General features: G+C 46.8%; 8 protein-coding genes and 1 pseudogene across 17 annotated transcripts; 3 read left to right on the top strand and 6 right to left on the bottom strand.

The window, feature by feature from the left end:
• Positions 1–4942: 4942 nt before the first annotated feature.
• Positions 4943–10826, bottom strand: LOC138800486 (E3 ubiquitin-protein ligase TRIM39-like). Of its 2 annotated transcripts, none has more exons than XM_069982193.1 (2): positions 10750–10826; positions 4943–8053 (listed from the first exon to the last, which is right to left on the bottom strand). In XM_069982193.1, the coding sequence occupies exon 2, from the start codon at positions 8050–8052 to the stop codon at positions 6487–6489; it is 1566 nt and encodes a 521-aa protein (XP_069838294.1). In that variant the 5' UTR covers position 8053; positions 10750–10826; the 3' UTR covers positions 4943–6486. The 2 variants fall into 2 exon arrangements, with proteins under 2 accessions (XP_069838294.1, XP_069838292.1); XM_069982191.1 differs by lacking the exon at positions 10750–10826 and adding an exon at positions 10636–10712.
• A 10713-nt stretch (positions 10827–21539) lies between these two features.
• LOC138800487 (E3 ubiquitin/ISG15 ligase TRIM25-like) lies at positions 21540–23223 on the bottom strand. The gene has a single exon (XM_069982194.1). It carries the CDS (start codon positions 23211–23213, stop codon positions 21636–21638), a length of 1578 nt encoding a protein of 525 aa, XP_069838295.1. The 5' UTR covers positions 23214–23223; the 3' UTR covers positions 21540–21635.
• A 3033-nt stretch (positions 23224–26256) lies between these two features.
• MGRN1 (mahogunin ring finger 1) lies at positions 26257–40909 on the bottom strand. 2 transcript variants are annotated; one of them, XM_069984350.1, is made up of 18 exons: positions 40827–40909; positions 37199–37289; positions 36399–36517; positions 36085–36173; positions 35073–35219; positions 34602–34719; positions 34267–34333; positions 33943–33986; positions 33640–33687; positions 32810–32878; positions 31675–31834; positions 31486–31595; positions 31224–31405; positions 31012–31129; positions 30243–30288; positions 29527–29607; positions 27993–28035; positions 26257–27685 (listed from the first exon to the last, which is right to left on the bottom strand). In XM_069984350.1, exons 2-17 carry the CDS (start codon positions 37284–37286, stop codon positions 27995–27997), a joined length of 1527 nt encoding a protein of 508 aa, XP_069840451.1. In that variant the 5' UTR covers positions 37287–37289; positions 40827–40909; the 3' UTR covers positions 26257–27685; positions 27993–27994. The 2 variants fall into 2 exon arrangements, with proteins under 2 accessions (XP_069840451.1, XP_069840450.1); XM_069984349.1 differs by lacking the exon at positions 40827–40909 and adding an exon at positions 39758–39860.
• Positions 40910–41299: 390 nt separating this feature from the next.
• LOC138801475 (UBA-like domain-containing protein 1) lies at positions 41300–46950 on the top strand. 4 transcript variants are annotated; one of them, XM_069984354.1, is made up of 4 exons: positions 41300–41363; positions 43968–44161; positions 45456–45515; positions 46284–46950. In XM_069984354.1, the coding sequence occupies exons 2-4, from the start codon at positions 44042–44044 to the stop codon at positions 46548–46550; spliced, it is 447 nt and encodes a 148-aa protein (XP_069840455.1). In that variant the 5' UTR covers positions 41300–41363; positions 43968–44041; the 3' UTR covers positions 46551–46950. The 4 variants fall into 4 exon arrangements, with proteins under 4 accessions (XP_069840455.1, XP_069840453.1, XP_069840452.1 ...); XM_069984352.1 differs by lacking the exon at positions 41300–41363 and adding an exon at positions 42259–42353 and having other exon boundaries at positions 43971–44161; XM_069984351.1 differs by lacking the exon at positions 41300–41363 and adding an exon at positions 42278–42353.
• Positions 46951–49176: 2226 nt separating this feature from the next.
• On the bottom strand, positions 49177–71635 carry C9H16orf96 (chromosome 9 C16orf96 homolog). 2 transcript variants are annotated; one of them, XM_069984355.1, is made up of 17 exons: positions 71438–71635; positions 67112–67527; positions 66273–66377; positions 63385–63465; positions 61935–62021; positions 60688–60838; positions 59278–59363; positions 59086–59196; positions 58766–58840; positions 58443–58607; positions 57307–57425; positions 56912–56974; positions 52909–52980; positions 51710–51860; positions 49815–49908; positions 49639–49728; positions 49177–49474 (listed from the first exon to the last, which is right to left on the bottom strand). In XM_069984355.1, exons 1-17 carry the CDS (start codon positions 71445–71447, stop codon positions 49323–49325), a joined length of 2028 nt encoding a protein of 675 aa, XP_069840456.1. In that variant the 5' UTR covers positions 71448–71635; the 3' UTR covers positions 49177–49322. The 2 variants fall into 2 exon arrangements, with proteins under 2 accessions (XP_069840456.1, XP_069840457.1); XM_069984356.1 differs by lacking the exon at positions 71438–71635 and adding an exon at positions 68262–68386.
• CDIP1 (cell death inducing p53 target 1) lies at positions 68532–80239 on the top strand. 4 transcript variants are annotated; one of them, XM_069984360.1, is made up of 5 exons: positions 68532–68553; positions 74968–75068; positions 75249–75356; positions 76642–76933; positions 77811–80239. In XM_069984360.1, the coding sequence occupies exons 2-5, from the start codon at positions 74984–74986 to the stop codon at positions 77920–77922; spliced, it is 597 nt and encodes a 198-aa protein (XP_069840461.1). In that variant the 5' UTR covers positions 68532–68553; positions 74968–74983; the 3' UTR covers positions 77923–80239. The 4 variants fall into 4 exon arrangements, with proteins under 4 accessions (XP_069840461.1, XP_069840459.1, XP_069840458.1 ...); XM_069984358.1 differs by lacking the exon at positions 68532–68553 and adding an exon at positions 71889–72059; XM_069984357.1 differs by lacking the exon at positions 68532–68553 and adding an exon at positions 72100–72293.
• A 1275-nt stretch (positions 80240–81514) lies between these two features.
• On the bottom strand, positions 81515–87916 carry LOC138801480 (nmrA-like family domain-containing protein 1; annotated as a pseudogene).
• Positions 87917–89914: 1998 nt separating this feature from the next.
• LOC138801479 (nmrA-like family domain-containing protein 1) lies at positions 89915–97188 on the bottom strand. Its single transcript, XM_069984361.1, has 5 exons — positions 97081–97188; positions 92795–93033; positions 92419–92668; positions 91467–91657; positions 89915–90803 (listed from the first exon to the last, which is right to left on the bottom strand). Exons 1-5 carry the CDS (start codon positions 97118–97120, stop codon positions 90624–90626), a joined length of 900 nt encoding a protein of 299 aa, XP_069840462.1. The 5' UTR covers positions 97121–97188; the 3' UTR covers positions 89915–90623.
• A 13523-nt stretch (positions 97189–110711) lies between these two features.
• On the top strand, positions 110712–116890 carry LOC138801482 (nmrA-like family domain-containing protein 1). The gene is made up of 5 exons (XM_069984364.1): positions 110712–110858; positions 112911–113149; positions 113418–113667; positions 114783–114973; positions 115535–116890. Exons 1-5 carry the CDS (start codon positions 110819–110821, stop codon positions 115712–115714), a joined length of 900 nt encoding a protein of 299 aa, XP_069840465.1. The 5' UTR covers positions 110712–110818; the 3' UTR covers positions 115715–116890.
• Positions 116891–118115: the final 1225 nt, after the last annotated feature.

The following is a 118115-nucleotide window of genomic DNA, read 5'->3' on the forward strand; positions in this document are numbered from 1 at the left end:
GAGGTATGCTAGGAGTTGTAGTGCATAAGAAGGTATGCTGGGATGTTTTGAAAGGCTGCTGCTGCGCAACTGCAACTCCCAGCATACCTCCTGGTGCACTACACCTCCCAGCATACCTCCTGGTGCACTACAACTCCCAGCATACCTCCTGGTGCACTACAACTCCCAGCATAATTCCTTGTGCTTTGCAACTCCCCACAAGAAGGTATGCTGGGAGTTGTAGTGCACAAGGAGGTATGCTGGGAATTGCAGTTGTGCAGCTCCTGACACAACTCCGTGCACCATACATTCTTGTGCACTACAACTCCCAGCATGCCTCCTCGTGCACAAAGAGGTATGCTGGGGGATGTAGTGCACAAGGAGGTATGCTGCTGGAAATTGTAATGCATTAGCAGCCTCCTGGCACAACAACTCCCAGCATGCCTCCTTGTGCACAACAACTCCCCACAAGAAGATATTATGGGAGTTGTTGTGCCACTGTATCGGTGGGCCCCGCGGGAAGGGGGGGGGCGACAGGATTGTGGACACCGGCAGCTCCTAGTGGTGGGAGAACTGGGGGGTGCAGGGGACCGCGCCGCAACAGCGGGTCCCGGAGGTTGGGGAACTGGCGCTGCCGCAGCACTGGCGGTTCCCGTACTCGGAATGGTTGAATGACTGCCGCCCGCGGGATTGCGGGCCGCAGTCATTAGCAGTGAGGGGCTGATCCATATGCAGCAGACTCGTGCTGCATATGGATCGGCTCTGCGGGGGTTAAATGCCGCTGTCTTTTATGACAGCGGTATCTACCCTTTAAAATAGCCGGCACTAGCGATCGCTATGTGCCGGCTATTTAAATTTGGCGCCGCCGGGAGCGGAGAGCGGGCGGAGGAGGGGATGACAGGGGGCAGGGGGCGGCACACAGAGAACACGGCCGGCGTTCAGGTAGCTGCCGGCCGTGTTCTCTGCACCATACTTCATGTTAATCTGCACTATTATGCAGATTAACATGAAGTATCGATACCAGGAAATCCTGGTATCGAACCGTTTTTCTGCCCGAAATATCGATAGTAGTATCGATATTTCGGTGCACCGTGCATCACTACTGCATAATAAGAAATGGTAAATGCTTAGAGCATTTGTGTAGTATCTATGTTGAAAAGGCGGTTGGAATTGCATAAGGGAAGTGGAAACTAAGTGATATAGGTTATATATCATCACTACTAATAAGTATAAATTATGTTATAAGATGTTCCAATATTGACCCATGGATAGAATCATGTGTCAACAGGAGGGATGGTAGTGTTACAGTACATCTACATTGTTCACCCCTAAAAATAAATTTTTACTATTAGAAATTTTGTTTAATTCGTAACTTTTGAAAGAAATTATCCATAGGAAATGTGAGACTCATGATGACGAGTACAATATAACTGGTAGATTTACCCTATGCAATAGATGCTAGGAAGACTGAAGGGGCAAAAGGGATGCTTCACCTATGACAACACCAGGTAAACGTCCTGCTGGGCAGCAGAAGATGAGATTGGTCACTGGTACCGGGTAAAGTAGGAGAGAGGCTGCATTAAGCAGCAGCCGGTACCAAGAAAAATGGTTGTCCTCCAGTAATCGTTGGCTACAAGCCCACTCATTTGTCTATTAGGCAAAAGTCAGAGCTTTGTCCCAGGTATATAGCGTTAATTTGGAAATGTCCAGCCTAGGGGGGCAAAAAATGCAGTTTGAGAAGTCTTCCCCTACTTATTATGGGCAGACATGTTAAGAACCACTGGTATAAACTCAGATGGGAAGGTTCATATCAGATCCTACTCACTGCTCCCACCGCAATTACGATAGCAGAAAGAATCTCTTGGATCCATCTGTCCCACTGTAAGGTGGTAAGACTAGAACAGGGAGGGAAAGAATTGAATCTGTTCTCTTTGCAGAAGTCCACTACAAAGGGAGGTTCAGAAGGGATAACCTGTCTCAACCGAGAAGGGTGATTGTTCAGGACAATCTGTGGCCGAAGAATCCAATCCAACTTCCCTCTCCCTTCCCTCTCCCGGCAAAGAGACAGATTAGGAATGTATCTATTAGGGATAGTGATATGTATACTCCAAGAGATAGTACAGAGTAAACAGGTGGATCCAACTAGTTATGGTAGATGGGAGGAGAACAGAGATCTGAAAGGCTTTAAAGTTGTTAATATCATTTTTATTGAAGGCCAAGAAGCCACAATACAGATTGATTTCTGTACTCTGTTACTGCAAATCCCAAGGTCAAACTATGCCCTTATCAAAGGTAGATAAGTATATGTGTGTTATTGACGAACCAACTGATTATGATAGCGTATGGTGTAAAAGGTAGATGTCAGCCTGGTGGACTACCAGAGAGAAACCTTATAGTAACTCTTTTAGTTTTCGTAACAAAGATTTGTCCCCTTGTACAACGTCTGATAATTGCAATAAAAAAAAATATTAAAAAAAAAACCAAAGAGGTCAGATCAGGGATTATATGCAATAGCGGCAGACGCTTCAGGGAAAGACCCTTTAGGACATTTCTTTATCATCATACAAGATGTAAAAACCAATACCAAGATAGAATCCAGAGTAGAGATACCAGGAGGTGCCACCATAGAGAAAAAATAGGTCAGTTTGTTAGATTCACCAACTTTACATATGAAGATAGATTAACCCTAGAAGTAGGATATGAGGAAAAGAATGAATGGTTGGAATGGATCAGGTATACAGCAAGAAGCCTTAAAAAAGAAAATTGAATAGCTTGTGCAACAGCAAGACCACACCTTGGTACAGTCCCATTTCCATTGAACAATCAGAGTGATCCTGAGGGACTACGATGCATGATAAAATTATATGATAACAGGTATAAACCCACTGACAAAGAGGAGAAATGTAAAACTCTTGTCACTTTTGTTCCCACAAACCAAGACATTGGACCTACCACCTCAGGTAATTGCCTGGTAACTATACTTGTTTTAGTCTTCCAGGGAATGGACACAACTATGGGAAGCTCCATGATAAATATTGTAGAGAAAGAATTGATGTCTCGAACAATCGGAACTACTTGCCCATCTGGCCAAGCCAACTAACCCCGAGGTCTGACATGTGGTGGTTATGTAGGGATAATCGAATACGGGCTGGAATCGAGCAGAATTCTCAAGGGGATTGTGCATTGGTACAGCTTGTCATGCCCTTCCACTTACTGTCAGAAGGTTGGCCAGAACAGGTGAGTAGAACCATGAGGCAGAAGAGGGAGTCTCCCAAGGGGTCTTTCGATTCTAGTATCTACATAGACAGCATTGGAGTCCCCCGAGGTGTTCCGAACGAGTATAAAGCCAGAAATCAGATTGCCGCAGGGTGGGAGTCCATCTTCTGGTGGGTAACCATAAATAAGAATGTAGATTGGATAAATTACATATATTATAATCAACAGAGATTTGTAAACTATACCAGAGACGCAATCAAAGGAATAGCAGAACAACTAGGGCCTACCTCGCTGATGGCTTGGCAAAACAGAATGGCTCTAGATATGCTATTGGCAGAAAAAGGAGGTGTGTGTAAAATGATAGGAGGGTATTGTTGTACTTTTATTCCTAACAATACAGCCCCAGATGGAAGTATCACAAGAGCCCTCAAAGGATTGACTGCTCTGTCAAACGAATTGTCTGAAAATTCTGGATATGATGATCCATTTACCTCTTGGATGGAAAGCTGGTTCGGGCAGTGGTCAGGACTGGTCACTTCAACCCTAATATCCATAGGCATCGTTGCAGGTATCCTAACTACCTGTGGATGTTGCGCTATCCCATGCATAAGAGGACTCATACAGAGACTAATTGACACTTCGCTGACCAAAACGATGTATCAACAGATCAACCCTTCCATGTGTGATAACGACGAATGCGAACTCGAGGATGTCTAAATGAAGTATAAATTGGAAACCACATCTCATTTTATATTGAAAACATGACAATTCTACTTATATTTTGTATGTACAGAAGGGAATGTTAGAAAAATTCTATATCTATAATCTTTATTATAACCAATGTATTAATCATACTAAAATATACATAGAATTTTCTTGCGCTTATGGTACTTATGTTTTCACGCCCAATCTTGAGGATTAAGAAGCTTATTTTCAGTTATACTACTGACACATGTTTGTTTCCTGTTAAAAACCTTTTTAGAGATAGAACCGTTAGATAAGGATGTGAAGAGGTGTAGCTGAGTGGAAATAAAGCCTAGTGCCCTTTATCTGCCTCCTACACCTCTAGAGACAGAGGTAACACCTACTCTTAGGCTAACCACAGATATCCTGTATAAAATACGAAGATAAGTTATACCTCTTGCACTTGGCTGAAGCATCTGCCCTTGTTAGGGTGCGTTCACACCTACAGGATCTGCAGCAGATCTGCAGCAGATTTGATGCTGTGTTCAGTTATTTAAATGAAAATCTGCTGCAGAAAATCAGCTGCAGATCCTGTAGGTGTGAACGCACCATTAACAAGTAAAATAAACCTTGGTTCAGATCATCCGTGTCCCGTGATTGATAGATAAAGAAAATTCTCCTGACACCCAATAATAGTTCAACTGTTCTGACCCCCTATCTATAACAAAACTAACCCATAAAACAGATTGGAAGGCACCTGACTGGATATGGAGGGTGCATACTGACTGCACATGCACTCTCCTCTATTTCCTCCTAAAACCTGATTGTCAGCAGCTGCCAGGAAGGGTTAACATTTCCTGTGAGGCTGTAACTCCTCCCCACACCCCTCTCAGACACAGCTCCTGGGTGTTTCCTATGAGCTCTGTGGCCAATAGGCTGGATTCCCTCCTCGCTCTAACTCCTCCCTCTGCCTTTAGGAACCTGAACTTCCTCTTCCTGCCCTCAGTCTCCACAGGACTGACCTGCAGCCGGTTTGCCCACCCGCCCTCCCTTTTGATCTTGGTTTGTCATGGTGTTTTGTTTCTTTTTGTACTTTCTTTTTGTAATTATACATAAGTCACAGCTGGCGGAAATTACCTGCTAAGCAGGCGTGTTGGGTTAGTAAGGCGGACTTGCACGGCAGGAGTCTGTCGTCCGGCATACCCCTTTACACCCCTCGGTCTAAGAGTTCGGCACTACGTGCCCGGTTATTGGTTTGGTTTGAGAAATAATTAAAAGCTGTGGCCGATCACCACCCAGCAAAAGTTACATCGGTGTCTGTGTCTTTATTCCTGGCAGCTATGCTTATTCATTATGGTTAGTCTTTGCTTTGGGTCTATGTGCAGTCTGCCATAGTCAGAGCCAGCCAGAGATTGCCCCTAAGCACTATATCTGACAGAAAAGTGTTAAAGGAAGGGATGTGCGAATTTCAAGTAAAAAATAAGCGAATCGCTTCGGTAGGATAGGCCGACAGCTTGTCAGGTTGTGGGCTTTGAAGTCTGTGCCGCTCCTGGGAAACCTCTGGATCCAGCTTTTCCCACCACCTGGAAATTCGCTCATCCCAAGTTAAAAGGGTTAACCAGGATTTATTTTCACTCTTATGTTGTGTAACAACTTTAATAAAAATAACAAAAGTAGTAAAGGTATACAGCAAAATATAGCTCACAGTTATAGAATAGCATAACATGTAACAAACAATATTATCACGGCCAGGTAGGCGGTTACAAAAATAACGAAACTCGTATGAACTTGATAAACGTCCAGAACTTAAGGCCAGCTTCTTGCCATTGTCGAAGGGAGTGCTGCCATAGTTTCTGCTGTATTAAATGGGCATGAGATCACAATAGTGAGACTGACCAAACAACTGTCTAATATGTCAATATACTTACATAAAGGATGGGGGTACAGAAAATATAAGACAACACACACAGATAGCAAAGGGAGTAACAGAAAACCGACAGCAAATGATAAGGATATGGGAGATACACAAGCTGTTGAAGGCATACCCAATATCATAAAGCCGACATAGATTCTCCCAAAAGCACAAACAAATGGCATGGGAACTACCAAAAAAATAGCTTTGTTAACCACGGCCATTTCTTTCCATAAACAGCGCCACTCTTGTTCTCAGTTTGCGTGTGGTATTGCAGGTCAGTTCTGCTCACTACTGACATGAATAGGAATGTCATGAACAATTTCAACAAAAAGATCTCATTGGTCATCTCCAAAACTGAATTAAAAATACAAGAATTCTACTTCCATCCATCTTTTCTGAACTGACTGATGTAAAAGCTGCCACCAGTGTAAGGATTTTTGCAGCTTACTGTATATTGTTTATATATTTTAATTAAATTATTAGACTGTATGCAGTGGGCACCTGAGCTCCCCCTATTGGTGACTACAAGAAAAAAAAATGGTACCTTTGAAATCTATGTCTATGCAGGGAAATTGGAGCTCTGTATCAATAACTCAGAAAGCCATTGCATTGATATAACTATGCCTAAATAAACCATTCAATACAGAGATTTGGGCTAAAAAAAATATTTCGTTTATGGCTTTAGAATCTCATCATTTTATAATTCTGACACTGGAATCTTTATACAAAAAGAAAGCGGCATAGAGCGGCTCAGTGAAGGTGGTGGTGAAAGTGTATAGGTGTCTGATGGGGTCACACAGCTTATAGAAAGACAGATGCCCGGCCTCATAGTCCAAATAGATCCTGACAACCCGCACAGGGGAATCTGATACCAGCTGTTTATAGATATTATTATGACTTGCTCTAAATTTATCAGTCATCCACAAAGCCCAGGATTTCTCATTGAAGCCAATATAACATTTATTATCCACCACCTTCCTCTCCAGACTTTCCCCGGCCGCCCCTATCAGCCATTTCTCTGCCTGACTCACATCCACCTCCCAGTAATGTCTCCCAGAGGAGAAGCTGCGGGAACTGAACACCTGACGGGATTTGAACCTCTTGGGCCCATCAGGTCTGTTCTGTGATGTAGCGGTATAAGAAGCAGATCTGCGATCCTGTGATATAATAATGTTATTTTGAGCCGTGTCTATATCCAGCAATATGTCTGGTTTCTCCAGTAATGAGAACTGTCTTTTTATCTCTAGCTCCTCAGCAAAGTGCCCCAGTCCAGTGTGTAACATTTCTGACAGTATGCTGTGATCCAGACACCGAGTGTCTCTTACATCACTGATGACATCACAGCTCCCATCACTGATGTCACCGCTGGTAATATCTTCTTGTAGGAAGGTCAGCGGATCAGTGATGTTACATAATCCCTCAAGCTGATTCATCTTCTCGGTCAGCTCCTCCTTGTGTAGCTCCACCTGTCTGACCAGATCACAGACTGACACTGACACCTCACCCTTCTGTCTGGAAATCTCACCCAGGATTCTCTTTTCTACATCATCCAGCTTCTTCCTGAGATCAGTAAACAGCCCAGTGACTCTCTCAGTGAGTCCAGAGGATTTGTCTTCCTGTTCTCTCCCATGATCCATCAGTTTCTGGATTCTTCTTTTAGCTTCCTCTCTTTTGGAGTTTAATTTCTCTATAACAGATCTCAGCTTCTCTTTCTCCTTCTCGGAGGCCACGTCCAGTAGTTCCACGTAATGTCTCTTGTGATCTCCGGCCACACAGCAGGACACACAGATACAGGCGTTGTCTACAGGACAGTAATATTTTAGCACTTCTCTGTGTGTGGAGCATTTCCTTTCCTCCAGGGTTACAGTGGGCTCCACTAACAAGTGTTCTGACGATTTACTGTGTCTACTTAGATGTTTTTCACAAAAAGAAGCCTCACACTGCAGACATGTTCTTTTAGCCGGTGCAGGAGAATCGCAGTAAGTGCAGAAGATTCTGGTCTCCTCCATATCAGGCTGAGTAGATAAGAAACGCTCCACTATATTACCCAGCTTCCTGTTCTTCTCCAGGGCCGGACGCTCGGGATATTCTGCTCTGCAGTCAGGACAGGAGTAACCTCCAGCCCCGTCCTGTGTATCCAGCACCTGAACAATACACGAGCGGCAGAAGTTGTGTCCACATCTCAGGGATACGGGATCTGTATAGAGGCTCAGGCAGATGGAGCAGTCCAGCTCGTCCCTCAGCTCAGCAGACGCCATCCTAGTAGAAAAGAGCAGGAATTGAAAGCTAAAAAGTTTCTTTACACAGGAAGAGCGGAGAGATTCTGTAGCATAATTAACCTGTGCAGTCCCGGAAGTTATAAGCCACCTCACATTTTAGTGTCCATGCTAAGTTTTTGCGTTTGCATAAGACAACGCTATTCAACGCGGCTGCACCGAGTGGGTGAGTGCGGGAGGGGCGGCGGGGAGCTGCCCGGGTGATCGCTGATCATCCGGGCAGCCCATAGGATACAGCAGCATCTGCTGCCGATGCTCCTATTCAACGGAGCGACGGCAGCAGATCGTTGCTGTATCAGTCGCTTGTTTTTCAAAATGTTGAAAAACAAGCGACTGCAACGATCAGCCGACATGAACGATGTCGGCTGATCGTTGCACTTTATTCCACGGGACAATTATCATCCGTAGCGGCCGATATCAGCCGAATACGGACGATAATCGTTCTGTGGAATAGGGCCTTAAGCTGACTGTCCCTCCTATGGGACTCCCTGCAGTGAACTCCAAAAAGAGCTCAAACACAACTGTGTCAGTACAGTAATGTGGACCTTCAACTGTTTCAGAGCTAAACGCATCATAATAAATTAGTTCCATAAGGGCTTATTCCCACGTCAGGCAATTTGAAAAAATTGATAGCCGACAGGGGCAGGGGAACATAATAGACAACCACTATTTAACTCTCACAACAGTCACAGGCTCCGGAACCACCACCGGAAGGCATTTTCCTCCCAAGTTCCAATGATGTCATGGGAAAATACCAGAACCGGCTGATGGATTGCCCACTCAGCCAGTCACTGCAGCGGTGTCCTTCCCCAGTCACTAACTGGCTCAGCAGGCAGTCCATCGGCCGGGTCATGACGCTCGTGCAGCAAGAGATCCCGAAGCCCAGCAGCAACCCAGAGCGTGAGAGGCAAAGGGAGGTAAGTAATGATTGTTTATTATGTTCCCCCCCTGCTGGCTGAAAATATTTTTTAAATCGCTGGACTTCTCCTTTAACTATACATACTGACTCCATGAAACAATGGACCCCAATTTATAATTTCATCCTCTGCAGGTATATTCTCAAGCACCCAACCATGTCCAATTTCTCTAGGTCTGAATCCTCAGGATGGAATAAGAAAGGGTGTAGGAGATTACTATATGTGTGTATTTTATGCAGGTATCCTTTGTAATGTCATCCCCATACACAGGAATGTTCAGCATGGCCAATTGTTTGTGTTCTCTATAGGAACGGTTAAGCCGCAGCTATCTCTCTGACAAAAAAGGCCCCATACTGATGAACAGGATAGGAAGCAGTGATAATATTAATATTTATTTGTATAGCAGCAACTGATTCCGGAGAGCAGATTGCCGAGATCACTGTGCACCATTTATTACAGTGACTGATAGAAGGAACCTGCTGACTATACAGAGATGAGCTGCACCACACAGACACTATGGGGGACATTTATCAAAGGGTGTAAAATTTAGACTGGTGCTAACTGGCCACAGCAACCAATCACAGCTCAGCTTTCCTTTTACCAGAGCTGGAAGCTGAGCTTTGATTGGTTGCTGTGGGCAGTTTCTCCCCCTATGTATTCCTTACTACAGGACCTGCCTTCTCCTCTCCCAAACAGTGACTGGTTGTTTATACAGTATTATGTCTCAGCTGCTGCGGAACCTCACACTACAAGCCGCAGCTTCTATAGAACCCCATAATATACACCTCACAGCTCCTGTACCCCATAATATACACCTCACAGCTGCTGCAGAACCCCATAATATACACCTCACAGCTGCTGTACCCCATAATATACACCTCACAGCTGCTGCAGAACCTCATAATATACACCTCACAGCTGCTGCAGAACCTCATAATATACACCTCACAGCTGCTGTACCCCATAATATACACCTCACAGCTGCTGCAGAACCTCATAATATACACCTCACAGCTGCAGTACCCCATAATATACCTCACAGCTGCTGTACCCCATAATATACACCTCACAGCTGCTGAACCCCATAATATACACCTCACAGCTGCAGAACCTCATAATACACCTCACAGCTGCTGAACCCCATAATATACACCTCACAGCTGCTGCAGAACCCCATAATATACACCTCACAGCTGCTGCAGAACCCCATAATATACACCTCACAGCTGCTGCAGAACCTCATAATATACACCTCACAGCTCCTGTACCCCATAATATACACCTCACAGCTGCAGAACCCCATAATATACACCTCACAGCTGCAGATCCCCATAATATACACCTCACAGCTCCTGTACCCCATAATATACACCTCACAGCTGCTGCAGAACCCCATAATATACACCTCACAGCTGCAGAACCCCATAATATACACCTCACAGCTCCTGTACCCCATAATATACACCTCACAGCTCCTGTACCCCATAATATACACCTCACAGCAGCTGTACCCCATAATATACACCTCACAGCTGCTGTACCCCATAATATACACCTCACAGCTGCTGCAGAACCCCATAATATACACCTCACAGCTGCAGAACCCCATAATATACACCTCACAGCTGCAGATCCCCACAGTACATACCTCATCTACTGTAAAACTAGAAATGAAGCACTCCCTGGTTGTGGAGTCACATGGTCTATCACATGATCCCTCTTCAACCACTCAGCTGCTACTAAATAAACCATGGCAACTTACAGTTCTGTTTCTGAGGAGTCCTGCAGAGTATATGATCACATGACCCTTTCCTGATCTGCTGACTGGCTGAGAGGGGTCATGTGATGCCACTAGGCCATGCTCTGGGCCATGTAGGAGACATAGTACCCCCTGGTATACCTCTGCTGAGGGATCCTCTCCTCTCCTCTGTTTTATAACAATCATTGTGGAATCTTATAGAATATCTGCTCATGAATATTCATTACAGATTCCACCAATGGCCAGAGCATATACGGTGAGCCCCTCTACATTCCGGCCTCTGATTGGCCCATCTATATCCTCTATAAATGAAGCCCAGAGAGGCCCAAACCACATTGCTATGACAGCCAGTTAGCCTAAACAATAATTAAAGCATTACTCTCACTTTACTCACATAGACATTTAAAAAGTGGCCGGGGTCTTGGTGTTCTGATCCTCACTGAGCGTTAGAAGGGAGAAGGGCACAGCTGAGCGCTTCACTCCCCAACTCACTGCTCTCCTTGTCTTATTGCAGATGATGTATTCCCTGGTGATTCTATGGAGCCTGTCTCCAGCCCTAAACATGCCCTTAGCCATCATTTGTGTATAAAATACAAGTACATACCTCCCAACCGTCTTCGATCCGGCAGGTCATTACTGATTTTGGGGTGATGTCCCACTGTTCCAGAAAGGCCCCCATGTGTCCTGCTCTCCCATGCTGAGGGGCCCTTTAACTGTGAGCGTTCACAGTTAAATGCAGTACCAAAGTCACCGACAGAGCAGGAGCCATAGGCCACCCGCTCTGCCAGTTACTCATGTGGCCATATGCAGTATTCTGCCTCCAGCCACAAGAGGCCGCTCTCTACCCCTTCTCTCCGGCACATGAGTGATGTCACTCGTGCGCTCAAAAGCTGGAGACGAGACAGCAGAGGGCTGCAGAGCTTTGCTGCACTGCAGCCAGGTGAGAATAGATTTTTACACAGAGGGGATTCCTACATGGGGAGGGGGCTAGCTCTATTATAGGAGGGCACAGATGGGGCCTTTTTTAACTATGTGAGGCCATAGAGGGGGTGAAAAGCCGCACAAAGTGTACAATACAAATGGGGACACTTTAAACAGTTGAGAATGATCTTGGAGAGAGGAGACAAAATGTTTTTCTGGCAGATTCTGTGGAGAAGAGGCATAACCAGGAGAGGTCTTCATGATGTCTGGACCAGATGGAGAACAAAAAGAAAAGTGAGTCACTCTGATCAGAGAAGATGCCCCCTTCTCTGAGTCACTGGATGTAACTGCACTGTAATCACTTCTATGGCATGCAGAACCTGTGTACCATTGATATGTACCTCTATATGGGTCAGTGTATCAGGGGGATACTGGTCTTTGTGTAGTGAATGTTATTTAGTAATGGTATGGTGGGGTTAGTCACTACGTGGTGATAATATGTGTTTCTTATATACTGGTATTTTTGGTCTTGGTCTATTGGTTTTGGTCAGTAACAGTGTGGCAGTATGGTATGAATCCACTTCTGTCTTTTGCCACTTTTTCCGCTACAGAAAATCTGCATCATGTGGCGCTACCATATGATTGTGTGAACAGCAGTGGGAAAAGTGTTTAGGCATCTCTATAAGGCGTGGTATAGCTATGGGGTGTGGCACAATGAGGAGAGAAAATGTCCCATTTGCTCTGCAAATTTTGGGAGGTACGCACTATATTAGTGAAAAGAGCTATAAGTGTGGGACTTATTCACAACTTATTTACCACTTTATTTCCTCAAAATACAGAGATATAATGGAGTTGACAAGTATTTTTTTTTCTTTCAAGCTTAAAAATCTCCAGTCTTTCAGTACGTATCAGCTGCTAAATGCCCTGCAGGAAGTGGTATATTCTTTCCAGTCTGACACGAACTCTGCTGCCACCACTCTCTGTGACAGGAATTGCTCAAAGCAAGAAGAATAAGGGGGTTAGGGCTCGATTACAGGCCAATTCAGACAGATATCAATTTGTGTTAAAAAGACAACAATCAGCCAAGTAGCCGATCATCGGCTGATCGTTGTCTTTCAGCATTTTTAAAGATTATCGGCTGCCTATCGCACATCGCTAAGTGTAATAATGATGCACGACCGACAACTGATGACAGTATAAAGAAAATAAATATTTTACCTACCTGTACACACTTCCATATATCCTGCTGCCTTTCCCCATTCACCACAGCCGCCAATTGAGCTTCTGAAGCCATCTATAAAGTGGCAGGCCTCTCAGCCTATCACAGGCTGCGGTACTGTCCTGTTTCGGCTAGTGATTGGCTGAGCAGTCATACACTTCAGAGACGGCTTAAGAAGCTTCAGCGGCGACTGCTGTGACCTGGGGAAAGGCAGCAGGACACCGTGGGAGCCTAGACAGGTAAGTATATACTTTATTATTTTCTATACAACGCTAACAATGCCTCTGCAGCCATTGCTACACAATAAATAATTGACCCTAAGGCCCGGTTCACACTACGGAATCGGCGTCGAGATTCCATGCGGACTCCACTGTCAATTCTTAGATAGGAGAGCGGAGGTGCGCGTGCCCTCCCATTGTAACTGATAGAAGGCAGGATTTGGTGCCAAGTCAGCGTAGAGGAGTTCCACCCTGAATTTCAGCGCCAATTACTTAGGGTTAACGGGGCCTAAGAAGCCGCATCTGATCAGTACACTGAATTATATACAGGGGACTTGGTACTTACCTTTAGTTACATGGAGCCTTGGATCAATCCTTACAGACAGACTTTCAGAGCACCACTGTCAAAGTGCAGGAGAGGGGATCAGCGTGATACTGTTCATTAGTTTAGATGTCTGATCTGAGGACACTGCGCCTGGGAGACCTGCCTGCTATTACAGGCAGGAGTAACCCAATAATAGTTCAACTGTTCTGACCCCCATCTATAACAACATTGACCCCTAAAACCAGGGCCGGACTGGGACTGAAAATCGGCCCTGGCATTTCAAAGCACACAGGCCCACTTACCGTACGGGGTTGTCTATGCATCATCTATGCAGAGTCTACCAAACAAACATTATAGGCTCTTAGCTCCAGCACCATCATCACCTCTATACAAACTCCCCATCTATAGTGTTCCACGCTGTTACAGCGCCCACGTTATGCCCCTTGTAGTATTTAGAGCCAGGTTCCCTCTATGTCCTCATACAATAGAAAGGCCCCCTGTGACCCTCATATACAAAACACCAAATAAAAAGGGATCAGAAAACCTTCTCTACCCCATAATGGTATTGATAGGAACTATACTAGAGCACATAAATACATAGTATATGAAATATACAAATACAGACATATACACCGCACACAGCTCTGTACTCAGCAATATACAACATATACACCCCACACAGCTCTGTACACAGCAATATACACTGACATATACAACATATACACCACACACAGCTCTGTACTCAGCAATATACAACATATACACCCCACACAGCTCTGTACACAGCAATATACACTGACATATACAACATATACACCCCACACAGCTCTGTACACAGCAATATACACTGACATATACAACATATACACCCCACACAGCTCTGTACACAGACATATACACTGCACACAACTCTGTACACAGCAATATACACCCCACACAGCTCTGTACACAGACATATACACTGCACACAACTCTGTACACAGACATATACACCGCACACAGCTCTGTACACATACATATACAACATATACACCGCACACAGCTCTGTACACAGCAATATACAACATATACACCGCACACAGCTCTGTACACAGCAATATACAACATATACACCCCACACAGCTCTGTACACAGACATATACGCTGCACACCGCTCTGTACACTGACATATATAACATATACAACCCACACAGCTCTGTACACAGACATATACACTGCACACAGCTCTGTACTCAGCAATATACACCCCACACAGCTCTGTACACAGACATATACACTACACACAGCTCTGTACACAGCAATATACACTGCACACAGCTCTGTACACAGACATATACAACATATACACCGCACACAGCTCTGTACACAGCAATATACAACATATACAGCTCTGTACACAGACATATACAACATATACACCGCACACAGCTCTGTACACAGACATATACAACATATACACCGCACACAGCTCTGTACACAGCAATATACAACATATACACCCCACACAGCTCTGTACACAGACATATACACCCCACACCGCTCTATACACTGACATATACAACCCACACAGCTCTGTACACAGACATATACACTGCACACAGCTCTGTACTCAGCAATATACACCCCACACAGCTCTGTACACACCAATATACACTACACACAGCTCTGTACACTGACATATACAACATATACAACCCACACAGCTCTGTACACAGCAATACACAACATATATCATGGCTACACAGCTGCCACGCGGTTTCTTCTGTCTGCACAATTGCACTTCCAGGTGTTTTATTGGGCATAATGGTGGGTATAGTAGTAATGTGGGGGCATAATGATGGGTGTAGTAGTGGTCTGGGGACATAATGGTGGGTGTAGTAGTGGTCTGGGGACATAATGGTGGGTGTAGTAGTGGTCTGGGGGCATAATGGTGGGTGTAGTAGTGGTCTGGGGGCATAATAATGGGTGTAGTAGTGGTCTGGGGACATAATGGTGGGTGTAGTAGTGGTCTGGGGACATAATGGTGGGTGTAGTAGTGGTCTGGGGGCATAATGGTGGGTGTAGTAGTAATGTGGGGGCATAATGATGGGTGTAGTAGTGGTCTGGGGACATAATGGTGGGTGTAGTAGTGGTCTGGGGACATAATGGTGGGTGTAGTAGTGGTCTGGGGGCATAATGGTGGGTGTAGTAGTGGTCTGTGGGTGCAGTAGTGACTTAGTCAGAACCCATACATAACACCCCCCCAGTGCCTCCATTACTCACACACTCAGCAGCTGCTGCTGATGGTTCCTCCCCTGTCCCGACTGCTGCTGCTGATGGTTCCTCCCCTGTCCCGACTGCTGCTGCTGATGGTTCCTCCCCTGTCCCGACTGCTGCTGCTGATGATGGTTCCTCCCCTGTCCCGACTGCTGCTGCTGCTGATGGTTTCTCCCCTGTCCCGACTGCTGCTGCTGATGGTTCCTCCCCCTGTCCCGACTGCTGCTGCTGATGGTTCCTCCCCCTGTCCCGACTGCTGCTGCTGCTGATGGTTCCTCCCCCTGTCCCGACTGCTGCTGCTGCTGATGGTTCCTCCCCCTGTCCCGACTGCTGCTGCTGCTGCTGATGGTTCCTCCCCCTGTCCGACTGCTGCTGCTGCTGACAGGGAGGAGGAGAGTCACACACAGGCGATGCCCCCCGGCTCCGGGCCTTCAGTGAGGGAGGTCATGTGATCTCTGCAGGGGAGGTCATGTGATCTCTGCAGGACCCAGAACTTACATGTAAATGAGCAGGCCCAGCCGATGCCTGCTCATTCTGCATGTCAGTGACAGGGCCGGCAGGGGGCGGGGCTTGTTGGGACAGGAAGAAGAGGAGGCTGCACTGCACTGTGAGTAAGAAGACAGCCTGTAACCTCCTGATGCTGCAGGGCCCTGTGATTGGCTGGGCAGCATCAGGAGTTTACAGGAGTTGGGGGAGGAAATAGCCATGTATGGAGGGGCCCGGACCGGCCCACAGAGGGGGCGGCCCCTCTGGCATTTGCCAGAACTGCCCTATGGCCAGTCCGGGCCTGCCTAAAACAGACTGCCATAGACAGTGCCAGCCAGAGATTGCCCCTAAGCACTGTACCTGACAGAAAAGGGTTAAAGGGGTTAACTAGCATTTAAAAACAAAACAAAAAACAGCGCCACTCTTGTTCTCAGTTTGGGTGTGGTATTGCAGCTCAGTTCTGCTCACTAATAAAAAACAATAGGAATGTCATCAACAATTTCAACAAACAGATCTCATTGGTCGTCTCAAAAAATGAATGAACAATACTAGAATTATTGTCATTATTTTTTTATTTGAAAATATATGTAAAAATGTAGAAATCAAATAATCCAGAATAGATATTGATCAGAATAGTAATATTCCTTTAATGTGGCATTTGATGTCAGACCATGAGATTATTCTAGATTATCAGGCATCATAGAAAATCCTATAATATGTTGTTTAGAATCATCGTTCTGTGTAATTGCAGGCAACAATCGAAAAATTGTTCGTATGTCGTAGATTTCCGCATTTTTTCACTAATCATTCAGTGTAATTGCACATTGTTCATTGTTTTTCTGGGATCAGAAGGAGTAAACGATCATAGTAACGATCGCAATAACAATCATAGTAATGATTGTAACTAACGACTATCGTTCTGTGTAATATGGTGAACAATTTCAGGTTAACAATAAACAATCTTGTTTGCCATTGTTTATCGTTAATCGTTAAAAATTGTTTCGGGTAATAGGACCTTTTCTCACTGGATTGTGTGATCCACATTTTGCTTCAGATCTTATGTGTCACCACGGTAACAGACAACAAACCCTGTGTAGTCGGATCCTGCACTTATACTTCCGTCAGTCTGTACCCTACTTCTTATTAATTTACATGTGGTTAGGGTACTATTACACTGAACGATAAATCGGCCGAATCGGCCCGATTCAGCCGATTATCGCTCCGTGTAATAAATACAACGATCAGCCGATGACAACAAGCATTGGCTGAACGTACATATACACTACCGTTCAAAAGTTTGGGGTCACGTTGAAATGTCCTTATTTTTGAAGGAAAAGCACTGTACTTTTCAATGAAGATAACTTTAAACTAGTCCTAACTTTAAACAAATCCCCTCTATACATTGCTAATGTGGTAAATGACTATTCTAGCTGCAAATGTCTGGTTTTTGGTGCAATATCTACATAGGTGTATAGAGGCCCATTTCCAGCAACTAATCACTCCAGTGTTCTAATGGTACAATGTGTTTGCTCATTGGCTCAGAAGGCTAATTGATGATTAGAAAACCCTTGTGCAATCATGTTCACACATCTGAAAACAGTCTAGCTTGTTACAGAAGCTACAAAACTGACCTTCCTTTGAGCAGATTGTGTTTCTGGAGCATCACATTTGTGGGGTCAATGAAACGCTCAAAATGGCCAGAAAAAGAGAACTTTCATCTGAAACTCTGAACAGTCTATTCTTGTTCTTAGAAATGAAGGCTATTCCATGCGAGAAATTGCTAAGAAATTGAAGATTTCCTACAACGGTGTATACTACTCCCTTCAGAGGACAGCACAAACAGGCTCTAACCAGAGTAGAAAAAGAAGTGGGAGGCCGCATTGCACAACTAAGCAAGAAGATAAGCACATTAGAGTCTCTAGTTTGAGAAACAGACGCCTCACAGGTCCCCAACTGGCATCTTCATTAAATAGTACCCGCAAAACACCAGTGTCAATGTCTACAGTGAAGAGGCGGCTGCGGGATTTTGGGCTTCAGGGCAGAGTGGCAAAGAAAAAGCCATATCTGAGACTGGCCAATAAAAGAAAGAGATTAAGATGGGCAAAAGAACACAGACATTGGACAGAGGAAGACTGGAAAAAAGTGTTGTGGACGGATGAATCCAAGTTTGAGGTGTTTGGATGACAAAGAAGAACGTTTGTGAGACGCAGAACAAATGAGAAGATGCTGGAAGAATACCTGACGCCATCTGTTATACATGGTGGAGGTCATGTGATGGTCTGGGGTTGGTGCTGGTAAGGTGGGAGATTTGTACAGGGTAAAAGGGATTGTGAATAAGGAAGGCCATCACTCTGCACCGCCATGCCATACCCAGTGGACAGCGCTTGGTTGGAGCCAATTTCATCCTACAACAGGACAATTACCCTAAACACACCTCCAAATTGTGCAAGAACTATTTCCAGCAGAAGCAGCAGCTGGTATTCTATCATAGGTAATGGAGTGGCCAGCGCAGTCACCAGATCTGAACCCCATTGAGCTGTTGTGGGAGCAGCTGGACCGTATGGTACGCCAGAAGTGCCCATCCAACCAATCCAACTTGTGGGAGCTGCTTCTAGAAGCGTGGGGGGCAATTTCTCCAGCTTACCCCAACAGATTAATAGCTAGAATGCCAAAGGTGTGCAATGCTGGAATTGCTGCAAAAGGAGGATTCTTTGACGAAAGCAAAGTGTGATGTAAGAACAATGTTATTTCAAATACAAATCATTATTTCTAACCTTGTCAATGTCTTGACTCTATTTTCTATTCATTTCACAACGTATGGTGGTGAATAAGTGTGACTTTTCATGGAAAACACAAAATTGTTTGGGTGACCCCAAATTTTTGAACAGTAGTGTAGGTTTGGACCTATATTTGTCGGGCGCCTACCGCACATCGCTACGTGTAATAGTGGTGTGCGACCGGCAACTGACGATATACATTACCTATCCATGCTCGGTGCTCGTTTACAGGTATTATCAGGCCCCCATCGGCCCGTGTAATACCACCCTTAGTAAGAACAGGCTGATAGACGGAAGGTTAATGGCAGGATCAGACAACACAAGTATGTTGTCTGTTACCATAGAGACACAATCTGCATAGAAGCTGTGTGCATGAATGATACCCTTGAGAAAGCTATGGAAAAATAGTGGAATGTTTGGGGTTGGCACCAGGATGAGCAGCAGTAGTCAACATGAGCAACAGTAGTCAACATGGAGGCCAGGCAGGAGCAGCAGTACGAGGTATATTTGTGTCTTAGGAGAACATGTATGTCATATACACTCTCACAAGGGAGACAGTATAGTACTTATATATCTGTAGAGACCTTTTTTAGAGTTTTATTCTACACAAATGCACTAGGTATATTAGTGCCTCAGGATAACACCTATGTCATATACACTCTTACAAGGGAGACAGTATAGTACTTGTATATCTGTAGAGCACGTTTTTCTTCTGTGCACCCTTTGCTCTCCTATGCCTAATCTATCTTTCACCCTCTCTATTTTTCTCTCTCAATCAGTATATGTTTCTCCTCTCCGCTTTCCTAATAATCTTGTGGTCTTTGCTTTTGCAAATATCTTCTCAGTAGTGAGTACAGCAGAGTACAGCAGCAGCAGCAGCGTTTTATCACTGACGAGCTGTTTGCAGTTACAGACTCCTTCCTCTCTCTCTCTCTCTCTCTCTGTGCAGACTGCGTCGTGCGGTCATGTGACCGCTCCTCTTAAAGCAATACCACGTCACACAGGGGGTGGGCTAGTGCAAGATCCCTGCTGATTGGATGTGTTCCGGGCATCATGGGAAAGCGCTTTTCCCGGCCGGAACATTTCCTGCTTTCTAAAATGGCGGCTACCATTTTAGAAAGCAAGGGAAAAAAAAAAAAAAATCAGAGTGGACTTCCAAAAATCCGAATTCGACCGGATTCAGACTTTTGGATGATACCAATCCTAAATAGACAGACAGAAGCTTACTGCATATTATTTATACATTTCAATTCAATTATTAAATTGACGTAAGAACCTGAGCTCCCCCTAGTGGTGACTGCAAGAAGACAGAATGGTATCTTTGAATCTATGTCTATGCAGGGAAATCGGAGTTCTGTATCAATACATTAGAAAGAGGTTGTACTGATATAATTATGCATTAAGAAATAATTCGGCACAGAGTTTTTGACCTAAAGATGAAAGTTGAGATTTAGGGGCACATTTACTTTCTGTGTTTTTCCTGTGCTGCGCAAAAAAACTTGAGGACCTTTATCATTAGGTGTGCTGTCCTTGATATATTTTGCTTTTTGTTTTGCACAATTTTTTTGGCTAAAAATCTACGCCAGTGTAGGAATGGAATACTGCTGCTCAAATTTTGGACGAAAATTAAAAAAATGCACATGCTAAACCCTAGTGAAAAAATGAAAAAAAAAAGGAGCAGGTAGTGTAAACTGTTAAAGGGAACCTGTCACCCCCCGTGCCGGGGTGACAGGCTCCCGACCCCCCGCTACAGCCCCCTATACTCACCTGATCCCGCCGGGTCCCACTTCTGGATCCGGTCGGGTCACAGAGATATCAGCCGCTGCAGCCCGGCGCGTGCGCTGAGAGATGAGTCCAATGCTCATAGAGAATGACGGAGCGCTGGACTCTCAATCATTCTCTAAGAGCGTTGGACTCATCTCTCAGGCTATGTTCACACTACGTATATGTCCGGCCGCATATTTTTCGCGGCCAGACATATACGTGTAAAACTCCGGCTGGGATTTACGCAAGTTGCGGCTGGCTACATACGGTCCGCGAACTTACGCCCGTAAGCTACTTACGCTTCCCGAGCGGCGTACGTAGCGATCTGACAGCGGTCTTTTACTGGGATATCTTCGGCTAGCCCCGGACACCCCACAGAACCTTTTGGATCGGCAAATCAAAGTGCAAAAATAAAGAAATCACCACTACGTACGGGACCGCATGTTACGCTACGGGCGTAAGTTACAGCATTTCCGTCCCAAAACAATGGTCTGGTTCATTTTTTACGGCACCGCATACGATCAGGGCGTAAGTTCGTTCGTAGTGTGAACTGTGCCGCCGTACATCGTATACTTTCCATTGTACGCAAACTACGTAAGTTTCCGGCCGCTTATTCACGGAGCGCGCTATGGCCGGAAACTTACGTAGTGTGAACATAGCCTCAGCACGCGCGCCAGGCTGCAGCGACTGAGATCTCCGTGTCCCGACCGGATCCAGAAGCGGGACCCGGCGGGATCAAGTGAGTAAAGGGGGCTGTAGCGGGGGTCGGGAGCCTGTCACCCCGGCACGGGGGATGACAGGTTCCCTTTAATGAATAATGCATACACCTTGATAAATGTTGCTTAAAACACCAAATGATTGGCACAAAGAGAATGATAAATGTGCCCCTTAGTTTATGGCTTTAGAATCTTATGATCTTATTATCATTTTATAATTCTAATGGTGGTGTCTGTGCATATAAAGAAAGCGGCATAGAGCGGCTCGGTGAAGGTGGTGGAGAAGGTGTGTAGGTGTATGACGGGGTCACAGAGCTGATAGAAGGACAGACGGCCGGCCTCATAGTCCAGATAGATTCCGACAACCCGCACGGGGGAGTCTGATACCAGCTTCTTATGGATATTATTGTGCCATGCATGAAAACCATTATTCTCATATACAGCCCAGGATTTTTCATTATAACCAATATAAGATTCATTACCCACCACCTTCCTCTCCAGACTTTCCCCGGCCGCCCCTATCAGCCATTCCTTCGCCTGACTCACATCCACCTCCCAGTAATGTCTCCCAGAGGAGAAGCTGCGGGAACTGAACACCTGACACGTCTTGAACCTCTTGGGCCCATCAGGTCTGTTCTGTGATGTAGCGGTATAAGAAGCAGATCTGAGATCCTGTGATATAATAACGTTATTATGAGCGGTCTCTATATCCAGTAATATGTCTGATTTCTCCATCACTGAGAACTGTCTCTTTATCTTCATATCAGTCAGATCATCAGCAAAGTGCCCCAGTCCCCTGTGTACCATCTGTGACACTATAGCCTCATCCAGACACTGGGCGTCTCTTACATCACTGATGACATCACAGCTCCCATCACTAATGTCACCGCTGGTAATATCTTCTTGTAGGAAGGTCAGCGGATCAGTGATGTTACATAATCCCTCAAGCTGATTCATCTTCTCGGTCAGATCCTCCTTGTGTAGCTCCACCTGTCTGACCAGGTCACAGACTGACACTGACACCTCACCCTTCTGTCTGGAAATCTCTCCCAGGATTCTCTTTTCTACATTATCCAGCTTCTTCCTGAGATCAGTAAACAGCCCAGTGACTCTCTCAGTGAGTGCAGATGATTTCTCTTCCTGTTCTCTCCCATGGTGCTTTAGTTTCTGGACTCTTCTTCCAGCTTCCTCTCGCTCTGACTTCAGCTTCTCAATGACAGATCTCAGTTTCTCTTTCTCCTTCTCGGAGGCCACGTCCAGTAGCTCCACGTCGTGTCCCTTGTGATCTCCGGCCACCCAGCAGGACACACAGATACAGGCGTTGTCTACAGGACAGTAGTATTTCAGCACTTCATTGTGTGTGGAGCATTTTCTACTTTCAAATGAGGCAGTAGGTTCCATCAGACTGTGATTCACTGACCTGTTATGGGCCGCGAGATGTTCCTGGCACATGGAGGTCTCACACTGCAGACAGGACTTCACAGCCGGGACAGGAGACTTTGTACAGTAAGTGCAGAAGATTCTGGTCTCCTCCATATCAGGCTGAGTAGATAAGAAACGCTCCACTATATTACCCAGCTTCCTGTTCTTCTCCAGGGCCGGACGCTCCGGATATTCTGCTCTGCAGTCAGGACAGGAGTAACCTCCAGCCCCGTCCTGTGTATCCAGCACCTGAACAATACACGAGCGGCAGAAGTTGTGTCCACATCTCAGGGATACGGGATCTGTATAGAGGCTCAGGCAGATGGAGCAGTTCAGCTCTTCCCTCAGCTCAGCAGACGCCATTGTAGTAAGGAAGAGCAGGAATCAAAAGTGAAAGTTTCTTTACATGGGAAGGGCGGAGAGATTCTGGGAATAGACCATTAACCCCTGCAATACTGGAGGTCACTGTTACTCCATATAGTTGTATTACTGACCGCCATTTATTACAGCAACTGATAGAAAGAACTTTATGACTATACAGAGATGAGCGGCACCACACAGGCACTATGTATTCCTTACTATAGGACCTTCCTTCTCCTCTCCTTACCAGTGACTGGTTGGTTATACAACACTGCATCTTAAATGCTACAGAACCTCATAATATGTATCCCAGATGGCTGCTATATAACCGCTATACTTACTGTATCCAGGTCCAGTCTCCTGAAGGCAGCTATATAACCGCTATACTTACTGTATCCAGGTCCAGTCTCCTGCAGGCAGCTATATAACCGCTATACTTACTGTATCCAGGTCCAGTCTCCTGAAGGCTGCTATATAACAGCTATACTTACTGTATCCAGGTCCAGTCTCCTGAATGCTGCTATATACCAGCCTACTTACTGTATCCAGGCCCAGTCTCCTGCAGGCAGCTATATAACAGCTATACTTACTGTATCCAGGTCCAGTCTCCTGAAGGCAGCTATATACCAGCTATACTTACTGTATCCAGGTCCAGTCTCCTGAAGGCAGCTATATACCAGCTATACTTACTGTATCCAGGTCCAGTCTCCTGAAGGCAGCTATATACCAGCTATACTTACTGTATCCAGGTCCAGGCTCCTGAAGGCAGCTATACTTACTGTATCCGGGTCCAGTTTCCTGAAGGCAGCTATATACCAGCTATACTTACTGTACCCAGGTCCAGTTTCCTGAATGCAGCTATACTTACTGTATCCAGGTCCAGACTCCTGGAGGCAGCTATACTTACTATATCCAGGTCCAGTCTCCTGAAGGCAGCTATACTTACTGTATCCAGGCCCAGTCTCCTGAAGGCTGCTATATAACCATTGAGTCCCGAGAATGCTGTACAATACAGCTACAAATGCACTTTATAGGGTTGGAATTAAAACAAGAACCTCTTCGTCATATACCATATACTGGAAAAAGACTCAGAGGAGTCAGCCAGGTAAGGGCCTAACCAGACCGCAGAGAAACCATAAAGGCTGCGTGTATGAATGAAAGAAAGAAGAGAAAGCAGAATGCTGATAGGGATGATGACACTGTCGCAACAGGCAAAAGGGTTTCCCTCCACAGAGAAGCCGACACTAAGGAGAGCCGTCGTCCTTAAAGGGGTTCTCAGAGCATTGTGGGTGAACAGTATAACACATGGAACAGTAGAGCATTGTGGGAGAACAGTATAACACATAGCACAGTAGAGCATTGTGGGAAAATGGTATAAAATACAGCACAGCAGAGCATTGTAGGAGAACAGTATAAAACATAGCTCAGCAGTTTTGTTGTTGTACAGTCTTATTCTGTACACTTGGGGGGAGATTTATCAAACATGGAGTAAAGTGAAACTGGCTCTGTTGCCCCTGGCAACCAATCAGATTCCACCTTTCATTTTCCAAAGAGTCTGTGAGGAATGAAAGGTGGAATCTGATTGGTTGCTAGGGGCAACTGGGCCAGTTTCACTTTACACCATGTTTGATAAATCTCCCCCTATGTTTCTATCCCTTCCTCCTGTACTATCCTCTTCTGCAGTCTTGTTGCTGTAGCTCATGCGCCCAGTCGGGATTATTGGTGAACCTTGTTATCACTCCCATTGTATGGAACATTACTGCTATGAGACAAGGTTGCATCTTTCTGTAAAAATTCATATGTACAGTGGACGCGCTATCTATAAATAAAAAAAAACATAGCTCAGCAGAGCAGCGGAAATGAGTGGCATCAGCTTCTCAGTCTTTTTATCAATCATCAGTGAATCATTACTTACATATCTGCCCACAAATATTCATTGGAATATATATCACTCACCGGCCACTTTATTAGGTACACCATGCTAGTAACGGGTTGGACCCCCTTTTGCCTTCAGAACTGCCTCAATTCTTCGTGGCATAGATACAACAAGGTGCTGGAAGCTTCCTCAGAGATTTTGGTCCATATTGACATGATGGCATCACACAGTTGCCGCAGATTTGTCGGCTGCACATCCATGATGCGAATATCCCGTTCCACCACATCCCAAAGATGCTCTATTGGATTGAGATCTGGTGACTGTGGAGGCCATTGGAGTACAGTGAACTCATTGTCATGTTCAAGCAGAAATCGAGACTCATCAGACCAGGCGACGTTTTTCCAATCTTCTACTGTCCAATTTTGATGAGCTTGTGCAAATTGTAGCCTCAGTTTCGTGTTCTTAGCTGAAAGGAGTGGCACCCGGTGTGGTCTTCTGCTGCTGTAGCCCATCTGCCTCAAATTTCGACATACTGTGCGTTCAGAGATGCTCTTCTGCCTACCTTGGTTGTAACGGTTGGCTATTTGAGTCACTGTTGCCTTTCTATCAGCTTGAACCAGTCTGCCCATTCTCCTCTGACCTCTGGCATCAACAAGGCATTTCCGCCCACAGAACTGCCGCTCACTGGATGTTTTTTCTTTTTCGGACCATTCTCTGTAAACCCTAGAGATGATTGTGCATGAAAATCCCAGAAGATCAGCAGTTTCTGAAATACTCAGACCAGCCCTTCTGGCACCAACAACCACGCCTTCAAAGGCCCTCAAATCACCTTTCTTCCCCATACTGATGCTCGGTTTGAACTGCAGGAGATTGTCCTGACCATGTCTACATGCCTAAATGCACTGAGTTGCCGCCATGTGATTGGCTGATTAGAAATTAAGTGGTAACGTGCAGTTGGACAGGTGTACCTAATAAAGTGGCCGGTGAGTGTATGTATGTATGTATATATTATATATATATATATATATATATATATATATATATATATATATATATATATATATAGGGCCGCCCTATTTGCTGACGGCTGATTGGTCCATCACGTGGCCATGTGATCGCTGCTCAAAGCTTGAACTGGCGTTTACATAAGAAAGAGACGTCACAAATCTGAAGCTTTGTCAAGAATTTTATTCTTTTATTACATCGTATTCTTTTTAAATGAACAAAAATCATTTTTATAAACCATCATTTTCCGGAGTTGTAGTAGTAACCGTCCTGTGGTCAGTACACAGGGTTAATGCCATCATGGGCAAACATTCAACCAAGCAGTCTAAAGGGTTAATAGCCACTTGAGTTAGTGTCCTCTATAAGGGCAGGGGTCACTGCTGGGTCATGAGTGGCAAACAGAGACCAACTAAATCATGGTGCAAATCGTGGTACTGCGACAACTGTACTGTGACACCGTTCTCCCCATACAGAGGAAAGTTCAGCAAGGCCGAGCACTCCTTTGTTCATTATGGGGAGGGTCAAGCCGCAGTGAGAGCGGGTAACAACCAACATGTCCACCAATAATTACCCCACAATGGTTGTCACCCAGCTGTACAGACCCTAAAATGCCCTTTGCCCAATAATGCAGCAATACTTCACTGTACACACCAGACATTTAGTAGTCCCGGACCCACGGGAAGCCTTAATAGCGGCTATTTTGGATTTTCCTAAATGTTTTGAGGAAATAACAAAATAAGAAAGAGCTGAAATGAACTTAGAGGTGGCAATTTTAAGTTTTCGAGTCATTGATTCATGTCTTGAAACCAATATCATCCTGTTCGTAACGCCAACAATACACCAAGAATGTGACATTGTCAACCTTATGACTCAATCTTTGAAAATATTGTGTGAAAAGTCACATCTGATAGCTCTTTAAAGGGGTTATGAGACAAGCAAAACATGGCCACTTTCTTCCAGAGACAGCATCACTCTTGTCTCCAGTTTGGGTGCAGGTTTAGCAACTCTGTTTCACTGAAGTGAATGGAGCTTAATCGCAAACCGCACTGGAACTGGAGACGAGGGGTGCTGTCTCTGGAAAAAGTGGCCTTTTAAGCTACACGAAAGACCTAGGACCGTTATATGAATTCTGGGGCCGATCCAGGGAGACTTTTGGAGCTGCACTGCGTCAGCCATGGTGTCAAGTCACCGTCAAAGTGCAGGGATGGGGACTAGCTGTCAGCTGGACCTCCTGTGAAGGGAATCTGAGCTCCCAATATGTACACAGTGCAATGCACACATGCAGGCTGGCACACTGGGTGCCACGCTCACAGCTGCACACACAAGGCTGGCACAGTTACAATATACGCTGTCACATGGCACATCAAGCGGGCACTAAACTGACATTTATATACAGCCTGGCACGTTGTAGTGTAGATTGCCTACAGATGGGCCACAGATTGAGATACAGTGATGGGGGCATCGCTTCCGGCCCCGCTGGAATGTAGATGATTGGAGAAGAGATTGAGCCACAACCCGGACCACCACAGTGGGAGAACCGTATGAGGGGCGCCAGGAGAGGGAATCAGTTCAATTATTTGGTCGGCAAGCAAACCTGGAGGGAAAGAAACAAAACTGGATTTATCTAAATATTCTGTTACTCTGTAAACTTATTACATTGCTTAAAGGGGTATTCCAGCTTATAATATCTATCACCCCCTATAAAGTGTAGGAGGAGTCCAACCGCTGGGACCCCACATGATCTTAACAATGGCCACAAAGTCTGGCCTAGGAATGGAGTGGGGAGTCAGGAATTTGTACCACCGATCCATACATCATGTAGCTGTACACAGGGGTATTATAAGGTGGAATACCCCTTTAACCTGTGTTCTACAGATGTGTATGAAGCAGGAACCACTCACCGTCACTCATCAATCCCAATAGAACAGGAATCTGGACCCAGCGCTGCAAAGAACACAGAAACACCACAGCAGGTTAGTCTCCAGCACGGACAGCGCAGTGTTATATATCATATATTGGGGTCAGCAGGATGGAAGTTACTGAACACCGGACACCAGGATGATTTCACAACTTCCTCTCACAATCACATGCGCACCCCGGTTTGGGATGTGATGCTTATTTCCTCCATTTCAAGCTATTACTGTGTTCGTAGAACAGGAGCTTAAAGCGACCTTGTCCATCTGCAAAAACGTGAGACGTCACAAGGTTTGATTGCTCTTGGGTGTTCAGAGAAGGAGCTGGGAGAAGCGCTCACCTGTGCACTTCACTCCCTGGCTCGCTGTGATCTCCAATTCACTACAGGACGTGAGCTCCATAGACTTGATGAAGTGTGTCTTCTCATGTTGTCTTACAGATTTTAGCGAGCCATGGAGTGAAGCACTGAGCTGGGCGCTTCTCTCTCATTCTAAATGATCGGTGGAGGTCTGGACACACAAGACCCTGACATGTCAGAAGCTTTTGCAAATGGAAACATTTGAAATCTATTCTAGGTATGAGAGGAAACCCATCTCTGGCTTGTGACATATGCCTTAGATTGATACAATTAAAAGGGGTAGTCCGACAACTAAACTTATTGTAGCTGTCTTATATATGAACATATATCAGTAAATAAAGTTATGTTACTACTAGAGATGAGCGAACCTGGAGCATGCTCGAGGAGATCCGAACCCGAACTTTCAGCATTTGATTAGCGGTGGCTGCTGAAGTTGGATAAAGCCCTAAGGCTATGTGGAAATCATGGATATAGTCACTGGCTGTGTCCATGGTTTCCAGACAACCTTAGAGCTTTATCCAAGTTCAGCAGCCCCAGCTAATCATATGCCGAACGTTCGGGTTCGGATCGACTCGAACCTGAACCCGGTTCGCTCATCTCTAGTTACTACCTTTCATGCTAACCTTCTGATGCAAACTGCTCTGTTGCCTTCAGCCCAACAATCTGTCTGGACTTCCTGTTCCTGCTGTGCACACTAGCTGGTAATTCAGTCCACTATATCTCCTTCCCATTACATGGGGGGGGGGGGGGATGTCTGTTGGTGTGGTGGGCGGGGTTACAGACAAAAAGGTGTAGTAGTGGGAGGGAGACAGAGCTGGCTGAATTCCCAGCTAGACTATACAGCATGAACAGGTCTGTCACAGAATGTACACTAGACAGAAAGGGAGGCAATGAAGACAACAGATATCAGAAACAGGAAGAAAGCAGTCAAGTCCCCAGAAAGGTAGTAATATAACCTTATATATTAGTATATGTTCATTTATTAGGTGGTTGAAATTAGGTTTCACCATCAGAAAGCCCCTTTAAGCAGCCAGATGATGCTGAGACCCACAGCTGGGGACTGGGAAGAGGGAGCGGCTTCTCTCATAGAACGGACAGTTTCTTATTATGAACCAGGCTGGATATGTCCGTTTACTTATACAGCTCATGGAGGGAGGCCTCACCTGACGCGTCTTGGGCTTCATCCTCCTTCGGCTCCTGGGGTTCTGGGCTTTCCACTGGCTCATCAATCTGAGACCCAGATCCTACGAAGGACGAGAACATAATGTATGGATGGGTGATTGTTTCCTTTAAGGGGTTATCCCAAGAGTAAAAGTTACCACCTGTCCTGTGGATGAAGAAGAATACTTGTGCCTGTGTTTCGACCTTTGTTTCTATACCACCTTTTGCCCTGCAGGGTTGGGGTAGCCGTCCTATCAGGGTAACACAAGCCTCAGTCCTAGTTACCTGAGTTGAGCAACTCTCATTGGTGTACAGATCAATAAACAGAACAGTAACCCTTAGTTCACTGCAGCTACAGTTACAAATATACAGACTGTATATAGATACTGTATGTAAATATACAGACAGGGAGTAAGTATTTAGTAGTCGTGACCCATTGGTCACAAGAAGAGGAGTACCTCGTCCTTTATTCACCTTTTATTGGGCTTATAAATACAGTCGAGTATTGTACTATGTTGGAAAGTCTTATAGACAGTGAATGGAGCGGTGACTGAGCATGTGCACTGCTGCTCCATCACTCAGGGGACAGGAGACCTCAGATGTCGTAATTGGTGGGGTCTCAGCAGCCAGACCCCCACTGATCGGATACTGTGGATAGGGGATACCTAGTAATCTTGAGATAACCCCCCTCAGTCAGTGGGGTCTCGGGGCTTCTTACCTCGATGTGCTGAGACGATCTCTGGAGTGTCAGCAGAGGAGATATTCTACAAGACAGAAAAGAGTTACACAAGAGCGCAGCAGCTTATAACCTACTAACACTCTAAACCCAAATCTTTCCTCTATAATAAGCAGAACCCCCCCCCCATTCTTCCATCCTCCCGACCCCCACCATGAGCCAAGATTACAACCCTCACCCCTTTTATGATTTGGTTGCCATTAATATCAGCTATTGCCATGCCGAATATGCCTCCCCCAGAGAAAACCATCACTCTCTCTATCGCCACCTATAGGAGAACTCCCTGCAAGTCAAAGTCCGAACCCAAAAAGACCTTTATAACATAACGGTAAGGCCTTATTCACATGTTGCATGTGACCTCAGATCCACCATCATGGGCAATTTTAGGGCCCATTGATTTCTACTGGACTATTTGCACAGATCTGCACAGATCCGCAATCCATTCTGAAAAAACAATTGGACATGTCCTAGTGCAGAGCGTGATGACGGCACGGAACCACAACAGAAATCTGTATGATCTGAGTTTTTCACAGATTCCACGGATTTGACGTCTGTAAATCAGTGAAAAACACGGATGTGATGTCAGGCAGTGTGTCACAGGTCCCTCCTGGCAGATTCTTGAAAAAAACGGACACGGACTGCAAACGCAGACACAATCATGGACGGTTTTTCACGGATCACAGAGCGAGATAGCGAACTTTAAAAATCACTGAGCGTGCAAGACTATAGGCACTTCAGAGCGGACACTTACCTCCATCTGTGAGGAGTCTCTACTAAGGGAGCCGACCAGGGCCGGCCTCTCAGTGTTGCACCCTCCCGTCACCTCCTCATCCTCTTCATGGATGGGGGATGAAGGAGACCGCAGACCGCTAAAGGAAGATGGACGGGAAGAGGTTAATATAGAGGAACACAGTTTATAAGGATTAATGGGGAAGGGGGGGTACAGGAAGGGGGCGCTCTCACCTGTCCGGGGTCTTCACGTGCTTGCTTTTCTGATGGGAGTTTTCTGGGGTCCCCCGAGCTGGGAGCCCCTCGCTGTAAGGGATCTCCTCATATAGGGGGGCGCTGGCGGGGGGAGAGCGGAGTCCATTCAGAGCCTCCAGCAGAGAAATGGGCTCAAATCCCGGCGGGATGTTATCTGCCCCCTACAAGAGGAAGACCCTCTATGACAAACCCGTCACATGTCCCTCCCTGAGATTACTCACAGACAAGAGTGGCCACTTACAGAGGTGTCATCATGGTCCAGGGTCTGAGCCAGTACTGGGCTGAAGGAGATGGGGGGGAGGGGTCCCGGCTTCCTCCGCACCGCGCGGATCTGCAACAAGGCACGGAAAGCTGCAAGAACACAAGATACATGATACCAGAGCCCCCGGCTGTAGCCGCCCCCATAACCCACCGGATCTCAGGGACTCACGCAGTCGGCAGATGGGGCAGTTGTTAGCCTGGTAGCGCAGGGTGTCGGCACAGGAGTTGCACAGACAGAGGTGTCGGCAGGGCAGGATGAGTGTGTCCCGCAGGTCGGAGAGGCACACCACACACTCATTGCTGTTGTCGCTGTTCTCGTCCTCAGACGGCTGCACGGACACAAAGGTTCAATCTGAGTCCAAGAATGGATGAAAGCTGCACAGGTGACTGGTGAGAAGCCTGGGGCAGGACCTGGCACCATGACGTCTATGGGTGCAACACTGTATCTGGTACTACTGCTCAGTCTATTCAGCCAAGCTGCATTACCAGATGCTGTGACATGGACTAGAGGACCACCGTCCGGCCCAGCAGCACAGTCCGGCCACCGTCCGGCACAGCAGCACAGTCCGGCCACCGTCCGGCACAGCAGCACAGTCCGGCCACCGTCCGGCACAGCAGCACAGTCCGGCCACCGTCCGGCACAGCAGCACCGTCCGGCCACCGTCCGGCACAGCAGCACCGTCCGGCCACCGTCCGGCACAGCAGCACAGTCCGGCCACCGTCCGGCACAGCAGCACAGTCCGGCCACCGTCCGGCACAGCAGCACAGTCCGGCCACCGTCCGGCACAGCAGCACAGTCCGGCCACCGTCCGGCACAGCAGCACAGTCCGGCCACCGTCCGGCACAGCAGCACAGTCCGGCCACCGTCCGGCACAGCAGCACAGTCCGGCCACCGTCCGGCACAGCAGCACAGTCCGGCCACCGTCCGGCACAGCAGCACAGTCCGGCCACCGTCCGGCACAGCAGCACAGTCCGGCCACCGTCCGGCACAGCAGCACAGTCCGGCCACCGTCCGGCACAGCAGCACAGTCCGGCCACCGTCCGGCACAGCAGCACAGTCCGGCCACCGTCCGGCACAGCAGCACAGTCCGGCCACCGTCCGGCACAGCAGCACAGTCCGGCCACCGTCCGGCACAGCAGCACAGTCCGGCCACCGTCCGGCACAGCAGCACAGTCCGGCCACCGTCCGGCACAGCAGCACAGTCCGGCCACCGTCCGGCACAGCAGCACAGTCCAGGTTTTACCCTGTGCAGATCGCTCTGTATTTAGGCCCACAGCTGTGACAGATGATGGCCCGGACTTACCTTAGTCTCCTGGTTGTTCTTGTTCTCAATGCCGTAGATTTCCTGCAGCAAATAACTCACACGATCCACCTGTAACACAAAATCCAATGCAGGTCAGTAATGGCCGCCAGGAAGCTAATGGCCGCTACCGAATCCTATAATCTACTAGTCACACTACAACCCCAGAGGTCATATCTCCTATATGTGACCCCATCACAGCCGAATCCTATAACATACTAGTGACACTACAACCCCAAAGGTCACCACTCCTCTATATGTGGCCCCATCACAGCTATAGGGTCACCTCACATATTTACAGGGGAACTCTGGTGAAATTTTTCTTTTTAATAAACTGGTTTCAGAAAGTTATATAGATTTATAATTTATTTCTATTTAAAAATTTCCAGCCTTCCAGTACTTATCAGCTGCTGTATATCCTGCAGGAAGTGGTTTATTCTTTCCAGTCTGACACAGTGCTCTCTGCTGCCACCTCTGTCCATGTCAAGAATTGTCCAGAGCAGTAGGAAATCACCATAGAAAACCTCTCCTGCTCTGGACAGTTCCTGACATGTACAGAGGTGGCAGCAGAGAACACTGTGTTAGACTGGAGAGAATAACTTCTGGAGAGTTGCACGGATTGGCTTATATTCCCAGTCATGTCCTAAGGCTTCTCATCAGAATCAGGAACATTTCTCTCCGACCTCACTGTGGAATAAGCAGCTGCTAGATACCACATGTAATACTGATTCCTATATAAAATATCCAGTCAGACCCACAAGCAGCCATATCCTCCCCCCATACACATTACATTAGAGCTAAACCCTGTAATATGTCAGATATTTGGTACTTACTATCTGCTTCTGCTTCAGAGGTTTCACAGAGAAGCTGCCATCAACGTGCTGCAAAGAAGAGAAGAGCGTGAGAGGAGCGAGAGGATAAATAGAGAAGATACCATAAAGAGGATACACAGAGGAAATGCCATAGAGAAGATACACAGAGGGGACACAATAGAGGGGACACCATAGAGGGGACACCATAGCGGGGACACCATAGCGGGGACACCATAGCGGGGACACCATAGCGCCATAGAGACGTTACATGAGCTGTTATGGTTGAAGTTCAGGAGGTTACAGATACGTCACCCGCCATCTTACCTTCTCAAAGGCAGCCAGGAGGACATGAGCGTGCCCAGATCCCTCTGTATAAGGAAGAGGAGAGAGGCGGCATGTCATTCATCTATCATATATACAAACACGCAGGGGGAGATTTATCAAACATGGTGTAAAGTGAAACTGGCTCAGTTGCCCCTAACAACCAATCAGATCCCACCTTTCATTAATCAAGCAATCCATGAGGAAAGAAAAGTAAAATCTGATTGGTTGCTAGTGGCGATTGAGCCTGTTCTACTTTACACCAGTTCGATAAATCTCCCCTATAATGTCTATTACAGGATCGGGCTGTAGTAATCCTCCCCTTACCTCCACCCTCGGCCACCACCGCCTGGATGACCAGAGGAATGACCCCTTTATCAAGGTCAAAGTTCAGCTGTGAATAAGAAAAACATTGGTGTTAAACTACAAGAATGCTTGAGGGTGTTATAATCCTAATACTGACATATTGTAGGATATAGCCCCCCCCCTTTCCCCTCCCTGATCGGTGGGGTCCTACCCCTGGGGGCTGTGTGCAGGACCTGAACTGTGCTGAGAAATACAACACTGCTCCAGCCAAGACATAGAGAACAACTGTGTGGGGAGCCGGGACCTGACTAGGAATGGTGGGGGATAAGCTGGTCCTCTGGGGGGATAGCACTCACCTCCTCATCCTTCCAGTCATTGAAGTCAATTTTGAAGGCTGGCAGAGAGAAGTGCTGACTTAGTCCTCGCTTATAATAGACGGTTTGGGACTGCGGGGCCGGGCTGCGGGGACTGTACCTGTTGGGGACACAAGTGAGGACATGAGACATCACACATGAGGAGCCTCAGACTCAGTGAGGTTTGTTATCTAGGAGACTGCTGTAACACCACCCAGCCTGCAGGGGTCAGGCGTCAGCCATGACATCACACAGCCTGTAGGGGTCAACATCAGCCATGACATCACACAGCCTGCAGGGGTCAGGCGTCAGCCATGACATCACACAGCCTGTAGGGGTTAGCATCAGCCAAGACATCACACAGCCTGTAGGGGTCAGCATCAGCCATGACATCACACAGCCTGCAGGGGTCAGGCGTCAGCCATGACATCACACAGCCCGCAGGGGTCAGGCGTCAGCCATGATTCTACTTACACGGCCATCCCCCCCACAAACTCCTCGCTGGCCTGGCAGTAAACAGTGATCGCCACACGGGCATCTGCGTCAAATGTGAATTCTAGACCGTATAAGACTCGGGGTTTTCCTCCATCTTCCATCGGACTGTCCGCTCCTTCCTTGTATCTGGAAACACAAAACAATAGAACTGCATGTGATACAGTACCAGGTACAGCAGCCACCATGTGTGATACAGCGCCAGGTACAGCAGCCACAATGTGTGATACAGCGCCAGGTACAGCAGCCACAATGTGTGATACAGCGCCAGGTACAGCAGCCACAATGTGTGATACAGCGCCAGGTACAGCAGCCACAATGTGTGATACAGCGCCAGGTACAGCAGCCACAATGTGTGATACAGCACCAGGCGTGGCAGCCACCATGTGTGATACAGCGCCAGGCGCGGCAGCCACCATGTGTGATACAGCACCAGGTACAGCAGCCACAATGCGTGATACAGCGCCAGGTACAGCAGCCACAATGTGTGATACAGCGCCAGGTACAGCAGCCACAATGTGTGATACAGCGCCAGGTACAGCAGCCACAATGTGTGATACAGCGCCAGGCGCGGCAGCCACCATGTGTGATATAGCGCCAGGCGCGGCAGCCACTATGTGTGGTACAGCGCCAGGCGCGGCAGCCACCATGTGTGATACAGCGCCAGGCGCGGCAGCCACCATGTGTGATACAGTGCCAGGTGCAGCCGCCCCCGTGTGTGATACAGCGACAGGTGCGGCAGCCCCCTTGTTCGACACAGCGCCAGGTGCAGCAGCCCCCGTGTGCGACACAGCGCCAGGTGCAGCAGCCCCCGTGTGCGACACAGCGCCAGGTGCAGCAGCCCCCGTGTGCGACACAGCGCCAGGTGCGGCAGCCCCCTTGTGCGACACAACGCCAGGTGCGGCAGCCCCCGTGTGCGACACAGCGCCAGGTGCGGCAGCCCCCGTGTGCGACACAGCGCCAGTGACATGTACACTAAGATCTGGGCCATTACCTGACAAGGCGCAGGGAATCCTTACGAATGTTCACCAGGCTGCGTAGGGTCTTCACCGGCTCATGGGGGGCCGGGGTCAGATACGGGAACTGAAAGGAGGAGAAAGAACAAGGACTCCTGAAAGGTCGGCATCATACAGCAATATATCCAGGCTTAGGAAAACATGGCGGCTTTCTTCCAGGTACAGCACCACCCCTGTCCTCAGGTTGGGTGCGGTATTGCAGCTCAGTTCCACTGAAATGAATGCAGCTGAACTGTAATACCACACACAACCTGAGCAGAAGGGTTGCGCTGTTATTACACATACACAGTACCTGAACAGGTCGGTTTCCAAGGAAGTTAAGGTCACTATTCTCCCCGAACAGATATCCCTCAGGGTGGGGGGTCTCAAACTTTTCTCCCCCCATAAAGAAATGGCTGGCAAAGTAATTACCTGGAAGACAAAAAAAAAAAAAAAAAAAAAAAAAAAAAAAAACAAGAAAATTTTTTTTTTTATAATAATAATAATAATAAATAGAAGAAGAGACATTTATATAATGTAATATAACAATTCCTGTAATTATCCAAGCTATTATCTGTAACCTGCAGCTCTTCAGCTGTTGGAGGACTAAAACTCCCAGCATGCCACATGCTATAGTTTTCTTCTAGTAAAGACTATAACCCCCACCATCCTGCTATATATCATTACTATAACCCCCACCATCCTGCTATATATCATTACTATAACCCCCACCATCCTGCTATATATCAATCATTACTATAACCCCCACCATCCTGCTATATATCAATCATTACTATAACCCCCACCATCCTGCTATATATCATTACTATAACCTCCACCATCCTGCTATATATCATTACTATAACCCCCACCATCCTGCTATATATCATTACTATAACCCCCACCATCCTGCTATATATCATTACTATAACCCCAACTATCCTGCTATATATCATTACTATAACCCCACCATCCTCCTGTATCATTACTATAACCCCCACCATCCTCCTGTATCATTACTATAACCCCCACCATCCTGCTATATATCATTACTATAACCCCCACCATCCTGCTATATATCATTACTATAACCCCCACCCTCCTTGCACTCACCAGATTTGGGGGGGTAGCGGTACGCTGAGTTGGCTTGGATGTCGATGTCTTCTACCCCCGCGATCCTCCGGCCCCAGACTGCCCCCATGATCTACCAGAAAGAGAAAACATGAGGGTCACGGTGACCGGACAGACACAGCGGTGGGCGCCATGGTAACACAACGTCCGGTTGTACAGATGGAATCTGTGATGCAGCTGTATGATTGCAGCTCTGAGGCAGATATGCTCCTCACTATGGACAAGTCTAGACAAGGGGGTTGACTGATGGTTAATGGAGTACCACACCTGGCGGCCATTCCTCCTTAAAGGGGTTCTCCCACTGTAGGTAATTATGCCATGTAATAGATGTGGGCCTCATCCTGTGATGCTGCGATATTCATACAATGTCTTATACCCCGACCAGTGATCTGGGGACAGGCGGGGGCCCGGAGATGAGACCCCCCCCCCCCCCTATCTATGGTATAGGCTGTGGATGCCCCCGATGGGAATACCCCTGTAATGCTGCCAGACACCTCTGTCACATATCTCCATTCCTGTCAGTACAGCAGAGTAGTCTGGGCCGGATACCACTGTACCAAACCCTCAGCTGTCACAGGTACACTCACCCACACTGCACCTGATAGACATGGAGATAGATGCAGACTCAGCGCACAGGTATGTGTCAGCCAGGATTACAGGTGTCACCACAAGAGAGCCACACTGTACTATAGAGGGGATCTCAGAGGCCACTTCTGGGTAGTGTAGAGATCAGTGATTGTAGTAGGGAGCCATCACACAGGACAGTGCTCACAGGGACACTAACCGCTCACTACTACTACTACTACTACTACTCCCATCACACAGGACAGTGCTCACAGGGACACTAACCGCTCACTACTACTACTACTCCCATCACACAGGACAGTGCTCACTACTACTACTACTACTACTCCCATCACACAGGACAGTGCTCACTACTACTACTACTACTACTACTCCCATCACACAGGACAGTGCTCATGGGGGCACTAACAGCTCACTACTACTACAACCACTACTCCCATAACACAGGACAGTGCTCACTACTACTACTACTCCCACCACACAGGACAGAGCTCAGGGGGACACTAACCGCTCACTACTACTACTACTCCCATCACACAGGACAGTGCTCACTACTACTACTACTACTACTACTCCCATCACACAGGACAGTGCTCACTACTACTACTACTACTACTACTCCCATCACACAGGACAGTGCTCACTACTACTACTACTACTCCCATCACACAGGACAGTGCTCATGGGGACACTAACAGCTCACTACTACTACAACCACTACTCCCATAACACAGGACAGTGCTCACTACTACTACTACTCCCACCACACAGGACAGAGCTCAGGGGGACACTAACCGCTCACTACTACTACTACTCCCATCACACAGGACAGTGCTCACTACTACTACTACTACTACTCCCATCACACAGGACAGTGGTCACTACTACTACTACTACTACTCCCATCACACAGGACAGTGGTCACTACTACTACTACTACTACTACTCCCATCACACAGGACAGTGGTCACTACTACTACTACTACTACTACTCCCATCACACAGGACAGTGGTCACTACTACTACAACCACTACTCCCATAACACAGGACAGTGCTCACTACTACTACTACTCCCACCACACAGGACAGAGCTCAGGGGGACACTAACCGCTCACTACTACTACTACTCCCATCACACAGGACAGTGCTCACTACTACTACTACTACTACTCCCATCACACAGGACAGTGGTCACTACTACTACTACTACTACTCCCATCACACAGGACAGTGGTCACTACTACTACTACTACTACTACTCCCATCACACAGGACAGTGGTCACTACTACTACTACTCCCATCACACAGGACAGTGGTCACTACTACTACTACTACTACTACTACTCCCATCACACAGGACAGTGGTCACTACTACTACTACTACTCCCATCACACAGGACAGTGGTCACTACTACTACTACTCCCATCACACAGGACAGTGGTCACTACTACTACTACTACTACTACTCCCATCACACAGGACAGTGGTCACTACTACTACTACTACTACTACTCCCATCACACAGGACAGTGGTCACTACTACTACTACTCCCATCACACAGGACAGTGGTCACTACTACTACTACTCCCATCACACAGGACAGTGGTCACTACTACTACTACTCCCATCACACAGGACAGTGGTCACCACTACTACTCCTCCTCCTCCTCCCACCATGCCCCGCAGCCCTCTGGGAGTAGTACAGCTGGGGGCCCCTGGTACATACTGTATGATGTGGTGACTGATCCCTCTCTGTGCCCCGTGATGTATCTGCCTCCAGCTATAATACAGACATATACGCAGCCCTCACTAATCTATGGCCGATCTCCCCATCTATATAACTATGCTGGGACCTGTAGTCCCCCGGCGGCTCCATAGCCCCGGGATCACACGCATATGCCGCCCTTCCCTCATACACCGCTCCCGGTACTCCCCAGCAGGCAGCTACATACCGACGAGTCTCTTGTTTTCGGTTTCTGGGCCTCCTTCCTCCACAGATGCCTGGGAAGCCGCCGCTATGTCGCAATGACTGCCGGGAGCTGTAGTTCTTACGTCTGGATAGCGGCCGCGCCTATTGCGCTAGAAGGAAGGTGGGAAAACTACAACTACCGAGATGCACCGCGACGGATTCACAGCTGACCGGCGTCACTAAAGAAAACAATACCCGGGCCGTACCAAAAGCGATGGAATGGGGGGGGGGGGGGACAAACTGTGGAATGATCCATTTAAAGTTTTTGTGTAAGCTGTGAATGTTAGGTTTGTTGGGTGTAGGCGCCGTAGTGTTATCTCCTCCATTCCTGGCGGTTCGTATAAAACTTGTTTGTTCTTATAATTATAAGTACTGAGCTGTAACTAAAGGGAATCCTGCACTGATCCTGAGTTATATCCTATATTATACTGCAGAGCTGCACTCACTATTCTGCTGGTGGGGTCACTGTGTACATACATTACTTACTGATCCTGAGTTACATCCTGTATTATCCTCCAGAGCTGCACTCACTGTTCTGCTGGTGGGGGTCACTGTGTACATACATTACCTTACTGATCCCGTATTATACTCCAGAGCTGCACTCACTATTCTGCTGGTGGGGTCACTGTGTCCATACATTACTGATCCTGAGTTACATCCTGTATTATACTTCAGAGCTGCACTCACTATTCTGCTGGTGGGGTCACTGTGTACATACATAACATTACTGATCCTGTATTATACCCCAGAGCTGCACTGGCTATTCTGCTGGTGGGGTCACTGTGTACATACATTACTGATCCTGTATTATACTCCAGAGCTGCACTCACTATTCTGCTGGTGGGGTCACTGTGTATATACATTACTGATCCTGTATTATACCCCAGAGCTGCACTCACTATTCTGCTGGTGGGGTCACTGTGTACATACATTACTGATCCTGTATTATACTCCGGAGCTGCACTTACTGTTCTGCTGGTGGGGTCACTCTGTACATACATTACATTACATTACATTACTGATCCTGTATTATACTCCAGAGCTGCACTCACTATTCTGCTGGCTGTGCTGGCTTCTCCCCCACATCAGTTTTGCTTTGCTCTGTACAGACAGCAGTTTTCCCGTGCAGAACTAAAGCTCCCAGCATGCCATGATAGCCAAGAAGCTTGCTTTATAACAGGGAAGGGGAACAGTTAGCCCTCCACCTGCTGAAAAACTACAATTCCCATGATGCCGGGAGGTTTCTCCTTCCTTGCCGTAAACCATCATTCATTATTGTATTTTTTTTAATAACTTTATTCAGGCGTTACACTGTCCTCCCTGCCTGCCAGCCTGGCCTGACCTGTCCATCACCACCAGGCCACGCCCCCACCATACGCTCCTCTGTTGCTATTGGTGAGCGGAGATGTTTACCTTATATGGTCTGACACTGCCACAGCTAACGCTCCTATTGGCTGAGAGCTGAGGTCTCATGATGATCTCACTACACAAACAAAGCGGAGCATGCCGGGATATGTAGTAGTGGCCGGGCGGGACATGTGCTGGAGGTCAGCTGAGCGCAGTGCTATGTAGGCTTCCTCAGAGTACAGGTGACTGCCTCACACCTACACAGTACAACTTCCTCTGGACACGCTGCATATGCATAGTACCAGGGGTGGCTGCTCACCTGCTTTGCATATGTAAATACACAGTACAACTTCCTTTGCTGTCACATGTCTGCTGGCACATTACCACTGATAATTATGTAAATACACAGTACAACTTCCTTAACTGGTCACATGTCTGCTGGCACATTACCACTGCTATCTGCTTACCTGTTTTGCTTATGTAAATACACAGTACAACTTCCTTTGCTTGCACAGTGTAATTACTTACTGAATTGTATGAGCACAGTATAACTTCCTTTGCTTGCACAGTGTAATTACTTACTGAATTGTATGAGCACAGTATAACTTCCTAAGGGCCACCTCCTGAGCATCTACAATTATAGTAAAGTTTCATCTGCCGTCTATTCCTTTAAGATCTCTCATTATGCACAGTACCACTTCTCTTGTGACACTTTGTCCTGAATACCTGTTACACAGTACCACTTCTCTCGCATCTCATCAGATTGGTTTGTGAAGTGCTCAGTACAACTTCTCGTAACACTTTCTAATACACAGTACTACTACTTATATCTTATCATATTATTACTGTATTGTTGGGTCCTCAGATGCCCAGTATAACTTCCCTGTCTGATTGATATTGGCGCTGATTACGGTCACGGTCACCATAGCCGGGGGGGGGGGGGGGGGGGGGGATGATGGTTCGCTGTGATCAGTTACATTGTCTTCTTACCCATTACATTGTATCAGGGCAGGATTTGGGGCGTACCACCTCTCCATTAGGGGTAGAGCCTTGTATGAACTCCGTCTCCCCCCCCTCCCCCCTGTACAGAAATTCCTAGAAGTCTCCTGCTGTGGAGAACGCTGACAGCAGCAGAGGGATTAGACTACATCTCCCATCATGCCCTGCTGGTCCCCGCCTCCCAGAGGCGGTACCTGGCTGATGGGCAGCTGTACGGAGGCAGTGAGTGTGAGGTGTGTGTTGTGTTTATAAATGTATATCCTGTATGTGTAAGCGGTGTGCCCCCCAGCTGTAGTGTATGTGTAAGCGGTGTGCCCCCCATGCTGTAGTGTATGTGTAAGCGGTGTGCCCCCCGGCTGTAGTGTATGTGTACGCGATGTGCCCCCCATCCTGTAGTGTATGTGTAAGCGGTGTGCCCCCCGGCTGTAGTGTATGTGTAAGCAGTGTGCCCCCCGTGCTGTAGTGTATGTGTAAGCGGTGTGCCCCCCGGCTGTAGTGTATGTGTAAGCAGTGTGCCCCCCATCCTGTAGTGTATGTGTAAGCGGTGTGCCCCCCGGCTGTAGTGTATGTGTAAGCGGTGTGCCCCCCATGCTGTAGTGTATGTGTAAGCGGTGTGCCCCCCGGCTGTAGTGTATGTGTAAGCGGTGTGCCCCCTGGCTGTAGTGTATGTGTAAGCAGTGTGCCCCCCATGCTGTAGTGTATGTGTAAGCGGTGTGCCCCCCGGCTGTAGTGTATGTGTAAGCGGTGTGCCCCCCATCCTGTAGTGTATGTGTAAGCAGTGTGCCCCCCATCCTGTAGTGTATGTGTAAGCGATGTGCCCCCCGGCTGTAGTGTATGTGTAAGCGGTGTGCCCCTCGCGCTGTAGTCTGTATGTAAGCGGTGTGCCCCCCGGCTGTAGTGTATGTGTAAGCGGTGTGCCCCTCGCGCTGTAGTCTGTATGTAAGCGGTGTGCCCCCCGGCTGTAGTGTATGTGTAAGCGGTGTGCCCCCCGGCTGTAGTGTATGTGTAAGCGGTGTGCCCCCCGGCTGTAGTGTATGTGTAAGCGGTGTGCCCCCCGGCTGTAGTGTATGTGTAAGCGGTGTGCCCCCCGGCTGTAGTGTATGTGTAAGCGGTGTGCCCCCCATGCTGTAGTGTATGTGTAAGCGGTGTGACCCCCATCCTGTAGTGTATGTGTAAGCAGTGTGCCCCCCATCCTGTAGTGTATGTGTAAGCGATGTGCCCCTCGCGCTGTAGTCTGTATGTAAGCAGTGTGCCCCCCGGCTGTAGTGTATGTGTAAGCAGTGTGCCCCCCGGCTGTAGTGTATGTGTAAGCGGTGTGCCCCTCGCGCTGTAGTCTGTATGTAAGCGGTGTGCCCCCCGGCTGTAGTGTATGTGTAAGCAGTGTGCCCCCCGGCTGTAGTGTATGTGTAAGCAGTGTGCCCCCCGGCTGTAGTGTATGTGTAAGCGATGTGCCCCCTGGCTGTAGTGTATGTGTAAGCGGTGTGCCCCCCATCCTGTAGTGTATGTGTAAGCGATGTGCCCCTCATGCTGTAGTTTATGTGTAAGCGGTGTGCCCCCCGGCTGTAGTGTATGTGTATGCGGTGTGCCCCTCGCGCTGTAGTCTGTATGTAAGCGGTGTGCCCCCCGGCTGTAGTGTATGTGTAAGCAGTGTGCCCCCCGGCTGTAGTGTATGTGTAAGTGATGTGCCCCTCGTGCTGTAGTTTGTGTAAGCAGTGTGCCCCTCGCGCTGTAGTCTGTATGTAAGCGGTGTGCCCCCATGTGTCACCCCCCCTCCCCCCGGTGTTCCACCCTCACCATCCTTCCTCTATCTGTATGATGATCCTCATCATCTCTTCTCTTCCGTGTAGCAGGGCAGCATTGTGAGCCTGGACTCTGCTGTGCGGGTGGCATTGGTGGCGCGGTGGCAGTGACGCCCGTCGGGATGTCCGGGGACATTGAGCAGTTGAAGCAGCAGCTCCTGGTGTCACAGTTTGTGCTGGCGGCCGGATGCGCCACCGACCAGGCCGAGCAGCTGTTACGGGCCGCGCACTGGCAGTATGAGGTGAGGGCGGCGGCAGCACCAGGTGGGCGGTCAGACCCGCTCATACACCTTCCATCTATCCGCAACTCACATAGTCATTTCCCTCTTATCTGACTCTGGGAAAGCTGGGTGACAACCAATATGGCTGCTGCTACACCCCCGACAAGGGCTGTCATCCAGCTTACCAAGCCCCCAGATCTGCTTGGTTCTGTAGTAATACCAGAGAGGTAGCAGTATAAACAGACAGGTCTGGGAAAGCTGGGTGACAACCAATATGGCTGCTGCTACACCCCCGACAAGGGCTGTCATCCAGCTTACCAAGCCCCCAGATCTGCTTGGTATTACTACAGAACCAGAGAGGTAGCAGTATAAACAGACAGGTCTGGGAAAGCTGGGTGACAACCAATATGGCCGTCATTAAAGCGGGAGCTGTCGTCCCATCCAGCTTACCAAGCCCCCAGATCAGATCTGCTCAGTTCTGTAGTAATACCAGAGATGGAGCTGTATAAACAGACAGGTTTGCTATTCAGGAATCTGGGAAAGCTGGATGACAACCAATATGGCCTCTCTTACTGCTTCCACAAGGGCTGTCATCCAGCTTTCCAAGCCCCCAGATCAGATCTGCTCAGTTCTGTAGCTATAATAGAGAGGGAGTGGCAGTACAAACAAGCAGTAATGTTATTTTGGAGTCTGGGAAAGCTGGGTGACAACCAATATGGCAGCCACTGCTACAGCTCCCCCAAGGGCTGTCATCATTGTATCTATGACCTTCCAGCTATTGGGAAACTACAACTCTCAACATTCCCCAAGCTGTGACTTTTTATTTAGATGTTTCCTTGTTTTATCTGACACTTGGAAAGCTGAGTGACAACCAATATGGCTGCCGTAAGGCCTACAAGGGCTGTCACCAACTTCCCAAGCACCGAGAACAGCTCTGCTTAGTCAGAGAGGGGCCTGTATAAACTGATAGACTCGCTGGTCAGAAGTCTGGGAAAGCTGGGTGCCATCATCACAAGGACTGTCATCCAATTTTACATCTATGAGGGTCCAGCTATTGGGCAACTACAACTCTCAATATTTCCCTGGGAAAGCTGGGGGCCAGTTGATATGGCTGCTATAACTCCCACTAGGAGTGTCACCCAACTTTGTATGCCCCCAGATCAGCTCCACAGTAATACCATAGAGTGGGCTGTATAAAAGGGTAGGATTGCCATTCAGGAGTCTGGGAAAGCTAGGTAGATGTTACAGGCCAGGTTGGTGGTCGCCCAGCTTTACAGTGACAGTACACTCACCTGAACCTCTCTCCTCTCTGCAGACTGCTCTCAGCGCCTTCTTCCAGGAGTCCAGTCACCCGTATATACCGCACCACCAGATGGTAAGATGGCGCTACCGGGGCGCAGGGGGAGGGGCTTCTATTCTAGTATAAGGAATTGGGGTTTGGTTTTTAGTGTCGAGTGTGCCCGGCTGTCTTGCATTGTGGGAGATGCAGGTTACAGCCATGACAGTATTATGCAGTAAGTCGGGGTACACGGCTGTTCACACAGCACTGACAGATTCCAGGTCTCAGCCATCAGTATTGTGAGCTCAGCTCCGGAGGCGACTGGATTTTATTTTTGACAGCAAGTGGCTAGGGAAGAAGTAGATGTATGAGATATTGTACAGCTCATTTGTTTGCAAGCTGTTGTGGAACTACAACTCCCAGCATGTCCCGGCAACCTATAGCTGAGGTTTGTCTTGTATCCAGTCTAGACATCATACAGGACAGGAATGAGATGTGTATAAACATTGTGGAGACTGCATACAACTGTAACAAACCCTCAGCTGTGAGAACTCCTGGGTCCGGATGTCAATAGGATTCACTGACAGCAAGCAGAGGGGGATAGGGAAGAGGATGCATGAGAAAGCAGGCTGTCAGGGCATGCTGGGAGTTGTAGTAGAATAGCTCTAGTTTGTAGGCTGCTGGTATTGTCAGAGTATGCTGGGGGTTGTAGTCATGTAGTAGCTGAAAGGCTCTAGTTTGTAGGCTGCTGGGGTATGCTGGGAGTGGTAGTCCCACAGCAGCTGAATGGCCCCCTTTTACATACTGATGTAGATGGTGGCGCCATCCCTGCCCACCACCCACACGGTTTTCCTTTCTCCTCAGATGGGGACCCCCGCTAACACCCCGGCGACCCCTCCTAACTTCCCAGACGCCCTGACCATGTTCTCCCGCCTGAAGGCCTCAGAAAGCGGATACCTCTCCTCCCTGGCCACGTCTCCACCACTCCACCAGGGAGGCGCCAGCGGCCATTTCTCCCATGATCCCCGGGGTCAGCAGACGGGTATGGGCATCACCTTCCCTGGAGGGGCACAGCACGCCAGCCATGCCAGAGGAGCAGACGCCAACCCAGCGGCCGAAGCCGAGAGATGAGGCGCCAAGGACTGCCGGACAGCGAGAAGGAGGCGGCATGGGGGCGCGTAGACTCTGATCTGCCAAGGACCTTGAGAGTATTGCCCCCTAGAGGCAGCAGGGATCTCACCTCAGCAATATGACAGTGGCAGCCATCTTCTTTCTGACACTCTGTTACCTCACTTGCCTGCAGAGCATCGCACCATCTGCCGGCCTCCCCTGAGGCTCCTTCACTAGAGACGCTCTGAGCGGACGTCAGCCATACCTCATACCGCCAGGCCTCGGCCATCTTCCTCCAGGAGCTTACCACGTAGGGATTCGTGTTTTTTTGGATGTCATTTAACCCTTCAGTGTCACCTAATCCAGACGTTCCTGTAGCGGTTTTACGAGTTGACGGTAATAAATATTTTAATCTTTTACACATGGTGGTGACCCGCCATGTGTGTATATTGATGTGGATCTGGGTCTGGGATGGTAACAGGTTTCCGTGGCAACACAGCACCTGTCAGTGAGCAGACAGGGGCAGTAGTGCAGCCTCAGGCTTTGGGCCTGGGAGTTATTATATCTCCGCCTAGAAGGAAGATATTGGAATAGAGTATTCACACTATGATTGTGTAACCTGAGTGGTGTGACATGTGGGCAGGTGCCTCCACCATAGACCGCAAGACATCTGCCATCCGCCAGTCACTGCCCATACATGACACGCTGTACTCCTCCGCCACTCACTGCCCATACATGACACGCTGTACTCCTCCGCCACTCACTGCCCATACATGACACGCTGTGCTCCTCCGCCACTCACTGCCCATACATGACACGCTGTGCTCCTCCGCCACTCACTGCCCATACATGACACGCTGTACTCCTCCGCCACTCACTGCCCATACATGACACGCTGTGCTCCTCCGCCACTCACTGCCCATACATGACACGCTGTGCTCCTCCGCCACTCACTGCCCATACATGACACGCTGTGCTCCTCCGCCACTCAGCGCCCATACTTGACACGCTGTGCTCCTCCGCCACTCACTGCCCATACATGACACGCTGTGCTCCTCCGCCACTCAGCGCCCATACTTGACACGCTGTGCTCCTCCTCCACTCAGCACCCATACATGACACGCTGTGCTCCTCCGCCACTCAGCGCCCATACTTGACACGCTGTACTCCTCCGCCAGTCACTGCCCATACATGACACGCTGTACTCCTCCGCCACTCACTGCCCATACATGACACGCTGTACTCCTCCTCCACTCAGTGCCCATACATGACACGCTGTGCTCCTCCGCCACTCACTGCCCATACATGACACGCTGTACTCCTCCGCCACTCAGCGCCCATACATGACACGCTGTACTCCTCCGCCACTCAGCGCCCATACATGACACGCTGTACTCCTCCTCCACTCAGTGCCCATACAGTACATGGCATGCTGTACTCATCTGCCAGTCAGTGCCCATACATGACATGCTGACCTGCCTAGCATGCATATATGTCTCTTTTGAGCCCATGTCTTTCATACCCACCCACCCACCTGTCTGTGCCCGTACGTGACCAGCTCACCTGCCCGCCAGTGCCCGTACGTGACCAGCTCACCTGCCCGCCAGTGCCCGTACGTGACCAGCTCACCTGCGCCCATACATGACCAGCTCACCTGCCCACCTGCGCCCATACATGACCAGCTCACCTGCCCACCTGTGCCCATACATGACCAGCTCACCTGCCTGCCTGTACATGACCAGCTCCCCTGACCGCCTGCGCCCGTACATGACCAGCTCACCTGCCCGCCTGTGCCCGTACATGACCAACTCACCTGCGCCCGTACATGACCAGCTCACCTGCCTGCCTGTGCCCGTACATGACCAACTCACCTGCGCCCATACATGACATGCTCACCTGCCCACCTGTGCCCATACATGACCCGCTCACCTGCCTGCCTGTACATGACCAGCTCCCCTGACCGCCTGCGCCCGTACATGACCAGCTCACCTGACCACCTGCGCCCGTACGTGACGAGCTCACCTTCCCGCCTGTGCCCGTACATGACCAGCTCACCTGACCACCTGCGCCCGTACGTGACGAGCTCACCTTCCCGCCTGTGCCCGTACATGACCAACTCACCTGCGCCCGTACATGACCAGCGCACCTGCCTGCCTGTGCCCGTACATGACCAACTCACCTGCGCCCATACATGACATGCTCACCTGCCCACCTGTGCCCATACATGACCCGCTCACCTGCCTGCCTGTACATGACCAGCTCCCCTGACCGCCTGCGCCCGTACATGACCAGCTCACCTGACCACCTGCGCCCGTACGTGACGAGCTCACCTTCCCGCCTGTGCCCGTACATGACCAACTCACCTGCGCCCGTACATGACCAGCGCACCTGCCTGCCTGTGCCCGTACATGACCAGCTCACCTGCCTGCGCCCATACATGACATGCTCACCTGATCGCCTGTGCCCATACATGACCAGCTCACCTGCCCGCCTGCGCCCATACATGACCAGCTCACCTGCCCGCCTGCGCCCATACATGACCAGCTCACCTGCCCGCCTGCGCCCATACATGACCAGCTCACCTGCCCGCCTGCGCCCATACATGACCAGCTCACCTGCGCCCATACATGACATGCCCATCTGCTGAATAGGATTGTACATTTATTATATTACAGGTGATGTATTTCAGGTTTATCCAGTATGCAGTAACTGAGCAAAAATAAAAACTCCTGTTATAAAGTCCTGGGGGTGTCGGGCAGCAGCAGGAGAGGCGGGCACTGACGGAAGCCTTCATCACACCGCCTGCTCCTCACCATTCATTGGCTGCTGCAGGATGTTTGTGGCCTCTGTGGCTGAGGGCACGTGAAACATGGGCTGCACTGAGTCTGTGGAAGATGGCGCCTGTGGTGCGGTGCGGGGCGATCGGGCAGAGTGACTAGGAGGTCCTGTGAGGAGAGAGGTTATGTATCAGGAACGTAATACCAAATCCTACCACAGAGTAGAGGTGGCGCTATTGTTCTTTGTTATCACAGTGACAGGCAGTGCAGACAGGGCGGACACTCCTGTGTGACTGTTAGCATAGGCTGCTGACTGTTAGTGTGTCACTCACGTGAGGTGGGGGCGCTGGAGTTCCTGTAGTGGGGGGTAGCTGACCGTGCTCTTTCCATAGTTACCCTGTATGGCGGCTGTGGGGTCTTCACTGCGGAGAAGAAGAAATGGGGTCAATCTGCAATGTACCATGTAAAGGAGGTAAAATGAGAGCTGGGCCACAGAGCTGACACTCACCTTGGGTGTCCCTCTCGGGAATGTAAGCTGTGTGACTCTTGTCCATCCGGCCCTTGTACATGACACCATCAATCCCCATCAGGTCAAACTCCGACTGTGATATATGAGGCAAAGGAAAACAACAAGTCATGTCATACTGATCAATCCCATACTAAACTATCAATACTGTTCAATCCGTCCTAAATTAGTCAATACTGATCAATCCTATACCTAATAAATTAATAATGATGAACCCTATACTAAATCAGTCAATACTTAACAGATACTAAACTAACAATACCGTTCAATCAGTCCTATACTAAATCAATTAATACTGATCAATCATATGCTAAATTGGTCAATACCAATCAATCCTATACTAAATTAATCAATACTCATCAATCCCTTCCAAAATCATTCAGTACCAATCAAACCCATACTAAATTAATTACCGATCACTCCCATATCTCATCAGCCAATTGGTCTTCTATCTAGTGATCAACTTCTCAACCTACTGGTCCTATAACCTTTCGATCTGGACACTTATTATTCTGCGTTTACATGGAAAGATTATTGGTTGAATTTTCGCGATAACAATCGCATTTGAGCGATAATCGGCTCGTGTAAACACAGCAAACGATCAAGTGACAAGTGAGAAATCGTTAATTTTGATCTTTCAACATGATATCAAATCGTCGTTGATCGTTGGCTAAAAATTCGCAAATCGCTTTGTGTAAACGGTCTTTCAAAGATTCACCCTGTGTGTGAGATGGGTTTAAGCGATCTTAAAACAATCGCGATAACGATTTTTCTAACAAATTTTCTAATGATTTTTCTAACGATTTATTCGTCTTAACGCTGATCGTTATGAAAACCAAATCGTTGCTTGGGCAAATTATAGCTCTGTGTAATCGCAGCATAAAACTCTACTATGGCCCGTTTACACGAAGCGATAATTCGCCCAATCAATCGTTTAACGATTTTGAAACAACGATTTGGTTTTTATAACGATTAGCGTTTAGATGAATAAATCGTTCGAAAAACTGTCAGAAAATTAATTCGAAAAATCGCTTAAAGGAGACCTGTCACCCCCCGTGCCGGGGTGACAGGCTCCCGGCCCCCGTTACAGCCCCCTATACTCACCTGATTCCGCCGGGTCCCGCTTCCTGATCCGGTCGGGTCACGGAGATATGAGTTCCCGAAGCCCGGCGCGCGCTCTCACAGGAGAGTCCGACGCTCATATAGAATGAATGGGGAGTCCGATGCTCTGTCAATCTCTATGGGCTTCGGACTCTCCTGTGAGCGAGCGCGCCGGGCTTCGGGAACTCATATCTCCGTGACCCGACCGGATCAGGAAGCGGGACCCGGCGGGATCAGGTGAGTATAGGGGGCTGTAACGGGGGTCGGGAGCCTGTCACCCCGGCACGGGGGGTGACAGGTCCTCTTTAAGCCCATCTCACACATAGGGTGAATCTTTGAAAGACTGTTTACATGAAGCAATCTGCGAATTTTTAGTGAACGACCAACTACGATTTGAGACCTGTTGAAAGATCACAATGAATGATTTCTCGCTCATCACTTGATCATTCGCTGTGTTTACACGAGCCGATTATCGCTCAAATGCGATCGTTATCGGGAAAATTCAAACTATAATCGTTCCGTATAAACCCACCATCACACGGAGCGATTATTGTATCGCTCACAGATTACACATGCTTAGTGGTGTCCTAAGCAGCACATGACGACCGCAATAACGATAGCTACCAACGACTATCGTTACGTGTATCATGATGAAAGATTTCAGTTCGATGTCAAAATCCATTATTTAGCGATTATCATTGATCGGAGAACCCGACGATGGTTTTGTGTAATAGGGGCCCATAGACTCGCCCCCCCCCAGCATCCTCCATACTCACATTCTTGTACTGCACTTGCCCGGGCTCTCCGTACGGGAAGACTGTGGTGAGGTTTTGGTTGCGGGATGACTTTCTGTGGAAGGAGCAGGACGTGTGGGGTCTTGGGGCGTCATTGTACTGGTACTCTGAGTCTGACACGTGCGGGGGATCTCTGAGGAGATGAGAGTACAAGGTTGATAAGCGGACTGGGCCTATCTCACCCTATACAGGGGGCCGCAGGGTCCTGTACACACAGGACAGACACTGACAGACCAGAAATGCTGAGAATGTCTGGTGACCTATATATAACCATAGACGTGTCACATCCTCCACATCGCACCTTCTGACTGAGGGGCGGAGACATTGAGTCGCTCTCTTCTGTCTAAAGCGACTCTGATGATTGTGGGTAGAGAAGGGGTTAAAGGGGTATTCCACTCAAACATAACTTTTGATATGTTGCTGCCCATGGTGAGACTAACAATTCCTTCCATACTTATTATCTATTCAGTCTCCTTCCCACAGTTTTCAGCTGCTGCTTGCTGCTGAAGACACAAAAATCTGTGTGTGAGCTTTTCTCGGTCTCCCCTCTCCCTTCTGAGACAGCTGATGTAAACAAGTCCCCTGCAAGCTGTATCTGCAACTTTGCAGCTTCTTTGTAATAATGGGAGGGTTATTCTGAGGTCAAGTTGCTGATGAACTCACTGTTATTAACCCCCCCAGCATTACAAAGAAGCTACAATGTTGCAGATAGAGCCTGCCAGGGACTTGTTTACATCAGCTGTCTTGGAAGGGACGAGGGGGAAAGAGAGAGAAAAGCTCACACACAGATTTTTGTGTCTTCAGCAGAAAGCAGCAGCTGAGAACTGGGGGAAGGAGACTGAATAGATAATAACAAGTATGGAAGGAATTGTTAGGCAACATCATATCAAACGTTATGTTTGAGTGGAATACCCCTTTAATGTAAGCAGCCCTGATGGTCTCCTATGGGAGGTATAGCTGTGCTAGTGACTGCACTGGGAATGGCTATAGCTATAGGAATAGTCAGATCTGGGTTTCTGGATCATGGCCGACAACAGTTTTTCATAAAAGCTCTGACAACTTAAATGTAAATGTGTCACCGTTCCACCCTAATAACATCACTCAGTATAATCACATCTATACAGGAGAGCTGACATCACCACCTATATGCCCCCTCCCACCGCACCCCACTACACACGTACCCCACATTCTTGCTGTAATCTCCGCTGCTGGTGTGATTCCGGGGCATTAGAGAACGCACTGTAACAAGATGGCTGCAGACAAGACATAATCGTGAGGGTAGATACATACAGAGGGGAAATAAGTATATCATACGCTGCTGCCGATTTTCCACCCTACACAGATCGGAGGGGGGGGGGGTAGTATTTCTGGTCAGTAACATCACCTGTGGGAGACAGAATCTATAGAACATTCCGGATAATCACATTGTAGGATTAATAAATAATTATTTACCATTTTATTCCATGAAATAAGGATTTGTACATTAAAAGAAGAGAAGTTTGAGTGCAGGAACCTTTATTTGCAGTTACAGAGGTCGGACGTTTCCTGGAGGTCCTGACCAGGTTTGCAGACGCTGCAGCAGGGATTGTGTCCCCCTCCTCCATACACATCTTCTCCACAGCTTTCAGGTTTCGGGGCTGTCACTGGGCAACATTGAGTCTCAGCTCCTCCAAAGATTTTCCATTGGGTGCAGGTGTGGAGACTGGCGGCCGCTCCAGGACCCTGAAATGTTCTTTTGGAGCCTCCTTAGTTGTCCTAGCTGTGTGTTTCCTCCTTAGTTGTCCCCGCTGTGGGTTTCCTCCTTAGTTGTCCCGGCTGTGTGTCTCCTCCTTAGTTGTCCCGGCTGTGTGTCTCCTCCTTAGTTGTCCCGGCTGTGTGTCTCCTCCTTAGTTGTCCCGGCTGTGTTTTTCCTCCTTAGTTGTCCCGGCTGTTTGTTTCCTCCTTACTTGTCCCGGCTGTGTGTTTCCTCCTTAGTTGTCCTGTGTGTTTCCTCCTTAGTTGTCCCGGCTGTGTGTTTCCTCCTTAGTTGTCCCGGCTGTGTGTTTCCTCCTTAGTTGTCCTGTGTGTTTCCTCCTTAGTTGTCCCGGCTGTGTGTCTCCTCCTTAGTTGTCCCGGCTGTGTGTTTCCTCCTTAGTTGTCCTGTGTGTTTCCTCCTTAGTTGTCCCAGCTGTGTGTTTCCTCCTTAGTTGTCCCGGCTGTGTGTCTCCTCCTTAGTTGTCCCGGCTGTGTGTTTCCTCCTTAGTTGTCCCGGCTCGGGGTTTCCTCCTTAGTTGTCCCGGATTTGTGTTTCCTCCTTAGTTGTCCCGGCTGTGTGTTTCCTCCTTAGTTGTCCCGGCTCGGGGTTTCCTCCTTAGTTGTCCCAGGATTTGTGTTTCCTCCTTAGTTGTCCCGGCTGTGTGTTTCCTCCGTAGTTGTCCCGGCTGTGTGTCTCCTCTTTAGTTGTCCCGGATGTGGATTTCTTCTTTAGTTGTCCCGGCTGTGTGTTTCCTCCTTAGTTGTCCCGGCTGTGGGTTTCCTTCTTAGTTGTCCCGGCTTCGGGTTTCCTGCTTAGTTGTCCCGGCTTCGGGTTTCCTCCTTAGTTGTCCCGGCTGTGTGTTTCCTCCTTAGTTGTCCCGGCTGTGTGTTTCCTCCTTAGTTGTCCCGGCTGTGTGTTTCCTCCTTAGTTGTCCCGGCTGTGTGTCTCCTCCTTAGTTTTCCCGGCTGTGTGTTTCCTCCTTAGTTGTCCCGGCTGTGTTTCCTCCTTAGTTGTCCCGGCTGTGTGTTTCCTCCTTAGATGTCCCAGCTGTGGGTTTCCTGCTTAGTTTTCCCGGCTGTGGGTTTCCTCCTTAGTTGTCCCGGCTGTGGGTTTCCTCCTTAGTTGTCCCGGCTGTGTGTTTCCTCCTTAGTTGTCCTGTGGGTTTCCTTCTTAGTTGTCCCGGCTGTGTGTCTTCTCCTTAGTTGTCCCGGCTGTGTGTTTCCTCCTTAGTTGTCCCGGCTGTGTGTTTCCTCCTTAGTTGTCCCGGCTGTGTGTTTCCTCCTTAGTTGTCCCGGCTGTGTGTTTCCTCCTCAGTTGTCCCGGCTGTGTGTTTCCTCCTCAGTTGTCCCGGCTGTGTGTTTCCTCCTTAGTTGTCCCGGCTGTGTGTTTCCTCCTTAGTTGTCCCGGATATGTGTCTCCTCCTTAGTTGTCCTGGCTGTGTGTTTCCTCCTTAGTTGTCCCAGCTGTGTGTTTCCTCCTTAGTTGTCCCGGCTGTGTGTCTCCTCCTTAGTTGTCCCGGCTGTGTGTTTCCTCCTTAGTTGTCCCGGCTCGGGGTTTCCTCCTTAGTTGTCCCGGATTTGTGTTTCCTCCTTAGTTGTCCCGGCTGTGTGTTTCCTCCGTAGTTGTCCCGGCTGTGTGTCTCCTCCTTAGCTGTCCTGGCCGTGTGTTTCCTCCTTAGTTGTCCCGGCTGTGTGTTTCCTCCTTAGTTGTCCCGGCTGTGTGTCTCCTCTTTAGTTGTCCCGGATGTGGATTTCTTCTTTAGTTGTCCCGGCTGTGTGTTTCCTCCTTAGTTGTCCCGGCTGTGGGTTTCCTTCTTAGTTGTCCCGGCTTCGGGTTTCCTGCTTAGTTGTCCCGGCTTCGGGTTTCCTCCTTAGTTGTCCCGGCTGTGTGTTTCCTCCTTAGTTGTCCCGGCTGTGTGTTTCCTCCTTAGTTGTCCCGGCTGTGTGTTTCCTCCTTAGTTGTCCCGGCTGTGTGTCTCCTCCTTAGTTTTCCCGGCTATGTGTTTCCTCCTTAGTTGTCCCGGCTGTGTTTCCTCCTTAGTTGTCCCGGCTGTGTGTTTCCTCCTTAGATGTCCCAGCTGTGGGTTTCCTGCTTAGTTGTCCTGTGGGTCTTCTCCTTAGTTGTACCGGCTGTGGGTTTCCTTCTTAGTTGTCCCGGCTGTGTGTTTCCTCCTTAGTTGTCCCGGCTGTGTGTTTCCTCCTTAGTTGTCCCGGCTGTGTGTTTCCTCCTTAGTTGTCCTGTGGGTTTCCTTCTTAGTTGTCCCGGCTGTGTGTCTTCTCCTTAGTTGTCCCGGCTGTGTGTTTCCTCCTTAGTTGTCCCGGCTGTGTGTTTCCTCCGTAGTTGTCCCGGCTGTGTGTTTCCTCCTTAGTTGTCCTGTGTGTTTCCTCCTTAGTTGTCCGGCTGTGTGTTTCCTCCTTAGTTGTCCTGTGTGTTTCCTCCTTAGTTGTCCCGGCTCTGTGTTTCCTCCTTAGTTGTCCCGGCTCTGTGTCTCCTCCTTAGTTGTCCGGCTGTGTGTTTCCTCCTTAGTTGTCCTGTGGGTTTCCTCCTTAGTTGTCCTGGCTGTGTGTTTCCTCCTTAGTTGTCCCGGCTGTGGGTTTCCTCCTTAGTTGTCCCGGCTGTGTGTTTCCTCCTTAGTTGTCCCGGCTGTGTGTTTTGGGTAATTGTCAGCTAAAAGACCCAGCCACCTCTCATCTGCTCTTACTGAGGGAGGGAGGTTGTTGTATCTGGTGATTTATGTCCCCATCCATCCTATCTTCAAGTCGCCCTATCCCCTTTACAGAAAAGCCCCCAAAGTATGATGGTTCCCCGCTATGCTTCATGGTCAGGACTGTGAGTGGAGACCGGGGAAGATTGACAGTCATCTTGTGTTGCTTCCACTTTCTAATAATTGTGCCAATGGTTGTCTTCTCACCAAACTGCTTGCCTATTGTCCTATAGCCCATCCCAGCCTTGTGCAAGTCTACAATATTCTCCTTGGTGTCCTTAGATAGCTCTTTGGTCTTCTTCATGCTGGAGAGGTTGGAGTGTGATGAGTGTGTGGACAGGTGATTATTACACAGGTGATGAGATGAAACAGGTGCAGGTAATCCAGGTAATGAGGGCAGAGTGGGAGGAGTTTCTTATAGAGATGCTAACAGTTCTGCGAGAGGCAGAATTCCTGCTGGTTGGTCAAATCCTTATTTCATGTAATAAAATGTATTATAAATTTTGTTTTATAATTATATATAAATCCTACAACGTGATTATCTGGAATGTTCTAGAGATTCTGTCTCTCACAGGTGAAGTTACCGACCAGAAATATTCCCCCCACCCCCCCTCCATACTGTGTAGGTGGGAAAACTCGCTAAATCGTCGGATTATCCAATACTTATTTTCTCGCCTGTAGATACTTATTAGATGAGGTGTCAGGGTCAGAGCATTAGCATTGGCACGGGTGTTTGTGTACTCACGGGCCGGTCGCCATGGTTACAGGACGGTCACACGATATACACTTGACTCTCTCGAACAGTTTCCTGTGGACATTGATAAGACAAGACACATGAGATTGTGGTTGATAGACGCCCCTGGGCCACCCTTCCCCCCCCCCCCTGTGAGACATCTTAATGTTTTATCTTCATCATCCACCAGGTGACAGCCAGTCGTATGGGGGTCATCACCCAGTGTTCTCCCTGTGCAGGTGTCAGTGTCTACTGTACCTCCGGAATTGTATTCATGGTACCTGGAGCTACAGGTCCCCCCTTCCCATAGCAGAGGACACTGAGAAAGGTGAATGTAATATGTAATCACCTACATGAATGGGGGTGGTCACTACTATACCATGATGGCCGCACAGGCTAGCACTCACTTCCTGGAGCCCGCCGCCCCGTCCGGATCAAAGCTTTGGCTGGAGTGCAGATGTTTCTTCAGGAACCTCCAGAGTTCTTCCAGGTCTTTGTGAATGGAGTCTAAGTCTGAGCGGCTGAGCTGGAAGTTACAAAACAGAGCAGTCATCCCAGCACGACACGGCTCCCACAGCAGCACAGAGGGTTTCAGGACAGCAGTGTAGTGTGCCTATCTCACATGTCTATGTATATGATGAGTTGGTACCATGATGTAAGGTGGAAGGTCACAAACAGAGAGACTCTGTGAAGTAAACTGTGCCAGCAGCACAGAGGATTTCAGGACAGCATATATTTCAGGGAAGAATTATGGAAGGTTGTGCCATAAGAGTGATAACAGGACTGCATATGGCTTAAAGGGGTAGCTCACCATTTTTTTTCTTTTAAACCAGTGACAGAGATTTGTAATTTACTTCCAGTCTTCTAGTACTTATCAGCTGCTGTATGTCCTGCAGGAAATGGTGCATTGCCTCCAGTCTGACACCTCCGTCCATGTCAGTAACTGTCCAGAGCAGCAGCAAATCCTCATAGAAAACCTCTCCTGCTCTCCAGAATGAAAATAATACACCACTTGCTTCAGGACATACAGCAGCTGATAAGTACTGGAAGACTTAAGTTTTTTTAATAGAGGTAAATTACAAATCTCTGGCACCAGTTGACTTCAAATATATATATATATATATTTTTTTTTGTGTGAACTACCCCTTTAAGACAAAGAGAGGAATAAAGACAAAGATCTGTGTTCCCAGCAGCACAGAGCATTTCAGGTGAGGAGTGTGCTGATCTCATTCATGAGGTGCTGATGATGTCACCTGGATTGCTGTCACAGTGTTTTGTTGTGCTCTATCCATGGTGCCTATCAGTGATGGATTCCATGTCACCCACAGGAAAACACAACACTGACCCGCTTCCTAGTAATGTCGATTGCTCAACGGGATGTGGGAACAAAGGCCTCCAGACAATAGAGGTTAATGACAGAGCCGACTGTGTGTGGGAGGTGGTGGAGTCCTCATACAGGCCCGTCCTGATGCTTACTGGCTTTCTGGACAATAGCAATAAAGTTGATTGAAAGGTTTCCATGCTGCCCTGTAGGGTTGGTTACCTTGGCCTCCAGTCCTGCCAGCAGCTTGGCCAGCATGTTCTGCCACTCAGACTCCTGTGCCGCCAGCTTCTTGATCAGATCCTCCAGGACGGCGTTGACCTCGGCCATGGCGGCCTCCAGCTGAGCGTGCCCCACCTTGGTTTCCAGCGCCCGCTTGTCAGCTTTCTGCAAAAGGAAGACGTCTTGTCTGCTGCTGGACATGTCCACTCAAACCCTCAAGACCAATCACGTGATCATCTATGATTTACTTCCTGTTTCTGGGACAGGAAGTAGCTGTCTGGTAGTGACCATAGTCGGCCATCTTTGCTCTCATTGCTACTTACCAAATTCAACTCCAACATGAACTCCTCCTGATTCAGCTTCTTCCTCTCCAGCTCGTCAATCTGACTCTGAAAGGTCTGCGAGAAGATTGATAGGCTTAGATACACAGCTCAGCTGGGTGTATCACACACAATAGGCTTAGATACATGACTAGGCTCACAGACTCACAAATAATAGGCTTAGATACCCAGATAGGCTAGGTGTTTCACACATAATAGGCTTAGATACATGAGTAGGCTCACAGTAACACACATGATAGGCTTAGATACACAGTTATTGCTTCCTGCTCCCCATCACACAACGATAAATAACACCGCCTCACCGCGGTCTCAGCCAGATCTGCTGCCAGTTTGTCTGTTTTTGTGTCGAGTCGCTGTAGAGCCATATTCAGATCATGGAGGCCGCTCTTCAGGGCGCTCAGGTCCACCTTGTCCTGAAAGGGAAAGTGTAAAGCAGAAGGTCCAGAAGCTTCCAGATATGGAGGAATTCACCAACAGGGTCTCCCTGCACCGACCTTTCTATTCTCAGAGAACAGACTCTCCACATCCTTCCTCAGGTCCCTCAACTGCTGGATCAAATCTTCAGGAATTCCCATCTTACCTGCAGACATAGAGGGCGGTATTATAGTAGTTATATTCCTGTATATAGGAGCAGTATTATAGTAGTTATATTCTTGTATATAGGAGCAGTATTATAGTAGTTATATTCCTGTATATAGGGGCAGTATTATAGTAGTTATATTCCTGTATATAGGAGCAGTATTATAGTAGTTATATTCCTGTATATAGGAGCAGTATTATAGTAGTTATACACGAACTGGAGAGAATGGAACCGCTGCACATCCCATCTATGGCTGATACTAATGCCGCTAGGCCTATATTAAAAATCAACACCAGAGTGTCTGTATATGAATTGATCAAGCCATATTGCCCCGTGTACCACCGCGCAGGTCCTCTGGTCCACACGGGTCCCCAAGCTAACTCAACACCGTGTCGGTCAGCGACCGCCAACCCCGCAAAGCGTGCACATGCAGGGAAGGGAGGCCATGGAACGGCCCTGCAACCCCAATGTCACAGGACCACACCCAAAAAGCCCCACCAAAACCCAGCCAGCACCACCGGCGGGGAAGGCTGCCCCCAAACGACACAAGTATGGATATGGTATTACACTTACCATTGCTGCTCTCACAGAATGGGGAAGACATAGGGTCCAGACATGTGAGCACAGAATTATAGTAGTAGTTATATTCCTGTATATAGGGGGCAGTATTATAGTAGTTATATTCTTGTATATAGGGGGCAGTATTATAGTAGTTATATTCTTGTGTATAGGAGCAGTATTATAGTAGTTATATTCCTGTATATGGGAGGCAGTATTATAGTAGTTATATTCTTGTATATAGGAGCAGTATTATAGTAGTTATATTCCTGTATATAGGAGCAGTATTATAGTAGTTATATTCTTGTATATAGGAGCAGTATTATAGTAGTTATATTCCTGTATATAGGGGCAGTATTATAGTAGTTATATTCTTGTATATAGGAGCAGTATTATAGTAGTTATATTCTTGTATATAGGAGCAGTATTATAGTAGTTATATTCTTGTATATAGGAGCAGTATTATAGTAGTTATATTCTTGTATATAGGGGCAGTATTATAGTAGTTATATTCTTGTATATAGGAGGCAGTATTATAGTAGTTATATTCTTGTATATAGGAGCAGTATTATAGTAGTTATATTCTTACTGGCAAGTCTGAACAGGAGGAGGGAAACTAAAAAAATAAAAAAAATAAAGAAAATATTTTTTTCTGTCCCCCTGCTCCCTGTTGCTGCCCCCCTGCAAGGTGCTGCCCTAGGCACCGGACCATGGGTGCCTAGTGGTAAATACGGCCCTGCATGTATTCTGCACAGTAGTCACTCACCCATCTCGAGGTCCAGCCGCTTCAGCTCCTGTTCAATATCCTGGACACGACGCTCCAGACCTTCGTGTTTTACGGGCAATGCCCCCAGACCATTCAGGATCCTCTTCACGTTACGCTGCTTGGTTTCATTGCTGAGAGCCCAGTCTGCGCTCTGATAAGGATACAGATATGTATATATATATCTATAGAAATTACATAATGCAGGAATGGAAGGAATCCTAATTATACTGTAAATCTCTATATGTTGTATAAACTGAGGCATGAAATAACATGGAAACCACTTTTCACATGAAGACTCCTCCACTAAGAAGCAAAAAAGGGGTGATGATAATAGAAGCCTCGGGGGAGGGGTGGGGGTTATAATAGAAGCCTTCCCTTCATCATTCAGCTGTGAGCAGCAGGAGAACAGCAATGATTATCCTGCATTGTTTGTTGCCTATTGAAGTGAATTGACGTACATTACCGCTTAGACAATCCCTTTAATTACATTGAAAGTGATCTCTTACAAATCTATCACCAATCTCCCTCCCCATAAAACAACAAGGCTGGGACCTTCATTATGACTCGGTGACATGACTCCGTGGTGCGGTGATGACATCACTCAATGTGAGAGTCTTTGCCTTATGATAACAGCGCATCCCGGGTCACATTGCGGGCAGCTTTGCCGCCATCCAGTCATGAATATAGTGGAGGGGAGGACTGAATGTGAGTGCGGTGAAGACCAGCGGCGTAGCTACCATGAAGGCAGACCACGCAACTGCTACAGGACCCACGCATTAAGGGGGCCCGCCCAGTAGACATGTGACAGCTCCACTCCACGGGTCTCAGCTGTCAGAAGTGAATGCTCGCTTGCAGTAACTTTATAAGGAATGATCAATAGCGCAAATGGACCGCCGGAATGATCTCAGTATCGTTTGTGCGGTCTCTAAACTCTAGCTGTCACAATGGCAGTCGTGACAGGTACACTCTAACATACACTGCAATTGACCACAAATCTCTTGTTTACACAGATAGCAATGAATTTTACGGCAGCACTAAGGATCATTCGGCTGGATGAAACAGTCACTAAGAATAATTGGTCCATGTAAAAGGGCTCTAACGCTCACTGACAAGACAACCCCCATGTATCAGCCATGTGCACTATGTACGGGAAGAGATGCTGCAGAATTCCATGGGAAATACAAGTCAGATTGGTAAAATCCTGAGGATTTCAAGTGTCATATACAACATATAAAATATGCTTCCACCTTGTCAGTCAGTGTGTCGTGTAGAGACGGCCAGGTCGCCAGGTCAGACTGCTCGGGATAAGAAGAAAACCTTTTCTGTAGCGTCTCCTGTAAAAATAAGGAAATACATTAAACACATACATGGACTTATAGACCATATACCACCTCAGTACCCCATATACACCATGTAACACATATATACCCTATACAGACCATGTATCCCATATATACCCTATATACACCATGTAACACATCTATACCCTATACAGACCATTAATGACATCTATACCCTACATACACCGTGTACCACATTAATACCTTATATACACCATGTACCACATCTATACCCCATATACACCATGTATGACATCTATACACCATGTACCACATCTCTACCCCATATAGACCATGTACCACATCTCTACCCCATATTCACCATGTATAACTTCTATCATATATAGACCATGTATCCAATATAGACTACATACCACATCTACACCCTATATACAGTACACCATGTACCACGTCTATACCCTATATACATCATGTATCGCATATAGACCTTATATAGACCATGTATCACATCTATACCCCATATACACCATGATGTACCCCATATATACCATGTATCACATATATACCCTATATACACATGTACCCCATATATACCCTATATACACCATGTATCACATATATACCCTATATACACCATGTATCACATATATACCCTATATACACATGTACCCCCATATATACCCTATATACACCATGTATCACATATATACCCTATATACACACCATGTACCCCATATATACCCTACATACACCATGTACCACATTAATACCTTATATACACCATGTACCCCATATATACCCCATATACACCATGTATGACATCTATACACCATGTACCACATCTCTACCCCATATAGACCATGTACCAGATCTCTACCCCATATAGACCATGTATAACTTCTATCATATATAGACCATATGTATCCAATATAGATTACATACCACATCTACACCCTATATACAGTACACCATGTACCATATCTATACCCTATATACATCATGTATCGCATATAGACCTTATATAGACCATGTATCACATCTATAAACCCATATACACCATGATGTACCCTATATATACCATGTATCACATATATACCCTATATACACATGTACCCCATATATACCCTATATACACCATGTATCACATATATACCCTATATACACCATGTACCCCATATATATCCTATATACACCATGTACCCCATATATAACCTATACACCATATACCCAATAGACCATACATGGAGTGCAAAGATGGGTGACATGTTGGTGGCCATTAGTGGTTGTCCCCCACCTGTCACATTCACCAGGGTCATATAGAAGCAATTACATAGAATATAGTAATATGTCCCCCAGAAGTAGATGTCTGATATACAGGGTCCCTGTGAGCCCTCACCAGCTTGTCTTCCAGCAGGGGGATATGTTGTGTCCTCCCGTCCAGGTCTTGTAGTCTCCTCTCAACCTCTCGGATATTTATCTGTAAACAGAAGAGCCTGGGATGGGTGCAGTATACTCATATACGGTACAAGCCTATACAGTACACTCATATACGGTACAAGCCTATACAGTACACTCATATACAGTACAAGCCTATAAAGTATACGCATATACAGTACACTCATATACAGTACAAGCCTATACAGTACACTGATATAGAGTACACTCATATACAGTACAAGCCTATACAGTACACTCATATACAGTACACTCATATACCGTACAAGCCTATAAAGTACACTCATTTACGGTACAAGCCTATACAGTACACTCATATACGGTACAAGCCTATACAGTACACTCATATAGAGTACACTCATATACGGTACAAGCCTATACAGTACACTCATATACGGTACACTCATATACAGTACACTCATATACAGTACAAGCCTATACAGTACACTCATATACAGTACACTCATATACGGTACAAGCCTATACAGTATACGCATATACAGTACACTCATATACAGTACAAGCCTATACAGTACACTCATATACAGTACACTCATATATAGTACACTCATATATAGTACACTCATATACAGTACACTCATATACAGTACACTCATATATAGTACACTCATATACAGTACACTTATATACAGTATAAACCTATACAGCACACTCACATACGGTACAAGCCTATACAGTCCACTCATATACAGTCCACTCATATACAGTCCACTCATATACAGTACAAGCCTATACAGTACACTCATATACAGTACACTCATATATAGTACACTCATATACAGTACACTCATATACAGTACACTCATATATAGTACACTCATATACAGTACACTTATATACAGTATAAACCTATACAGCACACTCACATACGGTACAAGCCTATACAGTCCACTCATATACAGTCCACTCATATACAGTCCACTCATATACAGTACAAGCCTATACAGTACACTCATATACAGTACAAGCATATACAGTACACTCATATACAGTACAAGCCTATACAGTACACTCATATACAGTACACTCATATATAGTACACTCATATACAGTACACTCATATACAGTACACTCATATATAGTACACTCATATACAGTACACTTATATACAGTATAAACCTATACAGCACACTCACATACGGTACAAGCCTATACAGTCCACTCATATACAGTCCACTCATATACAGTCCACTCATATACAGTACAAGCCTATACAGTACACTCATATACAGTACAAGCATATACAGTACAAGCATATACAGTACGCTCATATACGGTACAAGCATATACAGTACAAGCATATATAGTACACTCATATACAGTACAAGCCTATACAGCACACTCACATACGGTACAAGCCTATACAGTCCACTCATATACAGTCCACTCATATACAGTCCACTCATATACAGTACAAGCCTATACAGTACACTCATATACAGTACACTCATATACAGTACACTCATATACAGTACAAGCCTATACAGTACAAGCATATACAGAACAAGCATATACAGTATGCTCATATACAGTACGCTCATATACAGTACGCTCATATACAGTACAAGCATATACAGTATGCTCATATACAGTACGCTCATATACAGTACAAGCATATACAGTATGCTCATATACCGTACACTCATATACAGTACAAACATGTACAGTACACTCATATACAGTACACGCCTATAAAGTACACTCATATACAGTACAAGCCTATACAGTACACTCATATACAGTACAAGCTTATACAGTACACTCATATACAGTACACTCATATACAGTACAAGCTTATACAGTACACTCATATACAGTACACTCATATACAGTACAAGCATATACAGTACAAGCCTATACAGTACACTCATATACAGTACACTCATATACAGTACACTCATATACAGTACACTCATATACAGTACAAACATGTACAGTACACTCATATACAGTACACACCTATAAAGTACACGCATATACAGTACAAGCATATACAGTACACTCATATACAGTACAAGCTTATAAAGTACAGTCATATACAGTACAAGCTTATATAGTACATGCATATACAGTAAACTCACATACGGTACAAGCATATACAGTACACGCATATGCAGTACACTCATATACCATACATGCATATACAGTACACTCATATACGGTACATGCATATACAGTACACTCATATACGGTACATGCATATACAGTACACTCATATTTATGGTACATGCATATACATTAAAGTCATATACGGCACACTCATATACAGTACATGCATATACGGTACACTTATACACTCATATAGAGTATACTCATATACAATACAGTATACTCATATACAATACACTCATTTACAGTACACGCAAATACAGTATACTCAGGAGGGATCCAGGTATTGCCTATGCTGGATGGGTACTGTATACTCAGGGGGGATGCATCGCCCAGGCTGGGTGGGTACAGTATACTCGGGGGATGCATCGCCCAGGCTGGGTGGGTACAGTATACTCAGGGGGGATGCATCGCCCAGGCTGGGTGGGTACAGTATACTCGGGGGATGCATCGCCCAGGCTGGGTGGGTACAGTATACTCAGGGGGGATGCATCGCCCAGGCTGGGTGGGTACAGTATACTCAGGGGGGATGCATCGCCCAGGCTGGGTGGGTACAGTATACTCGGGGGATGCATCGCCCAGGCTGGGTGGGTACAGTATACTCGGGGGATGCATCGCCCAGGCTGGGTGGGTTTTTGGTTCCTCTCTGTTCTCTCGGCCATGTTGTTCTGGATTATATAATGTCAGCTGGGGTCTCACCTTTGCCATCTGGTCGCTGAGAGCTGCCAGTCTGTCTTGGATGGAGTCATTGGCCTGCCTGAGGGTGTTGAATGTGCTGAGGAGTTCCTGGAAGGCGCTCATGGCCTGGAAGAAGAGAGATAGAAAACATGGCTCCATGTACACCACCCAACCTGTGATCCCTCCTTACAGCTCATGGCTCCCTCTCCACATCTTCATGGACACTCATCCTGGCCGAGCATGCATTTTATAAGCTGCTGATGGACTCCGCTGGGGGGGGGGGGGCCCTTATATGCATATCCACAATCAGCATGTCCGTCTCTTCCCTCCCCCTTAATCTAGCAGGCCACCATATGCATTAGATGTTTGGTCAATCCAGTGGAAATGTATATGGCCGGCTTACCTCATCTTATACCTGTATCACTATCAGACAACACTGTGAAAGGAGCGTGAGCTTTGCCAGGTGACATATTCATCTCCAGTGTACTAACAGGCTTAGCTCTGCTACATTAGACTATGGATTAGTGTCCTGTGACTCCTTCTGCTTAGGACAGTCATGGCGTCCTGGTGATTGGGGTTGAGGGATGACGGTTTCCTTCCAGCCTAGCCATGCATGTGGTGAGTGGGCCGAATGATCCTCAGGCAGGTCCCCCACCCGCCTTTAGCCTCGCTCAGGTCCATGCTGGCTATGGCAATGACGGCAATGGAAACATGGCTACCTAGAGCTATATGGTATCTCTATGGGCCTCCTTTATGACATCCTGTTGTTGGTCTCAGAGGAGTGTAATATGGGTCTGTGATGCCCCCTGTATACACTCATGTGAAACCAGCCCAACACACATGAGAAGAAGACTTCTCACCTTGTTGACACCATCTTCGTTCATCTCCGTCTTCTTCTTGAGCTGCATCAGCTGCCACATCTCCTCCACAGGCTTCTTCTGGGATTGGCTGGCCTGTAAGAGAGTGGCGGAGCTGGGCAGGGCGTCCAGGTGTTGGAGCTTGGCCTCCATCTGAGCCATCTTGTCCTGGAGATGGTGGAACAGGGTGGAGGGTTTCCCGGAGTCGTCCGCAGTCATCTGCCCCGGCTGTATGAACTCCCGCTCCTCCTGGGACAGCTTCCTCCTCACGTCCCCCACCTGCAGCTGCTCCAGGAGGCCGTACAGCAGGGAGTACAGGGCGTTGAAGTTGACGGCACCCAGTTCTGGAGAACCTATGGCCAGATTCAGGAGCTCCTTGAAGGTCACGGATCCAGACATGGCGGAGATGACTGAGGGGTCTAAAGGGAATAAGGAATAAATTCGAAGTGTAAAGAGGTAGTTCAGAAAAAAAAAATATTTCAAATCAACTAATTCCAGAAAGAGTAAGAGATTTGTAGTTTACTTGTATAAAAAAAAATTCTCAAGTTTTCCAGTACTTATCAGCTGCTGTATGTCCTGCAGGAAGTGATGCATTCTTTCCAATCTGGAGCCTAGGTGAGGTTTTCTATGGGGGTTTGCTTCTGCTCTGGACAGTTCCTGACATGGACAGAGGTGGCAGCAGAGAGAGGCTGGAGGAACAGACTTGAGAGGACACACCACTTCCTGCAGGACATACAGCAGCTGATGAGTACTGGAAGACTGGAGATTTTTTAATAGAGGTAAATTACAAATCTCTGGCACAAGTTGATTTAAAAGAAAAAAAAATTGGTGAACAATCCCTTTAAGGCAGGGATGGGGAACCTTCTGTCCTCCAGCTGTTGCGATACTGTTCGGCCATCCAGGCATGGTGGGAAAGGTTGGAGGGCCAAAGGTTCATGATCCCTCTTTTAAGGGGTGGTCACAATGCGACTTAAAGGGATTGTTCATTCATAAAAAAAGGAGATGGGCAGCTTTCTCCTAAGTATCAGCTGATCATCAGGGATCATCAAAGCCACAGTGCCGGATCCAGACTTCATTATATAGTATATATCGGATCATGCTATTCTTTTAATATTCCCCTTCAGATGCCTGCGCACCATTGCCAGTACCTTACCGTATGAAGAAACAAGGGCGTCAGGTGCCTCCAGATAGCTGTGTGTAGAGCGTCAGCTCTTCAGTCTAGCTCATACATGCTGGAATTCATTCTATCCTACAGCGAGTCCTCCTAGCAACCCTCGCAGCCATCCATGCCTGCCGACTCCCGGACTGTGCGGGGAAGTTTTCGCCGGTTGCTAGGCGACCCAGGAACGCCTGGTAATCTGTAGAGGACACTTCTTGTCTAGTGTTTATGTCCCTGTTGCTACCTCTCCGGCTGCTGGTAACTTAACCCCTGTGATTCCTGACTGGTAAGACATTGCACAATGGTCCCCGGCGTACGGCCGTCTGGTAGTGAGGATATGCAGCATGGAGAAGAGAAGTCATAGTGGCCCCCTTTAAGACTTCTGCACCATGTGACTGGTGTATTGGGGGTCTAGGAGCCGATGAGTACAGGACATGCTTATACCAGCCTCATATACAGGTAACATGGCCGCTTTCATTCGGAAACAGCGCCACTCTTGTCCTCAGTTTGTGTGTTATATTGCTTTGGATGAAGCCCAGCTGTAATACCAAACTCAACCTGAGGACAGGGGTGGCGCTGTTTTTAGAAGAAGGCGCCTATGTTTTTTTCTAATCCTGGATCACTCCTCTTAAAGGGGAAGTCCAGTTTTACCATATAGGGTTAGATGTGTTTTACATGATTGGCTGCTTTTTTCCACAAAAAAACAGCACCACACCTGTCCACAGGTTATTTGTGGTATTGCAGCTCAGCCCTATAACCTTTAAAGGAGAAGTCCTGCGAAAAATGTTATTTAAGTATTGTATTGCCCCCCAAAAAGTTATACAAATCCCAGTATGCACTTATTATGGGAAATTCTTATTAAGTGCTTTTTCCCCTGCACTTACTACTGCATCAAGGCGTCACTCTCTGGATAACATGGTGATATCACTTCCTGGATAACATGGTGATGTCACTTCCTGGATAACATGGTGATGTCACTTCCTGGATAACACAGTGATGTCACTTCCTGGATAACACGGTGATGTCACTTCCTGGATAACACAGTGATGTCACTTCCTGGATAACACGGTGATGTCACTTCCTGGATAACACAGTGATGTCACTTCCTGGATAACACAGTGATGTCACTTCCTGAATAACATGGTGATGTCACTTTCTGAATAACATGGTGATGTCACTTCCTGGATAACGTGGTGATGTCATGACCGACTCCCAGAGCTGTGCGGGCTGTGGGTGCTGGAGAAGATCATCACCATGTTATCCAGGAAGTGACATCACCATGTTATCCAGGAAGTGACATCAGCATGTTATCCAGGAAGTGACATCACCATGTTATCCAGGAAGTGACATCACCATGTTATCCAGAAAGTGACATCACCATGTTATCCAGGAAGTGACATCACCATGTTATCCAGAAAGTGAAGCCTTGATGCAGTAGTAAGTGCAGAGAAAAAAGCTCATTATAAGCATTTCCCATAATAAGTGTATAGTAGGGATTTATATAACTTTTGGGGGCAATACAATACTTTAATAAAAATTCTCACCGGACTTCTCCTTTAATAAAGCTGAGATGCAAATGCTGGACACTATAGAAAAGTGTTTAGCTATTGCTGGAAGAAGGCGGCCATGTCTGTCTAATCCTGTAAATCCCTTTACTAAGATCACATCTAGTGCTGAAGATGTACAATGGATATGTATGGGATATTACAGTACGAGGGGGGGGGGGGGGGGGGGGGATTCACTGCTAGTGTATCCATGTATCCATATTGCCTCTATAAACTACATATACAGGCTAGGGAAAGTGGAGTGCCCCTTTAAGTAGATAATATTATTATAGTGTATGACTTCTCATTGTTTTGCTGTGATCAGGTGCGGTGTTTGTTCCTACGTGTTTGCTGTATCTTACAGTCTGGTTCGGAGCCCATTATGTTGTAGTTACGCCCTGGAGCCATGGATTATGGACAGATACATAATACATAGGGACGGTCTGGGCTGGGTGTACACTGACAGCACATTATCTTGAAGATGAGGCCTTTTTAGAGGGCTGCACAATAGATCTGATCAGCGACGAATGAATGAGCGTATGCACCTTTGGCTCTTTACATGGCTGACTATCAGCAATAAGTGTACCTTAGGCGGTGTTAAAGGGGTATTCCACTGAAACATAACGTTTGATATGTTGCTGCCCTTGGTGAGACTAACAATTCCTTCCAGACTTGTCATTATCTATTCAGTCTCCTTCCCCAGTTCTGAGCTGCTGCTTTCTGCTGAAGACACACAAATATGTGCATGAGCTTTTCTCTCTGTCCCTCCCTCCTCCCGCTCCCTTCTGAGACAGCTGATGTAAACAAGTCCCTGGCTGGCTGTATCTGCAACATTGTAGCTTCTTTGTAATGCTAAGGCCCCAGCATTTATCACCGTGAGTTCATCAGCAACTTGACCTCAAATTAACCCTCCCAGTATTAGAAAGAATCTACAATGTTGCAGATACAGCCTGCCAGGGACTTGTTTACATCAGCTGTCTCAAAAGGGAGGGGGAGACAGGATTAAACACAGATATATGTGTCTTCAGCAGAAAGCAGCAGCTGAGAATTGGGGGAAAAAGACTGAATAGATAGTCACAAGTATGGAAAGAATTGATAGTCTCACCATGGGCAGCAATGTATCAAAAGTTATATTTGAAAGGAATACCCCTTTAAGGCGGCTTTATACAATATGAGAAGGGTGTCAAACCTGCAGCCCCACAGATGTGGCAGAACTACCATTCCCATCATGCCCTGACAGCCAAGGCAATTGCAGTTTTGCAACAACTCTAGGGCTGCAGGTTTGACACCTGTGGCTGTCCAGGCATGATGGGAGTTGTAGTTTTGGCAGCAGCAGGAGGGGTGTAGGTTTGTGCACCACGATACCTCTCAGTTAGGGTGCCTTTACACAGACAGATTATCTGACAGATTTTTGAAGCCAAAGCCAGGAACAAACTATATACAGAGAACAGGTCATAAAGGAAAGACTGAGATTTCTCCTCTTCTCAAATCCATTACTGGCTTTGGCTTCAAAAAATCTGTCAGATAAATCTCTCTGTGTAAAGGCACCCTTATGGAGGAGGCACATGCCAAGGAGTGATTATTTAATTTCGCAGTCCATCCCCTGACCCGCTATGTGTTACGTACCAGATAACATTTAGTAGCACAAGATGAGGCAGATATAAGCCCCTCCAGGACCCCTCCGCGTACAGCGTTTATAGTCCATGACTTTTGGGGCCTGTTAAAGTCATTCTGACACCAATGACAATGGCGTTACAACAACCAATCAGAAAATGAGTTAGAAAATGAAAGCGGTTGCCATGACAACACAGATACAGTATATAGTATTCAAAGCAACCAATCAGAACACAGCTCATAAGGCAGGTCAGAAAATGAAACCAATGATCTGATTGGTTGCTACAGGCAACACTAATACCTTATATTTTATTCACCATCAAAATCAACCAATCAGAATTCAGCTCACAGAGCAAGTTAAAAAAAATTAAAGCAGGGATCTGATTGGTTACTAGGGGCAACACTTTATATAATTTTTCCAGAGCAGCCAATCAGAACACAGCTTATAAGGCAAGCAGAGAATGAAAGCAGGGAGCTGATTGGTTTGCTATGGGCAACATAAATACGTTATCGTTAGGCTGGTCCTTTACTATTCCACGCGTGACATTCCTGACACGCCTCATCCTGCAAGTAATAAACGTGAAAATGACCGAGCAGACTGCAGCTGCTACCTTATACACAGATACTTATTACAGTACGTACACTGCACATACTGTATAACTGTCTACTGTCATTGTAAGATATATAATGGACAATAAAGTTATTTAGAAAAAAAAAATCACTGTTGGCGAATGAGCCAGAGTTTACCAGAAACAGGAAGCGCTCCCGCTGCTGCCGGGAGTTGTAGTGCGTGGCAGGCGGGGCGGGACTACAGCTCCCAGAGTGCACAGCGAGGAGTAAACAGGAGCAGCAGCAGGGGAGAGTGGAGGTGAGTGCGCGGTGTGGGGGCGGCGCCGGGTCCCTGAGGTGGGTGCTGGGCTGTGATACCCATATATATATATATATATATATATATATATATATATATATATATATATTCTGTATAGCATGGCTGCTGTATACATTTTAGCCTTATACCTTACTGTTATATACATTGCATCACTATATATTACTGTATAGTATCAGTATATATTACAGTTATATAGTATATACATTGCATCAGTATACATTACTGTTATATACATTGCATTAGTATATATTACAGTTATATGCTATATGGTATCAGTATATATTACTGTTATATAGTATATACATTGTATCAGTATATAGTATACAGGTATATAGTATATGTTACAGTTATATAGTATATACATTGCATTGGTATATATTACATATTATTATTATATCCTACAGTTATATACATGGCATTAATATATATTACCGTTATATATAATAATCATATTGTTATATATAATACACATTGTACCATTATATCTTAGTTATGTAGTTTATTCATGGGATTTTATTTTACAGGTATTATACTAAGATATGATTATAATTGATAACTAAGATATAACAATGCCATGTATATACGTTATAACTGTAAGAGATTATGGTACAATATATTATATATTATATATATTATACGTTGTATCATTAAAGGTTACAATAATATACAGTGTATTATAGGTTACAGCTATATAGTATATACATTGTATATTATCTTACTTTTATATATTATAGTTATATACATTGTATACGTATATATGACAGTCCTATATTATATTCATATCCTTAGCAGAGGATATGGCAGCAGAGAGCACTGTGTCAGACTGGAGAGAATACAGCACTTCACGCAGGACACACAGCAGCTGATAAGTACTGGAAGACTTGAGATTTTTTAATAGAAGTAAATTACAAATCTCTGGCCCTTTCTGGCACCAGTCGATTTGAAATTTTTTAGAATTTTTCTTGCTGAACTGCCCTGTAATAGTAGAACCAGCTTGCTGACTGTATCCAGGTCCAGAAACAAGTAAAGCAGGCGCTGTATCGTCTGTAGTTCTGTGTAGGGACCAGTATAATGGATCCATAGACCCGACAGGTTCTGTCACCCGGTGATGGCCGCCTCCCGGCGCTGAGCGCAGCTCCTGACCGCGCTTTTTCCGGTTACAGCCTGAATTCTGTTTATTCCACAATAAATAATCTGAACAGGAAAGAATGAGATACATAAGGTGTCCTGTATCCGCTGCTGTGATAACAAACCCTCAGCGCGGCCGGTTACACCAGTTCTGTCCTGTTTCCGTGTCACTCAGCTTTTCCGCTTTCCTGAATTTCCTTGTGTATTGCTGCCTAACAGGACTGACCTGCCGTTCAGGGGTGTGGGAAAGTGAGGCGACAACCCTGCGGGATCTGTAATGGTTGAAGGAGTCATCGGGAATGAGAAAAACATAAAACCTCGCTGCTTTACTCTGAAAACAGCGCCACCCCTGTCCTCAGGTGGTATTACACCCCAGCTCCATTTACTGACTATACCTGTGTTTTCCAAACTATGACTCTCTACAGCTGTTGCCAAACTACAACTCCCAGCATGCCCTGACAGCCTTCGGCTGTCAGGGCATGCTGGGAGTTGCAGTTTGGCAACAGCTGTAGAGCCAAAGTTTCAAGTACGCTGTACTAGAACAAGAAATGTATACGGCTGATCATCCGGTATATGGGCCCCGCTCTCTGTGCTCAGAGATCCTGACTCTCACATATTCATGGCTGCATTGCATTATGGGAGCTGTAGGGTTTTCCACATTAGACAATATAGGCGCTGACGGGCAGCAGAGCAGATGCCAATAGATGCCAGTCAGTTCTTTGCTGGAGGAGTTTCGCACCTTTTCCATCTAATTGCGCAGACATGAAATATTCATCGCTCCATCCTCGGCTCCGCGCTGTAAGTGTGAGCGGCGGTATTTACCGACACCTACGTGACGCCGCGGTGATATAAAAAAGCTCAGCAGTTTACTGATAGATCAGGTTTCAGTACCGCACCTTGTTTACAGGGGCAGTTCAGTAAAAAAAAATTACTTTCAAATCAACTGGTTCCAGAAAGAGGCAGAGATTTGTAATTTTCTTCTTAAAAAAAAATCTCCAGTCTTCCAGTACTTATCAGCTGCTGTATGTCCTGCTGGAAGTTGTGTATTTTTGTGATTCTGGAGAGCAGGAGAGGTTTTCTATGGGGATTTGCTGCTGCTCTGGACAGTTCCTGACATGGACAGAGGTGGCAGCAGAGAGCACTGTGTCAGACTGGAGACAATACACCACTTCCTGCAGGACTTACAGCAGCTGATAAGTACTGGAAGACTGGAGTTTTTTTTTTTTTTTTTATTGAAGTAAATTTGAAATTTCTGGCACCAGTTGATTAGATTTTGATTTGAAAGAATTTTTAGCTGAACATCCCCTGTAAGGTCTCTGCTTGATGTCATTGAAAGGAATAGTCATGTGTATGTTACTATTACTAGGTGACACTGTGAACATATACGACAGACATAGATCTGTGGAGGAAAGTGTTATACAGATGGAAGTGCAGCTCTGGAGCACAAACTGCGCCTCTAGTACTGTGACTACTCGATAGGATCATCCATGAGCTAATTTATCTGCCATTTCTTTTCTGTTACCAGATACGTCCGTTTAGTAATGGCGAGTGACCCTCCGCCTCCTTACCCCGGGGGCCCCACCGCTCCGCTGCTAGAGGACAAGCATGGATCCCCCAGCAATGAAGGTATACGCTGCAATTTAGAGGGCACGTCCATTATAGACCTTGTGGTTTAGATTCTTATATTTATAAGATCTCTGCTTCCTGTCAGAGGCTGAAACCCTCTCACAGCTAGATGGACAGCTGGATCCTATAACCAATACTATATCCTGCACTGATGGCATTGTACTTTCCTTTGTCTTATAGATCACAGACAGCCTCCAGGGGCGTACCCCCCCAACATGCCGTTTGTACCCCCAGATTCAGGACCCCCTCCATATGACGCAAATCCAGGTTATGTAGCACCAAACCCAGGTGAGATGGGGGCTGTATACAGAGGTGATTCCTAGTGGTGGGAGGGCTGTATACAGAGGTGATTCCTAGTGACAGGAGGGCTGTATACAGAGCTGATACCTAGTGACGGGAGGGCTGTATACAGGGCTGATTCCTAGTGGTGGGAGGGCTGTATACAGGGCTGATTCCTAGTGGTGGGAGGGCTGTATACAGAGGTGATTCCTAGTGGTGGGAGGGCTGTATACAGGGCTGATTCCTAGTGGTGGGAGGGCTGTATACAGAGGTGATTCGTAGTGACGGGAGGGCTGTATACGGAGGTGATTCCTAGTGACAGGAGGGCTGTATACAGAGCTGATACCTAGTGACGGGAGGGCTGTATACAGAGGTGATTCCTAGTGGTGGGAGGGCTGTATACAGAGGTGATTCCTAGTGGTGGGAGGGCTGTATACAGAGGTGATTCCTAGTGGTGGGAGGGCTGTATACAGAGGTGATTCCTAGTGGTGGGAGGGCTGTATACAGAGGTGATTCCTAGTGGTGGGAGGGCTGTATACAGAGCTGATACCTAGTGACGGGAGGGCTGTATACAGGGCTGATTCCTAGTGGTGGGAGAGCTGTATACAGAGGTGATTCCTAGTGAGGGGAGGGCTGTATACAGAGGTGATTCCTAGTGGTGGGAGGGCTGTATACAGAGGTGATTCCTAGTGGTGGGAGGGCTGTATACAGAGGTGATTCCTAGTGGTGGGAGGGCTGTATACAGAGGTGATTCCTAGTGGTGGGAGGGCTGTATACAGAGCTGATACCTAGTGACGGGAGGGCTGTATACAGGGCTGATTCCTAGTGGTGGGAGAGCTGTATACAGAGGTGATTCCTAGTGAGGGGAGGGCTGTATACAGAGCTAATTCCTAGTGGTGGGAGGGCTGTATACAGAGCTAATTCCTAGTGGTGGGAGGGCTGTATACAGAGGTGATTCCTAGTGACGGGAGGGCTGTATACAGAGGTGATTCCTAGTGGTGGGAGGGCTGTATACAGAGGTGATTCCTAGTGGTGGGAGGGCTGTATACAGAGGTGATTCCTAGTGACGGGAGGGCTGTATACAGGGCTGATTCCTAGTGGTGGGAGGGCTGTATACAGAGGTGATTCCTAGTGAGGGGAGGGCTATATACAGAGGTGATTCCTAGTGACGGGAGGGCTGTATACAGAGGTGATTCCTAGTGGTGGGAGGGCTGTATACAGAGGTGATTCCTAGTGACGGGAGGGCTGTATACAGAGCTGACACTGACCACGGGATTAACCCCTCTTCCTCCAGGCTTCTACCCTCCGCCTGGCCCTTATCCACCTATGGGCTACTACCCACCTCCTACTTGCCAATATCCCCAGCAGTTTCCGTCACCCAGTGCACATGGCACTACGGTCATTGTGCCGCCCGGGGCCAGTGCCGCCTCTGCCACCACTACAGTCACCGTCCTGCAGGGAGAAATATTCCAGGGATCCCCGGTACAGACGGTGTGCCCGCACTGCCAGCAGCCCATCATCACCAAGATCACCCACGAGATCGGCCTCATGAACTTCCTGCTCTGCTGCTTCTGCTGCTTTGTAGGGTAAGTGCAGGGGGTGGGGGCCGGCGTTTAGTAATCAGAAAAAACTGGGTAGTATATACATGCAGGAGTCTGGGAGAGCTGGGTAGTATATACATGCAGGAGTCTGGGAGAGCTGGGTAGTATATACATGCAGGCAGTCTGGGGGAGCTGGGTAGTATATACAGGCAGTGCAGAAGTCTGGGGGAGCTGGGTAGTATATACATGCAGGCAGTCTGGGGGAGCTGGGTAGTATATACATGCAGGCAGGCAGTCTGGGGGAGCTGGGTAGTATATACATGCAGGAGTCTGGGGGAGCTGGGTAGTATATACATGCAGGCAGTTTGTGGGAGCTGGGTAGTATATACATGCAGGAGTCCAGGGGAGCTGGGTAGTATATACATGCAGGAGTCTGGGAGAGCTGGGTAGTATATACATGCAGGCAGTCTGGGAGAGCTGGGTAGTATATACATGCAGGCAGTCTGGGAGAGCTGGGTAGTATATACATGCAGGAGTCTGGGGGAGCTGGGTCGTATATACATGCAGGCAGTCTGGGGGAGCTGGGTAGTTTATACATGCAGGAGTCTGGGGGAGCTGGGTAGTTTATACATGCAGGAGTCTGGGGGAGCTGGGTAGTATATACATGCAGGCAGTCTGGGGGAGCTGGGTAGTATATACATGCAGGAGTCTGGGAGAGCTGGGTAGTATATACATGCAGGAGTCTGGGAGAGCTGGGTAGTATATACAGGCAGTGCAGGAGTCTGGGAGAGCTGGGTAGCAGTAGCCATGTTTGGACTCGGGGCCGGCCAGTAGCTTTCTCGCCTCTTTATGATTGTGTCGGGGGGGTCACATGTTGGGGGGGGGTTGATTACTTTATAAACTTTTCCGTTCCCCCTTTCAGATGCGACCTTGGCTGCTGCCTCATCCCCTGTATGATCAACGACCTCAAAGACGTGACCCACACCTGCCCCAACTGCAAGGCCTACATCTACACCTACCGGAGGATGGGCTAGTGAGGACCCCCGCCGGTGCCACGTCTCCGTCCACATCATCTCATCCTCCGTCCGCACATCAACACTAAGAAGCTGTGAATTCTGGCTGCAATAGTCTGTGGCCTCCGTTACAAATGAAGGACTGACGCTCAGAGAGTGTCTCCCCCTGGTGGTCATTATTCAGTAGGACATCTTATGCTTATTAGGATTCTCACCCCTGGGCTGTTACGGGGTGGGTGCAACGTGTCATACTAGTTACCGACCCACCTTCCCGCTGGACTGCCGAGCCCTCCCCCCCCATTCACCCATTGTGTGAGTGCAGCGGCATGAAACCACCCACACTAGATTCTAGTTTACTCTTCAAGCCCCGTTCTGGCTACCTCAGATATATATGGAGTCTGGTTCTCTGAAGGATGGAAAGGGGGCGCTATCACTTACGTATCCTGAATAAGATTTAATGGCTGCTACAAAGGGCTTCAATCTCTTTTAGGGTCTTTTTAGGGTGTTATTGTTGTCATAGGTGGAGTATAGGACTGCCGCAGTATGGGACTGGTAACCGATTCTGGGCTGCTGCTCTCCTAGGACCGCCTTCACGTTTATGGGAGGTAGAGCGATACACGGACATCAGGAGATAAGGGAAACCATCATCATTCATGCGGAGGCCTTAGTGCCAGTCAGGGGCTGGGATAATAGAAGACGATTACACTCTTCCCCATGGACTCTCTGTAGGCAGGAAGTGCGGCTGGTGCTATGATTCATTCATAGTTCTAATGACTGACTAAGAGGACTCGCTCCGGAGAGTGGGGGTCTCCACTTATGCACATTAGCACATATGGCTGAATTCCAGCCCCTCTTGACTCATTTAAAGGGATTGTTCCATCAAGACAAACGCTACCTTAACTTGAAGCAGGTCTGGGACTCTATTGCCGGTCCAGTTGTACGGAGAGCGGGGGGGGGGGGGGATGCAATCTTTTATGATGGCTGTAGGCATAAGGAAAGTGATTGTCTTCATAAGATTAACCCTTTTTTTGGGGGAAAAATCTGATTAATAAAACAGTGAGTGAGAAGAGAGCTGACCGTATAATGCAGGGAGGGTCAAACTCCGGCCCTCCAGCAGTTATGTAAAGCTTAGACTGTCCAGGCATGATGGGAATTGTAGTTTTAGAACAGCTGGAGGGCTTGAGTTTACCACCTATAATCTAATGCGTATGGCGGGCTCCAGCCTTGTATTATGGTTTTATTGATCAGATTTTTATACAATTGGGTGGAGAACCTGTTTAAAGGGATATGTCCTGGTGAACACTTACCCTCAAAGATTGTGACCGTCTTAACCATGAAAGCTAATTTTTAAGCATCTTGTGAAAATAAATGGCAAATCCTAGCCACCCCTCCTTCTGCAGTGCATGGCACATTCCCTATGAGACTGCATACACTTACTGCCTTGCCTTTTTGGAATGTTCCATTCTGTTGCATCTTATGGGGGGGGACGTACCATGCTTTTCCTGGATCTCACCAGTAGTATAGTTTATCTGTTGTGTATATATAACAATCTATATATTGGACCTTGCTTGAGTGGCCTGTTACCCTGTACAGAATCCGGTTCCGTTTCTCAGAAATCTCGTGTTGGGGGTGGGGTGGGATTCCGCGTCCCGCCTTCTTGTCGACGTCTTGATCTTTTTTATATTGTGAATCTGTGAGAGCAGGCTTCGGGTGTAATGGATTGAATTCTAATTTCTCAGGTTTGCCGATCTTTAGCTGTGTGTAAGGTTCGTGCCGCTTTGCAAGAATTGCTGAAATTTTTTTTTTTTTTTTGCATACGAAATGTAATCGCTGCTGAACACGTTCTCATAAAATGATAGAATCAAAAGCGAATTAGGACAACGCTCTAAATGTAACGGTCTGATGAAGGTCCTGGAGGAGGAACAGGCCTCCCCTATATGAAAGAGTCAATATAGTTTCTTACTTCATCAGTTCCCCGCTTTCTGTCAGTGAATAGAAACCCTATTGTTTGGATTTGGCTTGTGTAGGGCTGATACACTGTAACGAACCCCGGTCTGCTGTTACCAGCCGTTACTCCATGTCTGTGATATTAGGCGCTGGGATATGGCGGTACTCGCGCTTCTACTCCTCTGCTGGGCGGCAGATCTTCCAGACGCGTTATGTGATCACCAGCAGAACAAGCGATCAAAAAAAAAAAGTTCGTGTTAATTTTGCCAATTTAACCCTTGAGTGACTTCTTCATCCCAGGCCACGCAGCGGTGGTGGCGACGGATCCTCATAACTGTGAACATGGTTTATTTAATAATAAGTTTAAGCATTAAACCACTACTGACCTTAAGACTCTGGTGTCTCCTTCCCGTGACATCACATATAGCCGATTCTTACAGTATGTCTGGGATATCTGGAGCGATGGGTGACTACAGAAATGGCGGCTATACATCCAACTTAGCGGTGGTCACCCAGCTTTGTAGATAGAGTGATGAAGCCATAACATTATACAGTACCACATGCCTGATATTGTGCGGGAACCTCACGGTCTCCAGCAGAATATTGTCCATCACACACCCTCCGCCATCTTGTCTTCCCAGAGTGCATCCTGGTGTCATCTCCTCCCCAGGTAAGTGAGGCACACGTACCCGGTCATTCACATAATGGAGAATGTGATCTATCAGTCCAGACGCCCTCTGCCATTACTCCAGTTCTGATGCTTATGTTTTCACTGTGGACCCCATAGACATCAATTTGCTCTTCAGCAGCCCTTCTGTTGGATTGGACCAGACGGACTAGCCTTCACCCTGTCACACACCATGACCCTGTCTTCCACACAGAGAGAGGAGGCACAAGCCCTCCCACAGACTGCCTGTGTGACACGGAGGCTGGCGCTTTACTCCATGTGAACTGGCCCTTACGCTTGGTCATCTATGGGGATTTGCTACTGCTCTGGACAGTTCCTGACATGGACAGAGGTGGCCGCAGAGAGCACTGTGTCAGACTGGAAAGAATACACCACTTCCTGCAGGACATACAGCAGCTGATAAATACTGGAAGGTTGGAGAATTTTTTTTTTTATAGATGTAAATTACAAATTTCTGGCACCCACTTGCTTTCAAAGATTTTTGTGAACTACCCCTTTAATTTTTAAAGCAGTTCTGTGATTGGTTGCTATGAGCAACAAGGCTAGTTGTAGATATGAGGTTTTTTTCCCCTGCAGCAACCAATCAGAATCCACATTGCATCTGGTTTGTGAAGTATAGTATATAAATGCTGTTCTCTGATTGGCTGTTTTAGAGTTGGTGTCCATGGCAACTATACAGGTCACTGCTTCCATTTTCTAAGGAGCCATATAAGAAAAGTGAGCAGTAATCTGGTTGCTAAGAACAACAGTTTCCGTTCCTGACCAGATGGACTGCAGGCCCCCTGGGGCCCCATTGTCGCCTCTGCTTTGCTGTGTGAGAATTGTGAAACAGAAGTCAAAAATTTGAATTATTTATTAACAGAAAATTTAGAACCAAAATTAGCAACCAATCAGGTTACAACTTCCATTTTCCAAAGACTTCAGAAACGAGAAGCTGGGATCTTATTGGTTGCTATGGTTACAATACATTTTTCCATGTTTTAGTGTCGATAAATCCACCCAATGCCCCCCAGTATTTCAGTCATTTCTTGTCACTTGCAGGGAAAGTGCCATTAATGTGTTTACAACTCCTTGAACGCCTCCTTGTTCTCCTCCATCCATTGCTGGAAGTTCTTGGCCTTGGGGTTGAGCTTAAAGGTGAGCTCCATGTCCCGGTCCGGCCTTGTCAGGTAGAATCGGAACATGTTGGCCAGTTTTTGTGCTCCGGGGAGGTCGAGCCTCTCGTACTCTTCAGGGGTGATCTGCAGGTAAAACGTAAGGCTTACAGATTATCCTCTACTGTAGTGTCCCAGCACAGGTGTGCCACTAAGTTTCTATGCACCTGGGCAAAGTAACTCACTAAGGTTCTCACAGTGGGATGAAGGAAAAGTGTACTGTTTGTTTTCCCCACTAGGTGTCACTGTCTGTTTTATCTACTTATTGTCTCAAGCACAGCTGAAGGAAGCATTGAGTTAAATTGTTGTTTGTCACATGTGTGTTCTTATCCTGTCACAGGTCCAGGTCTGTTTCCCTCTAATATCCGCCCTATCATCTGTACTCTCTCTTTTACATACACAGCCCCACCAATCACAAGTAAGTTTAGTCTGTCCCTATAAAAGGGAGGTTAGTTCCTGGTGAGGGAAGTTCTCTAGTCAGTTCAGTGAGAGTATCACAGAGAGCAGTTCCTGCTGCAGTGAAGTCAGGGCCTGGCTCAGGCCAGGACCCTTGTCAGGGACCAAGAGCCTTAAACTTTTCTTTTATGCAAGTAACTTTAGCTAGCAGGCAGTGCTAGACCCCTCAGGCGGAAGGACGTTCTCAGAGGATCACCTTGTCCACGCCAGGAATACAATCAACACTACACAGGGCAGTATACCTGAGCCTAGGTACTGACCCCAGTAGGACAATGCTCAGTGGCGGAACTACCGCAGTAGCTGCTGCCACGGGGCCCGCCACATCAAGGGGCCCGGCACGGACTGCCTGAGTAATGTCCCCTGGTTAGCTATTCAGGATGTTTGTCCTGACACTAGCTTACCAGGGAAACTGTATTTGTATAGAAGCCGGCTGCATCACAGAAGAAAGAGAGAGAAGATAAAACATGGGTGCACCCTCTCTCCCCCGGTAACTGTGAACAAGCCCTGACTGGAGACTCTTCTCCTGCAGCTGCTAGAGGCCGCTCTACTGTCTGGCCTGTCAGCTGCCTGCACAGAAGCATCATGACCTCTGACCCCTTGCCCTCTCCTGCGGACCTCAGAGGTGACAGCTCCTTCCCCCTTCTGTAAGTATATACTGTCACAGATAAGGGGTCTGTGTGTGGGGGTGGGGGGAAATATGGTGGCTGCTTTGTTACAAAGATGCATAAGTAAGTGTGTGTGGGGGACTACAACTCCCAATGTGGCCTGTCTGCTGTCTGTGCCCCCCACCCTCCTCAAAGACTCAATGGAGACACAGACAGATCACACTGGGAGTTGTAGTCCCACACAATATACAAAGCTATCCTGTGACTGCAGCTCCTTTGGGACTGAAAATCCCCATCCTTATGCATAGTAGTCACCCTTGATACAATCATAGAATAATTTGAATTGTCCAATTTTATATGTGTATGTGTGTATGTGTGTGTGCGCGCAGTACCAGGCTGTTATCCAGTCACAGTATGGTGGTATTGATCAGGTCTGGTATGACGGTGTTATACAGTCACAGTATGGCGGTATTGGTCAGATCTGGTATGGTAATGTCATACAGTCACAGTATGGTGGCATTGATCAGATCTGGTACGGCGGTGCTGTACAGTCACAGTATGGTGGCATTGATCAGATCTGGTACGGCGGTGCTGTACAGTCACAGTATAGAGGTATTGTTCAGGTCTGAAGCTTTTACCTACCCATCCTGTGAAGAGAATTGCTACCGACAATATGCAGATCATTTAATGTGCAAACTTTGTTTATATTTTAAGCAATTAAAACCATGTAGAAAAAAAGATTCAGACAATGCATGTGACCGAAACCACACGTCCATTTCTTTCCCAGTTGCCGGGGGGGGGGGGGGGGCATTGAAAGGTTTGTTATGCGGCCCGGCCATTTCTAGTTACGCCCCTGACAATGCTGCAGTTAACGCCTATGCATCCTACTGCAACGCACTCAGTAGTGGATTATAATATGTCCGTTTAGGGCGGTAGCCTGGGGCCCTGAGCTTCTAGGGGGCCCATGGTCACCCAAAAAGACTTTCAGTGGTGTATTGTTTCCGGGCTACAGTTCTGGCATGATTTGTAAAAAGTCACAGCTTTTTTACCGCAATTTTGCACAAATCAAAGCATCATGACATTATCTATCCTGTACTATGAACTTCACACTAGTGCTGCCATAGTTACAGTGGGGTTGGGGGCCCAGGCTTTCTGAACAGCTCCGGGCCTATGATAAAGTTAATCCGCCCCTGAACGCACTGCTATTCTGGGAAACCCTGGATAGTCTGCTCAATCCAGTCCAGGGACCTGGGACCTCGTACTACCCTAGCATTACGGGTAACCTGACAGATCAAAAAGGGATTTATATGTGAGTACGAGTATCTTCTTCTCTGTTCTACTTTGCTATACCAGCAGAGTACACAGCTACATTAGACAGGGCCCTCAAGATGCTCCTTTACTCCACTCTACTCTTACTTACAAAGTCTACCACTACCTCTTGCTGTGACTGGATCATGATATCACTGTTAATATTCCCCTTCTAATACATAGGATGAGGGGCAGTCCTATAAGCACCTGTCTACTCTTCTGTACAGTATGAAGTTTCCAGTAGCACAGGACACTACCTGTATACCTGCGGCCACAGTATTTGATGATGGAGCGTACATGTGAAATATCCATCATGGAGAGACACGTTTATCAATGGTTGGAGGAGCCATCCTTCCGGAACAATGACTGGTCTCACCTTGGCGTCTCTGAACTCCATGCTGGTGACGCTGGATATTATGGCTGCGTATTGCTCCACCGTCAGCTTCCCCGTGCTGAGCCCGATGTCCTTTCCTATGTACTCTGATGGAGACTTCAGTAATGCTGACAACCACACCGCCCAGATCCTTTACAGAAAACCCGTCCAGAGGAACATCGCCCATCGGGATAACTGGAAAGAAACAGCAAGTCACACTATCCACTATACGGCCTTAAAGGGATTCTCCTTTTACATCAATAGCACATAAGATGCGATCAGCTGACGAACGGGGGATTTCCCATTCTTTGGCTGATTACTTGCTCTTTTACACGAGGGTTTCTGCCTGTTAATATTCGGCCCATGTAATTACTCTTTTTGCACTATTTGTTCTTTGGACTTTCTTTTTTTCTCTGACTTTTTGGACACACAACAAAAACAGCGTCCTAAGCAGCAGCAGCACGAATGGGGAAGATTCTATCTCAATTCCCCATTCGTGCTGCTAAGGACTACAGGAAAGATAATTTACGGTAAGTAAAAAATTACCCTTTCTCTACATTGTGGAAGCCCAGCTGGATATAGAAAAGGTACCATGTGTCTTTTTCTAACAGTGTCAGCAGCCTGAAGCCTGACTTGCAGCTGACAGATTCCCCGTAATGAGACTTTGTCAGCTGCTTTATGCTGTCCTATCTAAGGGTGCCTTTACATACACAGATTTTTGAAGCCAAAGCCAGGAATGGATTTGAGAAATGGAGGAATCCCAGTCTTTCCTTTATGACCTGTTCCCTGTTTATAGTCTGTTCCTAGCTTTGACTTCAAAAATCTGTCAGATAAATCTGACCCTGAGGATAGTATAAACTAGTGACAACATAATGATGAATTACTTACATTGTTCTGTGCAGCTGATCCAGAGATATCCTCCTGAATAACATGGACAATAAGTAGTCCTCTCCATTATGTCCATGTGCTCAGTAGTCCTGGATATTCATGAGCTCCAGCAAACTGCCCACTAGCTTCTGATTGGCAGTCATTTGTTAATTAGCAGCTGGGGGCAGGGGAGGAGTGCGGTATAAAGCCTATTCTCCTGCATATTAGGAGAACGGCTGAACATAATGATGTAATTATGATTTGGTCAGCATTTTTGTCACTAGTTTATGTTGCCCTTATTTAAGGCCACATAAGCCTAGTGACACATTAGGTTAACCTGTTTTAGTCAAGACCATATAAAAAATAAATAAATAATAAGATTGGTCATATGATCCACATGCTCAGATCCTAATCAATAAAACCAAAGACATTTGTAGGACCTAAAGGGTAGTGGTCCCCGTCCTTGTTCTTCTGGGGTCTGAAGAAGGTCAGCATGTTCTCGTAGTAACTGGGGATCCGGACGCTGGTCATGGGGATCCCGATCTCTCTGAAGTATTCTGTCACCTCTCCTTTCCCATCTACATGCAGCACCTCCAGCTCCCCCCCCCCCCCCCCCCCCCCGTCATTTTCTTCACGTTCTCCACTCCACTGTATATAACAAACTGCAGGGAAAGGCGCTTGGACACATCCGCAGCCAGTTTACCCTGGAGGAAAAAAATATATATATGAAATCATTCCACTTAAAATGTATATGTTATCAGGTGTTCATCCTGGTCCTCCTGGTTCCTGTATAGAATACTAAGGAGCACATACATCTGCATGGTTATTTGTTGGCTCTACCAGCTCCAGATATCATGGCGCTCCTCACCTGAGTGACCTCTTTCTCCTTGCTCAGATGCTCCCAGTAGTTGGTGACCACAAACGCTCCATAAGCTCCGCCCAGTGCGGCCTCCAGACTTTTCTCATCATCCAGATCTGCACGCACAACCTCCACTCCGGCCTCCTTCAGCTTCACCGCTGCCGGTTTGCTGGGGTCTCGGGTCACTGCCCTGACCATGAAGGTGCCATCTGCCAGGAGAGCGTCAACTATTGAGCCCCCCTGAGCTCCTGCGGTGAGGACAAGACATGGCGGGAGGATTAATACTGTCAATCATTGCATAGACAGGTTGCCACTCAGGATTCTGGGAAAGCTGAGTGATAAATTCTATAACAGTGACCATATGGTTACCAGACAGCTTTGCTTAAGATCTTAACACTCATCTGAGCATCTTATGTGACAAACCTTATGCACTGTTCCTGTACTGGCCCTGGGTCAGAGGGGTACTAATATATCCTTTATTGCCATCTAGTGACCAAAGCTTGTAAGTGCATGTGAAGCCAGATCCCATACAAAACGTACAGCCCCATCTACAAACATATAGAAATTGCTAGAATGTGTGGCTGGAGCCCCCCCATCCTTTTTGCTAGTGGGGAGGATCTGGTACAGACCAGTTCAGTTCTAGCCATGTGCTTGTCCTATACACGTGTGGCTAGTGTGCTCAGTGTAGAGACATGCATCTCTTTGCCAGCAACTCCATCTGCACAGTAGTAGCTAGCCAAGTCATAACAGCCCGAGACAACTTGGACTTTGGACAACAGTGGGATATATTTGCCCCACAATATTCTGGTAACCTTCCCCTGGGAATGCAAAAAGGTAACTCAGACTCCTAACGCGTGCGCCAGAAATGAGGAGAGTAAGCAGGAGCGGTACAAGGTAAAAAGGCGACACGGGGGGAAGCAAGTAGTGGACCCGCGGCCCTGCATCAGGGACGCATCATCTGCAGGAGACACAGAGGGAGGAGAGCAGGGGTGGTCATGGCCCGGAGCACGAGTCAGTCCATGACAGTCCCCCCCCCTTTGGCCTCCCCTTCTTTCTTGCCTGTAGGAATTTGTTTAAGAGATCCTGATCTAGGATGTTGGCCTTTGGCTCAAACCCTTTCAGTCCACCAGAAAGAACTGTATACCTCTAACCATCTTAATGGCCAGAATGTCCTTGACAGTGTAGATGTCAGATGAGGCTGTTGGTGGACAAGGAGAGATGGGCTTCCTCGAGAAACGGTTAAAGATCACTGGTTTTAGAAGAGAGATGTGGAAGGTGTTCGAAATCTGCATGGTGGGAGGCAGATATAACTAGAGTTGATGGAACCTCGGGAAATCCTAGGTTCGATCAAACTCGAACATTCACGAACCTGCCGCATTTGATTGCTGATGTCTTCCCAGTCCGTGAGGAAGGAGGAGACTGCCAGGCTACCGCCTGGAATTCCGGCATTCATTACCTAGGCTGAATCCCGGAATTCCAGGCGGTACCCGGGCAGGTTCGTGAATGTTTGAGTTCGATCTAACCTAGGATTTCTCAAGGTTCGATAAACCCTAGACATAATTAGGTGGTCCGACTGCTGGGGTCCCAGTGATCTTAAGAACGTTGACCCCAGTCTTCAGTTACAATAGATGTGGGAATTTACAGATTCAGTAATATATGATGGGGATTATAATACATCCTGCCCTCATCTACAGAGTGCTTGTCTCTCCCACACTCACCTGTGGCTCCAAAGACTACGAAGACTTTCTTGGCAGACATGGTGGCTGTGAACTGGGGTTTGGTGTTTCCTGCAGGAATACAGCCTGGAGCAGAAAGGAGCTTAATATAGAAGGAAGCCCCCATCCTCCCCCCAGGAAAGTGTCTTTATGACTCAGCACTATATACAAAGGACATACAGATCGTAGGGGGTGCCCAGTAAGGGTCCTATTACACGGAGTGATTTTTAACGATAAACGATCGCAAACGAGATTGTTTATTGTTAACCTGAAATCGTTTGCCATATTACACAGAACGATAGTTGTTAGTTACGATCGTTTATTCCTTCTGATCTCAGGAAAACAATGGGCAATGTGCTATTACACTGAACAATTAGTGAAAAAGTGCGGAACTTGAGCGAACAAATGTGGAATTACAGCGAACGATTAGCTAACGATTAACGATAATTTTAGGTTCAGATCTAAATCAATGATCAACGACATATGAACGATTTTTCGATCGTTGCCTGCAATTACACAGAATGATTATCGTTTAAATTCGAACGATTCAACGATTTTTCGCACGATAATCGGCCCGTGTAATAGAGCCCTAAGTCAGCCATTATCCCAGGACTGACCACTGGGCACTCAACTCACAGTCAACTCAGCCCATAGACACTATAGATTATTATATATTATTTATTTTGCAAATAAAAAGAGCCGATCCTTGTTATAAGGATCTTGTAATACAGGCAGACGCTAGATCGGTACTCGTTTGATAAGCCTGACAAGTGATCATCGGATCGATCAAACTGCCCTTCACTTACATCATTGTCAACCATAAATCCCTTTGTTTACATGAGATGAGGAGGAGGACGATCAGCGATGATTTTTCGGACCACATGATCCCGTTGATTGGCCGATGAACAAGCAATTGCCCATTTGTCAGCTCATTGTTGGGTCTTTTACCTAGAGACCCTATCCAGGATGCAGCCAGAGAACCGCCTGGAAAACACATAGACGAAAGCTGATTGTTCGGGTTCATGCAAACCCAAATTTTGGGCAGGTTCGCTCAACTCTAGTCAGCACTGACATGTACAGAATAGTTTGGTCAGCAGTCTTTATGTTTAGCCATTTAGTATGGATAGTAATGTTATATATTAAAACACATTCTAATTTATAATTTTTACCAAGAAGAGAAAGGGGGAAGGGGTCTCCTACATGTGTATATGCCAAGATAACCAGACTGAGAGGAGATCCCCAATAGGTGTCCAGGGGGGCAACAATTCCCATCAATGACCGACCATGTCATACAGTACAGGGCTGGGCTGCTCTCTTTCCTTTATGATGTTTAGGCCGCCTATGGCTATGAACAAACACAGTAACATTTTCAGAGCAAAAATAAAAATTTAAATCATCCGATTTCCTAGTAATAATGTTTTCCCTGTTGTCTCTCAGCAGCACAATAATGGGGCGTTTCTGCCCCTGTACACCTGCGGGACAAGAGAATATATATATATATAGAAGTGTCCAACGGCAACTGTGATGAGCAACGAATGCAGGCAAAGGCAGCAGGACACTGGGGGAGCATGGACAGGCAAGTATAAACCTTATTCTTTATTTACACTGTCATCAGCCATTGATTGTGCATCACTATTACATGTAGCAATGCACAGCTGGCATTCGATAATAGGCTGATTGTTGTATTTATTACACAGAATGTTATCTACCTGATCCACCTTCTTTAAGCACTACCAAGACAACATTTGCCATGTCGGTCCTAAATTTTAGTAAGCAGAGAGACCCTCCCGATGAGGGAACTGCTTGCTAAGTCTCCATTATTGTGCTGCTGAGAGACAGCAGGGAAAATATATACATTCGTACTCTATTTTCTGCCCTCTCCTGGAAATTCTGACCCACTCTCTGATTCGCTTTTAAGGGTTTTGTTTGTAGAGCAGGTGTATAAAATCTGATTGGTTGTTATGGATAACTGCTCCACCTCCTGGCCAGATGGACTGCCATTGCCACTTCCGCTGTTTAGACATTTGAAACAAAGGCCGAGTTCTGGAGAAATATTTTATTAATACAATATAGAAAACCAGTATTCGAGCGGTCACTGCGATCTACCAGGGTAATAATGATGTCAGCGGAGATGGCTGAGTGCAGGGAAGGGAAACCTGCGGCCCTCCAGCTGTTGCATGACTACAGTTCCCATCATGCCTGGAAAGACAAAAACCAAAGCTGGGAGGCTGATAGGATTTGTAGTTTTGCAACAGCTGGTGGGCCGGAGGTTCCCCCTTCCCTGGCTTAGTGTTATGATGGTTATGGTCAGGCATGGCCTGTAGCAACCAATGAGGTTACATCGGTCACTTTTCACAGGCACTCTCAGAGATAAGCAAGGAATCTGAGCGGTTGCTATTGTGACGATTGAGCGCAATTCGAGCATGCTCAGATTTGTCCGAACCTGAGTGTGTGGCATTTGATTACCAGTGGCTGCAGCCGTAGGGAGTCCTGGAAAATATGCATACAGCCTATGGCCTATAGCTGTACCCGTTTTCCAGGCAGCCTTAGGGTTGTGTCCAACTTCTTCAGCCACCAGTAATGAAATGCTCATCACATGCCTAAGTTTGGACGTACCCTAAAAGCTCAAATTGTGCTCATCTCTATTGACAGTACAGTTCTTGATGATCCAGTTTTAGTAAATCCATCTGATGTCCCGCAGTATTTCACAGTCTTTTCTCCTCCTAGCGGGGAAAGTGCAATAAATGGCTTTACAACGCCTTGAAGACCTCCTTGTGCTCCTCCATCCATTGCTGGAATTTCTTGGCCTTGGGGTTGAGCTTGTAGGTGATCTCTATGTTGCGGTCAGGGACCATCAGGTAGAATTCGAACATGCTGGCCAGTTCTTGTGCTCCGGGGAAGCCAAGGTTCGCATACTGTTTAGTGGTAATCTGCAGGTAAAACGCACAGGTCACACATAGTCCTCAAGTAATGGGGAGCCATAAATGAGGGGACCACATCCTGCCCTCAATATGCAGTGCCACTGCATACAATCTATAAACGCAGGTTCAGACAACAGAATTTGCGCAGATAAAATCCACGGAATTTCGTCGTTAGAACGCACTCACGGCCGCGCACCTCTCCGCCGATGCCTTAGACACCATTCTATGCACGGGCGGATAGTGGAATCAGCCGGCTCCATAGAATGGTATCTGTGGAGCCGGCGGAAAGGCGCCTGTTATCAGCCATTTCAGCTATGTTTCTTCAGTGAGATGAGCTCAGGAAACTGCAGCAACCACAGCACAGAAGGAGCTCACTGAGGTGCTGGAGCCTGAGAGCTAACTGTAAGGCAGCAGAATTGTGAATACAGCTCTGGATGTGATTGGTTCATAAATATCTGTACTATCAATATTAATATTCATTTTCTAATACGTGGGATAAGGGGCAGTCCTATAAGAACATGTCTACTCTTCTATTCAGTATGAAGTTTCCAGGAGCACAGGACATTGCCTGTATACCTGTGGACACAGTATGACATGTAAAATATTCATCACGGTCAGATGTGTGATCGACCATTGGAGGAGCAGCAATTCAGGAACAATAACTGATCTCACCTTGGCGTCCTTGAACTTCTTGCCAGTGACGCTGGACATTATGGCTGCGTATTGCTCCACCGCCAGCTTATCTGTGCTGAGTCCAATGGTCTTTCCTATGTACTCTGATGGAGACTTCAGGATGCTGACAATCACACCGCCCAGATCCTTTACTGACATCATGTCCAGAGGAACATCGCCCATCGGCAGGACTAGAAAGAAATTGAGATTAAAAAAGGAGGGAAATACTAAAAGGGCGGACTAGATGGACCAAGTGGTCTTTTTCTGCCGACAATCTTCTAAAAAGAAAACTGCACGGTCTGCTGTAATACATCCTTAGGCTGGGTTCACACTATGTATATTTGAGGCTGTATTTGGTCCTCATGTCAGGTCCTCATAGCAACCAAAACCAGGAGTGGATTGAAAACACAGAAAGGATCTGTTCACACAATGTTGAAATTGAGTGGATGGCCGCCATATAACAGTAAATAACGGCCATTATTTCAATACCACAGCCGTTGTTTTAAAATAACAACAAATATTTGCCATTAAATGACGGCCATCCACTCAATTACAACATTATGTGAACAGAGCCTTTCTGTGTTTTCAATCCACTCCTGGTTTTGGTTGCTATACAGCCTCACAAATACAGCCTCAAATATACATAGTGTGAACCCAGCTTTAAAGGGATTTTCCACATTTATGCACATAAAAGCTTAGTCACGTTATTTACAATTCTGCAAGTTTCCTATACTTTGCTTTTGTTTGGCGTTGAAGGCCTACTCACAGCTGAGGGTTTATTAGGGTCTTAGTACATGGTGGCCTGAGCCCATCTATAAATGAGTGCTAATCCCAGTGATTGACACTAATTTGAATACAAGGCTCAGTCAGTCACGTGACTTAGTTGCTGAATAGTACAGGCAGTCTTTTCCTGCAAATAACCATCGCCCACACATCCTCTGTGATGGGATACCTAAAGAGTAGCCATCCCCATCCTTGTTCTTCTGGGGCTTGAAGAAGGTCAGCAGGTTCTCAAAGTAACAGGGTAGCCGGACGCTGGTCATGGGGACCCCAATCTCTTTGTAGTAGTCTTCAATCTCTCCTTTCCCATCGAAATGCGGCACCTCCAGCTTTCCCCCCGTTATTTTTTTCACGTTCTCCAAGCCGCTGTAGATCACAATCTTCAGGCCGAGACGCTTGGACACGTCCGCAATTCGTTTACCCTGCAGGGGAAAAAAAATATATAAAACACTGTTGATTCTCCTCACTACACAACACAATGCTGTATCAGTGGCTGCAGACAACAGGGGTCAGAGGGTAAAGATGGCCGTTACCATAGCGCCTCTTACCTGAGTGATCTCCTTCTCCTGGTTGAAGTGCTCCCAGTAGTTGGTGTTCACAAACGCTCCATAGGCTCCACTCAGTGCGGCCTCCAGACTCTTCTTATCATCCATATCTGCGGACACAACCTCCGCTCCGGCCTCATTCAGCTTCACCGCTGCCGGTTTGCTGGGGTCTCGGGTCACTGCCCTGACCAGGAAGGTGCCATCTGCCAGGAGAGCGTCAACCACTGAGCTCCCCTGAGCTCCTGCGGAGAGGACAAGACATGGCGGGAGGATTAATACCAATATCAATCGCTGCATATCTACTCTGGTTGCCATTCAAGAGTCTGGTAAAACTGAGTAATATACCCTGTAATGGGGACTATATGGGTTGCCAGGGACTTTACTGAAAATCAAACCAACCCACATATATGCAGTGTCCCAGAACACATTGTCTGTTTCTCACTGTCAGTTTATTTTTGCTATTACAGCCATGCCTGTTCTGGAAACTATTTGCACTGCAACTGTGACTATGTAGTCCCTATTACTCTCAGGTTCCTGTATATTGTACATGTGTTTAACTCTGTGCAGTGGTATGCAAAGGCTGAGGATCACGTGACCATGCCCTGTAACCATGGTTCCTCCAATGGCCGTCGAGCTTTGGCCAGGAGTACCATGTGACTTCCTGTTCTACCTCAGTCTTGTCCTCCACCTTCAGGAGACAAGTTGTGTTCCCATGTGTCTCTCTTCACCTTCAGAAGAGAGGCTGGTGCTCTGCTGTAACAGATCCTGGCTGTCCGTCTGCTCAAGTGCCTGGAGTATCTTCTCATCTGGGTGTCGTTCCTGTTATTCATCTCTTCATCAAGTCAAGATTCATACCGCAAGTACTCTAAATCCACCCAGCATCTCTATTCCTCTCTCACTACTACTCCCATCATCCGGCACGTTTCACCTCAGCCTATGCAGCACCACCTTAGCTCTGTCTATATAAGTCTGCTATATATCCAGTTGCATCCGGAAGAGACTGTTGCTACCAGTTACCTCATTTACAATAAAAGTGTAACCACCGCTGTTACTGAACCCTGGCATTGGTGTCCGTTTACTGGTGCCCTGACTAGGTACAGCGAAGAATCGCATGCCCAGTAGCAATTATATCGCAGTATCTGCAGACCGGTCCCTCAGCTGTGCCATCCTCAGGCCCTGTACTGTGACAATCCTATACCCTGCAGCTGCCCCGGTTCCTGCCCGCTTACAACGCCTGCACTGCGAAGTGACCCTCACGGGTCAGAGCATCGCATATATACCTGACTCCCATACTGATGCAACCCGTATAATAGAGGCCATGAAATGGATCATCAGAAATGTGGCCTTGGAAAGCTGTGTGAAACTCCCGCCATACTGGTTGTCACCTAGCTACGACTTAAAGGAGAAGTCCGGCGAAAGTTTTATTAAAGTACTGTATTGCCCCCCCAAAAGTTATACAAATCTTCAATATACACTTATTACGGGAAATGTTTATAAAGTGCTTTTTTCCCTGCACTTACTACTGCCTCAAGACTTCACTTCCTGGATAACATGGTGATGTCACTTCCTGGATAACATGGGGATGTCACTTCCTGGATAACATGGGGATGTCACTTCCTGGAAACCATGGTGATGTCACTTCCTGGATAACATAGTGATGTCACTTCCTGAATAAATGGTGATGTCACAACCCGACTCCCAGAGCTGTGCGGGCTGTGGCTGCAGGAGAAGATGATGGCAGAGGGATGCTCAGTGTCCCCCCAGTGCCCTGTGTCCCTCAGTGTCCCCCTGCCATCATCCCCCTGCCAGCAGCCACAGCCCGCACAGCTCTGAGAGTCGGATCGTGACATCACCATTTTATCCAGGAAGTGACATCACCATGTTATCCAGGAAATGACATCACCATGTTATCCAGGAAGTGAAGCCTTGATGCAGTAGTAAGTGCAGGGAAAAAAATCTTTATTAGCATTTCCCGTATAAAAGTGTATATTGGTGATTTGTATAACTTTTGGGGGGCAATACCATACTCTAATAAAAATTTCTGCCGGACTTCTCCTTTAAGATCTAAGCTGAGCGAACATGCAATCCAGATCCTTAGAAGATGCACAAAATAGCACAGATGGACAGATGCCATTACACTGATGGAAAGATGCCAGGGGAATCCTGCTTTACAAACATGCCAAGGAGATGTGGCACCACCGCATACCCAACTAGGATGTAAGAGCATAGCTGTGTAGGGATCGTGGTGCCAGCTGTGTGACCAGATGGTGTTTAGGGATAATGCATAGGATGGGCCCTGTGGCTTGGATTTACCTGCTGAATACCCAGATTAAAGCTGGTACATTGATACTGGTGAATCACAGACTACATAGATCCATATGGGGAAAAACAGGTGTAATAAACAATATATATTGCCTTACATACACTACTCACACAACCTTAGGTATAGGCTTGTGGGTGAAATGTATAGAAAATGTAAAAAGTTCCGGCTCTAGTGATATTATATCATGGGGCATGTAAGTAGAAGCACCAATGGAGAGTTCCTCATCTGGCATGATGTATTGAAACAAAAGCCAACCCCAGTGATGGATATATCCCAATAACATGTCACTGTCTCACATGTAACCTTGAGCATCAATTAGAGCTTGATAGCATTCTATCCTACTGTTCACAAGTCGCCTAATAGTCTGCTGAGGCATGGCATCCCACTCTTCTTGGTGGCTGGCCCTTAGCTTATTGAAGTTCTTGGGTACAGAGTAAGCGTACATGGTAACTCGGTTGATCCCATAGGTTTTCTATGGAATTCAGGTCTGGAAAAAGTGCAGGCCACTTCATGTAATAGGCCCCCAGTCTCCAGCAGCCGCTCCTTGTGAGGTCTTCCAGTCTCCAGCAGCCGTTTCATGTAAAGATACCCAATCACCAGCAGCTGTCCCATGTGAGGTCCCCTAGTCTCCAGCAGCCACTCCATGTGAGGTCCCCCAGTCTCTAGCAGCCGCTCCGTGTGATGTCCCCGAGTCTCCAGCAGCCGCTCCGTGTGAGGTCCCCGAGTCTCCAGCAGCCGCTCCATGTGAGGTCCCCGAGTCTCCAGCAGCCGCTCCATGTGAGGTCCCCCAGTCTCCAGCAGTCGCTCCATGTGAGGTCCCCCAGTCTCCAGCAGCCGCTCCATGTGAGGCCCCCCAGTCTCCAGCAGCCGCTCCATGTGAGGTCCCCCAGTCTCTAGCAGCCGCTCCGTGTGAGGTCCCCGAGTCTCCAGCAGCCGCCCCGTGTGAGGTCCCCGAGTCTCCAGCAGCCGCTCCATGTGAGGCCCCCCAGTCTCCAGCAGCCACTCCATGTGAGGTCCCCCAGTCTCTAGCAGCCGCTCCATGTGAGGTCCCCCAGTCTCTAGCAGCCGCTCCATGTGAGGTCCCCCAGTCTCTAGCAGCCACTCCATGTGAGGTCCCCCAGTCTCCAGCAGCCGCTCCATGTGAGGTCCCCCAGTCTCCAGCAGCCGCTCCATGTGAGGTCCCCCAGTCTCTAGCAGCCGCTCCATGTGAGGTCCCCCAGTCTCCAGCAGCCGCTCCATGTGAGGTCCCCCAGTCTCCAGCAGCCGCTCCATGTGAGGTCCCCCAGTCTCCAGCAGCTGCTCCATGTGAGGTCCCCCAGTCTCCAGCAGCCACTCCATGTGAGGTCCTCTAGTCTCCAGCAGCCAATCCCTAATGATGCTGTGACCTCAATGAGTAAGATCACATGACAAGTAGTTAAGACATTAAGGTATACCCACCACTGGTGTTGCTGTTTGTTTTAATACATTTTTGAGATGAGGAAATCCCCATATTATGCTTCTACATAAATGCCCCATGATATGACATCAATAAAGCTTTCCATAAATTTCACCCACAAGCCAAATTTCCCTAACTTTTTGTGAGTAGTGTATGTATGGGCTGTGATGGATTGGGCCTGACTGTGCATAGATGCTGCCATTTTGAGAATGCTGCCCAGCTTTCCCAGAGTACTCATCATGATATGCAGTTATAGTACAGGAAGGTGCACACTGGATTATATTCCTGCAGACAGGTGGCTGAGCCGTCTGTGCACATACATTATCGTCTACATCTTCTCTACATCCAGACATCGCCACCTGCTGTGCACTGGGGAGCATTGCAGGAGCAGATTACATGCACATTTGTCCCTGGCTGACCTCGTCTCTCATGTCCCGTCAGGTCATCAGGCCAGGACTGGATGTCTGTAATGTAACGGATGCAAAATTGTGCATTCAATACGCTCAAGTAAGAGCGCTCACTCACACTCACCTGTGGCTCCGAAGACAACAAGTACTTTCTTGCCAGACATGGCGGCTGGAGTTTAGAGTTCACTGCTGGAATACGGGCCGGAGCAGAGAGGAGCTGCTTATGTAAGGACGCCCTTTGCATCTCTCCTCCCTTAACGCTGGCTGGGCTGCTGCCAGTTTAATGTGACTCAGCACAACACACAATAAACAGCCAGATGATAGGGGGGGAATATCAGCCCGTTCTGTCAAGATTCTGAGCCCCCCACCCTGACCAGCGGGCAGTCAGCAGACAGTCACAGTCTACTCAGCCATGTTCATGTTATGTTGCTATCTATAAGGTCACACGTAGAGGATAAAATATTCTGAAAATATGAAGATATATTTTGCAAGGCGTCCCGAATGCCTTTTTCCGACTTTCGCAAGCCTGAATAACAAGGCCGTTACATAAAGAACTTGTGGGTATGCCAAAACCAAGGAGGTTTATTGACTAGGGACTTTGATTCCAAACTCTTTTATTAGGCGTCTTGTGATAGGAAAAGAGAGAATAAAGTACAATTAACACTGCAATTGAGGTTGCCCTGGAAAGAGCACCTGTTGGGTGGCTGGGATCTATAGTCCTATCGTGGTATCCCACTACGGGTGTTGCTCCTATTTACACCCTTCGTAAAAGTCTGTACTTTAGCGTGGTCTTATTGCAGCTACAGTATTACTAGAGATGACCACTAGATGTCGCTGTATTGTGTAACTAAAGTATGGAAGCTGCACAGCTGAAGTATCTCAAGGGTTATTTGTATGTGTATGTACCAGATTCTGTTAGCCAGTAGGATCTTTCCTTTCTTCTGTCCTATCGCCTCTCTTCTTTCCCCTCTTCTGTTGCACTCTTTCCACCCAACCATAGCGCACCTTACTCGCTGGTTAGGAAGTTGGACCCTTGGGTGAAGGAGGAGTCTTAGCTGAGCTTTGGTGGAGAAAGGACGTAGCTCAGATAGCTCTCCACCGTGGTTTTACCTGGGCCCTGACCCTCTGCCAGGTCCCCTCTACAGTTGCAAGTTTTAGTCGGTAACCCACATGGGTAGGATGCAGAACAGTCAACTCTTACAAACCTTTTTCTTGAAGCATCAAACACGCTGTGTGATGCACTGCTAAACCCTTCCAGAGAGGACTAGCTAGCAGATCACATCAACACATGCCGAGGACTAGGAGTAACCACAGTGCAGGACAGTATCCGCCAAAGAGCTAGGAACTGATCCGGGTTTAGCAAACTTACGTAAAGTCTATGAACTCCATCTCCCAGCGCAGGTATACTTAGGAAATCCTAACCATTCTGCTCACCCCAGGTAATAGGGTCTGGGGCCTGTGTCACCCATTGGTACGGTTCGGCTAACGCTAGTGGGCATCAGGTGGTGTGAAGACTATAGGAAAAGGTCAAAACACAGGCACAGGTTGTTTCTTCTTCTACAAGTATTCTTCTAAGCACTCCAACATTCCGGCAGAGCGAATTACTACTTGGGTTGAGACTCTCACAGCACTCTCCTCTCTACTATGCTACCTCAGTTCAACCTTATCCACTCTACTACATCCTACTCAGCACTTATCCCACAGATCTGGTGGTTCTATGTTCGTGTATTTATTCGAACTGTATCAAGTGTATTTCAAGATTCATTGTATTACCTGCTGCACCTTTACAAGAAGTAAACCAAGTCAACGTTATCACCCAAGTCTGATTATTCACTACCACCTGCACAGCACTTACACCGCAACCTTGGGACATTTCCCCTTTCTGTGGGTGGTGGGTCCTACCACTAATCGGGCGGTTACTACTGTTCTGGCCATCTGTGACTATATCACCGGTCATAAGAGAAACAAGAGAACAGCCAAACGACAACACTGCCGGCTGCTAGTGAAAGCGTTCAATGCAGTGAAGTCCTAGGTGCACTGCTCCCTGGGAAACATGAGTATGCAAAAGAGGAGCCCGTGGAGCCTCATTGAAGAGTCTCAAAACACAGGACTAGCCAGATATCGCTCCGGGAAGGACCCAGCCAAGGGGCAGCTCCTGTTAGGAGACCACCAAAACCACCATATTAAGTGGCCCTATAAGTCAATGTAATGACAAGGGATAAACCAAGGCTAGGTAACCATCCACATACAGCTATTTCGGGGTGTTGCCCCTCATCAGTGTGGAGCAGGTTTCTGGCTAGGTCGGAGCAATGCCTAGTAGAGCCATAAGAGAAACAAATTGCTGAACTCAGGGAGACCAGCCAAACGACAACACTGCCGGCTGCTTGTGAAAGCGCTCAATGCAGTGAAGTCCTAGGTGCATTGCCCCCTGGGAAACATGAGTATGCAAAAGAGGAGTCCGTGGAGCCTCATTGATGAGTTTCAAAACACAGGACTAGCCAGATATCCCTCCGGGAAGGACCCAGCCAAGTGGCAGCTCCTGTTAGGAAACCACCAAATCCACCATATTAGGTGGCCCTATAAGTCAGTGTAATGACAAGGGATAAACCAAGGCTAGGTAACCATCCACATACAGCTGTTTTGGGGTGTTGCCCCTCATCAGTGTGGAGCAGGATTCTGGCTAGGTCGGAGCAATGCCTAGTAGAGCCATAAGAGAAACAAATTGCTGAACTCAGGGAGACCAGCCAAATGACAACACTGCCGGCTGCTAGTGAAAACGCTTAATGCAGTGAAGTCCTAGGTGCATTGCCCCCTGGGAAACATGAATATGCAAAAGAGGAGCCGTGGAGCCTTATTGAAGAATCTCAAAACACAGGACTAGCCAGATATCCCTCTGGGAAGGACCCAGCCAAGGGGCAGCTCCTGTTAGGAGACCACCAAAATCACCATATTAAGTGGCCCTATAAGTCAATGTAATGACAAGGGATAAACCAAGGCTAGGTTACCATCCACATACAGCTGTTTCGGGGTGTTGCCCCTCATCAGTGTGGAGCAGGATTCTGGCTAGGTTCGAGCAATGCCTAGTAGAGCCATAAGAGAAACAAATTGCTGAACTCAGGGAGACCAGCCAAACGACAACACTGCCGGCTGCTAGTGAAAGCGCTCAATGCAGTGAAGTCCTAGGTGCGTTGCCCCCAGGGAAACATGAGTATGCAAAAGAGGAGTTTGTGGAGCCTCATTGAAGAGTCTCAAAACACAGGACTGACCAGATATCCCTCTGGGAAGGACCCAGCCAAGGGGCAGCTCCTGTTAGGAAACCACCAAAACCACCATATTAAGTGGCCCTATAAGTCAAAATAAGATAAAAGGAGACAAGGAAGAGCATTAGAGAGGGAAGAACTTATTGGATAATGTAACACAACATGTTTTAATGGATCTTAGGTGTTGTCATATGTATCAGCCTTTTGAGGGTTCTGTGCCCTCACACAAAACTAAGCAGCAACTGACTTGGACATTTTACACTTTGGAGGTGACAAAATTTAGACTTTTTCTTTGCTATGCTGGACATGGTTGATGTAGCTGTGGTGACACTGACACGATGGTTGGGCCAATCAATGGGTTAGCACCGTGATAAGGGACTGTCCCGTAGGTGGTAGTGGTAGTTATTCCCTTGGAACTTACACAATAAGATGTTCATCCTGATGGTGTTTGAGGTGCCCTTGATGGTATGATGCAGAAAGGAGGCGAGAACTGCAGTCGTGGATACCTGGCCGTCTGAGGTTTGTTTATTATAGAGTAACCAAGGTAGCCCCAGTACGACATAAGTGGGCAGCCCGCCCACTTATGTCGTACTGGGGCTACCTTGGTTACAAAAGCATAATCCTGTATTTAGTTGGGGTTCTGGAGGGTTGGTAAGTTGGGCCAGGAATGTCTTGGTAAATGTTTTCCTGTAGTTCTTGGTAATCTTGAACTTGAACAAATTCCTATCTTTATTTGTGACTATGCCGAGGTATTTTCTAAAGCACAGCCTGAGGGTCTTCCTCCAAACATACCGTACGACTGCATGACTGATTTATATCCTTGAGTGGCATATCCTAAGGGCCTCTAAAGGATAGCTATGAAACAGTACATAGCAGAGAGTCTCTAGAAAGGTCTTCTGTGTCACCTGCGGATTCTTTTTTGCGGGACGGGCAAAAGTAGGACAGAGGTCTCTGTCCCTGTATAGATTGTTGGCAGCAAAATAAAATTACATTAAGAACCAATATCCTTCACGCAGATCTGTTTATCCAGATTCAGGGAGCCAAATGATTCTCTAAGTTGGATCCATGGGAAGCCTACAATCTCATCCGGATCCGGGAGGGAGATGAACGGAAATTGCATTTAACACTCCAGAGGAACATTTTAAGTACTCGGTCATGCCCTTTGGGTTGTGTAACGCTACTGCAGTTTACCAGAATCTTGTAAATTAAATTTTCTGAGATTTAACTGGTCGATTCATAGTTGTCTATCTTGATGATATTTTAAATTATTCTAAAAAATTGGTCACCCCATGTCCAGCAAGTTTGTCAGGTCTTGCAGAGTTTGGAAGAAAATCCTTTATTCCTCAGTAGAAAATTATTTTTGGAGTACATGAGACCATTCCTTGGGTACATCTTGACTCCCGAATCATTTTTAATATGGATCCGGACAAGGTCCGGGCCATTGTTGATTGGCTCTGCCCCAATTCACGTAAGACCTTGCAGCGATTTCTGGTATTTGCAAATTATTATCACAAAAAAGGCCTTGGAGGCCTTTAAAATCTTAAGTATCGCTTTGTATAGAGCTCTCGTCCTGGTAAAACCTCACCACTCTAAATCATTTAATGTGGCGGTAGATGCGTCTGAGACACCTGCTGTTCTGTGGCAAGGTTCTGCCGCTTTGACTTTAGGCTATCAAGGAATGACACCATTTCCTTGCGGGTTGCAAGCAATGTGTAACAATCCTCATAGATCATAAAAATCTCACCTTCCTGGAAAATGCCAAGAGGTTAACCTCACGACAGGCAAGATGAGCATTGTTCTTCACCCGGTTTAATTTTGTTGCTATGTACAGACCTGGAGCTAAAAATGTCAAAGCCGACGGTCTGTCCAGTAGCTTTTGTGAGACACCATTGTGAGGGATACCCGGCCATCACAAGGTGTGTGCTAGGTGGGCAGAGCTGGTTGATGCTTGGGCTTAGCAGCCTATAAGCAGCGCAGTAGTATCAGGCCAATCATAGGCGGCAGGGCACTCCAGAGTGACGTCTGGTGGGAGACTAAGCCAGCAGCTATGTCTCATAGCAGCCTATGATTGTCAGCGTGTTCCTGACCTTGCCTTGTTTACTGAATTTGCATGTGATTTTGTACTTCGCCACTGTATGTGTAACACCCTTGGCGTGTTTCCTGGTTTTGGCCTCTGATTTCTATTGGTTTCCTGGCGTTCTATACGGGTTGTGACCACAGGCCTGGCTCAGGACCTTGGCTCATCATTCCCTCCTGGTTTTGATGTGGACTGTTCTCCATTTTTCCTTGATGGCCCTGCATGTAGCCAGTATAGGAGCCATTGCCTAGGTGAGGTTTGCTATCTAGGGCATTACGTCTCAGTAGGCCATGACAGCACTCGTGGAACAAATGCAAGGCCTGACACATCTTGTGCAGGACCTTGGACGACGAGTACAGCAGCTGGAGATTTCATAGTCTCAGACCATAGCAATTACTCACGCCGCTCCCTGGAACCCCGTAATATACTCCCACCCTCCACCACAGATCTAATAACCAGGACTGACTGCATCCGGCATCAGTAATCCAAGCCCGGAATCTACAGTCCTGAGTATTAGCAGAGAATATGGTTACATGATAGGCAGCCGTGTAATCCTCTATACTGAGGTGTGGTGTCACTGTACACAATAGACCACGTGTATAGTATAATCCCCTGCACTGATATGGTGTCTGATATCACTGTATACAATAGACCACGTGTATAGTATAATCCCCTGCACTGATATATGGTGTCTGGTATCACTGTATACAATAGACCACATGTATAGTATAATCCCCTGCACTGATATATGGTGTCTGGTATCACTGTATACAGTAGATCACATGTATGGTGTAATCCTATGTCGCTATATGTGGTGTCTGGTATCGCTGTACATAATACACAGCGTGTACAGCGTAACCCTTTGCCACTGCCGACCTCATACAGGTGAAATGACACCCAGACGTCTGTTTTTATAGTTAATTTTACTAGAACCGATGCTGTAAGAAAAAATGGTGGAAAACCACCACAAACCTGAGAGTATTTCACAGTATGTTTTACATTTGTTTCCTACATGTAGAGATCACAACTATTCACACATAGGATAGGATTGTGCAGTGTCCCAGTACAGATCCCGCTAAATGGCACACGTTGGTTGTTGTTAAAAAAATACCAGCACCTTATTGTGATCACCATTTTAATGTTTAGATCTATGTGGATAATGATGTTACTTCCTAAATAAATTACCTTACTAATCTTACTGTAAACCGATCACCGATCTCAGGGAGACCAGCCAAAGAAAACGCTGTCAGCTGCTGGTGAAAGCGCTCAGTACAGTGAAGACCTAGGTGCACTGCCCCCTAGAAATACAAATATGCAAAAAAGAGTCTGTGGAGCCTCATTTAAAAAGGTATTTGACTCAATTATAACTTTTGATATGTTACTGCCCATAGTGACACTAAAAATTCCTTCCATACTTGTTATTATCTATTCAGTCTCCTTCCCCAAGTTCTCAGCTGCTGCTTTCTGCTGAAGACACAAAAATCTGTGTGTGAGCTTTTCTCTCTGTCTCCCCCTCCCTTCTGAGACAGATCGCTGTCTGGCTTTCTTTGCAACATTGTAGCTCCTTTTGTAATGCTGAACTTTTGAACTGTGATTAACCCTCCCAGCATTACAAATAAACTACAATGTTGCAGATAAAGCTAGTCAGGAACTTGTTAACATCAGCCGTCTCAGATGGGAGGGGGAAGGAGGGGGAGACAGAGAGAAAAGCTTACACACAGATTTTTGAGTTTTCTGCTAAAGGCAGCAGCTGAGGACTGAGGAAAGGAGACTGAATAGATAATAACTAGTATGGAAGGAATTGTTAGTCTCACCATGGGCAGAAGCATATCAAAAGTTATGTTTAAGAGGAATACCCCTTTAAATAAGGCTCCACAGACTCTTTTTTTGCATTCCCTTCTAATCTTGTAATAATCCTCTACACTCCCAAGCTTATTGGAAACAGTCAGTGAGCTTGTTATCAGAAACAGCTTCACTCAGCTCCTATAATTCTGGGGGAGTTATATCTGTAGCCTCGATACAACCAAAGTTTATGATTTTTATCAGCGCAAAACTGTTAAAAAAAAACAAAAACATTTTTGTAAAATTTGTGCAACTTTTGTTCACCAAGAATCTGACATAGGTGCAATAATAAATTCCTTCCCTAAAACATTACTGTCACTCATAGACTTACAATGGAGCCGGATCTCATCATACAGTGAGCAGATAAGTGAAGCATGCTGGGTATTAACCGATCGTCTTGTTTTCAGCAGCGACTCTCTCTCTTTTCCACATTCAGACCAGGTACAGGCTGGAGTGAGTGGCCATGTTTGTGGAGGAATCAGGCCAAGCACACTCTAGCCAGCATTGGTGTCTCCAGTCTTCATCATTGCCATGATCCCTGCTCCTCCTCCTCTTCGGGGCCCCAAGCAGAATAACCAGTTTTTTATTTGTTACTGTTATTAATTTTGCCAGGTTAACCCTTATGTGTCTCTATCCCTGGTCACGCAGGTGTTATAGGGACACATCCCCGTGACTGTGAATATGGTTCATTTCATTGGAAATTAATCATTAAGCCCATTAAACCACTACTGACCTTAAGACTGGTATTCGACAATGAATAACAAATATCTAAGATATATATATATATATATATATATATATATATATATATATAAACCAACCTAAACACTGTGTCATAGTAAAGTGCATAATACATCAGAGATGCCATGAGAAAGGACATAGCGGGAGATTTATCAGGATGCGCCCATGGCATATGCCAGCTGTATCCCCCGCTCGCCTGATGGGCAGATGGGGGAGGGGTGGCCTCCTCCAGCACCAGATTTATCATGAATGATGTCTTTCATACAGTATAAATAGCCATATGTATAAGCTCTGTATGGCCTCTAGGGGTCTCACTACTTATATTTTGGTACTTCATCTTGTTGGTTGTTGTTCAGCAGTCCGCCTCATGTGTAATGGGAGCAAACATATGCACCGAATATGTCTGCTACTCACTAAACTGTGTGAGCATCTCGATAAAGGGCCAACTAACAAAGACAGGATAGTGTGTGGTATTGTGGTGACCGCCCGGCTGGTGAGCAGGAACGGCCGTCCGGTAACAGGTTAGCTGGAACAATGTGACACCACTTCTGTGGTGGTTGGCCGAGATATAGCTGTGCCCGGTGATGTTATGTTGTGACGCCAGTGCCGGTTGGGCACACAGGTATGCTGGCACACCTGCTTTTATTTTAGTGGGCTTGCTATACCTTTTTCCCCTGTGGACAGTAACCTGCCGGGCTGTTGCGGGGTCCCTTGGGAAATTATCATGGTGGTCTGGAGTGGAGTAGTGACCCAGTCGGACTATTGGCACTGCCACCCACAGAAAGGGGAGATGACCCAAGGAAGTGTGATTACTGTGTTGGTGCATAGTAAAGAACCACAGAGTCACATTAGAACAAATATAATCTTGTTTACTGTGAAGATACTTGATACAGAAATCAGGTAATACAGCTTTGCCTTGATATGGTACTGTATACTTGATAGACTAGATCTGTACTGAGATACAGCCGAGATGGCTGAGTTGCGTGCTGAGAGCTAGAGAATTCAGGAGAGTAGAGAGGAGGATGTCGACAGTCCCAAACCAATGTCGTACTGTGTTCTGCTGGACCTTCAGAGGTAGAATAAGTAGAGGTAGAATAAGTAGAATACCGCCACGGTTACCCAGGTTTGTCCTCTCATGTTTCGCTGTCTGTGGACTTTCTTAATACTTTGTCATTGTTTTTAACTCTGTCTGCTTTTTTTTTTGTGACTTGAATATTTTTTTTGCATTGATGTGAGGACACAATTATATTCTCTAACCCATCACTGTTTCTTAAAGGGGTTGTCCGGCGATAAAAAATTATTCACAGAATAACACACATTACAAAGTTATACAACTTTGCATTGTATGTTATGTCTGTGAATGGCCCCCTTCCCCGTGTCCCACCACCCCCACCCGTGTACCCGGAAGTGTGGTGCGCTATACATTACCTGTCACGTGCCGACCACGGTCTCCGATCCTCAGCAGTGACGTCTTCTTCGGGAGGCCAGCGGATCTTCCCGAGTGCCGGCCGCCCTCTGCAGCGTCATCCGAAGCTCAGCCGCGATTGGCTGAGCACAGTTATGCTCAGCCAATCGCGGCTGAGCTTCGGATGACGCTGCAGAGGGCGGCCGGCACTCGGGAAGATCCGCTGGCCTCCCGAAGAAGATGTCACTGCTGAGGATCGGAGACCGTGGACGACACGATATGCGGTGAGTATAATGCACCACACTTCCGGGTCTAGCGTGGGTGGGGGGAAACACGGGGAACGGGGCCATTCACAGACATAACATACATTACAAAGTTGTATAACTTTGTAATGTGTGTTATTCTGTGAATAATTTTTTATCGCCGGACAACCCCTTTAAGCTTTATACAGTATAATATTATTTTGGACTATTATAAGTGTAACTTCCTTTTATGCAGTCAGCAGAATCGCGCAGACAATGAAGCAGTTTTTCTTGTCAGTTCTCGGCGGTAGTTTTTTTTTGTTTAGGTAGGATGATACAGCACAAACCCTCCTCCCCTAAGATCCACATACATTATAGTGCAAAGTCATGTCTGCATGGTGTGAATGGGTAGTATCTGCAGTGATTTATAAGGTTACTTATATAGTTCCTATATAGTTATAGCTGATATCAGTTCAGCGCTCTCCTAGCAATCATCCCTGTCTATGTCAGCATTGTACTCCAGAGCTGTAATCACAACTCTGCAGCCTTCAAGGCCGAATTCTCCCAACATTACCTGCTTGTTCAGTGTCTGCAGAGTTTGCAGTGGAGATTTGTATTCTGGGAAATGTCTTCACCCATTTAGTCGTGTGCAGTCATCTGATCTGATGCATTAGGGTATGTTCACACAATAGGCAAAAATCCAAAGCATACCCCCATAATTTTGCTGTGGATTTGCAGCTTGTATGTGGCGGATTGAGACAAAAGGTTTGGAAGTGGGATTCCCTGTTTCATTTGTACTATCGATATTGACAGCGTGTAGCTCATAAAGGAAGTCAGTGGTTGTAAAAGGGATTGTTATTGGAGCCAGGAATCCCAGGTCAAAAAACTCTGTATAATATCATATTATGGTTAGGATAGGCATACTCATCCAGGCAGCTTTACAGTAGTAGTATACGTAAGCAGTGAAGCCGACACTCATAGAGAACAGCATCAGATATAGGTGACATATACAGCAATTGCATAGGATGAGGGCATAACACTGTGAATAGTCAAACACTAGGCAGAGGGAGAAACAGCATGTACTTATTGTCCATAGTCTCCATGAGTCCTAGCTACTCCTCCTCTCTCCTTGCTGGCAAACAGATCTGTGCTGTGGGACTTTTCACTTTTTTTTTGTTATACCTCCAGAAAAATTAGTCCTAGACAATCATCCTATAAAAATATATCTTTTATTTATTGAATTCATCACATATAATAAAATACAGAAAATAATATGCGAAGGGAGGAATGGAGACAACACCGACGCAATGGAAGAAAAGCCAGCAGTGCAAGTGGATGGAGAACATGAAGCTGGACAAATCATTAGACAAGTAACAGTATAAAAGACAGTACAACCATGACTAAGCAGTCAGACACTAACAGGATTCAGCTCCTAGTAGAACGTCTGTGGATTGTACACTACACACAATAGCCTGAGAAGCAAAAAGGGAAGTAGTGTAAAAGCACAGGCTAACACCCAGTCAGGGTAGGCGCAAGACACAAAAAATGGACTCAAACATTGTGACATACATTACCAGGAGGAAAACACCCCAACGCACGTTTCGGAACACCCTTCATCAGGGGGACCCTGATAATTACTGATTTTTCTGGGGGTTATTATTTAATTGTAGGAGTTTATTGAGCATTAGGATACCCTTCTGGTTTTTTTTCCCTGTGTGGGATCCACATTTTTGGGGGTGTATGTACTTCTTTTGTTATGTCATAGAGACATGTCAAAACTTTTGATTGGTCTTAGTTTCATCAGTCCAAGAGTGTCCAGACCGCTACCAAACGGGAGGAGGAGGAGAGGACATGTTGCAGCGCATCCTCTCCCCGCTCTGTGTAAGAAAAAGACTCCATTCAAGCAGGGCCGTATTTACCACTAGGCACCCGTGGTTCGGTGCCTAGGGCAGCACCTTGCAGGGGGGCAGCACCAGGGAGCAGGGGGACAGAAAAAACTATTTTTTTTAGTTTGGGGGGGGGGGGGGGGTATGGTGGTATTGGTCAGGTCTGATATCGCCAATAGGTGCGTGAAGATGGGGCGTCTTCAGGTTTGGCGCCTAGGGCAGCAGCTGTTAATACAGCCCTGATTACAAGCCCAACTTTTTTTCTTACTCAGAGCAGGGAGAGGACCCACTGCAACATGTCCTCTCCTGACTCCCGGTCTGAACACTCCTGGACCGATCAAAACCTTTAACATGTCTTTATGATATCTCTATGACATTAAGAGACTAAGCAGGAGAAGAATTCAGGAACCCCCATATTCCTCAAAACTCATGATGATGTTATTATTATTAGTATTTATTTTTAAAGCCCCCTGAATTCTAAAGCACTATACTAGAGATAGCGGGGAGGATAAACAGAACATTACATGAATAAGGTAAATGGCGGACTGGTAGATGAGGATAGAGGACCCTGCCCATGAGGTCTTACAATCTACAAGGTAATGGGAGAGAGACAGAAGGTAAAGGGGGCAGCTAGTCACAGTGTGATGCAGAGTTATTATTGGTTGTAGCCTTGTATAAAGAGATGGGTTTTCAGGTTACTTTTGAAGGACTTGATGGTGGATGAGAACTGGATGTGTGGGAGTTGTGAGTATGGGGGAGGCTCGGACAAAGTCTTGGAGGCGGTTGTTTGAGGTACGAACAAGGAGGAAGCAAAAAGGAGGTCACTGGAGGATTGAAGGTTGCGTGAGGGACGGTAGCGGGATATCAGGTCAGAGATGTACAGTGGGGACAGGTTGTGGATGGCCTTGTACGTCATAATCAACTATTTAAAGTGAATACGTGGGGCAATGGGGAACCAGTTGAGGGATTGGCAGAGGGGAGAGGTAGAGCGAGGGGAAAGGTGGATTAGTCGGGCGGCAGAGTTAAGGATAGACTGGAGGGGATCAATGGAGTTAGATGGAAGACAGAGAAAAAGAGGCAATTTAGGAAATGTTTTTGGGGTAGAGGAGGTGGGAGGTTGTCAGGACCTGAATGTGTGGTTTTAAAGACAGGTTTGGTTTCTTGGACATGTTGAGTTTTAGAAAGTGGGAGGTAAAAACATATAGCCGAGAGACCATGGGTCTCCAAACTGTGGCCCTCTAGCTGTTGCAAATCTACAATTCCCATCATGCCCGGACAGCTACAGCTTTGGATTTTGCTGTCGAGGCATGATGGGAAATGTAGTATTGCAAGAGCTGGAGGGCCGCAGTTTGGAGACCCATGTGATAGGCACTCTGGGATCCTGGATAGCGGAGAGTTGACATCTGGACCAGAGACATAAACGTCATCAGCATAAAGGTGGCACCTGAAGCCGTTGGATTCTATAATGTGTCCCAGGCCAAAAGTATAGAAGGAGAGGAAAGACGCCGAGAGCCTTGGGGGACACCAACAGTGAGAGGACGAGGAGGGGAGGTGGGACGTTCTCTTGCTCTAGCTTACTAAGCGGAAACCTGTTATGCTTACTGAAGTTTGGACCATCTGCAGTACTGTACAGCTCTGAACCTTTGTTACCCCCTTTGTTACACCATCCACTACACATTAAGCTTAGCCAGCTATTTAGAAACCAGGAAAGCCTTTGCAAACCCCTCAAGCCCATTACAAGGCCGTGGCACAACAAGGCCCAGCCTGCCCACTGGGATCCAATGATGTATCAATGTGAAGTAGTCAAACCAGGACCAAGCTCAATAAAAGATTGAGCGCAAAGGGTCATACCAGAAACCACTCCGGTACCACAGAATGCAGGGCCCTCAGTCCTATGTGCAGCTACGGCTCTCAACACAGAGGAGTGTGTGTGTTTGGTGATGGAGATTGGAGGGAGAACTGAATCTATGGCCCAGTGTGCACGGAAGGCTAGCTACGCCTCTGCTTCCCCTCTCCCTGCTATCTGTAGCCCCCCTTCCCTCCCCCCTCAATTCTTCCCAAATCCTCTCCTCCCTTCTCCCCCTAATTTCATGTCCCAGCCGCATTGGCTTTCTAATATCCATGTTGTTAAGCATGTATACACTCGCAGCCATTGTTTACAGGCCCGACTACTCCACGCACGTTTTCTACAAATCTTATAAAACACTGTTTGAAAAAACTGCATGGTCATGGTGAGTGGCGGCTGGGGCCTCATAGCAGGGAGTGCTGCCTGTCAGCCAGGAGAGTGAGCTTTGTCAACCCCTGGATAAAGGAAGAGGAGAGGCCCACGGGCTTCATTATATAAATAGCAGCTCTCTACTGCGGGCTGTATTACTGCAGGAAACACTAACAATCCAGCACACAGCCGCCATGTCTGCCAAGAAGGTCTTTGTTGTGTTCGGGGCCACAGGTGAGTGTGAGCGGCTGCTAATAATTGAATTAACAACTGTTCATCAGTATAGATATATATTATAGTATAGATATCACATAATAATAGTGTATACATATCATATAATATAGTATAGATATCACATAATAATAGTGTATAGATATAATATGATAATAGTGTAAAGATGTAATATGATAATAGTGTGTAGATGTAATATGATAATAGTGTATACATATAATAATAGTGTATAGATATAATAATAGTGTACAGGTATAATATGATAATAGTGTATAGATATCATATAATATAGTATAGATATCACATAATAATAGTGTATAGATATAATATGATAATAGTGTAAAGATGTAATATGATAGTGTATAGCTATATAATAATTGTGTATAGATATCATAGTAATAGTGTATAGATGTAATATGATAATAGTGTACACATATAATAATAGTGTATAGATATAATAATAGTGTACAGGTATAATATGATAATAGTGTATAGATATCATATAATAATAGTGTATAGGTATAATATAGTATAGATATATAATAATTGTGTATAGATATCATATAATAATAGAGTATAGGTATAATATAGTATAGATATAATAATTGTGTATAGATATCATATAATAATAGTGTATGGGTATAATATGATATGGCCATGTTCACACACGCAATTTGCAACAACGGCCGTGATTTATGCAGAAGATACCTTGTACGTGAATGAATGGAATCCCGGCCGGAGCGTATACACACAGTATACGCTCCAGCGGGGATTCCAAGCAGCCGCACGAGAAACTGACATGTCAGTGAATAGCGCCCGCACAGACATGTCAGCTCACACAATGGGGCGTTTAGGGGTGTATAGGTATAATATGATAATAGTGTATAGATATCATATAATAATTGTGTATAGATATATAATAATAGTGTATAGGTATCATATAATACTAGTGTATAGATATCATATAATTATAGTGTATAACTATATGACAATAGTGTATAGTGGTAATATATAGTGTATACAGTAGATATACCTGAAGAATAGATCTTTAGCACAGTGAACCTTATGTGGTAAATCTTGCTGGTAATCCCCACACATCACGCTGGACCGTCCGGGTCTGCAGTAGGTCTGGCTGCCACAGCTGACATTATCCTGTCCCTAGGTGACAGTGCTGTACCTTCCTAGATGTCTGAGCAGGGCACCCCGGCTCTGCGCAGGAGCCGGTACAGGTGACTGTAAGTTGTTTTTTATTCCCCCCCCCCCCAACCCGCTGCCCATAAAGATATACTTCCCTGGGCCCTACCGGACGTGCTGACAGTGTGTTGTAGCTGACAGTCCCCTAGTAAGCATAATACCTTTTGGTAATTTTCCATGCAGTGGATTATGTACAATTTCGGGTCTCCTACTGCAATGAAGAGTCAAAGAGGAGTTGTGTCTTAGCACTTTTACACTCGGGCACACCTCACCACTGCTTCCTCCTCCCTCTTCTTCATGAATAATCTCTGCTACAAATAATGGCCGTTATTATGAAAATACGGCTGTGTTTTTTACGTAGTGTAAAAACCGGCCTTAGCCAGTGTCTTTGCCCTTTATTTCAGACATACAGAGGATCTACAGAGGACTGATCTGCAATCAGATATAGTTTAATCTCCTGTGGAGCTGGAAAGGGACAAAGGGAAAAATCACCTGTCTAAAAACCAACAGTGTTTTTCCTCTGGGTTTGATTCCCCTGATTAAAATGAAATGTATTTAATTTTTAAAAGTGCAAAGAATTCCCAATGAGTTCCTAATTAGTTTTAAATCCATTTTTTATACAATGATAAGAAAAAAATTGAATTTCCATCAGGTGAATCGAACCCAGGAAAAAATCATCATGGGTCTCAAGATAGGTGATTTCACCCCTAGACCTCAGCTCCCTTCTCCCCTGATTACTTAGTTTGGATGGGTGACAGCTCTTGGAAAAGTCCTGGTGGTTCCATCTTCTCTCTCTCTCTAGATATAAAGTGACTGACATTGGTATAATTCTGCCCGTCATGTCTTGTCCTCTCTCCGCAGGAGCTCAGGGGAGCTCAGTGGTTGACGCTCTCCTGGCAGAAGGCACCTATGCAGTCAGGGCAGTGACCCGAGACCCCAGCAAACCGGCAGCGGTGAAGCTGAAGGGGGCCGGAGCGGAAGTCGTGTCTGCAGATCTGGATGATGAGAAACGTCTGGAGGCCGCACTGCGCGGAGCTTATGGAGCATTTCTGGTCACCAACTTCTTTGATCATGGAAGCAAGGAGAAAGAGGTCACTCAGGTAAGGGACGCCATAGTAACATCACCTTTACACTCTGAGCCCCATTGTCTGGAGCTGCCATGATGCTGGTGGGCAGACGACCCCATGGCTCAATTTTTTTATTCTTCTGCTCCATTGATAATGAACATAAGGAAAACAAGGCCGATTTGTATGTATACTGCTGTTCTTTCAGTCTATATGTAAAGCAGGAGGCTTAGGATGAACACGGCAATAGATCCTGATATCATACAGAAGTTCAGTACAATGATATCCGTTTTTCCACTTTCAGGGTAAACTGGTTGCAGACGTGTCCAAGCGTCTTGGCCTGAAGATCGTGATCTTTAGCGGCTTGGAGAATGTAAAGAAACTGACAGGGGGGAAGCTGGAGGTGCTGCATTTTGATGGTAAAGGAGAGATTGAAGAATACTTCAGAGAGATCGGGGTCCCCATGACCAGCGTCCGGCTCCCCTTCTACTATGAGAACCTGCTGACCGTCATTAGGCCCAAGAAGAACAAGGACGGGGACGGCTACTCTTTAGGTACAAAAAAATGTTCTGTTCCTGATATTGTAGAGCATCCTCTTAGCTTCAACAAAGTCCAAACCAATATGGCGGCTTCTACGGACAAATGTGTCTAATGGTACAGAATGTACTGACGACTAGGAAAGCTGGCTGACATCCCCACATAGCTGTTTTTGTTGTTAACTGAGCTTGCATGCAGACTGCCACTGGTAATCTATCCCCTAAGGCCTTAAGGCTCATTTACATGGCCGTCGCGAGGCCGGACACAAGTGGTGATCAGAGAGATCGGTGCTTGTTTTCAGAGCCTTCAAAAGGCTTGATGAGAAATGTGGGCGATAACAGCAATTTATATGGCGGCACAAAATATTCCGTCAGCTGATTGCTGGCTCTTTTTGCACAGGCCCAGTGGCATAGCAATGGGACTGTTGTTTTTTTCTCCATAAAGCTTGAATGGAGCGCCAGCTGTACAGCTATGTCCTCATTCTTGTGATCGGTAAGTGACCCTAATGGTCTTGATTGGTAAGGGGTCCCAATGGTCTGGATTGCTAATGGGTCCCAGTGCTCTGGATTTGTCAGGGGTCCCAATGGTCTCGATTTGTAAGGGGTCCCAATGGTTTGGATCGGTAAGGGGTCCCAATGGTTTGGATCGGTAAGGGATCCCAATGGTCTGGATTGGTAAGGGATCTCAATGGTCTGGATTGGTAAAGGGTTCCAATGGTCTGGATTGGTAAGGGGTCCCAATGGGTTGGATCAGTAAGGGGTCCCAATGGTCTGGATTGGTAAGGGGTCCCAATGGTTTGGATTGCTTAGGGGTCCCAATGGTTTGGATTGGTAAGCGATCCCAATGATCTTGTAGATCGAGCATGAGATGGTAGTGCCCCTTTAAATATAGTAAACTGAAGAGTTCTGGAACTTTGGAAATTTTGCATTATTAATGTTTTAACGATTCTCAAGGATTGGGATTTGTTACACTTGTATCTAGTGTACACAATCCTCTGGGGGCTAAACAACCCGGACGCCATTTTCATTATACAACGACTGAGCTTTATGCTCATAAAACTGAAAAATCCCTTTAAAGATGCATCTTGGGCAGACAGTCTGCTGCAATTTCTTGACTTTCAATTTCTTTTTAGGCATCCCGATGGGTGACGCTCCTCTGTACGCAATGTCTGTAAAGGATCTGGGCGGTGTGGTTGTCAGTGTCCTGAAGTCTCCATCAGAGTACATAGGAAAGGACATCGGACTCAGCACAGGGAAGCTGACGGTGGAGCAATATGCAGCCATAATGTCCAGCGTCACCGGCAAGGACATCAGAGACGCCAAGGTGAGATCAGCGGCTCGTTCTGATAGGTTTCTCCTCAAATTATTGATTTTGCATATATCACCTTGGTAAATTTTTTCACATGTAAGCTCCGCCCTCATATATACTGGCCACACCCCCATCACTATACGGGAGATAAGTATCCTCAATGGGCCACTAAACTTAAAGGGGTTGTCTCATGGAGATAATCTGCATCGTATTGCTGTAATATAGACATCATAGATGGGGGGCGCCGGATCCAGATTACCATTTTATAGAGAGCTGATCTTGTATAGTAAAGGGGTGGTGCAAGCCATCCTTGGATTACATGTCCAATACAATTGTGTTGGCCGGGATGATGAATTGTTTGATTCCATAATCAAAAGCCACTTGTGCCCTAATCACAACCAGAGCTGCATTCACAATTCTGCTGAATCCCAGTTGCCTCTCAGGATCTCAGCGAGCTTTGTGTCCTTGCAGTTTTCTGCACTCGTTGAAGGAGTAATAGATTGTATTTAGCCGCATGGCATATAGAGGACAGGCTGGGATAGAGGATGATCTGTAACCTGTGTGTTTTACCTGCAGATCACCATTGAACAGTATGAGAAGCTCGGCTTCCCCGGAGTAGAAGAACTGGCCAACATGTTCCGATTCTTTGTGACGAAGCTTCACCGGGACGTGGAGCTCACCTACAAGCTCAACCCCAAGGCCAAGAACTTCCAGCAATGGATGGAGGAGAACAAGGAAGGGTTCAAGGACTTGTAAGGGACAAGAAAAGACTATGAAATACTGGGCGATTGCGGTTATTTTAACGTGTCCTATGTCCTGTATCGATTATAACACTACCTTACACTCAGTATATAGTGGACCCATTTCAGCCCTCCAAGAAGGAGGGAAGGCCAGTTTTAGACAGGTGTAGTATGGCTACATTCCTACAAGTACTGTACCTCATTGCAAACGAAGGACCTGCACAGGCTCCATGCTGGACCCCTTAGGGTCCTATTACACGACCCGATCATAAACTATAAACGAGTGCCGATCTGCTAGATCGGCGCTCCTTTACTGAGCAATTACATGGGCTGACTATCGGGCAGCAAGGGCTACACGGACATAGATAGCGATGTTAGCCCTTGCCTTTAGTACTAATTTATCTTTCCATGATCCCCAGTGTCCTCAGGGCTTCCCCGGTGTCCTCGGGTCTTCCCTGGTCTCTGCAGGTTCTGCTCCCCTCTGTTTCGGTCTCTGCATAGACAGGCCGCCGTCCGATCAGCCAATCAATGGCTGCGGCATGTCTCAGCCAGGGAGTGGACGCGGCCTGTCAGGGCAGAGACTGAAACAGAAGGGGGCAGAACGCAGAGCTGCGGAGACCAGGGAAGCTTTGAGGACACCTGGTAACGTGGTAAGGTCAGTTAATACTTTATTATTGTATACTACAATCATCAGCCGTCGGCCACGTTATCACTATTACAGATAGCTATTATACGTCCGTGTAATAGGGCCCTTAGACATCATGTACCTATTGCAAGTAATATCCACTGGGAGCCAACTAGTTAAGATCAGTTCAGACTATCTACCTCAGAAAAGCCAGTGGTGAGGATAGTCCCACACTCATCCTATATCACATTACTATAGGGGTACCTCCCCATAGCAGCTATCTCACAACAATATAGGTAACGCGGCCCTCATTTGCTGTGTGAGGTTTCTTGTCAAATGTTCCAAATCTCTGAGTCTGGTTCAGTCATTGAACGTCCAACAATGAGACGACCACATTCCATCCATCAGACCTGGAGGAAAGACCAACGACCCCTGTATACCCGCTCTTCACCGTCCAGGAGAAGACTGCAGGGGAGCCGTGGGGCAGCTCCTGCCGCTGTCACATCTCTGTAAATGTGAACATGGTTCATCTAATCGGAAGTTAAACATTAAACCTACTAAACCGCTCTAGACCGTGTTTTCTTCTGTTTATATTGTATTCAGATTAAGTGAAGTTCTGACAATTCCTAATAAACATCTGCCATCCATAAAACGTACCGTATAAACATAGTGTCATAGTAACAGTTATAATACAACAGCAGATGATGTATGAAAAAGGAAATTGTACTGAGTGCAGTGTCAGGAGGGATGGACCATATATGCCCTACGTGTCTCGCCACAGGATTGTAGCTTCCTCAAGGGATAATTTGCTATGTTTTATGCATATTATATCTACATTTGTTGCACCATGCTGTACACTTTATCTAGGTTTTATGCTAGTATTTTTACTCCGCTAGCTGAGCGTCAGTCACCGAGCAAACTGCCTACCCCATAGTGTCCCCTCTTGTCTCTCTCTTTGTGTGAGCGCCAGGATATGAGGACAGAATTTACACGTTATCACCCACCACTTATTATTTGGGACTATTGTCAGTGTAACTTCCTTTAATGTTTTCGAAGTCTTTGCAGTCAGCAGAATCGGGCAGCAAAATCTTACACAATGAAGCTGGATTTTTCTTGTCAGCTCTCGGCAGTAATTCTTTGGTTTAGGTAAAATGATACAGCACAAATCCTCCATTACTGACAATCCCTGAAGATTATATATATATATATATATATATATATATAGGTCATTTATAGTGCAAGTCATGTATACAGCGAGTGAATGGCCACTATCACAGTCGCAGGACTGGTAGGAGATGGAGTTAAATCACTGGTAGGAAAAGGAATCATAGGACTGCTATGAGATGGTGTAATAGGACTGGTAAGAGATGGAGTCATAGGACTAGTAGGAGATGGAGTCATAGAACTGGTAAGAGATGGAGTCATAGGACTAGTAGGAGATGGAGTCATAGAACTGGTAAGAGATGGAGTCATAGGACTAGTAGGAGATGGAGTCATAGGACTAGTAAGAGATGGAGTCACAGGACCGGTAGGTGATGGAGTTAAATGACTGGTAGGAGATGGAGTCATAGGACTAGTAGGAGATGGAGTCATAGAACTGGTAAGAGATGGAGTCATAGGACTAGTAGGAGATGGAGTCATAGAACTGGTAAGAGATGGAGTCATAGGACTAGTAGGAGATGGAGTCATAGAACTGGTAAGAGATGGAGTCATAGGACTAGTAGGAGATGGAGTCATAGAACTGGTAAGAGATGGAGTCATAGGACTAGTAGGAGATGGAGTCATAGAACTG

This window comes from Dendropsophus ebraccatus, chromosome 9 (assembly GCF_027789765.1).
Source record: "Dendropsophus ebraccatus isolate aDenEbr1 chromosome 9, aDenEbr1.pat, whole genome shotgun sequence".
Classification (NCBI taxonomy): domain Eukaryota; kingdom Metazoa; phylum Chordata; class Amphibia; order Anura; family Hylidae; genus Dendropsophus; species Dendropsophus ebraccatus.

Excerpts from the sequence above, each read along its gene's own strand:
- CDIP1 (XM_069984357.1), top strand. The coding sequence starts at position 72,157 with ATGAGCCAGAGTTTACCAGAAACAGGAAGCGCTCCCGCTGCTGCCGGG. Across the intron at positions 75,069-75,248 it reads TGGATCCCCCAGCAATGAAG|ATCACAGACAGCCTCCAGGG; the intron begins GTATACGCTGCA and ends TTTGTCTTATAG. Across the intron at positions 76,934-77,810 it reads TGCTTCTGCTGCTTTGTAGG|ATGCGACCTTGGCTGCTGCC; the intron begins GTAAGTGCAGGG and ends TCCCCCTTTCAG.
- MGRN1 (XM_069984350.1), bottom strand. The coding sequence starts at position 37,286 with ATGGGGGCAGTCTGGGGCCGGAGGATCGCGGGGGTAGAAGACATCGAC. Across the intron at positions 36,174-36,398 it reads TTGGAAACCGACCTGTTCAG|TTCCCGTATCTGACCCCGGC; the intron begins GTACTGTGTATG and ends TCCTCCTTTCAG. Across the intron at positions 31,406-31,485 it reads TGGACCATGATGACACCTCT|GGGGCAGATAACATCCCGCC; the intron begins GTAAGTGGCCAC and ends TTCCTCTTGTAG.
- C9H16orf96 (XM_069984355.1), bottom strand. Across the intron at positions 66,378-67,111 it reads ACGAAGATGGTGTCAACAAG|GCCATGAGCGCCTTCCAGGA; the intron begins GTGAGAAGTCTT and ends CTCTTCTTCCAG. Across the intron at positions 58,608-58,765 it reads TCATGTTGGAGTTGAATTTG|AAAGCTGACAAGCGGGCGCT; the intron begins GTAAGTAGCAAT and ends TTCCTTTTGCAG.
- LOC138801479 (XM_069984361.1), bottom strand. The coding sequence starts at position 97,120 with ATGTCTGGCAAGAAAGTACTTGTTGTCTTCGGAGCCACAG. Across the intron at positions 92,669-92,794 it reads AGGAGAAGGAGATCACTCAG|GGTAAACGAATTGCGGACGT; the intron begins GTAAGAGGCGCT and ends TTTCCCCTGCAG. Across the intron at positions 91,658-92,418 it reads TGGGGATGGCTACTCTTTAG|TCCTGCCGATGGGCGATGTT; the intron begins GTATCCCATCAC and ends ATTTCTTTCTAG.
- LOC138800487 (XM_069982194.1), bottom strand. The coding sequence starts at position 23,213 with ATGGCGTCTGCTGAGCTGAGGGAAGAGCTGAACTGCTCCATCTGCCTG.
- LOC138801482 (XM_069984364.1), top strand. The coding sequence starts at position 110,819 with ATGTCTGCCAAGAAGGTCTTTGTTGTGTTCGGGGCCACAG. Across the intron at positions 113,668-114,782 it reads CGGGGACGGCTACTCTTTAG|GCATCCCGATGGGTGACGCT; the intron begins GTACAAAAAAAT and ends ATTTCTTTTTAG. Across the intron at positions 114,974-115,534 it reads AGGACATCAGAGACGCCAAG|ATCACCATTGAACAGTATGA; the intron begins GTGAGATCAGCG and ends TTTTACCTGCAG.
- LOC138801475 (XM_069984354.1), top strand. The coding sequence starts at position 44,042 with ATGTCCGGGGACATTGAGCAGTTGAAGCAGCAGCTCCTGGTGTCACAG. Across the intron at positions 44,162-45,455 it reads CCGCGCACTGGCAGTATGAG|ACTGCTCTCAGCGCCTTCTT; the intron begins GTGAGGGCGGCG and ends TCCTCTCTGCAG. Across the intron at positions 45,516-46,283 it reads ATATACCGCACCACCAGATG|ATGGGGACCCCCGCTAACAC; the intron begins GTAAGATGGCGC and ends CTTTCTCCTCAG.